This window comes from Pempheris klunzingeri, chromosome 2 (assembly GCF_042242105.1).
Source record: "Pempheris klunzingeri isolate RE-2024b chromosome 2, fPemKlu1.hap1, whole genome shotgun sequence".
NCBI classification, from domain to species: Eukaryota; Metazoa; Chordata; class Actinopteri; order Acropomatiformes; family Pempheridae; genus Pempheris; species Pempheris klunzingeri.
The window spans coordinates 16403618-16543344 of record NC_092013.1 but is presented as its reverse complement, the minus strand read 5'-3'; the positions used below and the strand labels follow the sequence as shown (position 1 = coordinate 16543344).

Below are 139727 nucleotides of genomic sequence, written 5' to 3'. Positions count from 1 at the left end.
TAAAGCTTGGCTGAAGGTTTCGGTGGTGTCTGACGGATTGTAAGGCGGTGGACAGTGGAGAGTTGTAGCTAAGGAGAAGACACAATCCTCTCACACCCCCAGGGCTTTTCCATTATCCTGCTCTTTCTGGATCATATAACACAGAGCTGTGTGTGTGTGAGCCGCCAACTTGTGTTTGGCTGCGATTGTGTGCATTTGTATACTGTGTATCAATGTTTTCATGTTCACATTACTCTCACCATGTCCCCATTCATTTTTGGCTCACCTCATCTCTTAACTTTTGTCCTGCTCTGTTCTTTTAAAGCTTTCTTTTCATCACTGTTAATATCTGGTTTGTTCTACCAACTGGGGACAATGACAGGCTTGCGCTGTTTGATATTAATTCGCTTGGTGCTCTGTGTATGGAGAACCTTGTCGGAGGAGAGAAGAGTGGATAAACACAAGAGGAGAGAGGTGAAAAAGCGAGATAAAAGAGAATCTTTTCAATCATTGTCTGACGCCACATTGTCGTGGTCAAGACAGTGACCAGTTCACTAACAGATGTGCATGCAAACACAAGTAAAGGATAGCTTCACATTTTTTTCAGGTTTGTGTTAAGCAATACTCATGTGCCCATATGTACATCTAAAGGGTCACTGGTGGCTGTAATCAATCACTACTGTTCATAGTGGCTGTGAAAAGATTCCTTTCTAATGTGATTCAAATTTGGGAGACAGTCCCCCAAATAACAATGACAGCATCAGTAAAAAGTACATATACATTCCTCCTTATTCCGTCATAGGAATTATAATTTGTCTTTTGGGAGGAGATCGGGTGGATGAATGGGTCAACACTTCATCTATAAAATAAATAAAGTAAACAAATAAATGCTAGCCTATCCTTTAATATAATCTATCTCTCAGTAGTCATTGGAGGAAGCATTTGCATTTCCTCTCAACACTGCTGCCTCCACACGGTAATGCATCACCTCCACATGCATGCAGCTTAGACGGAGATTTCCAGGTGGGCCCTGAACATTTGGTGGACTGTCCGTGGCACTACTCTACCTCTAAACCTCCCTCAGTGCGGTCAAACCCTGTGTATTCTGTGTGTGTGTTGATAGACACTCCATGTCAGCGCCTGTGCCCTGGGTCAGCGTACGCCTTCTCTCTCTTACCCACCTTACAGCCGCGCGACTGTCTGCAGCCTCACAAAGCAATGGAGTAATGAGTCCCATGACAGTCCGGTGGAATAGGCTCTGAATAGGTAATGATGGAGTCTGAAGGTGTTGGAAACACTGGCTGCGTCTGATCAGGGGTTATAATGTAGTCTTGGAGCATTCTTCCCTCTGCTTGTCAGTGAGAGTTGTGCTGGCACAATATCTGCTATCTAATATTTATCGTATACCGTTGCATGCTTGTGTTAGAAACGTGTTCCGCACACACTGCCCATCGAATCATATTCTGATCCTTGTCCCTGGCTAATGGTCTACACATATAGTACTACCCCCATATGTATGCTATACATGCAGCTGGGCTCATAATAGGAGGGTGTAAGGCAAGACAGACAGCCACTATGATGCTTTATATTCAGAGGCGGTGGAGCCCAGACAACGGCTAACTGACTGGCTGGACTAAGAAACCTTGGGACCTCAGCTGACAGTTCCTGTGTTACATTTAAATGACTTGTGTTAATGTGCAATTCTTTGCAGCTCCAGTGATGCATCATATTGTGTTTGGGTGTGTGTGTGTGTGGGGCACATGACTTTGTGTGGCTTTCTGTCCATTTGTCTGTATGTTTTTCTATCTGTACTCATGTTTTTATGTATTTATGCTCAGAGAGAGGCTGCCTAGTCGTGCCTACGGCATAATTAAAGCCCGAGAGTCGAAGCAGAGGAAAAGTTCTGGGAGGTGAATCAGAAACAGCGGCGGCTGGCAAACACTGATAGACAGGAGTGGACGGTCATTTTTGTACCTCCCAGCTCCAGGAGGGGAGGAGGGGGGCTGTGGACCCATAATGCTCCATTCCTTCATCTCATCTGCAGCACTAGACAGAAAGATAGGCCTCATATTCCAATTTATGGTTTATCTCATCATCATCTTTCCTCTGTCTCGTTTTGCTGCCCTTGAGATTTCACCCTTGTCATCCAACCAGTAATCAGAGTTTGGAGAGTTACATTTACAATCACATGTCTGTGATTAGTTGCTCAGTCTAACTGCGGTGAACTCTTGGCTTGCTTAGGTTAAGTTGTAAGTTTTTGCACATTTTTGAAGCTCAACTGCACCAGTGGTTGTAACATAATGAATTATCTGCCAATTATGTATCAATGTATTATGTATATAATCATGGCCAAAGGCTTTTTTATCTAATCACATATCTCAGGCACAGCAAAATGCTGCTCTTTAATGCTCATCAAGCGTACAAACACTTGCTGTGGCATGAAATGCTGCACAGAGGAGATGACCAGATAAATAAAATGGTTGTTCATTATTAGGTAATATCTCCAGCCATGTGCAACCTTCTTAAACCACCACGTCTGAGTTTTATTTCTTCAAATATTAAATACATTATTGAAACATTTCCTAGATGCACCTTGCCTCTTTCTGCATTAGTTTCTGTGGTGGGTCACGAGCATCTCATGAGGGGAGTTTAATCAGGACACCAACACAGACCAGCGAGAAACCTGAACACCTCAATGAGGTTTTTCAGCTTATGTCAGCATGATCAACAAACGGTATGGCGAGTGAGGAAAAGAAGAAGGGGAGAAGGATGGCGAAGGAATGCATAAAAAAAAAACTACTAAGAGCCTGTCAGCCATAAATCTTATGACTCTTTCCCCAATCGAGTGGCTGCAGAATGGTTGCAGGGGGCTTTACCCCTTCCTCTCCATCTGTTAAAAGCCTGTCTGGTACGGCTGGTATGGCAATGAGGCTGTGTCAGAGTGTGTACGTGGGCGTGCAGGTCAATACACACATGCATGTGCTGTGTTTCTATCTGTCTTAGGTGGGTTTGTGTGGGCCAGCTGGTAGGGGGATGAAGATTGTCCCCCCAACACACTGTGCAGAGACCCATCCAGTCACCTCATGCTATAGATCAAGGATAACAGAAGCAGTGAGCCCTCTAACTGGACAAATTCACCGTGCAAGGTCTTTACACCACAGTAAGCAGTTCACAGTTGCAACGTCCTTATAGGCTGGTGCATACACTCTGCTCTTTATCCACTGCTCCCCACTCTCTCTGTAACTGTCTCCAGCTCTCGCTCTCATCACACACACACACACACACACACACACACACACACACACACACACACACACACACACACACACACACACACACACACACACACACACACACACTTTCACACCCAGTCTCTCAGTCTGAGCTTGCGAATACGGACATTTTTCATTGTCAGGAACCTGCTTGAGGAAAAACACCAGTGGTAAGGTCTGCTGATTTCAGCAGGATAGGGATTTAAACATCATACCTGCATGACATTGTGACTATGGGAGCCTCTTTACTCTGCTCGATAAAGTCATCCATAAAAATGTAATTATTCTTTTTCTGGGTCCTGGTAGCTGATGTGAAGCTCTAGTGGTGAAGACATCAAAAAGGCAGTAGAGCCCAAATCCCTGCAGTGCTTGAACTGAGGGGATAAACCACTTTGACCCTGTTACATTTGTAGATAAGACTAAGCAGCATCCACCACAGCTGAATGGAGAAGTCAGTGTGAACATGTATAAAGATACACCTCCCTAGTGGCCGTTTAATACCAGCCAAAAAAACAGGTTTGAGGAACATCTTCATGGTGATATGAAAATTCACTGTTTAGTGAACAGTGCTTCAAAATACTGCTGAGTGAAAATTCAGTATTATTGTTTATGCACTGTATTTTTGGAATTGTATCATGATGATACTGGATAATCATAAAGTGTCATCATCTTAGAAAAATCTGTTGAGCAAATTATAAGCAAAATGACAATATAACAATAATGATATAACATAGTAACAGAATCTATGTTAAAGATAATTCATTGCAAACATTTTGCCCAGCCCTACTGAGAGATTCCCTTTGGAGTTTTCTTCTAAAAAACAAAAGTTTTGTTTACACCCAGTGTCAATCACTAAAATGTATTGTGCAACAAATACGTTCATCAAGTTCATCAAGCCGGAATTTTAAGTATTTTAAACTAAGCTTTGTGGGTAAAAGTTGCTGTGTTGGTACATAATCCATTGACCAATCCAGAAATGTTTTAAGACATATAGCATTTTTAAAATAATTTGTATCTTGTATGAAGTTTGAACAAAAAAGGTCGATTACATATTTAAAAATTCTTAAAATTACAGCTATTCCTTCTGCCTTATTATGAAATCCATAATACATCAATATGCAAATATTTCAATCTAACCCTAACCCTAACGTTTAACTAACTACAGTCTCTTACTTCACTGAAAACACTATATTCCCTGAAGGCTTTAAGTTTCCACATTCCACAAACTAACAATAAGTAAGACATTTCTGAGTACAGGTGAAACAATTGCAAATGCTTATTTTACTGTAAGCTATGCTGGAAGTTTGTTGTTCTCAGAACCAAATGCTAAACTGACAAATGAAAAATGTTTACATGTAGTAAACATCATCCACCTAGTAGCATTTTGAAAGCAAACTCAGTGACTTAACAGTTTTCTACTCTCCACATTCTCTACACCCTCCTCTGCTCTCTCTGCAGCAATCCCTCTGCACAATTCTTGTTAGTTGAACCTTGATGCACGAGTGCTGACCTTCCTGTGAGGATATGGGGGGAAGAGGGGCCAGAGAAATTACCCCAGTGTCTCCTCTGGATTTTCACAGTCATAGTATGTCTTAATCAAGCGGTTCATCTCAAGGTAGAAGTACTCGCCTGCTGTCATTTCTCTGTGAGTTATTCTCTTCTGTAAAGTCTGCATACTTGATTTTAACGTCTTCATTGTTCACAAAAAGTAAACCCTACACAGTTACTTACATGTGCCCTTTCCTGGGCCCATTGTCTGAGGAAAGATCTGTTCCTTAACCTTTATCCGCTGATATATGAGCTTAGAGGAGTCGCTGCAGGCCTGTGCATCCATAATGTCAGAGCGTAGTCGAGCATGGCACAGGAGAAGTGAGAACGCCATAAATAGGACTGTTATCTTTGTAATTGGCTTTAAATAATTAAAAACAATTTCAAAATGTGCAGTATTGAACTTTTCTCACTCTAACTTCTCTGATTAAAGTTCGCCTAATGTGTGAATTTAGACTTTCGGTTGGACACAACAGGCCATTCAGAAATGTCACGTTGGTCTCTGGGAAACTGACGTGGCATTTCTGACTATTTTCCAAAGTTTTATAGAGTAAGTAGTTAACAGAAAAACAGAATTGATAGATAATTGAAAATAACACTTGAAAATAAATTGCAGTATTACAAAAACGTCAGATATGACGAATCTTTCTCAACTAGTGCTTTGGTACGACACTGGCAACCTTATGACATGAAGCATGATACAACATCTGCATTGGTAAAAGTTTTATTTATACTGAATATGCACTGAATTAAAATTGCCACTTTATTAGGTACACCTAGCTGAGTTGAATGTAATCTAATACAAAAGTCCTGCAATAAATTCTACATTCATGAAGGTTATAATAACAGTTTTGCTAAAACTAAATGAAGGATTTATTGTAGTGACTGTAGTATTATACTGCATTAGCTGTATCTAGGTGTACCTATAAAGTGCCACCTGAGTGTAGTTTTCATGATACAGGATGGCACGGTTTTGCACTCTCACACACAACGAGTCCTTCTGCAAAAATATAGAGCTCCTCACACTAACTAAATAATGTCTGTAAACATTTTCTGACTTGCACACTGTGCCTTATCTATAATGTTTGTTGTCATAATCATAAAAATTTTAGGGTTTTTTTCCGTGAAATATACAACTACTTACCTACAAGGCATGTATACAGCCGCAGCTATAATAAAGGCTTATCATTTGGAGGCAATTTCACACCATTCCGCCCCTAATTGAACAGTCTGTTTGTTACACTTCCATTTTCCCCTCTCCGCCCTCTCGGCGAGCCTGTGGGACAGGCCTGAGAAATGACACTCTCTGCGTCTCATTGAGCATCCTCAAGCTCAAACAAAGCTCACAGAGCTGCACACAGGAGCCACGCATGGCTGCCTAGATTCATTGCTTCTACTTTGTCTGCTTGTGAAGGAACGCGACAGACAAAAGGAGGGACGGGAAGAGGGAGGGTTTAGCCAGGATTGAATTGGGGAGAATCTTTTCACATTGGTTGTCAAGGCTATTTGGCTACACACACTTTCAGTGAAATCTGTGGTGATGAAAAAAAAAATAGACCAAATAATATAATTGATGATGTAGTGTATCATCCACCCACTCTCTGTCCTTTTGTGTAACTCACTAAAGGTCAGTATTTCTATTTCGTAAGAAAGATGCTCCCAAATGTATCAAGGCAAAGACTGAGTGAGCAGATGAGCCTGCAGTCAGTGACCCCTCGTTCGTTAATCCTAATTAATATCCCTTTAATTGGGAGATGGCTGAATGTTCATCAGCTTGAGAGCACAGAGGCAGGAAGTCACAAAAATACTTAATTGGGCTACTGATTGGCCAGTGCTAATTGAAGGCGAGCGCAGAGAGAGCAAAGAAGTGAGAAAAAGTGGATCACGGGAAGTCATGACGGGAAACGAGACTTCAGCTGATGGGAACGGTACGACACTTCTGCATAGTGTGAGATGTTGTTCCAATTAAAGCCAGTGAGGATCTGTCTTTCTCTTTGCCTCTCGCTCTCCCTGTGTCCCTCTGCTTGTTAATTACTGGTGGTAGTTTTGAACAATCTGCTTCTGAAAACATGTCTGCTATTTTCTTTTTAAAAAAACTTAACAGATTTATTGGATATATGCTTTCGATGGCTGCGGTAAAGGGAGGGAGGGAGATCAAAATGTACAAACATAAAAAATTTCTCACACCATGTAATGGGGAGCTGCAACTGCAAGGTGATGATGAGGATTATGACTATGAGAGGGAGACGGTTGCTGATGATGACAGGAACAATATTGTCAGATGACCCTGTGTCTTCTTTCGTGACTGCAACAAGTTGTCTCTCTTCAAATTACTCTGTATCACTGCGGAAGTTCATGTTCATTCCTTTCGAAGTTTCACAGAAAAACAAGAGCGAGAGAAAGACTGCATAGCATGTAATTAAAGCCAAAACCAGCTGGTGAGGACCCTGATTTTGAATTGGCATCACATCAAAGCTAAAATTGCAGGCTAGACTCAAATAAGTTTAATTTATTACCTAAACCTAACCAAGCTGAGACCGTTTTAGAACTTTTGATAACGTAGGGCCAGTATGCCTGTGGCAATCTGAGGCAATCATATTCTGACAGTACAGTGGACACAAATGACCAATAATGTCCTTAGAAAGAAACTTTGCTACCAAAGCTACCAGTCTATTTTTATATCTATTAGCTGTAAACCATTAATAAGCTTTACCACTGTCATTTGACAGTGTGAAGGCGGTGCCAATTTTACAGAAGTCACTTGGGCTAATGTCATGATAAGCTGATGAAGATAAAAGTTATACCTTGAGATTTAACCATTAAAAACACAAGCAAGGAGACATGTGTGCTTTATCCCTGCCTCTTGGTTTTAATGCTGAAGTTTCTCTATGTGTTTCTACGGTCCTATTGTTACCTGGTCATTACCTTAAGTGAGCTGATCACAAGTGGACAGCTCTCGGTATGTCAGTTCACACCGTTCATGCATTCAATGCATCTCCACCGTCACCTCCTCACTTTATATGCAAATAAAACCATAAATGATTTCACACATGTATTAAAGAGTGTGGACATTTTATTAAAAGTATTTAAACATTAATTTAAAAAAAATTACGGTAATGTCTCCTCTATTTAAACTATTTAAAGTGTCTGTGAATGGTGCGACAATATCACAGCACCATGTCCTGCACCATTGTTATCTTTGATATCACACTCCAAATCAATTCCACAAGGTTAACTTCTCTCTTATGGAGCCAAAGGGAAGTTTTGGTGAGCAGGCACATGGAGAATGGAGAGGGAGAATGTGAGATTCATGAAAAAAATTCACTTGTCACTCCTGCTGATTAACAGGTCTCAGCAGGCGAACAATGCCACTCCATCACAAACATCTTTAAATGCACAGCAGGGCACAGATTCTAGAGATTGTTTTTATAGGTTCCTAGATCTGATAGTAAACTAGTCAAAATCGCCTTAATATCGGCTTACATAGAGGACGTCGGTCGAGCAGGCTGTCCTTCAGTGTGGCCCAGATCAACACTGAATGTGGTCTATGTGATTGGTGCCATTGTGCATCGTCAGTGCATCTTGGGTGCATTCACAACTGTACTTAGAGCTGTCCACTTGTGATCAGATCACCAAAGACACGTGTTAATTTCAGATGTTCACTGTTAACCTGTAGAAATGTGCCAACTTAAACTGGCCCTTCTCCAGCTGCTCTGGATCTCATGACTGAAGACTTCATCTTCAGTCCCATGACACCCAAACAGGACCTTTCCAACAAATGGAATTTCTTCTAATAAACCTGTCAACCTCTTTACTCTAAGTTGTCCAATTCCTTCCTTTCTTCTTCCAGCACAACCCTCCCGCATCTTGACCTCACTTCTTTCATTTCCCTCCATCCCCTAGTCTCTCCATTTACTTCAACGCCTCCCTCTCTTCGTTCATCCCCAATCCGACGCAACCCCCTCCCCTTGTTTCAGAGGCTGTCTGGTATATGATTAAGTGCACATATTGAGAGACTCTGGTTCCCATCTTCACTTCCCTTTATCTCCCCCGTTTGGAGTGTCAATGTTATTAATGCAGGGCCGGGGTCCACAAAAGGGAGAGACACACACAAGCAGAAAGAGAGAGAATAAGAGAGAGAGAAGAAGGACTAGAGAGAGACAGAGAGGTGGCACATGGACTTCCAGCAGAAGTAAATACACAAGTAGGAGTAGGAGAGAAGGAAGAGGTGTGTCACACTGTGATTTATTACATGGGTTTCCTTACGCAGCAAACAAAAGGTCAGGGAACCTTAAGGTGGGCCTTGGTGAATGATGGAAAATGCAAACAGTCGTAAGTATTCTTAGATACAATTAACCTTTTCCATCTCTCAAAGCTCTTCTCTCCCTCTTTCTTTTCCTTTCTTTCACTCTGCAGCCTGGATGCACCGGCTGTTGCTGTCAACAGCTGCTGTTCCCTGACGCTTACAGTATTAGGCTGTAATCTTACAGTTTTGGATTTCTCTCCTCCTCCTTCTTTTTTCGCTTCCTTCCATTGTCTCTCTCAGCGACTGTGCTTGGCACTGTGACGTGACCCATGCTTTGGCGCGGATTATCTTACTCATGCTTATTTGCAGACAAATCAGAGGCTGCCCATTCTTTCATCACATCAAGACCAGTTTCAAAACTCCTGTGAAGTCTTTTGTGAAGTGTAACTTGTACGTTCGCCACATTCAGATGCTATTATGGTGAGTTCTATTGTAAGTTTGTATTTCCAGTCAAATATAAAAGGCACTGATTGTTTTCAAAGATACATTAAATTCAGAAAATTGAAAACATGAAACTCTTTTTGTGTATTCATTTGATAATTTCAAGAGCAAAGAGTTAAAATTATTTTCTACACGGAAGTCAAAAGAAACCAAAACCTCACCAACATTCCTCTTATCCTTGTGCAAAAAAATTGTTTTGAAAAGTTATTTGATATTTAAGACAAGATAACATATTCCTTTATTAGTCCTACGATGGGGAAATTAAGTGTGTCTACTTAAGTGTCTATTTATTGAGTGTGAACCCAATGATTTGCCTTTGTTCTAACTTAACTCTCAAACTCTTGTAGTAGGGTGCACGGGCAATCTACCAAGACCTTGAAGTTTGGATACAGTCCTCCTCACTGTCCCATCCTCCCTTGGGGCCCGAGGAACAAGTTAAAGGCCTCGTAATTATTCAACTGTCTACGCGCCTGCACAGACAGTTACAGGATGAAACAAACATAGGGCAGTAAACAGGCTGGAGGACATGTACTAGTGTCATTTGTGTTTCATATGAAATTCCTGCTGTTAAATACTTGGACACTTGATTTATTTAAGTATAGATGGCCAGGTGTTTATGATGTACATGCAGGGCAAACAATCAAGATTTCAAGGTTATCACATTTCATTTCATGGCGGTTTAGTGCACTTGGCATTTTATGTTGACAACACAGTTGGTGAGGACATGATGGTTTATGGAGGGTTATGATCGAGAGATACAAGTGAGTGGTTTTGGCAAAGCAGTGGACGTGGCGATGATAGCACCAGACAATTTGTCCAAGAGGAAGGAAAGAGAAATTTAAAGTCGACCAAATGTTGTATTTTGTAGTTAAAGTCATAAATGACTGGGACTGTTTCAGTGATGCTATTGTTTCTCTGGATGAAACATTGTTCTATACAGCTGATACACAGACAAACAGTGTCTCTCTACATGTTTAGATACTTTTAAAAGACATTTCATTTTTATTTATTTGTTTGTCACATAAAAATAAGGTAACACAGAGGTTATGCTGAAGCCTCTGCTTTTTTCAAATGTTTCAGGTGAAAACCTCTAGGAATTATAGACATATACAATTATCTGTAATAAGTCCTTCGAGCTAATTATCCATAAGAATTTCAAACATTTTTGACAAGTGAGTGCCAATAATTAGTGCCAATGCAGGGTGCACAGTGCCTGATTAAACAATACATACATTCAAACTGGCTAATAATTGTCACTGAGAGCTGACACTGTTGTCACGGTTTTCTGCAGGTGGAAAAATAACAGTGTTTCTTCAACGTTTCATATGCCTTCAATGCACATTTTTACCATTGCAGTCATATTGTTCAAAGTCAATTACAACTGTGCCATGAATTTCCATAAGGCATGGCTTTTGCAGCACTGACTTATTGGTTGCTATGGCAACTCTTGCGTTAATCAGGGAGCTAATCAGTGGTGTGTTATCCATGCTCACTCTTTTATAGAAAAAGTGAGGCTGTAACTGTTGTATATAAGCTATTATGCACATGCCAACATTTACTGCTATTGTAGATTAATAATGCTGATGGAAACTGTCTGCACTTCAAACCTATTGATCACTGTCTGGAGGACATTATGATGCAAGTTACCACAGAGGTTTGATATGAATCCGAGCAGAGAACAATAGCCTGATGAAAAACATGAATCTGACCCTATAATTAATGGGTGACATCATACAAGGATTACATTTCTAAACATGTGAAACTGTGAAAAAGAAATAATCTGATGGATTTACACAATTAAAAAGAAATGATAAGCAAGGTACTCCTCTCATTCTCCAGTTAGGAGCACTAGTAATGTACTGGTTCCCCACTAATCTAGGATCCACTACCCCTAAAATGCAGTCCGTTCATACTGCAGAAAGCCTGCAGGTTTACTGGGTTATTGACAGTCCTTGAATGCCCCACCGTGAGGCTCTACCCTGCAAGCAGATGCTGTGGTAACCGCTAACTGGCCACTTAGATGAACATTTGTGCTAGACAGCCTCTCAAGCACTGCACTGATATCATAACACCACCTGTTCTCTCCCGATCCTAAAGAAGCAGAGTGAGTCTGTCTGTCGCACCCTCTCTCACCTCTATGACTCACTCCATCACACTTCCTCTCCTTCATCTCTCTGCGTTTCAGCTTGTAATGTTCTTCTTTCTGTCTTAATCTGTAGACCGCTTAAATTAAGTGCACAAGTTCTTCTTCTTCTGATATTTTTGTCAGTTACCAACCAGCTTTACAACAGCTGCATTATCACCGACCTCTCATTTACACGTAGCCCAGGAAAACCAAGACAGACTGCAACCAGAATTGTGATCTGGCTGACAGAGACACATACTGTATGTGTGGCTATCACCATATCATCTGGATATGTGACACTTAAAATGACAAATGTTAATGGGGACATAGTATTGCTGTGTGGCGCAGCAGTTACAGTAAAATTGTGTACAGTGTAAAGAGTACAGTACAGTAAAATTACCAACAAACTTAGAGAGGGCCAAAAAAGATGGCCTTCATAACCCCTTCACATATGGCCATAACACACATTCCTCATATGCACACACTTTATATAACTGAACAGGAACAAACGTCACATAAATGCACACTTTTCTTTCAATTTGCAGCTCTTAATTAAAAACTGCAACGTCTGGCTTTTTGTTGGCGGGTATCTTCACAGGTAAGTGGGTTAACTGCAAGCATTTGCTTTAACTGGCTGTAACATTTAAGAGCAAATTATCAAGAAAAAACATAGACACTAAAGTTGTTCCACAGTGGGTTTCACAGTTCACAGAGTTACCGTAGTAGTGGTAGTGAAGCTACAAGTCGTTGTGGCCAGTCCAGTCAGCAGCCACGTTTTGGAGGTGGCCACAAATCAAGTTATTGCATTCCTCGACACTTTTTCTCACACAGTTTTGCTTCTACACTGGATGCAGTTTCAGTCCTTCTGCTTGCAAAACAAACAGCAACAGTTGTCAGGTCTTGAACAATCTAAAAGGTCTGTTTGGATTAATACACTCTTATTTGGACATGGGACTGAGATACACAGATATTCTTTGGTATTCAGCTGGTAACCACAAATTATTTTTGACCTCCATTAAATGTGTTTGGGATAACAGATCTGTTCACTAATTTTCAGCACAGATGACAGATGGTGATGGATGTCAGCCATTGTGATCAGTTTAGTTAATCGTTGTCTGTCTAAACATTAATCTCAAACACTGTGTTGTGTGAAATAACACATTTAACTTTAACACACTGGTGTTCTTTTTGGGGGGGGAGGGGGGCTAATGTCCTTATTCTGATATGCCGTTTCACTTTGAAAGCTATTATTGTCTTGTGATGGTTGTCAGGTAGTTATCAGACACAATGGAGAGAAATTTTTTGAACGCAAAGTGTGCAATTTTGGCACATTAAGTCAAAACAGAAATTTGGAATTGAAAAACAAGTTTTACAAGTTTTTTTCCCCATTTTTTTAAATGATGATGATGTACAGAATACTATTGTGGAGCTGCAACATTGTTCCTGCTATTCAATCAAAATGCCAAACGTTGTTTTTTTCCCATTGTTTACTCCAGTGTGAAAACAACATTGTAAGTGTAAAATCTGTGTGATTTCACACAAAAACCCATCAACACAAATTCACGCTACCTTTAATAAGGTGTGGTTGCAAATGTAGAACTATTGTTTCATTGTAGACCTGACACACTTTAAAAACAAGAAAGACAGTCGCAGGCTGAGTGCAAAACGTGGTGCAAAACAGCCCCTTTCACTTGTTTGATGAATGAAATAATAAAATGGTGGTAATACAGGGAGGTATACTCTACAAACATGGCACAAAATATCAAAATGTCTGTTTTGCTTAATTTCCGTTTAAAAGTGAAGAGTAAAAAGTGAAACATTATTTTCCTCTCACACATACAGTAGGCGTATGCATATCTGTGCTTATTTGTGTTTGGCAGCAGCCGTGACTTGTCAGCGATAGGGCGACAGATGGGAGTGTGTCCATCTGCGTTTTTGTAAATGCACAAATGGGAGTGTGTGTGTGTGTTTTGTGTTTGAGGCAGTGCAGTGAAGTGCTAGGTGACCTTTCGGGTGGCGTAGAGGTGGCATCACTGTGACAGTGTGACAGAGCGGGCCTCAGCCTTCCTGTAATGGATGAGCACTCTCAAGGTGAACACCTCTCCTTCCTCTCTTTTCTCTTCCCCCTTCATCCCACGTGTTCTCTTTTCCGCTGAGACCTGCCGCGTGTGGCCCAGCTCCTTTGGTTGTTTTTGACCCAATGTGTGTGAGTGATGATTTCCTGGTTTTTGCTATTTTGTTTTGTATTTTTAGGCAGTTTTTGTAGAGCTGCTGTGTGCACCAGAAAAGAAAAGAGCCCGTCTTATCCCACAAATGTATCACAATATCATGTACTTAGTGTGTTTTAAAATGAGCAGAGGACAGGCTGTGCTGAACAACAATTAATTCATTAGAAAATGAAAAAAGAAAGCTCGCACTTTTACTGATCATGTGATTGCTTCATTATCGGTTACACTAAACTACTATCTGTCCTGTTATGTCCCATAGAGCTTATCCCATCAATTGAATTTCTGTATTGTTCCAACAGTCTAGCTGACACTGCCCTTTCAAACTGGGGATATATGATAATGATGTTGAAAAGGCACACACTAATCCCTCAGAGAGCGAAGGTGGGGATGGGGGTTTGAGGGGGTGTACAATCTGTTCATGTTATTGATCTAAGCTGAGGGGACACGCATGGTAGGTCACAGCAACATACTTGCATGATATTGATGGGTGGGCAAGCAGCCGGCCACCCACATCTCTGAGAAATGGACCCTGCTGTTTGTCCTTTAGACCGAGCAGACTGTGAGAGACTGTATTCGTCGAGCCTCAACACACAGGCAGAAGCAGTAAGTAGTTTAAATAAAAAGTATGACTGAAATAGTTCGACAGACATCTGAACCCAGTTTCTCATCCGTTTCTTACAGTCCTACTCTAAGTGAATACATAGTGGATTTTTTTATTTCTAAAATGTTTTAGTTATTTAAAGTTACGATGAACATTCACACTTGTTTATACGTCCAAACTACCTCAGTGAAGTCCAAGTCAACTGTAAAAATATATAGTCAAAAGTCAGGACCAGGTCTAAATCATCTTGGGTTAAAATGTAATTGAAAGCAAATCAAGTCCACCTCAAGGCCAAATCCGATGAATGCTTTGATTTACATACTGAGCCACTACATGTGTCGACATGGGTTTAAACTAGGAATGCGACAAATCAGCTTTTTCTCTCTTGATACTGATTCCAATACCTCAAATACCTCAAAAATACCAGTCTAATGTCAGTGCTCCTGTTTTCCAAAATTTGAAAAATCTGTTTACCTCACAACCCATTTTATGTAACGTAACATGAATGCAGGTGTTGCTGTGGCACTAACTGAAATACTGTATTTCATAATAAAACAGTTTTGAATGGAGATGGGTCATGTCATGGCAGAAACCTCATCTGCTTAATCAGGTCACCGTTGGCCCGATACCTTTATGTTGGATCAGATCGGTGTGTTCCTACTTTAAACAGGGGTATGATTTAACGATACGCTCCGTGATTTAAAAAAAAAAAATCTTGTTTGTGTGCTGCAAATGTATGCACTCACACACATGCACACAGAAAGAACAGGGACATGACCTCTGTGTCCTAAACAGTAGCTGCAGCCCAAGGTGTAAACAGACCAACAGACAGGGCTCAGTAAACAGCGGAGGATGAGATGGAGACCAAATAAATTAGAGAAATTTTGACAAAGAGAATGAAAAAATAGCAGCTCAGATCAAGACAAGAAAATGTCGGAGCCCGTGATGCCAGTAAAAGGCCTCAATACTGGACTTACAACCAAGAATAAGTAGAGTTCTCACATTATTAGCTAGTATTTGATCTATTAACCTGCTAAGTAAAATGAGATATACTATGTATTGTGTTGCTGAGTTCATAAAAATGTGCGTTTTGACTAAATGACCTGGTTTCTCACTAAACACAGTGAGCTCACTCAGCACAGCGGTGTGGTTTAGCACAAAATGACCATCATGTACGCTTTATGTCACTCCAGCTCCACATCACTCAAAGGTAATTGAATATGCCGTGGCTTTGCCTTAATTGTTCAATATGTTACTGTAAACAAGTCTAACGAGATTAACATTTACACTCGCTGATATGAGAAATTTGTCATACACAGGCGCTCCGTAGTCACTGAGTTAATTGTCAGATCATTAAACGTTAATGACACGATTAGGGCAGCGCTCTAGCTGGTTCAGCACAGCACACGAGGCCTTGCCCTGAACTGAGAAACAGCAGAGCGATTCAAAGAAGATTGCATTTGTGACAAACACCATTCCCGACTCATCCATCATGCTTGCCAAACTTAGACATTCATTATAAAGTTTGCCGATGGATGCAGCCCGTTTTGCTCGGCCATTCATTTTTTAGTCCCTCTCCCTCTTTCTCTCACTCCATCCCCTCTTTCCATCTCCATCTTTTTACCTCTCACTCTCCCTTTTTTGCGTTCTCTCTGTGTGTGGTGTGAGTGAGTTTCTCTTCTTCCTTCTCTCCTACTGTAGACTGAAAGATGCTGAGCAGCAGTGTAACAACGGAGGCAGTGCATTAATTAAATACAGCAATTTGCTTTCCTCTCCTTTTTGTTGTGGCAACAGTGCTGCTAAGATTGATGAGGCACTGTCTGATACACAAGAACCCCACTACATCTACATCTGAAGCTGATTGTGATGGAACGGCCATTGAATGGCCAGTATGTATTGAGATGTCAACTTTTATACTATAAACTGTGTTGGTCTGTTTATTCGGGTTTTATTTCATTTATTAATCTTTGTTTCCCTCTTTTGCATGTAAGCACATTTGTTTGCCAAGCAGCAGTCACGCTAATAGTAGCTTTGCAAGCAGTGCTATAGCTCAAGTGTTTCTGAGCACAATTAAAAGGGAGGTGAAAGAAGACGAGATCTCTAAAATCTGAACTTCATTTTCTGTCTGTCTTCTTTGTACTTTAAACATTATCAGTTTTGTAAAAGTGACACTGCTGCCTTGTGCAAATGGTCACATTATGTACAAGTGTGTTGGCAAACATTTGCTGTGAACGCCACTGATGATGTCCATGCATCTTTGCAGATCCAGGACAGCATGTTTTCAACTCCAAACACGGAGGAAAAAGAGTGCAACGTTAGGAGCAGCAATGCTGTTCACAGACTAAAAACTGCCACGGAAGAGCAAAAGGAGCCCTTGAGGGTTCTCTCATTATCATACAGCCTTGTATGGATTTCACATTGCAGGGCTGTAATGACCATTTAATGAAGGCTTTCATCAGCCAAATTCACATTAATTACGGTATATTATTAAATGTTTTGTGTTTTGGTCCGTGAGTCCAACAGTCTAAAGGTAGAGCTCAGCCAAGAACTGGATATACACTATATACACACCGATATTGATATCTGAGAGTTCGAGGAGTAAGTTAATAATAAGTTAGCCGAAGAGCTGTTTCACCGCCCTCTCTGAAGTGCTCTTTTACACTAGTAAGCACACTTGAACCTCCCTGCACACACCTCTGCAGCTCAAGTGGGATTTAAAATGGTGACTTATAACTTTTCTTCCTCGACCACTTCTCTCCATCTCTTTGTTGAACTTGCAGATGGCAGCCTTGAGTTGTTTATAGATGCCATTGGCACACATTGATCCGACCAGACGGACAAAACTGGTAGTAAGGATACAGTGGTCCACGAAGCGAATGTGATCTAACTGAAGCTTTTCTGAATAGGTAACGTGTGCCAGTCTGCGTGATTTTACATAGAAAACAACAGGGCTGGGTCTTTGATGGGCATCGTACAGTAAGCTGTCAACTTTGAGAAGTGGTTTACTCACATCCTACAGAAAATGAATAGGGCCGGACTTCATAACACACCTCTTTCAGTAGGTTGATGCTATCAATGAGTCAAACAAGGCTAATGCTTGATCACTTTGGGCAAGTCAGTCTTACTATAGATTGGTCAAAAAACAGCATTTGAGCAACAAAAAACTGTTTGTGGTGTAACATCAGATAAAAAACAACTCACTAGATTTACAGAAATCACACAGGTGTCATATTCAAAAAGGTGTCATAATTCAAAAGGTGAGTTTGCAGCTATGAATGCAGCAAGGTGAGAAAAACAAGTAAAAACATTATCAGAGGTATTAAGACAGGTATTAAAAAGCCAGATACAGATCAGTATTTTTTCCACACAAACCATAAACATATCGTTGCTTTCCCTGACAAAGTTTCTTGTTGTGTGAATGTAGATCACATTTTAAGGATTATTTGTGCAGCTGTTGTTCAACTCACTTTAATCCCAATGTAGTTATCTCAGAGCTTCACCGAACACCCACCTCTTTCTCGTTCTCTGCCACTTGCCACTTCGTTGTATTTCTCTTTTGTCCCTCTCTCACCTCTGGCCTCCCCTTGGTGCCGCAGCCTCTCGCCTCCTCACTCTAATTGATAGAAGCAGACTTAGTTAAGATGTCACCCGAACACATCCACAACTCTCAGACATGGCGACAGCCCACCGTTGACAGCCCACCCCATGCCACACGTGGACTAGCCGATGGTTAAATTGGTGTTGTAGGAGGGTCAGCAGTGCCCGTGGCCCTCAGGGAACATTTGACCCTTCCTGTCACACACTTGCAAACTTGTACACACTCTGCACACTTCAGCTGGTAAAGCCGAAGCCCCACAATCCATTTACTTCCACAGCAGCTCAATTAACACATACAGCCAGCAGCTCAATTAACACATAGAACCAGTAGTGCAGGCACTACAGGTTTTCAAGTAAGCACATAATAATTAAACATATGCACATGTACACACGGCTCGCTAGCAGCATGTATCATGATTGGTAATTGCTTCCCTGGTTCTGACCCAGCTGTCATGATCAATGGGTGTGACCAGGTGATTAGACAAGACAAGCACCCAAAGCCATTGATTAGAGACATCCATTCCATAGGATATAGATTTATGAGCCCCTCCACTGCACAATGAGTCAACCCAATGGGATTTCTTGTGTAAAGGTTACAAAAGGGTAGAGAATCTTCTCGTAAAGGATTTTCATTTCTAACAGGATAGAAGTGACCTTTTCAAGAAACTTTGTCAGAATAGAGAGGGATGCCGTAATTGCAAAGCATGCATCTTTAAAATTCACAGTATGGACTCTCCTGTTTAGTAGAAGGGTTAGGGTTAGGGGTCATTTACGATATACATACATTTTGTCATTATTTCTTCTCCTGTGATGACAAATGGTCTCAAAATTAAGACTTAATTAGGGTAACTAACCTCTACCTTTGCTGTGTGTTCACTATATTGACCACTGGCATAAAAAGACAACACATGTCTTACAACTGTTTCTATTCATTTCTATTCTTTAAATGTGTTTAAAATGTTATTGTAGAACGTGAATACATTTAAAGCACTATTCTTAAAGTTGAACGTCATAAAAAAACAATAATATTACAGTAAATGTGTCCACAAATAACGTATAGCTGAATTAGATGGGATCAATAATCTACAGTTGTTATTGTCGCATGGAGCAAATCAATATACTGTAATAAAATTGTTTTTGTTGAGTGTTTAGATGATACTGTAGCTGGAGGTTCATTAAAGTGTGTCTGTGTACAGTATGTACAATAGATGGTACAGGCTCGATAGGGTTGAATGGATGCAATTTCATTACTTTTTGCAGTAGCCAGAGGACACATTCATAAAAAAAATGCAAAGTTGTGTATTTTAAAGTAAGCCTGGCCTTCCAATTGCAGGGTATTCAGACTTATTAAAAACATAAAACACGCATATTTACAACACAAATTTAAAAGTTCTCTTTTCAGTATCTCAGTATTTCAGTTGTTCACAATGATGTAACAATTACATTTTCTTTTCTAAAAATGTTCTCTAATTCTTTACATTGCAGATCTCATTTTTTTTTCACTGCTCTGTCTGGACTCGATGTGTCAGGTCAGGAAAAAGATCTTTAAGAATTCAAGAAGACGCTAACACCTTCACCTTGCACCTTGAAAAAATAGGACTGCTCCCACTGCAACACTGTCTCACTTATGCACCCTGGAGGATCTCACTTGTGAAATAACTTAGATGAGACACGAAGCATTAACCTTATTCCCAAGGAGGATGGGTAAAATTGAGAAAATGGAGTGCGAAAAAGGTATTATAATCCATGCTATAGTTGTGGGCGAAGGGGAAGAGGGGTCTCATTTATCTTATATGAAGATACACATCCCAACATTATTTCTGTGGCTAAAAACTGGCCACAAGCCTGCCCTGGCCTGTGCTGCCAGTGTAAACAAAAAAGGCCGGATGTAGCATACCCCCCCCCGCTGTTCACATAGTGATCAGCAAAAGTGTATCTCTAGAAACTCGCTGTCAGGCAGAATGGATTGTACTTAATTTCCAATAAGGTGCTTAAGAGCGATCCCTAATCATGCCTTTAATTAGAATCCCTTGGTCATTAAGGGGAGATAATTCAGTGAAAAATAACTGTGCTCTCTGTGGGAGCAGCAAAGCGGCAGACGGACGAATGGTCTGCTCTGTGCACAGGCCAATTCCTCTCCTTGGTGCAGAGTATGTCACAGAAGGTCTGACTATGCAGGTTAAAAAAACAGGCTTCAGGTAAGATATTCAGCAAAAAAGATTTTTTTTTCCAGTATTCTTTTTGAGCAAAGAGAATTTCACAGATTGTACCTTTGAACTAGCTGTGACCTTTATCCTCCTGAACTAGGCAGCATAAATAAACCCATTACACATCGAGAAGGACGGCAAACCAGCTGAACCACGAAAGGACCAATGAGCAATGACATGTTGGGTTAACATACAATTTGCCAGTCGTAAATGTTTTGCTTATGTCCCATGATTGATTTCTGTATGTTTTTTTTATTTTGTCTGTGTTTTTCTTACTGGTGTAAAGTGGGAAGAATTCAGAATGTGAAAAGTAATTTCACATTCATGTGCACTAACAAGAATTTAGCTATATTTGAACTGAAACACGATTATGGTTGTGGGTTTGTCAATAAAATCTGATTAAACCACACTGAATCAGATTAATTGTTTTAACTGAGTTTTAAATGTTAAATGAATAACTGATCAAATAATCAAATACTTTGATTGTTACCTATTCAATCATGACTATTCCATGATATAGAGTTATATAAAGATATAGAGTTTCCCAAACCTGCCCTCCGTGTTTTAGAGGTTTCCCTGCTCCAGCACACCTGATTCAAATGAATGGGTTATCAGACAACTGCAGAGCTCGAGGAGGAAGACTGGGAAAACACTGATATAGAGAAATACTACTGTATATAGACAGAGAAGATCGAGTTTTCAGGGGGTTTAAAGAGCAATTTAACACCAGCTGAAAATCAGGTTTTGCTGACCTTTACTGGTTTAACTTCTCATCTTCCTGCAGTAATATAAAATGTACTCCAGGGTCTCTCAGTACGACAGGACATCATTGTTGGCTGCCACTGTCCACTTCTGAGGACACTGAACTGAACCCATCAGCGAGGCTGGATGTGTAACACTTTGAACCTGTTAGAGCAATAAAACACAACACTTTTCACCCTGGTAGGAAGTTGCTTTTTAAAGCTCTTTCAAACATTTCTTTGTGGACCGACTGGTCAACATTCTTATTTTAACCAAGTCAGGTTTAGGTTTTATTTTGTCCTATCTGGATATGTGTGAATCATTTGTCTACAGGCCTCCTAAGGGCGGTCGCATTAACCACTGTTACAAGGATGAGTGGCAATCAGCTTGTTATTAGCATCTGGGCTACGATTACTCTGCAAAAGAAAGAGGAAGAAATGTAAGGCTGGCTGGCACTGGGTTGTTTGGGGCTTATCTCAAGTTTACATCGGAGGGTGGTTCAAGCACAGGCACAAACAGTGTTCTGCGAAGATGTTCTTGTTCAAGTGTTAGTGGTTGGTCCAAGAAGGACACAAATCTGGAGGCAGTGGGTCTAACAGTTTTCAGCTAAAGACCAGCAGATAAGCAGGTGCAGGTTCTCTCTCTCAGACCAACAGCAGCTCATCAATGCTGCTACGCATGAGCGCTGATCCACCTGGGTCTCTGAGTTAATTGATAAGCCCTGCCCTCTACCAGCCAGGCAAAAAAGGAAGAAAACTGATAGTGTGACCCTAATAATATGAGCCAAAATATTCCACCTAACACCAGTGACAAGGACTGCATACTGAACATACCATTTTGGGAGATAACAGGGAATAGAAATACATACACTTTCTGAGAGTGTGACTACCAACCACATACGAAACATTTACTTTCTTTTCTTTTGTATGTTTTTAGGTGTGCCACATTACATGCTGTCAATCCAAGCAAACCCTGACTGCAGTGGGAGGTCGTGTAGCACTCAAACATTTTTATGCACGTCCTTTTAAAAATGTTCTTAGGGAGGAGCATCCACTGCTTCCAGTCTATCGGTTTAGAGGAATGTTTGGACCAATTCAGTGATGTTCCAGTGTGCGCTCTGTGTTATTGCTCTGTTATGTATTATCGCTATCACTCGTGTGCCACTTGTTTTCTCTATTACGTTGTACGTGTTTGTCTTGTTTGTGTGTGCCTGAGATTCAATCTGTGCATGTGTGTGTGTGGATATATAGTGGCATTTGATTAATAATCTCCTTTCATTACAGTAATCAGGTCTGGGATCGGCAGCGTTGGCAGGATGACTTAGAACTCGGGGCCTCGCCTCATTAACTCTCTGTGACCAACGAGCGACACCCTCGCGACAAATTGGAATTGCCTCAGCCGCCTGACTCAGAGTCTTCAGCCTCTCCTGCAGTCAGGCCAGTGAAAGTAAAGATTGCATCCCTTCCCCTCTAATCTTACATCTCACGCTCAAACCTGTGATCATGTCCCAAATAACCTGCCTCCTGTTCCTTAGGAGACATTTTTTTCCATTTTTAACATGAATGACACAAGACAGAGTGAGGTGTTTCACTAAAATGCTGTTTTGGATGGATCAAAAAAAAATTCTTTAATATCCCAGTACTAGTGCACATGGTCCAGTGATTTGCAGTCCTTCCTACTACTATACTAATATGTATGTGTTGAGTAAATTGTAAACTGACCCCTTTCCTTTCACCTGTAATTCAACACTGTTAAGTTGAGGTTCACTTTTGCTTTGCCTTCGCAACTCTATTTATCACTTTCAGTTCATCTTCTTACATGTCAGGTACTAAATATATCCTCTTCTTCGCTGTGAATGCTCTCCTGCCTCCAGTAACCCATTTACAGTTTGGTACTTTGAATAAAAAGGATGAAAACAAACACTGTTCAAAAATGCTGTTCAGATCTGTTTACAACTGCCTGGAAATCTGGCCTCCAGTGGAGTGTGTGTTTTAAACTCATTGGGCATCACAAACTCCAACTTTTACATTTGAAGTGAAATACTCCTCTAAAGCTTAACTAAGTTTTTACTGTAAAGAGCAGCAGGATGTAGTGGCTGTGCATGATCAGTTTCTGTGTTTCCGGTCCTGTATATGAAATGCGTATGAACACATTTCTGTTCGAGTGGTGTTTGTGTGTGCGGGTGCCCATGTGGTGTTAATTTAATTTTTTTTCCCACACATTTAAAGATATCTAGATAGAGTGCCTGAGGCTCAAATAATGACCTGCTGTCAGCCATGCCCTCTGAATCCCCACTCTTAATCAGTTCCCTCCATGTGCACTAATTCAATTTAATTAGCTGCCCACCAATGTTATTATTAAAACTAATCACAAACATCCCCACCACACTTTGACCACATCCTGAGGTTCACTTTATTTTGCTTTGGTGAAAAGGGTAGTTTTAGAGTCAATAATTGTTCACTTAGGAAGCAAAATAAAAAATAAAATACTCTAAACTCCCCATGCATTGTAAAAACACATCATTCAGTGCTGGTTTGAACTGGCCCCTTTGAATTTTTTTTAATCAAAAATATCAAGGTAATACAAAAAGTTGGATTATCATGTAACTTCAGAGTCAAGTCACCATCAAAGCCAGATCCCTGGAAGCATCCGGAGTCGACGGAGCGGGGGGCCTCTTAACCACGACAGTTCAATGTGAAGATCCTGGCTCTGCGTCCCTGTGTTGCAGCTAAATAACCTCCATATTTCCCTGTGTGGCTGACACTAATGGGAACCACGCTGCGTCCCACAACTCACCGCCCTGCCTGTGTGTGTTCACTGATGCTCAACCTACTGATTGGGTTGGTGACTGAGGTCATCTTTTTCTGCGCTGACCACAAGTTGTGAAGCAAAACTTCAATAACCCGCTGGGCTATTGCAATTAGTGCCCAACAACCATATAACTTACACGAACAATGAGTGCTGCCCAGAGGGAATGAACGCTCTTTGGGTCCGTGCATGATAAACGATGAGGTCTTCACAAAAGAGGAATAAGGAAGGAGGGGGAGGGAGCAATGTTGTGATGCAGCCTCGGTGTTATCAAGTCATCAGTGTGAGGTTAGTGTGAGAGAGAAGGAAAGGTGAACAGTGTGCTATCAACACTGGATAGGATGTTATCTCAGAGGAATTTAGTCAGTTTTGTCCTCACTATCAGTCTGTATCTGATGAACACTCCACAGTTATGAAGTGTTCATACTGCCAGAGATATGGCACCAGTAAAAGTGTTTTTTTTCCTGCCAGGCAAGCATAACAGGTAGATAAGGAGCTCAGAATATCTTGTGGTTTTCCTGTTTCAGGAAGAATTATGACAAATATTTTTGTTGGATAGCTCATCCAGCAATGGCTGGACTCCATAAATCTGTTTTTGCAAATCTATTTGGGTATGGAGCTGGAAAAAATAGTAGAGATTTTTTTTTTTGTTTTGCTTTGTTTTTGTCATGAAAAGGATACTATACTTTATATTTGCAAGGAATGCAAAGTCATTTGTGTTGCCTGGACCAGGAAATATTGTACTATTATACCACTAGCTCTTATCATATTAAACATAAAAGTGTATGTTAGCGTTCGTATCTGGATGTACACACGCACAAATGTTTATTTGTCAGAGACAATGTTAGAAAAAAAAATGTGTATGTTAATATAACTCTGTATATGATATTGTTCAATAGTTCTGTGCATATTGAAATGTTATGTTGGTGAAGTGTTTGTGAAAGTGAATTTTGGAATATGTTGTTAAAGGTTAAGTCCAACTAAACCATTAAACCAAACTACAGAGTATCCTTAAGCACTTAACTGGTGATTGTGGTGGGCACATTATGCTTCCTTCACATATCACATGGAAAAAACATAATATCTATGATAATTTAAGGAAAACTTTGGCAACTGCTGCTTTAACAGCACAATCCAGGGGGTACATTGTCTCATCTCTTTGCAGTTTGACCTTCAACCTGATCACAATCAGCACCTGACGTAATTAATGAAGTGATTAATTGCTGGATTGATCCACTGATCAATCAAAAGGCTCTTGGGTGGAAACTGAAATCCCACACCCAGTGTAATTACTGGGAATAGTAGAAGCTTAATTGGATCCTGGGGTTAATTTTGGTGAAAATTTGTTTCTAATTTGCAGTGTTACGTTTTTTAGTACACGTTATTGAAACAGTATGTGTAAATAGATTCAGACTTTTAATACATTAGATTTGCATTAGATTTAACATATTAGACATCAGCTTATTCTTATGTCCAAACAGGAAAAGTTTACTTTGTTGCCTTTTTGTTTTAGGACAGAAGCACATATTAAGAAATGGCTTCAGAGCATAAGTCAAACTCATGAACCCACATTTACCTCAATTATTGGACTGAACGTTATCAAACCTGTCGCGCTACCCGGTGAGAGTTCAGTATTGTGGATTAGTCTACATCACTGCCATGATCTGTTTTTTGACCACGCCAGCTACAAAAGCTTTTGTTTGATTTTGTTTTCCAAAAATATTTGTCTTAGATGTCTTAGATGGTTACATGGACTCCTGTTAGAAACTCTTAGAAAGTCAAAGTGAAAGGACGAGCATGACGGATAAAATGTGTGTCGGTGAAGACATGATGAGAAACATAGGTAGCGAAAACACTGGTGAGAGAGAGGGAGAGAGAGAGACCGAGGGAGGTGGTATGGGGTAGTGGTAGTGGAGGCTTGTAGCTTGGGAAGGTGACCCTGAGATACAGGCAGGGCGGTTCATTTAGGCAGGCAGGGAGCAGAGCAGTGACAGCCAGCACCAGAGTAGTTGTGGACCCCTGGAGAGAGGCATTGTAGCAGATGGAATAAGAGAATTTAGATTAAACAATCCCACACTGCACAATGTCACCATGTTGATGCTGTTCTCTTTTTAGAGCCGATGTTGGACTCGAGTACCTGAATTTCTCTAATATGCAGCCTTTTTAAAAGAATGCCTATAAAACTCTTGTTATAAATAATCATCAGCAGTCAGAAATGCAACACACGAGCAACTTTTCTATCTGTTTGGAAAAGCTGCAGTCACAAACTGTGAACTGACTGGATTCATTGTGTATTCATTGTGTCACAGTGTTACAAGACGACAGACTGAACTCATGATTAAATGTTCTTCTTCTACATTATGCGAAATGCCTGCATGCACAGGCTTTTGTTGTCATGTCCAGCATGTGCATCGTTTCCTGTGAATCACTTGAGACTGGCCATGCAATTCAAAAGCTGCACGGGAAAGACAGACTCCACCTGTAACAATGAAAACTACCTCATTACAGAAAGGGGCAATTATAGAATGTAAATATATTGAAAGCCTATTGCCGCAAAAAATGTCAGAAATAAATTGTACCAAAACCGATATGATGAAAGTTTTAAGGACTGTAACTTTCAGGAAGAATACGCAGAATTTCAGCTATTTCATATGTAGTGGTTAAGTTGTTCAAGCCTCACAGTAGAGACAACGACCCTGTGTGGGATTCAATATGACCATGAAAAAGACAAAGAAAAAAGAGTGAGATCAGATTGAGTGTGGACAGGGTTGGCCAAACTCATCATTACTGGGTACTGGACTTCTAATTTTTCCACCTCAGTCTCATTCTCCATTTCAAGGACACATTGGCTGTGTCAGTGTGAGTACAGTGTAGCTCTAACCAGCGATGCTCCCTCCATTGTGGTTGGACGACCAGCTGCCTGACGTATTATATCTTCTGATTACCACCCACGACACACACTGATAAGGACAGGGGCCAGAGAGCCAACACTGAGTTTGTATGTCTTTTGGGAGCCGGTATCAGCATGCCTGTGCATATGAGCGTGTTCGTCTGGCCACTCAAACATCAGCACACCTGAATGTATTAGTGCAGACCACCTGATGTCAGCACTTCACATCTGGGTGGTGAGAAAAGAAAAAAAAAGGGGGAAATGCGCCATACACCATTACTCACACACATACAGATGTGCTCACGTACACACGATCCACATCCTCATCCCATCAAACATGCATGAATAAACATAAAACACATTACATTGTACATTTTTTGTACACTGTGATTTGTCAAGTTAGACATAGATTTGATATAACTTCTTGTGTGTCGTTTGGAATTAGCATGTAAGTTGCTCGCTCTTCATCAAAGCTGAGTTCCAGTAGCCTTAAAATTAATGTGACGCACATATAATTATACTCCTTCAATATAAATGCCTGAAATAACTGGTGAATACATGCATTTAATTATTAGAAATAAAACATTTTAAATTGTTATAATTAGTGTACAGGCACTTTAACTATTGTGTTACTGTATGTTAAGGGTGACCTTATTTTTGTTCATAATGACATAACAGTTCATCACTAACGGTGCAAATGTCATACTTCTCAGCTGTTAATACACAATAAAATCGTAAATTGAAATGAACTTAATAATATTACATGTTAGCTGTACACTGGAGGTAACCAGATGGACTCATTGTATCCACACTGTTTACTGTTGTTGCGTTTGTTGCGACTACCCCGGCTGCTGAGATCATTTCGCTTTATTACCACCATCGTTGTGCCTTCTCTTCATGACAGAGCTATTCCTCACCAAGACACTCTATTCTAACTAATTCATTTTCCAGAAACAGAATTTATCTCCCATTACTCCACACATACAGAAACACAATCATATTTTCTCTGCAATGAAAAAGGGGAAAAAGTGCTTTTGTTGCCAGGGAATGTCTCATCTTTTTTTCAGATGGCTGGTTCCTGATGATCACCTCTGTATGTAAACTGTCTGAATTTATAATGTGGCACTGACGGATGCATTAATTTTCTTGCCCACTTGTCTGATACAATATTATGCGATTATCTGAGAGTGCTGTCTCTTCTTTTCACTAGTGTTATGAAACTCCTCTGGGAAAACAATTACTGTGCAAACCTCACCTCTGAAAATCTGAAATGATGACTGAAAATAGATGTGCAGATGTTTATCCTTCCCTTATGTTGATATGACACTTGTCTGTCTGTCACTCAAAGGTATTTTGCCGCTCTCCCATGGGAATGTGTGTATATATCATCTGCTCTGTTTTGATTACGTGCACTAAACTCCCTGGAAGAGTGGGAACACACACATCTATGCACACATATACACTCATGCACATTCATGCAAAAAAATATTCCCATGTAACACAAATGCATTGCAGGTATAGATAGATTTTTTTTTTTTTTTACATCAACAGCCCATGGCCATTTTTTCCGCTTTGTTCCCCTTATCTCACTCCATCTTTTCATCGTCCCTCTTTCTGTCTTTCTCCTCATCTCCTGAACCTCCGGAGGGTTCCTCCTGATGCATTATTTCCTGTCAACATGTGTCTCCTGAGGCCTCCCATGCACTGGAGCCCCTTCGCCAACTTCACTTGAGCTGTTAAATGGATACTCATCCCCTCCTCCTGAACGGCTGAACCCAGCGCTTTAACTTTTAAACAGTTAACAGGTGACTTTCATTGAATGATGTGGAAAGTTTTGTGCTTGACTGCTTACAGTGAAGTGGAGCTTGGTGCATAAAGCCTTCACACATGTGCTGACGAGGATCCTATGACTAAAAAGTTTGCCTTTACTTTGGTAGGAATTTTTCTAAAATAACAATAATGATATGTGAGGTTTGAAAGGATAAATAATTAATTTTGAGACCTGTTAGACCTACTTGAGACTGCTGGTTGTGATTTGAGTCATGTCAGTGTTGGTCCGGACCTGGAGTGCTGTACCATGTACAACGGAGAGCAGCAACAAAATGAAGTGGATGGAGAGTAATTGCCTCCTTCTCATAATATTTCTACAACAAATATTGATTAAAAAGCAAACATTTGCTTAATTTTATAAATTATAAAAAGGAGAAACCTGAATAAATAACTTGAGAAAAATAGAGACATGAGCAGCCACTAAATGGTTTGCTCAGTATCATTAGCTGTGGCCTTTGCAGTCACCAGATTTCAAAGCAGGTGAATGCCTATGAGAGATTCTGGACCAGTGTGTTAGACAGCCCCGTCAACCACCATCATTAAAACACCAAGTAGAGGAATATCTTTGAGAAGAATGGGTTTCATTTACTAATATTTTTGTATGCTTTAATTTTGTTACCCTCCTGTGATTTTATATCAGAATATCAGAATCTCTGCCTTTAGCTGGTATTCACTGCATTTGGGGACATGAAGGAAAGAGAGAGAGACCAGATCAAATGTGATTTATCGAGTGCTGGACAGCCAGTCAGTAAACTATACATGGGGAAGAGGATCAGGAGGTCACAGCGGGGAAGGTCACAACTGTATAAATACTGACACGGCGGTTCTAGACATGATTGGTTGTGAAGAACGGGAGATGTGATTGTTAGTGTGGAAAATGATATTTCAGAAACTGTGTGTTAAAAGCTGACCCATACTCACCTCCCTTTAAACTCTGATTTGTGTTCAATGCAGTCTAATACCTCTTCATTCTTATAATTTAAGAGCACAATGTGAACTTTTCTGCTAATCTGAGTGACCATTATAATATCATGTCCACATTAACTTTCTGTATAGACTGTCACTTGCCACTTTGCACTAAGGTGTTGTTTATGTGATTTCTGTGACTTATGGGCAGTTTCAAAGCAATCTGGCACCAGGTCGTTGGGGTCAGACACGTTAATGATCTGACCGGAGACCTTGGACTGTCATGTTGGCAATGACCAGCATGAACTAGGTCAGTGCAGTCATCACTACATTATATGGAACGGACAAATATACTGTATCATATGCATTTTGGAAGTGGTACAATACCGTGACTGGATACAGGGTATTAATGCAATCACACTAGTCAATTCTATCATTATACTAATAATAATTTTCCTACGGGTTAACTGAAATGCAAAAAGTTTAGAAAAAGGGCATGAGAACTATATACTGAGGCTCTAATTGAGGGTTTATGTACCAGACACTTCGATTAAAACAAACAAACAAATAAATAAACAACCCTAACTACTAAAAGTGACTGTCACAAAGGTAACAGTGCTGCATATTTGGACAGGAAATATACCAAATAACACTGGATAAGCAGCCAGCAAGTGATATTTCTCGAAGAGCTGCCAGTAATTTGTTGCCAAACTGGAAACCCCTGCCAATATAACTTGTCCTGTTTCTCAATTTATGGAAAATGAACTGTTTTAAATTTGTTTCTGGTGTGGATGATTGCTGTAGCTCCAACTTCCCTCTCATATTTTTACAAGTGTGTTCAACATTTAACATATTTGTGTCCTTTGACATCAGGCATCCAAACTCACTGAGTCCTAGCGGCAGTGCGACTGATGTTCATCCGGTCTCTCCTCACACATGACCCCGACTGACTGTGCTGCCTTTGGGTGAAGAAGCTGAAAGAACTGCTGGTGTGTGTGAGTGTGTGTGGACATACCAAACACCTGCATGCGTCTACATGTAGGTGCTCATGCATGTTTGTAACGTATCTCATATACACAAGGTGGCACTGAATGAATGGGCTGATTAAATTAAAAATAGGAACATCCTAAACCTGATAAGGTACCCAACAGAAGAAACGCTGTGATTTTTGAAGCTGGTACCAGTGTTGATGTTTAAGAGTTTAACTTATTTCTGAAGAGGATCCCTTGAATTCTTTTATCAAATAATTTTGACCAAGATACATGCAAGCAAACTTTTAAATCATATTCTCTGTACATCTTCAGATTATGACAATGAACTAACAATTTCAGCTGTATGATTTCTTATGAACACTTGGAATAGAATATGTAATTTTTATTCATTTTAACCTGATATTAAATCATACCAAAATCATAAAAACCGTAACAAAAACCATGCAATGACAAAACAATGATACTGTTAAAAAAAAGATTAAACATTTTTTTTCAATAAGAATAGAACATGTTCTTACATACATAAAAATACAAAATTTTTCTAAATGCTTAATGTAAAATGATTCTAAATAATTTCTATTGTATTTAAATTGCTTACTATCAGACTTCACTCTTTATTTTTGGCTTAATATCAATTACAAAACAGATGATTTTGTTCACTTATGTTCAACACAAAATTCTACACTTGTCGTATCACAGAGGTTATTTTAAAGTAACTATCTTAGATACAGAGATGGTGTAAATAGTTCAGTGCACATCAGCCAACATAGTCGCTCTGTAGAGGAAACTGGTGTCCTTGCGCAGGAGGTGTAGAATTGCCATAAGCGACTGAATGGTGTCTTAAATTAAATTAGCCTGGGAGAAGATAACACATTTGGTTGCCATGCTGTCCTGGTCTTTGGAGACCCAGTGCCCAATGAAACAAATTGTTTAGTGGCATCAAGTGGAGAGACAAACAGAGTCAACAGCAGTCTGCAGGGACGGTCTGAGTATATGACGAGGACCCACCAGCCCTATGGAGGCTGTACCTACAACACTGTCTGTGTCACGATACACATCAAACGGCTCCATGTTGCATGTTATATGGCAATCATTCAAACTACACAAACTACGTATAATCAGGACTAAAAGTGTTCAAAAGTAATAGTGTTAAAGCAGTTGGATTAGTTCTTATGGCCGTTACTTCTCAAAACTATACAAATGCAGCACAGTTTGAAAACTTTCTACCCAAGCAGACAGGCTGCGGTAGTTCAGATCTGAGTGACCCTTGTCATGAAAATCGAATTGCACTACTGGACCATGACTGATGCACACCCTTCTGTGCCTTTCCTTCCACTTCACTGCGGTCACAGTCATGGAAAGAAACTGAAATATCAAACAGGTTGTATAGGTAAGGGGAAAAGAGAAGAGAATGTGCAATATAAGAAAGAAGGTTTTGCCCACAAAGCACCAGGTGTTAATAAATTCATACACTTTGTTAGCAGCTTTTGAGGTGATAAATGTATGTTGAATTAAATATTAATTTCATACAGCAAACACACATCTATTTCTGGGATAATGACTAATTATGGGCTTTATCACACATATACCATGTTCACCAAACAAAGAAAACATCAATACCACTGATGTATTTCTTTATGCGTTTTGTCAATCATTACCATTCCTCAATGTTCGTATGCAAAGGAAACATTGTCCGCTACTTCAGTAAATGGAACAAACGTTGGATATGCACACATTTCTATTCCACTCTAACATTATGCTAGCAAGATTCAAATTCAAGAAAACTGAGTACGCTTAAATAAACGGTAAATATAATTTGACAGTATGTGTAACGACAGGACTTGCTAGCTAACCAGCCATTGTCCTGAAAACAAATGATGCGCCATGTCGGCCGCAGCCTGAAATAGTGAGTTGAGCAGCCAATTGGATGTGTAAATTGCTCATGTGATACAAAGTCTCAGTTATCCTGTGGTGTTTAGAGGACGAGGCACTGACAGAATACACTCACTGCTGTAAATAAGTTAGTTTGTTGACATGTTGCAAAGAACAGTGAGCAGAAAGTCTCACTGGAACTACTTAGGTTTGGAGCAAGAGAAAGCTGAGTGTGGGACTGTGGGATGAAGTTGTTGGCAGGTAAAACTATAAACGATGTGACTGTGCCTCTCTCTCTCTCCATGTGATATACATCCCCATGTGACCAAATTCCATCAGTAGTAGTTTGCAAAATGTTCTATCGGAGCCAATTGATCAGCCAAACTGATTTATCACTTGACCTCTACTTAGCTGGTGTCCTATATCACATTTTAATGGACACCCTGCAGGCAATCAGAATAGTACTGAGTATTCACCCAGACCATGGTACAACTAAGTTTGCCCTACATTATATAGAGTATTGATTACACAGTAATCAGTAATCACAGCACTGATTATCACTTATTTCTATAACCTTGCTACATTTCTGGACATCACAGGGTGATCATGTCAGCTCAGATCTAAATTGTTACTCTTGTTTCAGCTGATGCTTCACTTTGTCCTCTGGGGGCCATGACTGTCTGCCAAAATTGTCATTGTCTCAATGTCTGAGGCCAACAGGCTGATTGCAATCACCATCTCTAAAGCCCCACCACTAGTGTGGCTAAAAACTGAGCTCCATGAATCTAATGTAATGGCCAGTGGTGTCTAATATTCAAGGGAAACACCCTAAGCCCTGTTAATATCTGCTCCCAGAGTCCCAATGTTCATTTGTAGCATCTGAACCTCAACTTCACTATAAAACTGCTTCCCTCAGGTTTCATTTGACAGTCCATCTCTCAGGATCTGTCTGCAGAGGCCCACTATATTCACTAGAGGGTATTTGTTGATCACTGGCACCATTATGTCATTCAGCAATACAAGTGATTTACCTGAAGACAAAGACTTGAAACAATATAGTCAATGCTCATCAATCTTTCCCTCTGCCAACTCTTCTCTATCTGTTCAAGGAGCTGCATCTACTGCCTCCAATTAAAATATCACAAACAGATCTAGATTTTAGGATAGCGAGAAGTAGAAGAAAACTGTAGAAACACCTGCAGTGAGAGAGACTGCGTATCTCAGTATCACAGTAAACACAAAACAGCTTGAAAACACAAAATGGGGAAAACTCGGACTTACTCTTGATTCAGGTGTGTTAGCTAACTATAGATCTATATCCAACCTTCCCTTTCTCTCCAAGATCCTGGAGAAAGTCATAGCTAATCAGCTGTGTCATTTTCTAAACTCTAATAGTCTATTTGAGGATTTTCAGTCAGGTTTTAGAGCGAACCACAGCACAGAGACAGCACTGGTGAAGGTTACAAATGACCTCCTTATGGCATCAGACAGAGGACTTCTCTCTGTCCTGGTCTTGTTAGACCTGAGTGCTGCTTTTGACACCATTGACCATCACATCCTGTTACAAAGACTGGAACAGTTCATTGGTATAAGAGGAACTGCATTAAGCTGGTTTAAGTCCTATTTATTAGATCGATTTCAGTTTGTACATATTAATAACGAATCCTCTGTCCACACTAGGGTTAGGCATGGAGTTCCACAAGGTTCAGTGCTTGGACCAATACTCTTTATCTTATGCTTCCTCTGGGTAATATTATCAGGAAGCACTCCATTATTTTCCACTGTTATGCAGATGATACACAATTATATTTATCAGTAAAGCCAGATGAACACAATCAGTTGGTTAAACTTCAAATCTGCCTTAAGGACATAAAGTCCTGGATGAGCAGCAACTTTCTGCTGCTAAATTCAGATAAAACTGAAGTTATTTTGCTTGGCCCCAGACACCTCAGAGATACCTTTTCTACTACCATAACTGCTCTGGACGGCATTACTCTGGCCTCCAGCTCCACTGTGAGGAATCTGGGAGTCTTGTTTGATCAGGATTTGTCCTTTAACTCCCACATTAAACAGATTTCTAGAACTGCCTTTTTCCATCTACGTAATATTGCCAAAATCAGGCCCATCATATCCACTGATGATGCAGAAAAATTGGTCCATGCATTTGTCACTTCTAGGTTGGACTATTGTAACTCATTATTATCAGGCTGTCCCAATAAGTCGTTAAAGACTCTCCAGCTGGTCCAGAACGCTGCTGCTCGTGTTCTGACGAGGACTAAAAGAAGAGACCACATTTCTCCTGTACTGGCTTCTCTTCATTGGCTTCCAGTAAAATCTAGAATAGAGTTTAAAATCCTTCTCCTCACCTCACAAGGCTCTTAAGGGTCAGACTCCATCATATCTTAAAGAGCTAATAGTACCGTACTACCCCACTAGAGCACTGTGCTCCCAGACTGCAGGCCTACTGGTGGTTCCCAAAGTCTCCAAAAGTAGTGCAGGAGGCAGAGCCTTCAGCTATCAGGCTCCTCTCCTGTGGAACCTCCTTCCAGTTTGGGTTCGGGGGGAAGACACCCTCTCTACATTTAAGAGTAGACTAAAAACCTTCCTTTTTGACAAAGCATATATTTAAGGGCTGGATCAGGCCTTAGACCAGCCCCTAGTTATGCTGCTATAGGCTCAGACTGCCGGGGGACTCCTATGGTGCACTGAGCTCCTCTATTCTCTATCCTCCTCTTCCTCTCCATCGTTATGTCTCATGTCAGCCAAATGTCTGCCTCTAACTTACTATCTTCCCCGGAGCCTTTCTGTGCTTTCTCATCTCTCAGGTTCCTGTTGATCCTGTGGATCCTGGTCCTGGCCCTGCTGATGTGGTTCTCTGGTTCCTGTGGGTCCTGGTCCCAGTCCCGCTGATGTGGTTCTCTGGTTCCTGTGGATCCTGGTCCTGGTTCTGCTGATGTGGTTCCCTGGTTCCTATGGATCCTGGTCCTGGTCCCACTGATGTGGTTCTCCATCAGCCAATGGATGTGCATTTGTCCAAGGCTACAGCCTGTCCGTCCTTGGGAGCTGGATCTCTCCTTCACTGTGGTGCTCCCGGAGGTTTCTCTTTTCCCACTGGGTTTTTTGAGTTTTTCCTTCCCGAAGAAGGAGGGTCATAAAGGGCAGGTGATGCCTCGGACTGATCCATTGGCCTCATCGACTGCTGGACTCTTTATTAGATTGTTTGTTCGCTTACACTTGTTTATTTCAGTGAACTTTGTAAAGCACTGTGAGACAACTCTGTTGTGATATTGGACTATACAAATAAATTGAATTGAATTTAATTGAATTAATGTGGAAACACCAACTCTAATTGAACCTCATCTGACGGGTGAACGCCTCTGGTTCACCCTGGAGCAGCTGGTAAGTGTCCTGCTTAGCTTGCTTAGCCTGCTGCCACTGAGGCCCGACCCCAGATAAGTGAAATGGATAGATCGATGGATGGATGGATGGACGGATATTGTGCATTTTGTGACTGGACCAGTAATGCTGGCTGATTTTCAGCTGTCCCAACTTTTCACTGGTTTGAACCGCTGTATTTTGCAGGACGGCACCAAGGTCGTTCTCCTGAATTTTTCTCCAGAGGGGGAAAACTGCTTACATCCTATTGATTCCTCTTTTTTTTATTCCTCTTTCCCATTCTGCAAACTATTCACTTTTTTCTGCCCATCTGTAAGTCCTGCATTTCCTGCCAGTAGATAACAGTTATCGGTACAATTATTTGTAGCGAAGTGATGGTCAATAGAGTTTATATAAAATAGTTGAAGAACAAGCAGCCTGATACCCAAAAGCATATTAGCATAAGTGGGTCTGAACACAGAAGCCACCAGGGTGACTATTAAATGAGATGGGGTGTGAGAGACATGGAAATGAATTCTGAACGTGTGGCTGGTGGCATTACCACCTCCTCTGCCACCTGTCAACACAGACACACACTGTATACTGTACACACACACTGACACATAAGCACAATTACGCCACACAGAGGGATGGAAATCAAGAGACAAATTGCATGTAGCCAACACACACACATACGCACAGCAGTCAAACCAGCCTCGCTACCAGTTACTTACAAACTGAGCCACCAGTGTGTGTCTGGCCCATCTGCTGAGAGAGGACAGCAAAATGATACTATTTAAAAAAGAGGAGAGGAGAGGAGAGGAGAGGAGAGGAGAGGAGAGATGAAAGAATGACAGTAATGTGTTTCACTGGTAGTTGTCACTGCTGAGAGAGCATAAAGCATTCTAATTGAATGTAACAGAAAACTGATAAACACGCAGAACAACATGAACATGAACAGCCTTTTGTGCTAATGTCTCACAGGTACATGCTTATGCTCATGGCACATTATGGCAGTTCAGAACCAAGCATAAGAAATATATGAGCACATTCTGCATGTATACACAATATGAACAGAGAGATATTTGCCAAGAGGCACGTTCACACAAAAGACCTAACTGATGGTTGCATGAAAACGAAAAGCAGCACCTGTATGACAGAGTCACCAGCTCTCCATGAAACTACAACTGAGAAGAGAATCTTAAAGTCGGTTTTATTTATATAGCCCAGTATCACAAATCATCATTTGCCTCACTGGATTCTATTTGAAAATATCATACAACTACAAGATGGAGGCATTGCTCAGACTTCGGAGCTGAAACAGCTACTTGATTAATTGATTACTGAATTGACCAAAAAAAATCAATTATTGATTATATTAATAATCAAATAATCTTTTTTGTTTTGAAAAATTAGAGGAAAAATTGCAACAATTCTCTGATTCAAGCTTCTTCGGTGTTACGGTTTACTGCTTTTCTGTGTCTCATATTTTACACTGTTAGTTGGACGGAGAAAGACATCTCTGGACGTCACCTTGAAAAATTGTTCTGAAAATCCTTGTTCAACCAATGTTTGAGCTTGTTCCCACTTTGGAGTCCCTCAAAAAAATCGAGTGCAATATTGCAGTACATGGGAAATGTTCGTACTGTGGGTACGAGAGGGACTGAGGGTGTGCCGACAGGATGAAGGGGAAAAAAGACAGAAATAGAGTTGTTTGTGAGTTTATTTTGAGCTCCATTACCCCTATTACAGATGATTATCTGCTCTCCACCCTCTTCTAAATGCTGAGGATGCAGGTGGCCCACTGAGGTAAAGCACCTATTAATCTCTCCCTGGCTATCTAAGTATCTGTCTGCCCATTTATTCATCAGCTCATCTGATGACAATCCACCTTGTCCATTTCACTATTCCTCTGCCTCTCCTCCATCTTTCAGATAATCAGTCCATCAACACATCCATCTGCGCACCCATCCAGCAGTTCATCTACCCATCCGTTTATCTCCCCATCATTCATCCATTTGTCTATCATCTATCCATCCATCCATCCTAACACACATGCATGCTTCCATCAGTTTCCAGAGGCTCCATCAAGACTTGCGCCCCAGTTGTTTAAAGTGCCCCACATGAATACAACAGGCCGTATGCTAGACCTCCAGACAGACAAACGGAAAACAGAGGAGCTTTTCGATCAATAAACAGGGCAAGCTGTAATGACTCCTGTGACTCGATGGATCTAGGAAAATGCAAAATACAGCAACGGGGGGGAAACAATTAAAGACACTGATAGAAAACAATGTACAGATACTGTTCGTGGGTGATAGCGTTGATTAGCAAGAGATTCTCGTCTTTGAAATCTAGTACCAGTTCACAGATATCCTGTAATTAAAATGGATTAGTGTTCAAGGATTATTCTCCTGTGCCATGTACAGTAAGGCAGTGATTATGTAAGACTGTCTAGACGCAGAATAAAGGAACAGTTTGGCATTTTGGGAAATGTGCTCATTTGTTTCTATCCCCACAGTTAGATGAGATGATACCATTCTCATGCCTGTATGATAAATGTGAAAGTACCGCAAGCAGCTGGTTAGTGAAAAGTGGCTCATATCACATAATAGTCACAACCCCCCACAAAATGGTGAATTCTACAGTTGAGGCCAAAATTATTAGCCCCCCTTGTGAAATCAGACAAAACCCTTGATTTCTCCATGGAAATGGTCATTAACAACAATCATTTCTAGTTTATTTGTTTCCAAAACACAAAGACAAAATGTTCACAAAGTTTGATTAGGATATTTTATTGATGCAATGAGTAGAAACAAGAAAAGGCAAAAATGACACAGCCAAAATTATTAGCCCCCTGGCCATTAATAGTCAATAGTTTACCCTTTCCGAGCCACAAATGGCAGCTCTTAGAGTCGTTCTATACAAGGTTGGCACATGTTTCTTGAGGGATTTTGGCCCATTCTTCCAATGCAAATTGTTCATGTTGTTCTTCTCTTGTTCATGTCAACATCCATGTGTCCAAACAGTTCCAGTTTAGTCTCCTCAGACCAAAGGACAGACTTCCAAAACTCATCTTTAACTTTCAAATGTTCACGGGCAAACCTCAGTCTGGCTCTGATGTTCTTTGAGTACAGGGGTTCTTCTGGGACGACGGCCCTGAAGCCCACCACAATGAAGAGCCCTCACAACTGTGCTCCTTGAAACATCAGCTCCAGAAGAGGCCAGGTCAGCAACAATCATTTTGGCAGATGTCCGGGGTTTCTTGCTGACATCTCTGACTATTTTCCTCTCCAGAGTTCTTGAAATTTTGCGCTTTTGACCACGCCCTGGTTTGTTTCTTACAGAATTTGTCTCCTTGTACTTAGCAATGATGCAACGTACAGCTGTTGTGTGATTATATAAAGTTTTATCAATGATGCAAACATTGAGCAGAATTTTAGGAAAATGTTCCATAATTCCTGGGGGGCTAATAATTTTGGCCTCAACTGTAATTTTTACAGTAACTATACAACTCTAACTCTGAAAACCAATGCTATAAAGTTTTGATCCTCAATAAACATGAATATGAACCACAAGCAGAAAAAGTAACAGCAGAAATGAAGAGCATAATCTTTAGTTGGGCAATAATTCAATTTTATCAATTATCAAAATACCATGGATCATGTATCACAACTACATGATCATACTTTATTAATGTTTTAAAAAATTCTGTTTTTTAAGTATAAAACAACTTTCTTACACAAAAGACTCTTATACCTTCACTACCTTGTTTCTGTCAGCTCTAATGTTCTCCTGTTTTGATGTGGGGGGTTAACGTTGTGCACACAGGCCACCTAGGAAGTGATTGACACTTTTTTTTTATGTATGCTGTACTGAGCTTAATTTGACACCATATGGTTTGAATGTCAATTACCAGTATTAGCATTTGTCTACAAAAAGGAGATCTGACAATCGGCAGTTTGATATGTTTTCAAAGCAACAGGAGACTAGCACATAGCAGCATGTGCACCAATAAAAAAATCCATATTTTATACGTCATAGGGAAGAAAAAGGACAAAACACAGCAAACAAATACAATCTGAATACTGCACTGACAAAAGAAATCAGAGTCTGAAAACACAAATAACTAACAAAGATTTGATAGACCCACAAAACAGCTAATCAACAGCTAACTGACAATGTTTGTAGCAGTTTTTAGTGATTAAGTTGCCTTAGAGTTGAAATGTGCATATAGTTTCTTTAGATCAGAGAATAACGGATAGAAAATACCGTGAGCCTTGATTATCTGACTTGTTAAGCATTTTTAAAAAGGTGCACAAAGCAGGCGTATTCTGTTTTAATGAAGGAACTTTAATTGCAGGTGGGTTTTTTTTTTAAAGTCTTGGTCCCCTGAGGTGGCCGTCTACCACACTGCCAGCTGCTGTTCACATCAATTGGAACGCAGTGATTAGTCTGGTTCTTTTTAATGTGCACTTGTAAATTTAGTGGTGAATCTAACTGGGCGCCCGACGCCATGAAGTAGATCGTCTGGGGAAATTCTCGGATAGTTTTAGGGAATCCAAGTTGAGGAAACTATCTGATGCTGGGATGTTATTTGTTGTCACAGCTTTGCAAATATCTTTTACAATGTTAAAATAAACAGATTTTAAATAATAAATAAAGTCAAATTTGGTGTGCAAGACTTTGGTGGGTAATATTTTTTTCATATTTTGAAGAATGCACACCAGGAATTCAGACCCGGTGTGCAAACTCATTCAGTTCTTTCTTTTTGGAGAACGGGTGCCTTGAGCTTTCGGCTGCTCGAGTTAATGGACGTCCCATTAAAGCTTGGCGTATAGTTGCTGATTCTGTGTCCAGCCTAATGCCCCCTGTATAATGATGTCCCACTCACGTTACTCTCTGTTACAAAGAGGGCCCCTTTCACTCTCTTGTTCTGTTCTTTTCTGTTTGGATTTCATTTGCTCACGTGTGACCCAAAACTTAATGACATTTACATTTTATTTATTGAAATTTACTGAAAATGTTCTGGTTACTAAGGATACAAATTCTACCTTCCAGAAACTACAACTAAAAAATTGTTTCCATTTAAACAATTGTTAAACAATTGTTCATACTGATTGAAAATGTTGAGTTTGATTGCTTTACTAAACCAATCGAAGTCTTTTGCAGCAAAATGAAGGCATCGTTGTTCACTAGCATCTTTGCCTTGAAGACTAATTACATCAAGATGGACAAAACCCCCTCATCAGCACTGCAGCACTTTGCCAGCTTCTAACTGCCGAATTCACTCAGCTTGTCGGGGCTTGATCAGGGCTTGTCAAACGACTTGATCAAAAATAAAAAAAGATGCAGGACTTTTCGTTGGATGAAAATTGTAGGAATGAGTTCCCTTTATGTGTGAGTCAATGATGACTGTCTTGAAATAACTATTGCTTTATTAAGAATAAACCAACTACATTAAACATGTCCTCTTACATGACTGTGAATGAAACCGAGTGAAGCCGAGCACATTCACCGGTGTTGCCATAGAGGTAGAAAAGTAGGTCTCACTCAAAACTCAAAATCTGAGTATTTATTCTGAGTATAAATAGAGTGAAAAAAATGGATAAAATCAGTAGAAAATGGAAATTGTACATCACATGTTTTTCATGTACATGTCAACAGCACAGTTTGTTGTGAGTGTGATTGTTGTTACATTATTCTAGATAAGAAATAAAGTTTTTAAATTAATTTATGAACACATTTTGAGTTTCCTCAGCTTTAACATTTTGCTGAAACATTTTGTTATTGTAACTGAGCAAATCATTTGGCTTAAATATTTGAAATCAACAGAGTTTAGAGTGTTGTATGTTTCATAATGTTCAATAAAAAGTTGATCACAGAAGAAAGCGGCTTTGGTAAGAATGAGGGTCTCCAGAAAAAGCCCTAATACTGACAATTGATACCGATGTTAATATAATATCCTTACAGGTTCTGTAAACCACCGAGGAAAGGCTCTGTGCGACGTTACCCTCAGGGGAATAAAATCTGAATCTTTGTTATTTGCGCGGTTTGCTGTTTCAGACAATTAACAAATTATTGAATTGTTATTGATTTGTCCTTTGTTCTCACAATGGAACATCTGAAATTGTCTGCAGAGGTGAAGCTCACTGGTAACATTAGGAAGAGGAGAAACAAATGCAGAGGAAAGAGCTTAGCTGCACATGTCATTCTCTGACACCCCTCCAGGCCAACCATTAGCAAGCGAGAGGCAATCACCATTTCATCAACGTTCACCGCACGGCCTCTCCCCCTCTCTCTCCTATTCATGTCTTCTTTCTTTTTTGTTTTGTTTTTCTCTTTTTCATTCTATTTTCATCACTCTTCTCCCTCTCTGGGTCTTCTCTCCTTCCCTCATTTGACAGTTGTGGATACATCAATTCATCAGCCTCTCTGTGCACTGATGAATGTTGATTTGAGTGAGGATACAACCCCATTGTGTAAAATTTTGTCTGCATGTGCGACTACCACAGGTGTGTGCATCTGCAAGTGTGTGTTTATGTCTGTGTGCATGTATGTGCAGCCACCTCAGGGTGACCTGATGCACCCTGATGCCAGAGGACGAGAGCGTGGTTTCCAGCAGCACCGCTGTTAGGGGATAATGGAGGATGTATCACTCGTTTCTCTCATTATAGGTCTCTATCACTGTCTTTCTCTCTCACATAAACACACACCTCTTACCACTCTCCTTCCTCCCTCTCTCTCTCTCTCTCTCTCACACTCACACACACACACACCTGTATCCCTTCCCTCCCTCTCTGAGAGGCTTCACTCACCACCTTATCGGCTCAAACCAGCTCTGACAGTGCTGGCCCCGCTCACACACACCTTGTCTCGAGGGCACACTACATTATGAAACAATTACTCGCTTAATTGACAGTTAATTAATCTAAAGTCAATTTGACCTTGCCAGCCTAACCTTGAGATTGAGAGCCGTGGTAGCCGTGGCACTGAGGCGAAGAACTGGGCTGATGGTGGGATGGAGGGAGCAGAAGAAGAAGCAGAGAGGGACGGAGGGAAATGATAGACTAATGTCGACTTATCTCTGCACCAGCCGAGAAATCACTTGCAGCATCTTCTTGTCTCAGTGAAGATAGACTACACTGGGGTGGGGTATGTTTCTGTGTGTGTGTGTGTGTGTGTGTGTGTGTGTGTGTGTGTGTGTGTGTGTGTGTGTGTGTGTGGTGGCCTGTTTGTGTGTGCAACATTACACCTTATCAGACAAGGCAGCTTATTCTGCTGAGTTGATCATTTAGGTGTTAATTACACCTCTCATTTGAAAACTCCGCGAAGCCTCGGTTTTCATTCTCTCAGGCAACCATCTTGGCTACAGTCTGTGTTTGAGCGCGCGTCCAGATGTCTTTATGGGTTAAGGTGCAATTACCAGAAAACTGTCTTAGTTCAGTTGCATTTTCTTCTCAGAGTTTGTCTTTATTCTCTCTTGGGTGGATGATCATAGACTGTTATGCAACCTGAGCTAATCAAGCAGCCCTGCGATACATCAAATGTTTGTAAAACTTATAATATTCTGTTTTTTCTGAGTTTTTTCAACATAATGCAATCTGATACTACCACTACCTACAACACAAGTGACAACAGAAGTGAATCAGTATCAGCAAAAACAGACGCATCTGCTTACTTCTATACAAAGTTTCTCAGTTGAATTTACAAAAAAAAAACGACATAACAATATGTACTACTTGCTATCACCACATACAATTACATACACCGATCCATCCATAACACTGTCATACAAATGATCAATGGGACTAAGGGACAAAGTGCTGGTAATGTAATAATATGTATGGTGGCACAAGTTTGTGTGTGTCCTTGACACACATATTCACATTAACACTGCATTTGAATTCAAATAAATGCACTCAGCATATAATGTCAAGAAAATCAAGAATCACTACAACCCCATTTCCACCACAGGAACTTTTCTCATTTAGCCGGGATTTTGAAAAATCTCTGTGCTTTTCCACCGAAATTACCCGGGGAAAAAACTTTCCCTCAACCCCAAACTTTCCCGGAAAAAGTACCTAGTAGGGGGGTAGGACTTTTCAGATAACCCGGAATTCTTGAGGGGCGGGGCTGTGTGCTGATTGGTCGAGCACACGTGCAGCGTTCCACACTTCCGTGTTTAGGCCAGTGTGGCTGCAAACTTTATTTAAAGTTTATTTCATTTCTACAAGCTTCACTTCGTTGTTGTTTTGATCATTTGGAAAATAGAGCAAAAGAAGAGAAGCTACGAGAACTGGACGGACGACGAGGTCCAGGCTCTTTTGAGCCTATTTGCCGAGGAAGAAATTCAGCGGGACGACCGAGTCTATGGAAGAATAGCCAACAAGCTGGCGGAGCTAAATGTAGGGCTTTGAGGTGCGCAAACCGCACAGGAATTATTTTACCCAGGTAAATAAATTCCTGGTAATAAAAGTTCCTGGAAATGTTGGTGGAAAAGGGGCTAATGACAAGGGCAATCAGCCAATACTCATCAAAACGATATCGGAGCCGACCTCAACAAACCAGACCCCCATTTACGTTTAGCCCCTTTTCTTCACAAATGCCTACACATTTTCTGTATCAAAATCTATGGCGTGCTGGATAAATTTGTCTCCACTTTGTGTTGCTTTGACAAGACAGAGCTCCGGCTTCATGGCCGACTGAATTTGTGTGATTAAAGACGACAAGCAAAACCATCTGCTTGTCACATCCATCTGTCATCGCCCAGCATTCGCCATCAGCCGCACATCACTCAAAAACAACAGCAAATCGTGGAGAGAGAGAGAGAGAGAGAGAAAAAGAAAAGGGAGAGAGAGAGAGAGAGAGAGAGAGAGAGAGAGGGGCCCCGTACGCCACAACGACAAGGGAGAGAGAGAGAGAGCGAGGGAGGTGAGGAGAGAGGAGAAGAGGGACAGCTGAAGAGACCGGGAGGTGCAAGAATGAGAGTCGGAGGGTGTGAGGGAAAGTAAATGAGGGAGCGAGGGTGAATGGATAGAGCTCAGGAATGATGGAAAGAGGAGGAAGCACAGCAAGAAAAACGGACAGATGGAGCTTTTCTGCTGTTTTCTGCTGCCCCGTGTCTGAGCCAACCTGTTGATGTTGCCCTGTTGTGCCCACAGATTGTCTTATAGTAACAGTGTCCTGCCAGCTCCTGCCAACCAACGATCAAAACCACTTCGCCTACATGTCACCCTCTCTTCCTCACTACTGGGTTTTTACTAAAAAATACCAACAGCATACACTGCTCACACTCTTTTGACAACGAAAAAAGACTTATTTGTTGCTGGACAAAATCTCACCAACATTGAGGGGGGAAAAGCCTGCAGACACTATGTACATACAGAAACATTACAGTTGTTTTGCAGATACTTTTATCTAAAGTAACTTATATTTTTTCCTCACATACACATTCTCATCATGAGCAGTTTTGGCGCTCAATGTCTTGTTCAAAGAGTCAAAGGGATTGAACAAACAACCCCCCATTTAGCGACTATCCTGCTGCTTCAGCTGCGTTACAACCAACTCTTTTAACCGAGGCTTCTATCCTAATCCCAAATCACATAGCTCCTGTTATCATAATTTTCTTGTAAATGAATGCAGGCGCATTTGTCCATAAGCTTGTCGGACTAGCCCCACTAGAGGTATAAGCCTCGTGTTGTCAAAATGTATATACATTTTTTTTTCAGTTCTAACGAATTTACTTACTGTAACATTTAATGCTTGTTTGTGACAAACTCAAATGCATTTTTTCAATGTTGCCACAAGGTGATGTATGCATATTTAAGGCTGTATCCCACTGGTGTTTAAAATTATGGTGGCTGATTGGACCCGTGCTCAGGTTGATGCTGGGCGGACCTACACTGGCAATCAAATGACTTCATCAAAAACTTTAACTATTAATAATAATGATGAAGGTGTCCGTTGTCCCACAAAGTTCAGCAACAGGAAAGACAGATGTCAGTCACATGTCCTCACAGCACTGAGTGTAGTCCAGATCAGGCGAAATAAGTGAAAAACACCTGTGTGTGTTTGCCATACTGCAGGTGTGTGACGTCTTTAAAGAGCAGGCTACTGATACTCTATATTTTTCTTTTTATATACCATGCCAAACCAAAATATTTCCTACATATCATGAAAAGACCAAATCCAACAATTTATTCATCCTAGTGAATGTTCATTTACAATGACAGGTGCTGTAGCTGTTTGTAGATGTTTGTGACAGAAAATAGTCCCCAACAAATGCACTATTTACTCCTGTTTGAGTTGCATTTGCTGCACACTGCAGTGTGCAGGTATATATTTAGCCTCTTCTATAACAAAATCAAACTACATATCTGTGATCGTTTTTAAGCGAATGTACATTTTACATAGGATTGAATTAGCTTTGGACTGAGAGCCTCACAGGACGGAGAGACGGACTAACAGATTGTTGGATTTGATGATTTCATGGTAGAAATATAGCCATGATGCGCTTGACTGGAAGAAGATTGATAAAATGCTATCATCCTGTCTTCTAAATCTGAAAAAACAAAAGCCGGAGGACCAGCTATAAAATGACTCTGCATTTCTTAGCACGCTGAGTCAAGACCGTGTGGAATAAAGATAATAAGCAAATGCAGAGTTTCAGTATATCTCTTCTTGCTCTCCATGTATTTCCCCATGATTTCTCAGTTTCAGTCATCCTCCCCTTCCTCTCTTTCTCCTCTCTTTTTTCCTCTCCTTCCACCTCAACAAGGTCCTCTCATCCTTAGATAAAAACACAGTCAGCAAAGGGGCCTTTGGGAGTTTGTGGGAAAACCAGCCCTCATCTTTCATCTTCCCTGTTCTTCCCCTCTCCCCTCCTCCTCTGGAGTTTCTGTCTCTTTTTCTCCTCCTCCACACTTTCTCCCTCTCCCCTTTGCCAGTTTCTCTCCATCTCTCTCCTTCTCCCTCCCACCAACTATCTCCAGGATTATCGATTTAGCGTAGGCTGTGATTGAGTCTCACTGGGTGTAATGCAGGCCCTAAGGTGTCTTCTGAATGGAGAGCATCATGAGTTATGGACTAACTATAGTCACTCTTCCACAACACCTGAATCACAGGCAGACATGGTACACACACACACACACACACACACACACACACACACACACTCAAACACATATACACACACAGAGAAACTGCTTTCCCCAATGCAAACAAGGACACACACATCAATCGTACTTACTTTCGCTGACACACACACACACACACACACACAGATGATCTGACGCTTATTGTCGACATAACTTAATTTCAACAAAGGTAACACTATAAGGTGTTATTTTATAACCTCTTGTGCTTTAGCTCTTTTGCATTCAGACAGACTGCATCCAGCAGTGACCTCTGACATTCCTTTGTTCACTGCAATAAAGTTATATGACACATTCTTGTCTGATATTACATCCATGGCTCAACACCATGAACAGCCACAGACGTGCACGACTGACAGCAGACTCGCAATGATGCCAGTGGTAGAAAAAAAATTTAAGTTTTACTCACCGTTAAATTAGGAGAAGATGGAGAATGTCGGTGCTGAACCATCTTAGAGTAACATCCTTTCAGTCTTTAGTGCACTTTGTTGCAGGTGAGGTCTCTTTCTCTGTGAGGCATCAGCCCGTCCATATTCAGTGGAAATAATCTACAACGTCAAAACAGTGTTTGTAAGTAAATTTCAATACTTGTACATTTATTTAAGAAACAATAACAATGAAGTCCAATTTTAAGTTACTTGTACTTTACTTTCCATTTTATGCTACTTTATACTGTAATTCTACTCCACTTCCTTTCAGAAGGAAAATATTGTAGTTTTTACTCCATGTAGGCTGTGATAGATAGATAGATAGATAGATAGATAGATAGATAGATAGATAGATAGATAGATAGATAGATAGATAGATAGATAGATAGATAGATAGATGTGGTTACCATGGTAATCACAGTAGTTTACCTTCAACTGTATGAACGGACGTCATCCCAGCGTCACCCGGACAACAACAACAACAACAGGCGCCACTTTTAGCTTAGCAGCGGCTGATAGCTCTCAACTAACGCGGCTCATTCTCCTCAGTTGTTGCTCCTTGACCCAAACTGTATTTTCTGATGCTGCATTACCTGCCCTTCCCACTACATGTGTAAAAATGAGGTCGTTTTTGGAATTTCTTTAGCTAACCGCTGCTCAACTAACTCGAATTAAGCAGACACTTCCGGTTACGTTAATAGCACCTGTGGAAAAAAATCCCACGATCCGAGGTTCTGCTCCCCTAACACCTGTCTATCCTACGGGACTTTTGATTCATCATTTTGTACCTAATGAGTGCAATACTTCATCTAAATTTTTCATATGATGTTTAACTCTACGTGGAACACTGACATGAAACCACAAGCACTTCCGGGGGCAGTTACCAGGGGGAGTAGTCAGCACCCTAAGGTAACTAGTGGCTCAGTAGTAGAGGGCCTTACATTGATCCAAAGGTTGGTTCAATTCCTGGCTTCTGCATGGTGGAGTTTGCAGAAGTAGCCCATTCCCGGGCAACGTACTGGCAAGATAGAGAAGATGGAGAATGTCGGTGCTGAACCATCTTAGAGTAATATCCTTTCAGTCTTAAGATTCTTATTCTTTTGGAGCTGTGTGTAACAAAAAGCAAGTTCCCCCTGAGGATTATTAAAGTAATTCTGATTCTGATTCTGATTCTGATTCTGATTCTGATACCAAACTGATCCCAAAACTGTGTTAGTTTCCAACTCACTTTACAAATGTACACCTTGCATGGTAGACCTCATCATCGGTGCATGAATGATAGATAGAAAAGATAGAAATACTTTATTGATCCCCGGGGGGAAATTCTGGTGTTACAGCAGCTAAGGAGCAAAAGTGACCACCACCATGAACACAAACAACAAACAAGCTGACAAAAAAAACAAAAAGACAAAAATGTGGGTAACAAAGGCATTTGGGTGCTGGTTCAGAAGTCTTGCCACAGTGGAGTGGATAGTGTCCATAGCAACCCCCGCATCAGCAACAACAATGGCGGAGGTGAACTCTCTAGGCAGGTAAAACAGGCGCATGTGCATGGGCGAATGGTGCATGTTACAATGCTTTGAGTAACTGCCGTTTAAATTACAGTTCAAAATCGTCTTATTGTGATTACAGCGCTATAGCCGACGTGCTATATATGTCTAGCATTATCCAACCATCCTTTTATAAAGAACAGATGTTGTCTGCAAATTGATGGACAGATTTGTCTCTCACACACTGCATTATAACTAAAGAGTTATAAAGTGAAATTAAATTGGATTTCCTTGTGAATGGGCACAACAATTTATCAAAAGACTTAAATATCAAGTTTATTTATATTAGTGAAAACTTAGGGGGCACATTTTCAGTACAAGACACAAAAAGAATATGGCTAAAATACTATGAATATCAATAACAGCATGAATTACCTGGTTTTCCCATGAATTCAAAAAGGATGCACCTGAATTAGCAGAATTGATTACAGGGGGGTCAGTTTGACCCAACCTTGTCACGCAATATACCAAACTACCACGGACACCACATTTATTATTGATGTTAGTCCGGTAGCCTGTAAGAGGCCTGCATAATTGATTAAAAGGCATTTATTTTAGCATAAGCGAATCGTATTTGCAGCTGATGTTTCCAAATGCTTGCTTTTATCGACGCATTAACCCTCCCCTCCTCCTCGAGCATCCTGCGTAACCCAAAAGCAAGATGCTCATTGTAATTCGTGAATCCTATTAGGATTGGCCCCAGAGTCGGCCTCTGCTTAACAAATAAATAATGGTAATGATGATGATCCCTCATCTTGTCACTGGGGCTCTCCCCCAGGGGCCTCACAGTGCAGGTGGAGGGAGCCTCTCCTGGCCTAATTGGTTCCAACCCTGCAGTCTTTTCTCCAGCCTCCTCCCCCCCACCCCGTCTCTCTCTCCCCATGCCGCGGGACTCCCTCTGTAAACTTGTCTTTCTCTTCATATGTCTGTGTATGTGTGTGTCATCACCTCATCTTTAGTTTATTGTTGCACAAGAATGCAATCACACTTATATTCCAGCACACTATTCCTCTGCACACACAGATGGGCGGGCAGACGAGCTAAAAGTACACACACACACACACACACACACACACACACAGACATCTATGTACTGTACTGTGGTAACAGGCTGCCAATATCTTGCCACTGTCTTCCCCTGTGGTCTCCTTTTGGCAGGCGGCGCCTAAAAACACCTTGAATTGTTTAATGGTGCCAGACAGGAAATTGTTTCCATCTCTTTACCTGTCTGTCTAGTGCATAACTCTGACCTCTGCCCTGCACTGAGTCTATCTCCACCCATCACCATACCTCATTACATCCCCACTTAAAAAAAGACACCGCTCTGTAACGCACAAGATTGCAAAGTAATTTTGAATGTTTGAGTAATGGAGATTAATAATCGCACAAATCAGATTAGATAATTGAATCGTGGTGCCTCAATGAAAAATGGAGGGAAATAAAAGGAGAGTTATCCTGCAACAATTATTAAGAGAATCATGTCAGGGCTTTAATTTAACACTTCAGAGGTTCTGTCAGGAAATATGGGATTTGATACACACTCACGCTGTTGTACGCACACTCACACATCAGTATGTCACAAAAACCAAGACAGACGGAGAGTAAGCGAGTAAAAAAGTCCAGTCCCTAAGCTTTGTTAGAGGTCTAAATTGTTGTTTTGTTGCATTGAGGGCGGAGAGAAGAAGCAGCTTTAGCATCAGACGGTGGAAGAGACTTTCTGAAACATTTCTCTAAAAATCAATACCTCCTCTGCTAGGCAAAGAGGATCTCTAATATAGTTTTATGTTATTATTTTTCCTCACACATTGCTACATTTCTCGGTGGCTGGCAGAAGGAAGATGGATTTTCTCTTCGACTGGATGCTAAATGTGATTCTGAATGCGGTGGGTCAATGAGATGATGCAGAGCCTGCACTCTTAAAAGGGGATGCGTCACTTTCTGCACATCCACAAGTGCAGTTTGACACCTCGCAAAGTTGTATTGCTTTTCAACGCTGTATAATGCTACGTCAACATGTGCAGAAAATGACATGTCACACATTCATCTCTGTTACACTTGGAAAGTAACAGGCTGTGCGGCACCACACTGCACCCATGAGAGGAGAACTGTGGAGCTTTTAACTGTAATTAATCACTGAATTTAACACAAACTATTGATACTGAGGATGGGCTTTTAGGTGCATATGACTGTATGGATAGAAAGTGACTTGAATGTGGGATCTAATATTTTTAGAGGCCAAATGAATCTTTCCAGCAGATCTGTGCAATTATTTACAACATTACATTAACATTAGAAATAGCAAATTTCTTGCAAGCATGTGATCCTCTGGCCTGGACAGACTGCACATCAGCCTCACAACTGTTACTCACAATAAACACACACTGGGCCCCTGCGGTGTGTGTGAAGCCGGTTCACCAAGAATTTCAGTGTGCTTTGCTCAATAGCAGATGCAACAGGGACCTCTATTGGGTAAAATCATCACTACATGGTAACTGTGTCATTGAGATTCAATGCTCACTCTTGTTTGTGATATACTTGTTGTAATGTGTGTTGATTTTACAGATGAAAACTCAAATGTTTAGCTTTAGTTTAGAATTTGACTACTTTTTATAGCACAATTGTGGTTTATACCTAATGCAAATATTATTTATTATTATTATTATTGTTATTATTATTTAAACACTTGGTATTATCTGCCCAAACATCTTTTTTTCAGTGCAATGTAGTGATCCCAATTTATGGAGCTCTTTGTCTCACTTGCTAAAAAACATGACGTCTCTCCTGCTTTTCTTTTTAATACTTTACATACAGTGGGGCAAAAAAGTATTTAGTCAGCCACCAATTGTGCAAGTTCTCCCACTTAAAAAGATGAGAGAGGCCTGTAATTTTCATCATAGGTACACTTCAACTATGAGAGACAGAATGGGGGGAAAGAATCCAGGAAATCACATTGTAGGATTTTTAATGAATTAATTGGTAAATTCCTCTGTAAAATAAGTATTTGGTCACCTACAAACAAGCAAGATTTCTGGCTCTCACAGACCTGTAACTTCTTCTTTAAGAGGCTCCTCTGTCCTCCACTCATTACCTGTATTAATGGCACCTGTTTGAACTGGTTATCAGTATAAAAGACACCTGTCCACAACCTCAAACAGTCACACTCCAAACTCCACTATGGCCAAGACCAAAGAGCTGTCAAAGGACACCAGAAACAAAATTGTAGACCTGCACCAGGCTGGGAAGACTGAATCTGCAATAGGTAAGCAGCTTGGTGTGAAGAAATCAACTATGGGAGCAATTATTAGAAAATGGAAGACATACAAGACCACTGATAATCTCCCTCGATCTGGGGCTCCACGCAAGATCTCACCCCGTGGGGTCAAAATGATCACAAGAACGGTGAGCAAAAATCCCAGAACCACACGGGGGGACCTAGTGAATGACCTGCAGAGAGCTGGGACCAAAGTAGCAAAGGCTACCATCAGTAACACACTACGCCTCCAGGGACTGAAATCCTGCAGTGCCAGACGTGTCCCCCTGCTTAAGCCAGTACATGTCCAGGCCCGTCTGAAGTTTGATAGAGAGCATTTGGATGATCCAGAAGAGGATTGGGAGAATGTCATATGGTCAGATGAAACCAAAATAGAACTTTTTGGTAAAAACTCAACTTGTCATGTTTGGAGGAGAAAGAAAGCTGAGTTGCATCCAAAGAACACCATACCTACTGTGAAGCATGGGGGTGGAAACATCATGCTTTGGGGCTGTTTTTCTGCAAAGGGACCAGGACGACTGATCCGTGTAGAGGAAAGAATGAATGGGGCCATGTATCGTGAGATTTTGAGTGAAAACCTCCTTCCATCAGCAAGGGCATTGAAGATGAAACGTGGCTGGGTCTTTCAGCTTGACAATGATCCCAAACACACCGCCCGGGCAACGAAGGAGTGGCTTCGTAAGAAGCATTTCAAGGTCCTGGAGTGGCCTAGCCAGTCTCCAGATCTCAACCCCATAGAAAATCTTTGGAGGGAGTTGAAAGTCCGTGTTGCCCAGCGACAGCCCCAAAACATCACTGCTCTAGAGGAGATCTGCATGAAGGAATGGGCCAAAATACCAGCAACAGTGTGTGAAAACCTTGTGAAGACTTACAGAAAACGTTTGACCTCTGTCATTGCCAACAAAGGGTATATAACAAAGTATTGAGATGAACTTTTTTTCTCATTCTGTCTCTCATAGTTGAAGTGTACCTATGATGAAATTACAGGCCTCTCTCCTTTTTAAGTGGGAGCACATGCACAATTGGTGGCTGACTAAATACTTTTTTGCCCCACTGTACATCTGCGGCACAGCAGAAACTGAGCTTGACAGCTCAACTCCACCCCCAGTTGTGGCAGTTGCCATGGAAATGTGCACATTTATACATGCACATTTCAAACTGTTTCCATGGTTGAGGATGAACTGCCAAGCTCAACTTTCAAGTCAACATGGGAAAGACGATGAAGAGGTTCAGGATCGGTTTGAGCATCTGCAGTGTGTTTCCACGGCAACGGAGCAAACTCTGCTCATGGGGACCATGTGATACTGTTACAAGCGAGAGAGTGAACCCTGAGTTGAGATTAACTGTAAATATTGTTCCATACCATTTAGGCAGCAGAACGAACAGCAGAAACCAATAAAATGCAAATAAAACTCAAAGTTTACCTGCACTTGAGACTCTAAGTTTGGCTCTTGATGTGGTGTCTCCAATATAAAATGAAATTCTCTTGAATTGAACAGATTCATTGCCACAGCATCACGCTGTTGCCCCCTCCATACCCTTGATCTCTCTCCAGAGCACTCGCATACATACACAGACATAGAGACACACACACACACACACACACACATAAGATCAGCCACCCACAGAAATCCAAAAACATTTTGGCAACCCTCCTCCATCCTGCCTGTCTGGAGTGGCAGGGTCAGGGGGTCAGAAATGACAACATGGCAGCTGTGATATCTTCCACACAGTCCCTCAGTCCAGAGCGGCATGAGGCACAGGCTGTTTCCCAGGAAGAAGTGACCCGTGTCTGAAGGGGTGCTCTGTCGTCCAATCTGAGGACTGCTGAAGCCTGGCGGTGCTACCTGCTCAGGCCATGCTGCTCCTTTCCTCTGACAGACAACAGAGGAGGAAGGAGGCGTGACCAGGCAACTCATCATCTGCATCCGAATGTGGTTGTTGTTGTGTGTATGTGTGTGTTTGTGTGTGTGTGTGTATGTGTGTGTGTGTGTGTGTGTGTGTGTGAGGGAGAGGAAACAGAAACAAAGAGGTGATGGATGAGAAAGTCGATTCAATCTAGAAAAACACACAGTGAAAAAGCAGAAGTACAAGAACTAAAGGAAGGATTTATTGTATTTACAGCGATCAGAAGGCAAGACGGGAAAAAAAAGAGATGTGCAGAGACAGAAACCAAAGTGACCCGTGTCTGCCTGTCTGTCTGTCTGTCTCAGCTCTGTAGTCACCGGTGGAATGTCTCTTCGGACCTACAGATGCCATTCCCCGCATTCCTGATTGCTGAGCTGTCCCTTTACATAGAAGGCCATGCCCACAGTGTTTCCTGTGGCTAATTACACTGCACTCAGTAGCAGCCACAGAAAATAGCTCCGCGCCCTTCTGAAGTTCTGGAAATGCCTCTGTCTCATTTGAATCTACCATTTGCATGCGAGGAAATTAAAGCATTCTTCCCTCCACTGCAGCACTTTTTCACAGATTCACCTCTTCTTTTTTCTGCTTCTTTGACACCTCTTTTACACACACACACACACACACACACACACACACACACATTTCTTGGAGGAAATGCGTATTATATGAATTTAAAACTGATAACGTTCATCTAAAACAGTCTTGTTTCCCACTGCTGTCATGAGGGTTAATGACGGAAAGATACACACATTTGCTGATAAGTTTGATCATATCTAAAAATGTATGGGAGCTACAGTATAATTGTAATAATAATACATTTGTGACTTGTTTTGATGGACAATAGGAAAATAAATGCTTTTTTTGGTCTCTTTGGTCCATACTTAGAGAAGTGTCTACACGTCAGATGTGGAACCTAAAGCACTTCCCCTCAAACAACTCTGTGACTCCAGTTTGCAGAATATTGGTAAAACAGGCAATAAGAGACACGGTATTCAGGCTGAAAAGATGCACAGAAATGTGGCACATGTGGCAAAAGAAATAACACACGCTGTCTGTGCAATGAATTAAAAGTTTCAGAGAAGCATTTCATTTTGTGTTTCCAGTAGAATACTGATCATCGAAACACCAGTGTTATGTTATGTAATGTTTAATATTTAACAAGTGATGAATCTAATTACTATACGATGCGTTTATGTCTTTCTGGGAGGCAAAAGATAGCAAGATGCACAAATGTATTTTTACAGAAAATCAAGACAAGTTTACAGTAAGAGGTGATATTATTTCCAACCCCTTTTTAATGGCAATCATGAATACATGCATGTAATTTAACACAGCTGCAACGCCATTAATTATTAGACTATATCAGACATACAAAATATACCCCAAAATAAGTGATCTGTGAGGTGTCCAGTGTTGCTGATGATGCTAAACACTTGCATGACGTTTTATAATCAGAGAACCTAAACTATGGCGAAGTTCAGTTTGTAGACCAAACCCTCATATGTTAATTCTGTTTTTTATCTTTCCATTTAACACATGCCTCTGCACACTGGGTTAATTCATCACAATATATTCTACACACAGCCTTTACAAACAAGCCAAGAAAAAAAAAATATACCACTGTGTGTTGAAATCAAAATTCAAGTATAAAGTGTTACTGTTGCTCTGGACCAGGAACAGCAGGTGATAAAAGTGAGATGAGGGCTGGCTGGAGGTTTGATGCCACAGCTGCTGGTACTCCTCAGATCTCCTGCAGCAGGTTGGCGGGGAAGAAGCCGAGCTTCCGCCCCGTACTGACCTTCAGGTAGCCGTTTGCCTCCTCACCCTTCTTCACCACGATCTGAGGACACACACAGCAAACACACTTCACAATGAGCACCTTGTTACCTTCTGTTTGGTCGAGTATCTTTTGCATCTGCCTTAAAGACATATCCTAAAACTGACTAAACCCTAACAGCTGGATTTAAAGGTCCCATATTCTGCTCATTTTTAAGTCCACACTAGGTACTTGGAGGTCCTCCTACAACAGGTTTATTTGGTTAAATGTTCAAAAAACACATTATTTTTCTCATAGCAGATGTAGCTGCTGCAGCTGTTTTAAGCCTCTGTCTGAACACTTTGTTTTAGAAGAACAGAACAATCTGCTGCTTCGCTCTCGCTTTCGACATCTTCGTGTCCGCATACGCTGATATTGGGGAGATAAAAAAAACAATGGCAAGGTGGATTCAGGAGGTTTTCAGGGACAGTGTTGGCCTGTTGTGGAGCTAGAGGAGGTCACATGACCAACAGGTCCCCTTATGACATCATAAGGGGAGTCAAATCTAAACTGCATGTTTTCACACACATTTACTGAAAGATGGAGCAGGAGAAAAAGAGAAAAGGGAGATACACTCGTAATATGGGACTTTTAAGTGTTGAGTCGAGGCTTTTACTGTAAACTTTGGCAAAAAGCATTTGGAGGAAAAGATTTTAAAGCACAAAATCCAGATTTTGCACCTTAAAGTTGTGGATCTGTCCCTGAGCAAAGATTCGGAGAATTTTGGCACCATGTAGTGGTAACGTAATAAAGACGGCACAGTAGCAGACAGCATTACGTGCTGCCGAATAGTTTTTATTCCTTCACAAGAGAGAGAAGACTTTAAGGTTGGGTTCGGGTTAATTTACAACGAGGGTTAAATTTAAACAGCTGAGAGGTTTAACAACCAGGTTACGTGTCAATCAGTGAAACTGCAACTGTCTCTCCGTGTCAGCATGGCACATGCTTGTGTGTGTGTGTCTGTGTGTGTTGGTGTGTTTATGTAGTTGTGTCTATTACTGTCTTTTACAGTCATCACGTTAACACATATGATGACTGTATTTACATGAATAACTACACATAATACACAATGCTTAATTGAATTGGAAGGCACCATTTGTTCTCTTTTAATTCACTTTTTTAAATCCCTGGTGTGTAGACCTGAATAATTATTGTGTTTGTTATTTTTGCCTTCCTCCTCTAGATCAGTGTTAAATAATTATCAAAGTGTCAGCAGTTGAATAACTTAAATTCTCCAGTCTATGTAAAGCAGTGGATTAATTTATGCTTTAATTAACTCAACTATCTAGAGAGAATTGATTGAACAGTCCTTCAGGCTGCATGTTGCTTCCTTGTGTTTGTGTGTCAAGTACATAGTAAATATGTGTGTGTGTGTGTGTGTGTGTGTGTGTGTCTGTGTGTGTCTGTGTGTGTGTCTGTGTGTGTAGCTACATGAACTAACTGTCTACACACTGAAAAGATGTGCAAAGACTTACTTTTCAAATTTTCACCTTTTATTTATAGTGGTGACATTCACAGTTTAGTTATATAATCATGTGTCTGCACAGGAGTGTGTGTGTGTTTGTGTGTGTGTGTGTGTGTGTGTGTGTGTGTGTGTGTTAACCTGGTCTTTCTTCAGAGTGATTTGGCCCATCTCTCTGTTGCCAACAAAGGAGCGTGTCACCTTATAGACCCTCTCTCCCGCTCGCACTCGGATGATGTAGTTGGCAGGTATGAAGCCTGTTCTCTCTCTGATCTTCCCCTGGTGGAGCAAAAGCTTTTACAGTGAGATGTTGCAGCTCCAGTTTCTGAATTTCTTACGTGGCTCAATTTAAACATGCCATAAACACATGGTACGGTGGAGCTTTGAAACTTGAGTGACTGACAAAAATAGCTGGATGGATGATGAAGAGGAGAGAGTACAATAACCAACCACTGTGGAAAACAATGCCTCTGAAATGTTTTCAGCTCTGGACCAAGGGATGCGGCCTCACCTTAACCACAGTCAACTGTAGCCGCAATAATTTATTCTGGGAAATATAACTCAAAGCACTGACCAGCACAGTAACTAAAAGGTCCATTCAATCAAGTGTGGAATGATTTGTGTGGTCTGAGAACTGCCAATCATGCACTGTATTGTGCAGCTTACAAATCATGTTTATTCAAAGAAAAAGTCTGTTTACCCTCATGCTCAGAGGGTACAGATGATTAATTTATGCCTTCCTGACCTTTTAAAAAGAATCACTGTGAACTATGAGCTCAAAGCTGAAGGACGGTTTCCAAATTTGCAAAGCTGCTCGTGGTTCATATCTAAAAATTTGTCCAGGTTATCACTTGATTTTACAGCTGTATAAATATTCAACATAATGCCCTAAAGTAGCTGACTTGGAAAATGCAGGTGTTGGACCTTCCCTCCAGCACATGAATGCAGCATAATTGTTCTGCCTCAAAAAAAAAAAAGAAGATCCCAGGCGTAGATTGTCACTAAAATCTACTTAATTAACTGTCAAGCCGTGTGTGTGTGTGTGTGTGTGAAAAAACATCAGGCTGATTGACGTCACCCTGAGCAATATGAGAAAACAAATGCAGGACTCACCCTCCACCATTCCTCGTTGGAGTCATCTATCACTGTGATGCGATCACCGGCACTAAGGAGCAAACAGGATAGGAGTGATTCAAAGGGACACATGAAACATTTAGATATTAAATAATGACACAAACAAGCAGCGGTCGGGGAGAAAGAGAGCGTGGTGTGGAGAGAGAGGCTTACTGAACATCCAGATCGTCTTTCTCTATGGCTTTGAAGCGGTACAGAGCCAGATAGTAGTGAGACTGACTGAACACACCGATCTTCCCCGGCTGAAGCTTTTTACTCTGGTAAACGCAAACATATGGAGCACAGTATGGACTTAACATCACCAGTCATAATGAGTGCTTTAAATTATTCAAGGGTGTCTTGCTGTCATTTTGTTTGTTACCACTACAGGTATTCATACTGTGATTATTATATTTGTTATCATTATTAGCATTGATATCATTGATATCATCATCATCATCATCATCTCTGACCTTGTCATCAGCAGGAGCCTTGTCTCCTTTTTTGTCCCCTTCTGTATTTGCTGGTTCATGACACAGTAAACATTAGACAAAGCAACACCTTTACATATTGTACTTTAATTATTGTAAAGAATGTTTGCTGGTATTTCTGCTGCCGTGCACATCCAAAACACTTCCACAGGCGTTCGATCAGAAAACAAAGCAAAGGTACGGGCACAGAGACTAAAACCTGGAACATGCAGTCAAACAGGATGCCTTATTATTATATCATTTTATATTATCGCTATATCTCTACTTTTCCAGTGCTGACAGCTGCTCAGCACACACACACTTACCTCCTTCGCCCCCTTCATCCTGCTGTTTGGGCTGGGACTCATCATCCTCCATCATCATCGTCATCATCTGAACCATGTAGGATAAACTATTGTAATATATTCATGCAGAAGTTGCTTTATCACATTTTTGTAACTGAGTTGCGCTTTAAGGATCAGATCAATAGATCAAACACTGAAACAGAGAATTAAGTCAACATTTAGATAAATATGATCTAAAAGCAGATTCTACACCAACCACTTAGATGTAGACATAAAGTCATGCTTTTGGATCATGAAATGATTTCACCACACAGATAGCTGCGTGCTGTATGAAGCGCTTTTCATGCTTTTGCACTCACATTCTTCTTGTCCTCTGACCCTTTTTTACGCTCCTTGTTGGCCATGATCACACCAATGCGCAGCGTCTCAAACACGGGGTCAGTGCGGTTTGACTGTGCTGCCAATCAACGTCATCAGTCAATAAAAAAACTGAGCTGAGATGGAAAAACTGGACACAAACGTTACATAAATAAAACATGAAGCTGATAACATATATACTTCTTTCACGGCAGCACCCGTATGTAGAAAAGAGCTGTCCAACATTAAGACACAGAATGCCTGATTTGGTTTTAAGGTGTAATTTCTCCTTTTGTAGCAATGTACATAAATTGGACTCACAAAAGGGCAGCAGCTGTGAGACCGTGGCATTCTGCTGAGTGCTGTAGAGAGGAGAGCTGTAGGCTCTTCTGAACCCTGGAGGCTAAAAGAGGAGAGGACAGGAGAGCGAACATTAAATATCTAAAAATGAAAAATCATTTTTGATTTAAAACCAGTGGTGCTCTGTGACAATGACACTCACAATTTTGCCAAAACACCTCTGGAACTCAACGTAGGACTGACACTGGTGGTGGATGCTGGTTTTGCAGTTCTTACATCTCAATGCAAACTTGTTGTTCACTGAAGCAGAAATAAAGCAGAATTAAATCACAGACTCATTTTTACAGGTCGTGACGCTCTGACTTATTTTCTCGTGCAGGGAACAAAAAGAGGCCAGATGGACGCACAAACTATCATGCGTGCGCAGACGTCACAAAACTTCGGTTTCTTGCAGTAGTGGTCCTTGAACTTGTGAGGCTTGTCGTTGACTGGTTTGACTGGTTCTGGAGGAGGTAGCTCGTCTTTATCTTCCTCCTCTACTTCCTCATCATAGATGAAGTATAGCTGGAGAGAAAGAGGGTTTCAAATCACAACAAAGCAGAGTAGAAATGGGCCATACAGCACACGCAGGACAAGACACAAGAGGGTCAATTAACATGAAGCACAATGGACTTAGATTGGATGTAAGAGGAGAGAACGTCCAACAATGGTGTTCATCATAATGCTGTTTGACCAAAGTCTAAACAAACTGAATAAATCCTCATAAAGGATTCAGTTTTGGGATTCCACTGAATTGTGTTTATTTAATCCAAATCAGTCCCAGGATCCTGCAGCAGCCACAGCCCGGCAGATTTATATTAGAACGCTTCTATTAATACTGAACCTCTCTGAGTCACACTGAGTCTGTCTGGCATTCACACAAACTGTATCACAGTGCTGGGGGAAGCATTCAGTCCTTCCCTCAAGTAAAACTAGGAATACCACAATGGAAAAATACTGCGTTACAAGTTAAGGTCCTGCATTCAGAAACTAAGAAGTATTATCAGCTAAATGTACTTAGATGACTTTAAATGCTCGTGTTGCAGAAATGTGAGGTTTATATTATCATGTGTCCCATTATTGGATCTTTAATTCTAATGTGTTCGTGTGTAAGTAGCATTTTATTATTGTAGTTTGTTAACTGATTTCTATACTATTGGGTAGTTTAATCTATAACAATGAATAATGTTTTATAAACTAATCACATTTTTTATGTAAAATCTTAATGTGAAAAGTAACTACAACTGTTAAACAAATGTAATGGGATAAAAACTACAGCTTCCTTCTGAAATGTAGTGGAGTAGAGAAGTATAAAGTAGCATAAAATGCTCAAGTAAAGTACAAGTACCTCAGAATTGTACTTCAGCACAGTACACGAGTAAATACACTGCAGTTTTAAATCAGCCAATACACACTAAACTACACATATCAGACTACTGGGTGTCTTTTTAAAATTTCTACGTTGCTAAAATTCATAGACTGAGTTTAGAAAGTAAGTCTGTATGATACTGGGAGTTTTCATACTCTCTCACACACACAAACACACAACCACACACCACAGGTGGGATGGATGGACTGAAAGGGCTGAGATCTCAGAATAACCTTCAGTGGAGGCCGACAGAATTCCCTACTGAATGCAACAAAGCTTGACATCGCTGCTCCTAAATATACTCCAGTCCGGTCAAACAGAGCCATAACGATGTCTCACACACACATTCACAGATGTGTATGCACACAAACACACGCACACACTCAGAGAGACGCCTGACAGACTGAACTGGCTCCAACTCTCCATCTCTGGCAGGATTAGAGGGGCCCTGTGGCCGTCAGGCCATGGATTTACGCTACAATAGCTGCTAATACCAGGGGACAGTTCACACATTACAGCACCATCACTCTGCAACTCTATTTAGCTGTCAGGATTCCTAAACAAACCTGCTACAACGCCTCTGTGCATTCGTCAGCTTAGAGTTGACTTATTTAAGCCAGTTTCGACAATGTGTCACAAATCAAGAGAGCAGAAAAATACAACTGATGTGAAATCTGAATCTGAATCTGTTCATTCGAACTGTTTGAAGTACTAAAAAGTACGAATATTTACAATATATTAGGCTGAATGAATAGAAATCAATATGTGTTAAAGGGTCTGTGTTTCACCCTCTTTAAAAAAAACAAAAAAACATACATATATATATATTCCTCCAGTGGTATCTGACTAGTCAGAATCTTAAAATGAATAACTTTGGACAGGAAGTTAAGAGGTTTTCCATTTCTATTCACTGATTCCTACTCACAAACATGAGAATCAAAGCTATTCATTCAATTGCTTTTGATTTATATACTGTATATGCTTCTGTTATTTGGGTGAACTGACCCTTTGATTGTATACAAACAGGTCCCAACGCTGCTCACGGTCACACATAAATAACTCCTAATGCCACTTAGTGTCACTTTGCACTGATCGGTCAGTCAGTAAACAGCCGCTCCCATGTGTGCATCACACGGTGGGTCGTGGATATTGGATGTCTCACCGTGTTGTCCTCCTCTTTCACCACATTATCAGGGAGAGGTGGGCTGTCATGAATATCCACAGAGTCCTTGTCATCCAGCCTGTCATCATCGGGTAGCGAATTTCACATCAGGAGGCACATGTTGGAACAGGAAAGACAAATCGTGACTAGGGTTTCTCATGCTCATGGTGGTCTTGCTGTGTAAGCTTTTGAAAGGTGACTTTTTATTTTGCACTTTCTTGTCTTCTAGGTAGCAATTTGATTACTTCCAAACCAAAACAATGAGAAACCAACTTCACACACAGCCAACTTAGCCTTAAAAGTATATTAAAAAAAAAACAACCCTTTGTGCATGAGTTATCTACGTGAAGCAGCTTGTTCAAACATTTCGTTTATTCCCTGCATGGTCCTGTCTGCAGGCTGCACTCACGAGTCATAATGAGCCATGGTTTGATTGGTCAGTCGAGGTTTACTTCCTTCAGGTATTCAGAGTCCACACCAGCAGATGGCGCTGCAGACAGAAAACACACGAGCATCACTTCTGCTGCTGCTGCACAGGGAATCCTAAAAGTGTCTCATAGTAAAGCAACTCCTCTCTGCTTAGCTTACAATCAATCATCAAGCAGTAGCCTCACGTGTGTCAAATGTCATATTTTGATCTAATGTTAATTGGCAGCTCTTCTCATCATGTTCGGCCCGACTTAAGCGAACAAAGTGAAGTCACTTTCAGGATGCAGGGAACACTGAGGTCTGTTGTGTGGAGGCAACTTGATCTTAGCAAAGTTAAAACAGGACTCACTTGTAACCTGGTACAAGATATATGGCAAACGCATCTCCAGAGGGCTTTAAAGGGCTTCACCCTTCTCAGGTTGCTGCACGTGTTAAGATATATGTTGAGGATGTGAGCGAGAAAACGTTCAGCCATCCAACACTGTGCCCAGCAAGTATTAGTAAGGGGTTAAGAATGATTAAGTGAGGGTAGATCATCATTCAGGATGCACACTCATGCGAAAACTGACCGTCCAACTCAAACTCCACGACTTCTCAAAGTGAGGTGGTCGTTAGACACGTCGTGCCATCAGGAGGGCTCCCTGCAGCCTGAAACTTCCTTGGACTCTTTCTAGATTTTACTCCCAGCCCCGTTGTTCAGTCCTTTACATGCTCAGCTTTCCAAATGAGGCTCCAACAGGTGGGAGATTGGGATGAGTAATGCCGACCCAGCCCAGCCCTGAGTCTGAGTGTGTGTGTGTGTGTGTGTGTGTGTGTGCGTGTGCATACATGTGACTGTTTGGGACAGCTGAGCACTTTAAAAGCCGAGAAGCTCTCCCAGCTGAGTGGTAAAAAATCCCCAGTGCTCTGCTTCTGGTTCCTCAGTCAGCAGGGTGAAGTGTAATGTTAGAGTATTAACACACTCGCTAACAGTTTGTGGACTCTCTCTCTCTCTCTCTCTCTCAGCCGTCTGAATCTAATGAAGCACCAGGACATAGAAAATAAATGTTTATCTGAAGTACAAATGAAATTTCACTTGTCACAAGAGGATGACAAATCTTTTTTCAGCCCAATATGTCATGTCGACCTGTCTGACTCGTGAGAAATAAACATAATCACCCAACTCTGGAGCAATGGGAACAAAGGTTTAAAGAGACACATTGACACAGAGGATGAATACTTAGTATTGTACTAAATGTACTAAATGTACCTAAATAATGTACTAATGCACATAAATTTGAGGTCTGGGTACAAAGTAGGTTGGTTTAATACATGCTTATGTCTAATCTTGGAGTGAATATATAGGAGCACAATGCTTCATTTCTATCACGCAATTGAAAATGTTATGAGTACACGAATAAAACTTGTGGGACTTGAGCCAAAAGCTACATCTGTTCCTTTAGAGAAAAGGGTGTGTCCCCATGACGCAGACATGTACTGCGTTCCAGCCGGGAACCTTTTCTCTAATGTCGTTCCTGCCGCTGTGCCTCCATGTTTTCTGTCGAAAAAGAGATTAAGAGATACGATTATTGTCAAAACATTCTGACCAAAGTCTCATTTCTGAAAAACAAAACAATATCAATTTATATTCAGTTCGATCAGGTCTTTCAACCAACCAACCTACCTGCAGTTACTAGTTTCTTCTCAGATTAAGATTAAGATTGTTTATTCTGGATTAAAACACCCAAGAGTGTAAAGAAACCTCCACCTCAACTAACTACACTTAAATACAGTTTACAGGTCAATGCTAATGATTCAATTATACATCATACAGCAGCAGAACTATTACTTGTACCTTTCAGAACATTTTCTTAAAAATACGTCTCTACTGCTTATTTTGTAGTGTGGTACTGCTGTTATTACTGAGGTAAATAAATATTCCATCCACCGCTGGAGGCTGACATTTTTTACACCAGTTTGTTTTGGCTAAAGGGATCGCAGTAATGGGAACCAGAGGGACAATGTACATGGAAGGGATGGGAGTTGTTGCTCTCAATGGACTCTGCCAGTTTTTCTTCATCATACCTCTTGAGGTTTTCCTGAGGGTGGCGCTAGAGAAAAGGTCATGTTGGCATTTGATGAGCACTGCACTAATTTAACTTTTTTTTTTTTTACAGACACTCTTCTTCCTGTTAAAAACCTGGCACATATTTTACCCAAAATGCAGCTTGACTCATTTCAGTCATTGTACAGATTCAGATGTCTTATGATAACGGAGGCTAACGTGGCCTCAAGTTGCTCTTCTCAGGCAGCGATGAGGAGCAAGATCATTTCTTCCTAACCCATAATATTTTCTTTTTTTTTTGCTGCTGTAATTGTCGCCATTCAAAAACGCCGGAGTCCTCCTTTAACATAAAAGACTCTTTCTCTGAGGTGCTCAGTATGTTCCAACAGGTGATAGATTAACCTTAATAAATGAGTGGAGAAACAAAGAACGATCATTCCACGCAGGGTGGAAGAGCTTAAATGTCCGAGTGTGAAAATGATGTGAATTAGATGCTGCGACCTTCACATTCACCTGATTTCATCCAAATGGACACCTGTAGGACAGTTTGGCTTCAAGTGTCAGGCAGCGTTCATCACCATCATCAGGGTGACTGTCTCATGGTGGAGCGAGGTTATCCTGCTATTACTGGTGAAGACTTAGTGAAACTTTGCCCTGAAGCTGTTCAGGAGGGTCGTGACACTTTACCACCTGTATATGCTGCATCCTGAGAACTCACTCACTCACTCACTGTCAAATAATGAAACCACATCACACACATGTTTTGATAGATTTTTTCGACTTTTATATTTTTAAAAACAAACAAAAAATAACAGATTAAATAAAATTTACAGTAGACATATGCAATCATTGTGCACTTTAACTACTTCTTCTGATACGTTCTGCACAGCTGTCAACGAAAAACGCAAACACAATGGGGCGCCGGGGTGGAGCGGGGGAGGGGCAGTCGTGGGAGAGAGGAGAGGGCCAAAGAAGTGAGGTAGAGGGCAGTAAGGAGGAAACAAATGAGGGGAAGAGGAGGAGAGGGGGATGAAGAGGGAAGGAGTAAAGGATAAAAGGAAGGCCTAAACTTTTTTCACTCAGGGGAAAGAAAGAAAAATCACTGAATATATAGATTTCTTTTATTCCTTACATCACTTATATAAATATATTGAATCCCAAAAAACAAAAAAAGAGAGAAAAAAAAACTTCTGAGAAAAAAAAAAACAGCGCAATACAGAAACCCACAACAGCAGTAAGGCAAACAGAAAGCAAGAGAGGAGAGCGGAGAGAGAGAGAGAGTACATGGGAGGGACAGAGGAGGAGCAGAGAGAGAGAGAGAGAGAGAGAGAGAGAGAGAGAGGAGGCAGTTTGAGACATGGCAAGAAAAGAGGGGGGAGCAGAGAGAGTGGCAACTGTGCGTATGAAAATTTATAAATATGTGAGATTAAGGGACGACCGGGTGACGGAGAGTCGAGGAAGGAGAAAGAGCGTTGGCAGAAAAAGGAGGAAAAGGAGGAAGGGTGGGGAGCAGGGGAAGAGGAGGAAAAGGTTTGACTGAGGTCGACTGTCCAGTGTGTTTGTTATGTGCTACGTGACCCTGTTGCCTGCATCTGTGTGTCTGTGTGTGTGTGGGTGTGTGTGTGTGTGTGTGTGTGTGTGTGTGTGTGTGAGTGTGTGAGTGTGTGAGTGTGTGAGTGTGTGAGTGTGTGAGTGTGTGTGAGTGTGTGTGTGTGTGTGTGTGTGTGTGTGTGTGTGTGTGTGTGGCAGCACACATTCCACGGCAACAGTGAAACACATGCTTGCGTGTCTTGTGTGCTCTTCTGCTATATAAATACAAAACAAAAACAATGAATAAAAACAAACAACAAAATCATCTTTGCAACCAAACACCAGCCACCTCATGATTCACACCTTCTTCCCTTTTATACATTTGACACATCATTTAACTCAAGTTTTTTTTGTTTTGTTTTTAAAATTGTACACTAAGAGCAGTCCCCCTCAGTCCTCCCTCCTTTTCCACCACTCCACCGAGTCTTTCTTTCTGTCTCTTTGACTTTCTTTCTTTCCTACCGCTCTCTTTTCCTCTCACTGAGAACTGGCTCTCTCCAGCACACGTAGGTCATAGTTCTTTTTGGCGGCCCTCAGTTTGAAGAGGCTGGCCCCGCTGTTGTTAAGTTTGAAGGAAGCACTCTGGGCAGCCATGGTGCTGGGGAACACTGCCACTACTGTGTAGAGGTGAGCTGGGTCGTTGCCGTCGCCCTTCGCTCCCACAGCTCCCGCGCTGGCCCCGGGCCCAGCGGTGGCCGCTGGCCCAGAAGATCCTGCGCCGGGACAAGGGCCACAGCCTCCTGCTCCTCCTCGGCCTCCCTGGGGCTCCCTCAGCCACTGGATCTTGGCACCGCACAGCGACAGCTGGTTAAAGAGCTTTTCAGCCTCTGGACGTGAAATCCCCTCTGGCAGGTCCGTTACCTCGAGTACCCGACTCACCACTGGACAAAGAAGAGACACAAGATGGAGAGGTGAGCATGACTGCTCCAGCTGTTGTCTTTAGAGACCTTTGAGGGACCTCCTCCAGAGACATACTGTGTGTTTGCAGCTTTTCAGCTCAAGACTTTCTGCAATGAGGAATTAGGACGCTCACTGCCCTGTGGCCAGCAGGACAGGAAAGGAAATCCAATTTGTCACATTTGTAGTGGCCGTAGAGGTGCACTTGAATGGAGCGCTGCAAGTACATGTTAGTAAACTCTCAACAACCTGAGGTTTATTTAACAATGTCCACACCAGACGGAGGGAAGCATTATAAGAATATCAGCAACACTGACTTTATAAACCAATATAATCCAGGCACACGCTCTGGTGCCCTCTAGGATCTACCTGGACAACAGTGATGAAGGCAGAGTACCTCTAGTCTTTAGGGACAACTTTACAAAACCAGAAATTCTCAGGTTGAATTCTTCAAAAATACCAGACCACATGGGATGATGCATCTGCAACTTACCAACATCAGTGGTGCCGAGATCTGTCGATGCAGATTTGAGTGTTTGTTTTTTGCCTCGTGCCCCGTGTTTCATTACTCCTTGGCCCTGAATGCGTAACACACATATTCTCAGGTTTAGTACATTGCAGTTCCATGACAAGACGCTAGGTGGGAGTATAAACCATCAGTGGGAGCCTAAAACAGTTGCATTATAAACTTGCAGAAACATGAGAGGTGATGAGACAGAACATAGTGTACCATGGTTTCCATTTCAAATGTAGGCACCTTTATCAATAACTTCAAAAAAATCTTCAATCACATAACCAAGATATTCTGAGGTGGCTAATTGGTCTGTAAAAAATTATAACTGACATTTTCCACCTTTTTCTCTCTTTAACAACAAATACGAATTCATTATTAAAATAAATGCCATTGTAGCTCCTCAGGAAACAACTCTTCATGACGAGCTTGCAGGGGTACAATTTGAACCAACAGTGTAAAAGCGAGGCGTAGCAGCACCGAATTGTGGCGCCTCTCAGAAAATGTGGAATTGTGGATGAGTGTGGAGTTCATGACAGCTCTCTTAAAGCTAGAAATTAGCTGTATGGCAGAAGCACAACAGTACATGCTTAACATGATTCAAAAACACTTATCAAAACCCATCAGTTTTTCTTAGGGCATATTTGCTAACTGAAGGGCGTATCTGAGGGCCAGTCAATATCACAACCTTAACAAGTAGAATGGATGAGTTATGTTATTGTTTCAGAGAGGACAGAGGCCTGCCCGTACTGACCTGATGGGAGCTGTAGGAGGACTGGCCATGCATGAGGGGATGACACAGGCTGTACTGGAGAGGCTGCCCCAACAGAGAGTAGCGCCCATCACCTAAACAACATAAATTAAACAAGTTAAAATCAAATCCTTCATCCTTCACTTCAATTTAGGGTTTTATTGCCCCAGTAGAGACCAGGTGGACCTTATCACATGGCTTTGTCTCACTGACATTAAAATCAAAGAGACCTGGCCAAGAGGGCATCATTAAAAACAGTGTTATGATGAATACACTAATACACAACAGTGAAAAAGGAGATGATGATAGATGTAATAAGATTTATGGAATTTTAAAGGAATTCATATTGACAATTTTCAAAATCACTTTAAGATAACAGAAAAAACCACTAATGTATTTTGGTGGTATTACACAGATCCCAGACTGATGCAAGACTGTATTTGTATGTGTAAGCATGCATCCAAATAGTGGGTCTATTTGTCAGTAAACGTATTGTGGCCGTGTGTGTAAACATCGGTCAGGGGACGGGGATGAGGTTAAGCCGTGTGTGGGGACAGGAGCTTTGACCCAGTGGAACAGTGCCACAGTCGTGAAATGACGACCTGTTGGTTCAGGGCCAAAGTCACCTGACAAGGTTTGGAGGGTCGCTTTGGAAATGGGTGAAAGAGCAAGTCGGAGCATGGGTGGTAAAAGCCTACTTTTGAGTGAAGGCAAATGTGCGATGAACAAGCCACAAACAGCACAGTGTATTGTACAATTCCCATCATCAGTGGATACATTAACACATTTAAAAGCATTTTCCTCATCCTCATCCTGGGGCAAATATCTGTTAACAGTACTGTTGTATCTGCACGCAAGATATCTGTATGTAATTGAACGTTCAACCTTGCTGCTCATTTGTACCTTGAGCTGGTCCTCCTGGCCGGGGAAACTGGGAAATGAGGGGTAATGGTCCAAGGCCTGGACAGACGCTGCTGACGCTGCCGGAGGGAGACGGGGTGGGAGACTGAGTGGGGGAGGCCAGGGGACTCGTCAGCTGGGTACTGGCCTGGACACAAGGAGAAGAAAAAAAGACAAGAAAAATATGAAAAACCATCTCCTGCTGATATGAGAACACTTTCAGCTTTACATCACTTTATCCACACACACAGACAGACTGTTCATAAAAAGATCCCATATTCTGCTCATTTTAAAGTTTCTACTTGTATTTGGGGGTCCTATACTAGAACAGGCTCATGTGGTTCAATGCTTAAAAAAACATTATTCTTCTCATTGCAGTCATGGCTGCTGCAGCTGTTTTCAGCCTCTGTCTGAACGCTTTGTTTTAGAAGAACAGAACAACCGGCTGCTTTGCTTTTGTCTTCAACATCTTAGTGTTAGTGGGGAAAAACAGTGGCGGACAGCGAGGTGGGGTCAGGAGGTTTTTCGGCCAGCTGAAATGCTGGTAGAGGTCACATGATCAACAGTTCCCTTATGACATCATAGGGGGAGCCTACAGCCTACAGCATGTTTTCACACTTTTACTGAAGGATGGAGCCGGAGAAAAGGAGAGAGGAAGGTCTTTACTCAGAGTTTGGCGGTCTGTAGGCACACTCTGGACAAATACTTATATTTAAAAGACATTAAAAAGTGCAAAGATGTTAAGATGTCAGCTGAAGACATTGCCATTCCTCCTCTTGGCCACTGGGGGGCTGACAGGCTAGTGGATATAAAACCATGAATGACTAAATGCAAGTCTGGATTCATGACACTCTTTACATTTACAAATAACTTCACCCACTGATGTAGAGCAGCTTTGCATGCATTGGTGTGTACCTGTGGAGTGTTGTCAGGTTTGTAGAGCTCTCCTGGCTTGCTGGGCCTCTGCTCTATGCTGTAGTACTTGCATGGGTTCCACTGGACCAGAGGAGGGTTCTGGGAAGGCTGTGGTCCGTTGGGGACGCTGAGCTGCATGACCATCACCCCAGGCCCAGGAGGAGGTACTCCTGAGAAAGCATACAGACAGACAGACACACATGTAGATTGACAGGTTTATTAGGGACCAACTTAAGTCACAACCCTTCACCTTTTTTTCAAAAAAGCAGAATTCAAAAAATGTTTAAAGACTTTCCAGTCTGATATTTGATATATTTGCCCTTTTTGATGACCTGTAGACAACCTGTAATACACACTACTAGGAAGTTTTGTTTCCTGGTTCAGGATAAGCATTGTTAAGAGCTTAAGCTATCAAATGCAAGAAGATGAACTCGTTATTATCCCAAACATGTAAAATGAGCTGTTCACACAATCACAAGACCCACAGCTAAGGCTTATTGTTGAATTTAGGGATGGAGAAAGTTTGAAAACAAAGACTGAAATATGACTTTTAGTAGAAGTTTACTAACATAAATGAGTCTCATCCAATTCTGGAGTGAGAAACTGACAAATCAAATGTCTTTTTCCACAAACAAACACACACCTGAGTAAAGGCACAAACAGAGCAGAGGGATAAAGTGACCATTACGATCAACATGTACTTTGGGCCAAACGGGAGCATGTGACCCTTGAAAAGAAAAAAATCACGTAAACCTAAACCTCACAAACATTAAAGGACATCAGCTCACAAGTTCAACGTGTGAACCCCACGTACTTCTGTCTGAACTTTTCCCTGAATACCTTTCACCTGATCTGCAATCACTGAATTGCAAAATGCATCAGAACTTTGCATTCCAGGAACTTTGGACTGCAAAAAGTCTGGGAGAAAACCAACAACACTCGCAGAAGACAAAATAGAAAAGACAGAAGAAAAAATAGAAGTACAAAACCAAACCAATAGAAAACCCACTTGAATTAAAAATGTCTACTAATATGTCATACTGTCATACTAACAGTATGCTGGCTAACATTAACACTGTGCTCTGACAGCTTACCAGCCAACGCTATGTTATAGCCTCTAAACTAATGTTAGCTTATGCTAACCTGGTCAGTGTAGCCTGAGCTCCAACCACTAGTTAACTGTTAGTAGCCTTTAAGGAACAGGGGTTAGTATGTTCTATTCTGTAACAGGCTGTGAATTTTTATAGAATTATTAGCTACCTTGACTCAACAAAGAGGATGAGTGCTCACAGTCTCTCTGCTGCTGTCCCACCCTGCATGTGCTATAGCTGCCAAGCATCTGTCCTGGTAACATTAGTGTACAGCTGTTAAAATCAAATTAAAATAAAATAGGTGTAGCTTTCTACCCCTAAAAAAAGCTTAGCTGGTACAGGATTAAGAAACTCAGGTGACTCTTTCACACACTAGTAGATGAGCAGGGCAGCTTCTAACACAGAGCATGTAGCGTTAGCATGCAGCTTTGAGCCATAAAAACCTTCAATCAGGATCTTTTTCAGGACATGTTGGGGGATCAAATCTCTCTTTGGCATACAATTATGAATTTAAACAGGTTTGTTATGCGATACGTTATACAGGTGTATATGCTGTTGCCGTCTACAAGGGACAGGGGGTCGTTTTTCCCCAAAAAGGGGCGAGGTGATGAGAGCTACTCTGGATACGGTATTGCTGCTCTGATATATACCCCAGGCATTCAATTTAGCAGAATAATGCCTGCAAAATTCGATAAAATAGATTCTTTACAAAATTGAATCTTATAAAAGCTAAACTGGCAACTTAAAACCTCTTGACACCAAGTCTCACCTGAATATTGCTGCTGCAACTGCTGAGGGTTGCAAGGGGACGGCGACTGTGTGATTTGATACTGCTCAGAGCTGGGGGGCTGCAGGTAACCTACTGACGGGCTGCAGGATGGACACATACAGAGAGGGAGAAAATAATACACGGTATTCATAAATGAATTGTTTTTCACCAAGATGTCAAGTTTCTGAACTTAGTTGAACTTGGCTTGCATTTTCTAAACAAATTACAACTTACTCATGCAGATGACAATTACAACAGAGCTCATGGCCAAATAAAAACCACTTACTTCACTGATGAAGTGGAAACGCTTCCACAGACCTTCACTGTGGCAGCTATGCTGACTGCTGTGGTCATGACTGTGCCTCAAATCTAATGCCACTTCATCTGTATGAATATGATGTATTCATACATACCTTGTGCTATTCTGCTGCGTGGGTGTGATAACACTGTAGTAGACAGGCATGGGCCCCTGGACAGACTGGCTGACTGGCACCATCACCTGCTGCTGGTACTGCTGCTGCACCACCTGCTGATTCTCATTCCCCACTGGTACCTGGAACAGTGTAAAGAGTCACGAGAAAAGGAAAAATTAAAGTGGAGAAAAGGAGACAAGACTAACAGAGAAGGCCAAACTCTTGTTGCTGTTTTAAGTGGTGTGTTCATGTGCTGTGGGAATAGCTCAACTACAAAAATGTGCAAATTTGTGAGCTTTCACTCAACAACTGATGTTTTTGTTCAGTTTGTACAATCTAATGACTCTGATGTTCAATGGTATATGGTCATTGATTCAGTATTCATCATTTACATTACTGCTGATTAGGACTAATGATCAAAACAATACATTTCTGAGGCGAACTCAACTTTGCCCGACTTCTCAAAATAAAATGCTGTTTTAAATGTGCACTAGATGGAGCTGTTTAACCTGATAAGATGTGCAACAGGAATATGGACACTGGTGGAGTCTAACCATTTTCAACCCACCAGGCAAGGCTCAGTTATTTCAAAATACTAACAAAATTGTTATTTATGTATCTTTTTGTCATACAGCTGACTTAAAACTGTCCGTACCTGATATGATGGCATCTGTGGGTACTGAACCATTATGCTTTGCATTTGTCCTCCCATGCCTGCCCTCTGGGAATTGAGCAGACCAGGGTTTTGGGGCTGCTGTACACCCATCATGCCCTGGTAGCTCGGCTGCTGGCTGGGCATCATGGTCTGGAGACCTGATGACAACAGACAACAATTGGAGGAGAGAAATTAGAGTAGGGCGATGAAGGAAGAGCAAGAGAGGAGAAAAAGAGTAGAAGGGTAATCGTGCCTTTGCCTTTAATGGGAAATTCACTGTACAACTGGACAGAAGTAGAGCCAACTTCAATAAACAGGTTAGAGATTATGGTGCTATGAGCAATCCAAAACTTGGGCAATGGCAAACAAAAAACAGAACAAATTTCTCTGTACTACCTTCATACTTTTTTAAGTTCATATACTGTATCTGTTTGTAAAAAAGAGGATGTTTGTAGTGCTTTATTTATGTAAGTATAAATCTTCACCATCACACAAAACTCTTGAATTCTTGAAACCATGCAGCAGCCTGGATTGATGCAAGGTCTCATTGCCTGGATTGATGCAAGTGAGGGTTTGGCAGCCCTCCACGATGAGCCAGAGTCCATTCAGATTGTCAACAATGTCTATGTGTCACTTACTGTATTAACACACAGCCAGCCTTCACAGACTCCAAATGAAAGGGATTGAGGCATGAAGCCATGAAAAAAAAACTGAGAGAGCACTCTATTTTGGTCCAAGCATATTTGACTTGGCGGAACAACACAGGGACATGGTTTAAAACCAACCTTTCACCTGGTAGACTTAAAACTGAGTATGACTTCGCATTTTTTGAGGAGGGACAACTGGATGCAGTGTGTGCACGTGGCTTTTGGATGGTGCTCCAAATTTTCATGGCACTTTTCTGATTTCTGCACTATTGGTGGAAATCTCAATTTAAATATTAAACGCAAAAAAGACAGTGGGTGAATGAATGAGTTATTTTATACTCCAATGCAAAAGAAGCACTGACATTATGTCCTTATGTAGTTACATTATACATCCATCTACTTGTCTATAAATAACTGAAGTGAGTTTATGACACCGTACACCGACCTGACTGCTGTGTGGGCTGAGGCATGGGTTGTGTGCGCTGGGCAGGATAAGACACCTGGTGGGACATAGGCTGGGGCACACGGTACTGCTGGCCTGAGCTGGGATACTGACCAGGAGGGTAGTATGACACCTGTATCTGAAGAGAAACAACAAACAAGAGATTCATGAATACACAAAGGCACAATAACTATTGAAGGATCACTGTGACTTCAAACTTGTTCACATGCGACACTGAAACAATAATAGGGCATTAAGAACACATTATTACATGATTATACAGTGTTATTTCTTGTATATTGTGTTGTGCATGATATTGCCAGCAACTGGCTCATAAAAAAAACCTGGCTCTCTAGCTCCAATATGTTCACCAGCTCATCACTAACTTTGTCCGTCTGCTATTTGGTGGTGTTTGTTTTTAGTGCTGCTTTCCAAGAAACAGCTGCTTGCTGTTGCCAAAGACAACATATGGTGGAAGTGGTGACGGTTAACAAAACCAATGCGTTGAAAGCTGCTATAAAGCTTTGTACGCTGAAGGGATTCATTTCACATGTCAATACAATAATACTGATTATAGCATCGTTATGACAAAGCAAACATAGCTCAATTATGTAGTCCCTTGTCAGTGTTCCACAGTGATGTGCAGAAGCACAAATGTTCAACAGAAACCATCTATATAATGATGTAGAACAGTTAAGAGACGTGTAAGAGTCTAATGTTGAAGCTTGAAAAACTTGCAGCTATTACAACTGAATGTAGCATACAGAATTTCCAAACAAGACATCAAATGGACAAACAGAGAGGAAGCTCAATGTTGGGAGAATCGATAGTTCCTGCCTCCACCTTCATCTGCATACACGACAGCATTCAGCCCATCTAGAGGCTCCAGCAGTGTCAATATTTGCACTTCTGTTGCACTGTCGACCACCCACACATAAAAAAAAAAACAAACAAAAAAAAAAAAACACAGTGCATCTTCCTTTACCAGCCAATGCTGTTCATACAAGTATGGAGATCTAAGAATGAGGAAAATATAAGACGGTGTGTAGGGTGATGAAAGGCATCAAAAGATGCTATCTATATAGGTCAGAGCTTGGAACTACAAAATAAAAGCCTAGAGAATAAAAGCTCTTCAAAAAAGAAAAAAACAAAAGGTGGATCAATATAAAAACAGTACAGTTTTACAGTGCAGGAACATGTCAAAATTATTTGTAAGATTGCATATAGTAGGTATGCATAAAAACATATTCAATAATAGAAAGTTACATAAGCAAGTACAAGTAGCTTGCTTAAGTAGCAAGTACACAAAAGCACTACAATCACTGTCTGAATACTGTAAAATGTGCACCTGATTGCAGTAAACTCTCCATTCTCCATCACACCTACAGTGAAAAGGTCACTCAGGCCACGGGATAGTGTACTTCATTATTGTTTGTGTGCTCTAATTGACAAGCTGCTTTAAGGGCACACTCCTGACCCCATTTCCCCATGTTCCCGTACATGTGAACACCACACTATTGCCAATTAAAATAAGAAATTAGTCACTTGAGCTATTAAAAACTCTACTAAGCAGACTATCTTCCTTTACAACATCGCCCCAGAGCGAAATTACAGGGCCAAACGTTTCCTACTGCGTGTTTAATGACCAGGTCAATTTAGTTCACTCTCTCCTCAAATGAATTATAATAACTACTTTATGGATTCAAGTTAAAAGCCTGGGGGAGGAAACGAAGAGTGTGAGTGACACAGAGTGAGAGAACTCATCGTCACCGCCTCTGCAATCAGAAGAATGTGACAGGCTAGCTGACTGACTGAGACCGAGCTTGTGAAGGTGACGCACAGCGCTCTGAGGTCCAGGACCAAACTCCCCACTGGGTCAATCCTGCTACTTCACAGGAGTCACATCACTGATAAGTCACACCTAACTCCAAGTTTACAAGACAAGATCCTTGTAAATTGTGATATCTACGGCATTTATGCACCACAGGATAGTTTACAGTAACATCTGATTTTATAGGTTCGTAATTATATCATAAATATAAAGTTTCTTAGAAATTACTATTTAATTTTATTTGAATGTTATAGGTAGAGACAATGTTACACTGGTACACTTCCAATTAATTGCTAAGCTAGTGTAATAAATGGAAATTCAACATATTTGCAGAATTATGTTTCCAAATATAAATGAATAATGAGGGAAATACATTTTTCTCGCCAATAACCGATCCTTGTTAACCGATCATTAACTGTTAATCGCAAGACTGTATTTGGAAAGTCTGTCACCAAAATAAATTTACCAATTCAACGTGTTTTTTCTCTCAAAAGAAGGGATTTCTTTTTACACGTGCAACACACTTGTCGATGTATTTAAAGCAAGAGCTGCTCAGCCATAATGCTACTGAGGCTTCTGTTTTCGCATTGTCTCCTCAACGTGTAATTTTAAAAAGTAGAAACTCCAGAGTTTGGAATCGTGTTTGTTCACAGCAGTAATACAACTCTATTCACAAAATATAGTAACATGAATGCTCTGAAGCAGAGGTTCTTAAACATTTTGGATCTGGGGACCAGAAAGCTGGCAAAGAGTGGTCTCATGAGCCGGTGGGGTGAGTGGGGGTGAGGGTCAGACCAGGTTGAACACTCATGTACAATGTTGAGATTTAGGGTAAGCACAGAGAAACAGCAGCTGATTGTAATAACAAACTCTGCATAGTGAAGTGAACATCATCCAAGACAAATGCATTTAGTAAACATAACACGAAAAAAAAAAAGATACAAAAAAAGAAAAAAATGCTGCAGTCATTTAAAATTAAGAAAAGTAAACTGACTCTGTTTTTGCGTCTTTGATCATGTGGTCCTTCATATACTGGATAATGGATGAATATCAGCACTGTGCCATAATCACCTCCACACATTTATGTACTGACAACCACAGCACCAAGAGACTGGGGCAAGAGAGAGGCTCTCATGCAATATCTGCTACTCTAAGATGATCAAAACAAAATCTAAAAGAAAGCATTTGAGAAAAGGATTGTAACGTATGCGTGATGCCTGTAATTCAACCTATGAAGAAAGGCATACCTGTTGAGGTGGAGGGGGCTGCATGTAGCCTTGAGGGGGTGGTGGGGCCTGCATGACTGGCTGGGATGGAGGAGGTGGTGGAGGTGGAGGATGGGCGTGCCCGGTGGCAGGCTGGTAACCAGAAGGCGGAGGCATAGGCTGACCCGTGGTGGCCATGATGTAGCCGGTCTGTGGAGGGGGATGCTGGGAAAGGACTGTGGGAGGAGCCTGATACATGGGGGGAGGCTCAGGGTTCTCGCTGGAGCCCTGCCGACTCAGCGTCATCTGGCTGTATTGGGGCGCCAGCTCTTCTCCCTGGGAGGAATGGGAATGGGAATTATGTCATTGATGGGTTTTGATTGCAACTACGAGAAAAGTTCAAGTTCAAAATAATTAATATGAATATAATTTACCTAGTATGGACAACATATGCTATACAAACACCAGAGGATATTGTTAGCCATAAAAGCTAACCATAAACTAGCAGGCACTCTGAGCCATGAACTACAACAAGCAAACTAATCTTTGACTTAAATATTGATGCACTTTTTAATATATACCATCAATTGAAAAGTGTACAGCAAGTCATTGTATGCATCATCTACAGATATATAAAGGTAAGAATCTATAGCTTTATATATGTGTGGATAAATTCATAGATCATGACCTCAAATAGGGTGCAGACCTGTTTGCTGCTGGTATCTCTATGTCAGAGCCTCTTGCTGTTGTCTCACTAACTGAAGTTTGAGTGACCAAAGACATAATGGTACATTACCAACAGTGTGAGAGCACTGAGAAATTAGTAGTAAAAGAGCACTGTGACATTTTGGAGGGAAATACCCATGTCTGCCACCTTACAAACAGTCAGATGAGAAGATTGGTATCAATTTCATCTCATTGCATCCAGGCGACTCCTGGATGTAATGGTGGTTAGACTGTGAGCTAAAGCTAAGGGCACAGCTCCACAGTTGTTGAATGTTGAACAGAAAACAAGCATATTGCATATTTCCAAAAACATTTGAGAACGGTTATATTTAGTCAAGTGGGTTCAGATAAAAATCCCAAATCCAAAATTCTCCTAAAATATTTTAACCCACCAAATACATATTCAAAGAATGTAAACTACTGACAACGGTAACTACTACCATATATTTTGCTTTCCAAAAAGGTAGTTTAATATAGCGAAAACCATTTGGCAGATGCAAACTTCATTTGAAGTCATAGCAAACCACATGTGCTAGACATACATGTAGAGATGCACATGGAATACCAAACAGGTTATCTAACCCCGAGTTAAATTTATTTTAGAGCGTGAGAGAAAGAGTGCTTTCTGAATGGTTCAGCATAAAGACAATATTCTTCTGCCATTGTGGTTAAAAACCTAACTCATGTGAATGAGAACAGGGTATGAAGAGTAGCAGGATACAGCAATAGCTAAATGCACAGTGTGAGGACGTCAGTAATGCAGTAATGCTTTAACTAAATTAACATAAAGAGATGAAGCTACAATAGGTGACAGTACCATTGTGTACTGCTGGGGAGGAGAAACTGGCAGGAGAACCTGGGGGCAGGAAGGGCTGGAGTAGGAGACAGGCTGAGAGGGCTGCAGAGATGCCACCGGCTATACACGCCACCAGAAAGAGGGAGGAAATAAAGAGGCAGAGCACAGAGAGCGTGTTGAGCAAGCCAGTGAGAAGGAGGGTGTCAGAAGCAGACGGATAGGAGGGAATAAAGAGAAATGAAGACACAGGAAAGATGTGGGTTAGAACACAGAGGAAAAGTTGTTAATGAACAGATGGATAGTAATGGAAATCACCTTTAGTTTCTCAATATTATGCAAAACCAATAAAATTGTGAACCAAATGAAATGTATTTACTATTACTCAGAGAGAAACAAGAGAGGAAATGGCTGTCATTGCATATGCTGTCAATGACTGTAAATAGCTTATTTTGTCCTCTTACACATTTAAAGATTCCGCCTCAGGGACAGCATTACTTTAATTACGGCCCATTTAGACAAGGATGGACACAGGATCACTGAAGATGTTCTATTGATCGACAGATTCAACTAGATCCTCAATTAGATGTAACTTGGAAGTGCGTCTTCATTTTTACTGTGATGCTTGACATAAACGCAGGTAGTGGAGGTACATACCTGAGCAATCATGTGGTTGCCCATTGGGTGTTGCTGTGGGGTGGGCAGCAGGGCGGTCTGAGGCGGGGGCTGCGGCTGCGGTTGTTGTGATGGGCAGGGAAGTAGGCTACGGCTAGACTGGGAGGCTGCAGGTGGGGGACACACATCAGGACTGACTAGGGGCAGGCCTAGTGATGCAGAAGATGACATGATGGATACAGCAAATAATTTTGAAAATTAATTTTTGCTCTGAGCAAAATGGTAAATCCACAAACATGTTTTTATCATATATATGCTCATGTGCCTGTATTTTTTAAAATTTTCATCTTCTAGATAGTTTCCTGGACCACTGACACAAAGTGGTGGTGAGTGAGTGGTGAAGCCTCTCTAGTGTAAATGTTTAGGGCCTGGTGTTAATTATAGCAACAAACCATTCATTTATGTTTTAACCTGTAGGGAAAGTTAAATTAACTAACAGCCAGTTCATAAACAATATACGATATTAGCCTGAATTAGTTAAGATGACTTTTCTTTGGATATTAAGTTTTGAAAGGCAGGTAGAGGTCACATTATATTGGAAGACTGGACAATTAAATCTTGATTAGATTTAATTTTTGAAAGGAGAGAGTAATGATGTACTGGCTCATTCACAGAGTCCTCCATTATTAGGTTGTTTGTAGCTTTAATGTTGCTATGCTAGCGAGCTTCTTCAATTATTCCATTTATAAAGCATCTGTATGTGAGTTAAATATCTGGTATGCTCTGTCTGACGCCCACCTTCCTGACGTCGACTTAAGAGGGATTGTGTCTGACAATTTCTATAATTTACTAAACCGAGATTCACATTCAGTACGACATCACACTGTGATTGGCCAAGATTTCAGATGTTATCAGGTAACACATCATGCAAACTAGTTCTGTTCAACCACATTATTGTCCTGAGTCAGGCCTATACGTCTTTAGTTAGTTCGGTTTAACTGGAGTTTCTGACGGCTTGTGTAAAAGAGGAAATAAATTCCTAATGAGTGAGAATGAGCAGTGAGCGCCTCCTGATATCTTCACTGCAGAAACTGCAAAGACTGAATATCTGTCAGGCAGCCAAGAGTAACTGGTGTCATGAAATTTAATAATGAGGAGCTCAAAAAGAAAATGCTAACAGATAGAGAAAATCATTCTGCCCAAGACGAGGCTTCAAGGATGAGGACCCGTAGTATCTCAGCAGAAACTTTCCCATTTGGACTAGTCTAAAAATGTTTTGTATCTTTAGAAACTACTTTTACAAAAACAAGTTGGGGAGGGGGTTCTATTAATGAACTACAATGACCATATGTCATTGTGTACATCTACATTGTGGCATCATTAGAAGTTAGCCACTGCAAGCCTTGGTGACATACACTAAATGTCTCCTTTTTTCCTAAACTTTCCTCCACAGTCCTTACCAGAGCGAGAGCCTTTGCAGCTTCCCTGTGAGCCTTTGCTGCTGCCAAGGCTATCCCCTCTGGTAAGGATGGAGATGCCAGAGAAGCTGCTAGCCTTAGTGACGGGCGGCCGGAGGGTGCGGTTGGAGCTGTCTGAGTCGGTGCTGCTCCAGGGCCGTGGCTCCAGGCACTTCATGTCACTGTCTGTGCTGCTTTGACGACTGCTAGAAGCTCGGCTGGAGCTCTCACGATTCCCTCTGAGAGAAGACAGAACGGAGAGGAAGAGGAGAGAGACGAGATGAAATGAAGGGGATAAAATGGGGATATATGCAGGAAAGGGGGAAAATAAGAGGTGGCAGAGGGAATTAAAGCAAAGAGAGTTACGAAGTAGCAAGAGAGAGATGTGCACAGAGAGAATAAGTGTTGAAGAGTAAGAAGTCCAAGGAGGAGAGTAAGAGAGAAATGAACATGAGTTGGGTGAGGAATATAGAGAAAAGGGGAGTATGTGCATATGGGAGAATTTGAAGCAGAGATGAATGTAGGTGGAAACAGAAATAGAAGGACAGTCAAAGACAAAATAGGATAGAGGGAAGAGCAGAAGCAGAAGAGCACAGTAAGGTCATCAACAGGTGGAGCAGACACCCAATGCGTCAGGCTTAAAGAATTGGGCATTCAACACAGATGCACATTGGCTGGTTTAGTGAAACCACAATACAAAAATCAGGCAACAAACCACCAAACGATATTATTTCCAGTTTTAAACATACGAGTACGCACACATTCACACACAGGAACACACATACAAACCCATCCACATAGGAAAACATACATGCAGGGAGAAAAGATGCTCCAGACAATTAACAATGGGGTGTAAGAGGATATTACAGTGAGACTAGATGAGACAAACATCCATGAGTTCAACACACAAACCATCTAAGACTGGAGACATCACAAAAAGGGACTTCACAGAATGAGCACTTGCAGACATATGTGTTGTACATTAGGATACAGATAAAAAGGTAACACATGCAATTAAAATAGATTGTTTTAAAGACAAGAAATGACATGGAAACAAGACACACATACACCTGTAAATCAATACCAGATGTACATCAACACTCAGACAGTAAGAGCAGATGTACATCGACACTCAGACTCACACACACTGTCTACAAATTAAACACTTGCTACCACTGGTTCACCACTATGGTTCTTTGAACTATTATTGCTGTATACACACTCATTGTGTTGTTGGGATGCTGTCACCCTGGATAAGGGTAGCTGCCGAGAAAACCAATGATCACACTGTAAGCGTAACCGCCACTCTGACAAAACCCCTCCCCTCCAACCAAGTGAATGGCCGGGTCTGCCATTGACATGTCAGCATCAAGATCATTGTTCCATTTGCACATGTCCTGTTGAGCTTGTGCATTAACATAGCAGATCTGAATGAAAATGAACTTCGAAAAAACATGTGCGATACATACTGTGGTGCTGCATTAAGTTGAATGTAGATAGAAAGCCTTATAGGGGAAAAGACATCTATGACTCTGAATTGAGGACAGCAGAGTTTAAAAAAAATCAACAAAAAAAACAGCCAAGTCAGCTGTAAACACTTGGTTTTTACATCCTTTTAGAACTGGAAGAAGGATATGAACAGAGCATGTCCGTGTAGAGAGAACAAGAGGAAAAGGAATTCAAAACATGTAAGGCTGATTGTGGGAATCTCCGTGACGAGAGCAGGGATGTGGGTACTGGTTGTAAAAACCCTTGTGATAGTGAGTGCTGTTTGAAGGTGGCTGTGGCTGATAAATATTTCAGAGAGACTGTAATTAATGGAGGATCTATTTTAAGTCCTCTCTCTGAACAGCCTATTTTAAGGAAGGGTGGGTGCACTGCCATTCTCTGTAAGGGAGGCGCACTCTTGTTCGCTTCGCTCTGCAGACAAAGATGAGAGCAGGATGAGCAGGAGGAGGAGGAGGAGGAGGGAACCTGCTGTTGATCACATGATATTTCATCTCCACTCTCTTTTCACGACAGCATCCCCCATCACAGGCACAAACAGGGGAAGCAGGCCAAGCTGGCCAGTTGTCATGTGCTTTAATCTCTCTCTTTATCCTCGTTTTCATTAGACTGCTCAATTAACCCATGTCTTCTTGTTTTGGTTCATTTAAGTGAAATATGGAGGTCTCAGTTCAACGGCACATATTTAGTTACAGTTAACAGCTACTACACTGAGCTTACACCTTTTTAAGATGAGCTTAAGCTTTCAAACTTCAAACATAAATCATTAATGCCATATTAGATTACATGCCAACTTCTGATGTGATTTCTGCAAGCAGCACAAACAAAAATGATGACAAAGAAATGAACTAACAGTAGCCTACAGCCTTTATCTAAAACGTAATCTTAAAGCCTCCAAATGACACGGCAAACACAAGACACAATGTTTACGAGTGGAGTGATTACAGGAAACGAGGAGGAGGAAGATGCGTCAAAGCGCTACGATTAGATGCTAACTGGGGACATTGCAGTTCATAGGTGATAGTTAAGTAATTTTTTAATAGGTTCTCTATACGACATCCAGAATATAGGATTAAACAACAGTTTGCTATGTAAAGATAAAGTGGAGGAATGACGACCTGCACAATGAAGTCACTCTGTGTGTGTTGTAATCTGAGCATCTCTATCCATTGTTATGGTCAGCAGGATGGTCATGCGTGCATTGTTAGTGCGTGTGAGTCTATAAAACGTTCAGTGAGTGAGCCCATAAAACAGCAAAACCGGGCCAAAACAAAACAAAAAAAAAAGAACCAGAGCTGTGGCCCAGAGACAGAATCAGCTAAGCTACTGAGATAACACAGTAGCATACAAGGTCAGTCAGCGTTTGTGCACAGAATAAATGAGACCCTGCGCCGAGGGTGGAGTGGGGAGGCGCACATGTTTTAGTCTGAGATGCTGAGATATTGTATAGAGAACCTTTAAAATGCCAAAAATGCACTGGTTCCAGCTTTGCTTTGTTTCTTAGCTCTCTATGGTGGTAAACTGAATCTCTTAGGCTTCTGATGGCTGTCTTGACAGATTGGACAAAAAGAAGCAACATAAATGTCAACTTAGGCTTTGGAAAATTGTAATGAACATTTTTCACTTTTGTCTGATATTTTATAGACCAAAAGGTTAATCAAGGAAAAAAATCTGAAGATTACAGATAATAAAAATAATTATGTAGCCGTTTTGCACTAGCACTGGTAGCACTGAATTTTCTTTACAGTCCAATGTGTCTCATTTTCCACTTGTCAGCTCAACTTCACTTCAAGTTCAAATGCACTATGAAATGTATTTTTATGTGCTGCTATGCAACAGGTGACATGTTAACAAAAAACTACAAGACTAAGTTAACCACAAAACAAACAGGTTACTGTGGAAGTGATGCAGTTACTCTATATAAAAATAATGTAGTTGGTGGTAGATGGGTGGAAGGGTAAGTAGGTCAATCAGTCCTCAGTGAAACCACAAAGCAGCCATGCATGGGCCATGGGAAGCCCCACGGTGCAGTGCTGGGATAGCCATCAATCAGCCGACTACACCAAGCAAAGATAGAAAAACCACCACAAGTCACCACTATCATCACCAAACCACTTTCAAAGAATGGGCATGGCAACACACATGTCAAAGTCAGCAGCACCCCAATACCTAAAGATCTGCCTCCTCTTTTGAGAGCTAGAGCAGTAGCCCTCAGTGGAAAGTCTGTTGGGGTTAACATTAGGAGAAAATGCTAGGGTTACAGGACTGGATTGGAGAACAGGAGGGTGGGGGTGGGTTTAGGGGAGGGTGAGATAGGGAGGGGTGGGAGGTAGAGGTAGGCACAGTGTAGAACTTTTACCCCTGAGAAGAAGGAAAAAAAAAAAATGCACACAAGGCAGAAACTTTGGCTGTTGAAAGGCCCACGCTTCCTCTTTCTCTCTCTCAGCATATTATGTCCTAATCTTTCAACTTCAATGGCCAGAGTGCCTGGTGATGGAGGCTGAATGTAACTGCTGTGTGAGCCAACTTATTTCTAGAAAACATTTGTTCTACTACCAACAAATCTTTTTCAAAAACAGCATGTTCCTCAGTCTAGCATAAAACAACTCTTGAGGGAAACCATCAGCGAATGCATATTGATTATTTGCACGCCAATGAAAAGAACAAAATACGTGTGAAATAATACTTACATCATTTCTCTTTTACAATTAAATATTGTTTGAGGTCAACTGTGCCACATGTTTGTAGTGGCTAGATTATTGGAAGTGGTCATATTTGTCCAAAGAATCAAGGTTTAATCCGTAAATTTGGTTTATGGGTCTATAGCCCCTTAACGTTCATGACTGAAACCTAACAAGCAAACTGTAGTTTTAAGGGGAAAGGTGGCACGGTTGGATGCTTCTAAATTAGACACACTGGAGTCTGCAGTAGGATGTGTCATCTTACCTGTTGTCGATGTATCCATTTTGAGAGGACTGTAAAAAAAAGGACACCTGCACATTATGAAATGCTTCATTGATTCAGGATTACTTAAGACCAACACTTGTTGCATATCAACTTTTCAGAAGTTTTCAAGTTTGACATCAAATGTACTGAGTCACTTCAAGCAGTGGTTCCCAATCTGAGGGTCGGGCCTCCTTAAGGGATCATGATAATCTAAGACTTTATGACGACGTTATGGCCACAAGATGATTACCAGTGTGGGAAATTAGAATAATCAAAGGTGAGTTACGCATTTTCCCCCCCAATTTTTTTGTGATCTTTGCTATCAAATACTGTACCTCCTTAGTTTTAGCGGCCCGTGAAGGTAAAATAAATAAGTAAATAAATAACAGCTCAGACATGCATCCTGTGATTAGGTAGTCAAGGCAGTTGGAGGTAACGGCTTATGATTGAGAAACTTAATGCTTTAATGCTCATCTGTCCTAGCCAATGTTTGTCAACCTGTCCAGGTCCAATACTTACTTCTCGGGCAAAGATTCGGTCTCGTACCCGCTGATACTCTTCTTCTCGCTCTTCAATGGATTTGCTACGTCGCCCGTCCTGCAGTGGCACACGGATCTAACATTTGGGGGGAAAAAAATCACATCAATAAATCACAATTACAATCCAACATGCCCTATTCACAAATAATGTGCTGAAATTTTATGGAAATACACGTGTAGCCACATTAAGTGCTCGCTGTAAATATAAGAAGCAAGTAAGTCACATGACAACAACAGTAGCACGTGAGGGAGAGCAGCTGCCTGCCGTCAAAACAAAATAACAGAATGGGAACAAGTGTTTTGAGGTGGTGGAATCAGCGTGGGAAGGTTTTAGCACCACAAACGTGATAGAACACTTGCAAAATTATCATACAAAGGAATATGACAAATATGCACAAGTATTAGGCGCCAAAGAAAAGTGTCAGTGCTTAAAACACACATTGTTGGAGGAAATAAAGTGTAAGAAACATGCTTCAGACGGCAACAAAGTTGATATAAAAAAAAATGCTGTTTCATAATGATCAACCTGTTTCTGTGGGTAGAAACGTGGGGTTGCTTTATTGAAACCTCCACAAACTATTTTTACATGTTTGTGCAAGCAAGGTATAGTGCTCCATTTGTAACAAATAGGCAATGTTGCAGTTGTGAGTTTTATACTTGACAGAGTTTAAACATATCCTGTGTCATTACTAAATCTGAGTCTGGTTTTGAATTTAAACTCCAGGTTAAACAGTTTTGTGGCTCAAAGACAAGGAATCAGCAGCAATGGAGCAGATGTTGAATGCATTGTAAATTGAAAACTGTAAACTGTGTGTCATTTTGAGAGACAGTACCAGGAACATCTAAATTACTGCATTTGGATGTGCTTTAGTAGCTTAGTTCGCTCTCATTGTTAGTGGTACTGGCAGTATCATGTCATCTCTAATTCTAACTTAAATTTATCATCAATTTAACAGAAAGAAAACCATTTTGCATACAGGAAACCTGCGATGTCCAATCCACATGTCTAAAAACATTGGACGTTGGACCTGGTAGGGCAGAGAATGTAATGGTTTGGGCTTAATCACAGCCTAAAAGTGAGGACTGCACTTCGTCCATTAATTGTGCCACCCCAACTCTTACAGATGTTAAAGCTCCTTTCACTTGCAAATTTTCATCTCTGTTGGAACGCATACCGTTTCACACCCACCTGCCAACTGTGTAATTAAAATCACATGCAGTCATCATTGTTCAAACCTCATCCACAGAGCTACCATTGATAAATCAATTAGGACACCCCTGTTAAGGTCAGTACCTTTATTTGTAATAATGAAAGTGATTTTTAATTATTAACACATGGCAGGGGCAAGATGACGCTGCAGCACTTGTTGAAGCAAGCCCGCCCCACTACTACTCCTACTTCTAGATGCTCGGATAATCTGGGGGCTCACCGCTGGGAGCCTGTGAGTGCTTGATTCACAGCTTAGATGCCATCAAAAATAGGGCCTGCCTCCTTTTATCAGATCTGGAAAAGGTAACAAACAGTTTGTCTCCTATGTCTGTACTTCTGTTGAAGCAAGAGCTATGTGATCCATCTCCAACTGATACAACAAGGTGCTGAAAGATTACGCCAGGACTATGAAAAAGGCCCGCTTGAAGGTCCTTATAACAGATTCCATCAGACAAGCCGACAACGTTTCTTTTTGCTCAATGACCAACACAACTGATGGTTGTAACTACAAAAAGATGCCATTATGAAGTATGAGAAGAAGTGGCACATGTTAGAACTATTAAACACTTTAATCTTAAACGTACTTAGTGGTAACAGTGAAATAGATGGATAGTGAATCTGGTATAGTTAACAAATGTCATGGTATACAATGTAGCCTACCTGATTATCATCCTTGTCCATGCTGGCATCATCTCTCTTAAGGATGAATTTCTTCTGGAAGTCCATGTTACGTTCATCCTTGATGTGTTCAGAGAACCTCTGTTCTGGGCTGTAGAAAAGGTAGAGGCCAATGTATCTTTATTAACATACTAAAACAAAACTACACAAAACATAACATTTGACTGCATAACAGAAAAACATCTAAGCAAGGTAACAAGAAAAAAATGACACGATCCACGGTGAATGTGGAAATGTTAGTACATCTACATCTGAATATTAAATCTGACCAGATTTTGTTTGTCCATTTCTGTGTTTCTGTGATTTGCTGTTGTGTGCCTAACAAACCTCACACATTAATTTGGCAAACTATAACTGTTAAGGTGCATCTGGCCGCTGTTAACATTATCAACACCTCAACACAAGTACAATATATTGTTTTCTGACAAACTCACTGATATTTCAACTTTTAACTTTTTGATAGCCAAGGGAATTTTCTTCTTCTGAAAGGAAAACGAAAAGTTGATTACAGTTAGTTAGTGACTGTTTCCCCATGTTCTGAGCATGAATTTAGATTTTTCCCAGAAGAGTTAACAGGAATAAAACAAAGATGCACGGATATCAGCAGTCTCTACTTCTGGCACAAATGTTTTGGATGGTTTTTAATTTGGCCAAACAGAGTTTACGGCTGTGGGATCCTTCTGTCATCCCTATCTTGTCCCAGCAGCAGAACTGCACTGAGTAATCAATTACTGGTCAACGATTAAGTTAATTTTGATGATAGATAAACGAGTTTGGGTAATTCTTTAAAGGGAAAAGTCAAAAGTATCTGATTCCAACTTTGTGAATGTGAATATTTTCTGGTTTCTTTACTCCTCTATGACTGTAAACTAAATATCGTTGGGTTGTGGACAAAACAAGACATCTGAGGCCGTTGGAAAACACTTAGACATTCACCATTTTCTGACATTTTATAGACCAAACAACCAATTGAGAAAATAATCAACAATCAAAATAACTGTGAGTTGAAGCCATACCCAGCAGCCTATGCCACATGAACTTGAGATTGTGTGGTCTCTTGAGGTTGCTCACATTATTTATGGGTTATTAATTTGCATATAATAGCCCCCTCTATAACCCAAGTTGACACCACTACAATGTTGGTATGTGGAAAAGTCAAAATAAAGTATGGTGTCTCTTTAATGGGCTTTTAATACTGAGTAATCTCAGTACATTATATGCACACCGATATAAAGATTTGGAAAAAGTGTAATTCTAGATTGAGCTTCCTGCAGCTTTAAGACTGCAGCTGCTGAAATCTGGGCCAAAGTCAGGATCTACACTCACATGCGTGTGTTGCCCGTCTTGTTGATGATGACTGCCTTGCCCGTCTGATCCACATTGTGGTCCATGCCGAAGTAGGCAGCCACACGGTGCAGCAGCATACGGTGATAAGAAGTCATCTGAGGAAACTTCTTATACTGGTTACTGCAGAGGGCACAAATGGCAAAGCTGTGAGTAGCATTTATTATTTCAACACTGCAACTGCCTTTTTTTTTTTTTTTTTTGCTATTTGTTGAATGCTGAAATGTCTGTTCTTGTGATGTGTACATTTCCTTTAAGCATTTGACATAATTTGAGTACATAACCCTCTTATGTTTGTTCTATGTGTAAATGCCAAATGGATTTGCATTCTGAGGGATTCAGGCTGTCTGAAACAACGGCCCTTCTCATGCAAAATTGCATTCTCGATATTTTCTAAAGGATGGTGGTGAACACTGCATTTATCTCTTTTTTTGTAACTCCTATCATACCTTCTGTCGTTTTCTTTCCCACAAGAATTATCCTCTCTGAAAAAGGTTTAGGGTGTTGTGTTTTTTTTCCCTCCAATTTATGAGGTGTTTGACAAGCAGGATGTCTCACAATCAGGACAATTCATTTTGTGCCATTTTGCACACGATGAATTGCTGTTTTCAAGCAGATTTAAAATCATAATACTTAAGTTGAATAGCAGTATTCTGTTTACAAGGGAACACAGAGTCCAAGCCAGAAATATCGTCAGCCTAAACTTACCCCATAATATCAACGACAACTTGCCATATTTATCCTATTACCTCAGCAATCTATAAATAAAAAGGAATGGATGAAGAAGGGCTAAATTTAAACACAAGAGAGTGGTTATGAAGAACGTGGCTTACTTGTCGTCATTAATGAATTCCAGGATATCTTGTTCTAGTTTGAGCAGCATCATTCGATCCCTGCTGGGCCAAAGGGGAGGAGAAAGAGGAGGGCAGAGTTTTGGGGGGTGTCAGTGATCTTTGCCAGGTATACTCGAGGCACTCTAGTCCTTCCAATAATGGTCGTACCATTTCTAATACAATAGTGATCCTTCCAACATTTACATCTTTTTTTCAAACTGTATTTTTATCAGTCCTTTCAGACAACAGTGCTACTCTGCAGCAAATGCAGAGACCCTACTGTCAGCAAATGTGAGCCCTATGACACTTGACAACATAATGTTAAAATCTAACACTGTTCATTCCATGGTGCTAGTTGATACATGCTGCAATTCATATTGCACATTGCCATCAATGCAACTACAGTGTTACTAGACTGCAGACCACTCCACTTTATGAAACTGAAAGGTGAAGGTGCAATCTTCATTTATCTGTTTATTTTATTCATTTACCTAAAGAGCTGCTTAATAAAAAAAAGAAAGATGTAACATACTGGATTAAAGCTCATCAAAAACAGACTATTTAAATAGATAACTTTGTCATGAAATACATGATATATCTCAGTAGTTGGCTGGATCAAAATTAATCCTTAACAAGGGAACGAATGAATGAACAGAAATGACCAGCTACAGATATCAGTCACCCTTTGGTGGCAATCTCATACCTGGGATTGTTTTTCAGTGTGTTGACCAGAAACTCATGAACATCGATGCCCGTGGAGTCAGTGTATTCCTGACTGGAGTCTAACAAAGAAGAAAACAGTAAAGAGGCAGGCAACAGGAGGAAAAGGTTGTGAGACTTGGTGGGAAGAGAGCAAGTGACACTTCTGTATAGTGCAGGGGAGACAGAAAGAGTGGAGTTAGCATGCTGCTACGCATAGGTCCTAAAATGGCACTCCCGACACACCAGCAGCAGCATACCAGGTTGTTCAGGGAGGATAGACATAAGAAGCTGATAGCATGAGACACCAGCTCACTGTTCACTGTCCATACTTTCACACAAACACACTCTTCAGGAGATCATTTTCCACTACGCTAGACAGTTGGGCTAGCCATTTCATCTCTGCTGCTCTCAGAGTTTAATGATGCCTGAGGGCCTCTGCAGAGAGAAGGAGCGAGGTAGGTAATTAAAAAAAGAAGAGGGAGGGATCCCATTATCTTCCAGAGAAATTAGCTTGACATCATATTAGTTTGGGTATTAATAACACAGTGGACATCTTATTTACATGTAACAGTCATGACAAGACAAAGCCTTTTAAAAATGACTGTGGGACATTTTAACTGACATTATCATTTAACATTGATTGTATTTTTGTAGGGCACACTTATTATCAACAATTAAATTATCATAATCAATTTATTGTCACACGAGATAAAGAGGGGGAATGAGCATGGTGCCAAAACTGATATGAACACAGGTTTGATCAGGATTAGAACAACAGGCTACAAAATGCATTTAAGCGCCAAAGTTGCATCTTACCACGTGACAACATCTTTCGCGGAGTCTTGTCCTTCTTCTCCTTCTCTTCATTTTCATACTCGTCCTTTGAGGACTTCTCCTCTTCCTTGTCTGATGGACAGCTGATGTGAAGCTGGATGATATCCTGGAAAACCACATTCCACTGCTATGAGAAAAGATGGTAAAATTTTGAATTCTAATTTTGTCTAGTCTATTAAGCATTGTTAATCCAAACTGTAGTTGCATACATAACGCTGCAGGCTAGGCTAACTGCAGGGTATGCACTAGGGTTAGGGTGAGGGGTTATGGGTTAGAGACAGGAACAGTACCGATTCTGGAGGCCCATCATTGGAGAACGGACCAGAGGATTCCTCACACACTGCCAGACTCCGTACCAGCTTCAGTTTGGCATTAGACTGAAACAGAATCACACATATATTACCTGTAAGGCTAATTTTGTTTGTTCTATGGGGATTTCACTTTAAATTGTTGCTGTTGTAAATCCAGCATGTCAATTTAAACTGTATTATGTGTCACGTGCATCCAAAATGTGTTGCTTCCTGCTCCAGGATAATGATGATCGTTGTGGTTCACAGTAACAAGGTCCTCTCGGAACAAGCACAGCTCAAAAACAACTGCTTGTTATATGAAGTTAAGAAAAAATGCAAATGAGCTGCTGATGAAGTACTACAGCACCTTGACCTAAATAATCTAGTAAACAGTGAACTAAACTAAAGAGTGCTGGCATCACAAAGATCATTTTTAAACTCAATCTTTCCACTTTTCACTCCACATTATCTTTAACACAGATTTTCAATTTTTTTTTTCGTGTGTAAATTTTGTAAGTGTAAATTAGATTAATTTCAGGTTTTTGTTGGAAAAATAAACAATGACAATTCTCAAATAAACAGCGCCTAATAGTGGAGATTACAATATGAAATAACGTTGTTGATTCTGTACAGTATCACATTGTGTAGCTGTACGTGTAACAATTTTTGAGGTTTTGATAGGATGAGAAAATCCTCTACAGGTTTTTGGATGTTATGTTGTGTTTTCATACCAGAGGGGCCAACATGTTATAAGTCCCTTGTAAGAGTATAAAATATAAAGCCCTAAAAAATTACTGATAATGGAGTTTCCTCAGGAATGGAGGAAGGGCTGGAGTGAGACATGGGGAACGCACAGAGCATCAATATAACACAGCTGATTAAGATACTGTCCCTTTGCAGATTATGTACTAAAACAAAAAGAGGGACATAAAACCAGGGTGGTATTATGAGCAGGGTTAAGCATGGGATGTCACATTAGAAAGCTAATCCCAAAACACAGTGAAAGGATTGAACACATGTCCGACTATGAACAACCGCTGCCTAGACAAAGATGTACACAAGCCTAAAAACAATACTACAAAGTTCAATGCACATCTTCAGGTTTTTGTCATAAAGTTTAATATAGATAAAAAAATAATAATTTAATAAAAATAATATAAAGCTATGTTAGCAACAAATTCATATGCATATAGTGCATACAATGTCAAAGGTGAGACTTTGATCTATATCCAAACGCCACGGCACGGAGAGAGTCTGGAGGAAAATAAATTGGACAATTTCTACAGTTTGTGGCCGAAAGACACAAACTGCTAAACTAGTCAAGAGGTCCAAGCGAGACAAAAATCAATTTGAGGATGTATCTGAACACAGCTTGCTCTGTGTGACCACCACTTCTTCTTCATAGCCTTACTGAAGCCACCTTAACGTGTCTACTTTTAACCCTCCTGTGGGGTTTAAGATTTTAAGCCAATGATAAGAGGAAGGTGGTCCACTGTAGTTAAGAAGATTAGAACAAACCAGCAGGGGGTTATTCCAGCATGCAGGATTATGAAATTATTTGGGTGAATTTCAGAAAGATGAGTATCTGGTTTTGCAGTGGAAGAAAAGTAAAGAAAGAAAAAAAGTAAAATATCACCAAAAATTGCTCACCTTCGCCCTTTTCCTGCCATGGCTATGATTAGGAGCCCGTTTCTGCAAGAGAAATTTGTTATTTTGCTAATCTTAATAATAAGGAGCACAATGCAGATTAGATACAGATAAACATAGTTGGAAAGAGATTGTTACCAGAGGACGTTGTAATTCAATAACAGAAAGCTCCAAGCTCTTGTTGAACCATAGAATATTAAAACATTTTATTTGTTAAATTAATTCAAAAATTAATGTGCGTGACAAAATCCACAATGTTGTGGATTGCAATTGTGTTGCTACTATAGTACAGTCACGTACATTCACAAAACCTCATGTTTTCTGCATAATAAGATTTGCATGTACCAATTCTGCTCAGATCAGTGACCAGGAATGACCTGGAATAGAGGTGAAAATGTGTAAACTTTTAGTAATTAGTCTAATCACTTTTAGTCAGATATTGTGTTTACAGAACATGTGACATAGATTTCTGCTGTAGGCACCTGATTTCCTGACCATGTAAATGCCTAAATGGGTTTGTAACCCTATTTTTAGAAGACATGTGTGCATTTGACAGATTTCAAACAGCCAAAGCATCTCTGTGATACTTTTAGCTGGATCCTGCAGAGCATACATAGCACTCTCATTTCGACACTTCCTCCCACCTGTGCATCCTGTGGGGAGCTATCCTCAGGCTCCAGGCCCTCTCCTGTCCCTTCCTTGGTGCCCTGTGGTTGAGGGGAGGTCTTGCCTCGACCGCAGGGCTCAATGAGTGGCCCACTCTCTCCCTCCTGCTGGATGTCTGTTGTCAGGCTCAGTGACATCTTCTTAGGGGAGGGGGAGAGGGTGGGAGTTGGGGAGGGGGTTGGGTGGAGAACCCAGGAGTGGCTGAGAGAAAAGAGTCGATTTAAAAAAAGAGGGGAAAATACGAGGCTTGGAGAGTTTTGCAAACCAAAGGGTTCTGAAATTTTGACAATGTATGACCAAAGGGAAAGCAGAGAGAAACAGACAGAGTCAAATGCAGTTTTTGTGTGAGAGTGCACCACTATACTATCTACCTGTAGGTGGTACCAGATCTGTGCTCGACTCTGAACAGTGAGTCTGGATGGAAACCACACACAGGAAGATGAGGGGAACCCACTAAGGTAGTGTACTGGGCTGGGCTGCAGCAGGGGGCGAAGCGCAGTCCATAGCAGGCCTTAGCCTTCGGGGTGGGGCTGTGAGATGGAAAAAAACAACAACATGCAGATAAAAAAGAATGACAAATGTATTAAGTTAAATGACTGGTCTTTGCAGCATAATTATTGAGCTCCTCTGGTTTGTTCCTTTTAGTGTTTAAGTTAAAGTTCAATCTATTCAATCATTAATTTAAACAGATACATTAACTACATTGTTGTAGTTAAAGGGATGGTTATTTTTTTTTAAGTGGGGTTATTTGATGTACTTGTCCATGATCAGTATATTGTCAACTGGAAATACACGGGCGCTACACAATGCACTATTATGGATGGGGGCAGCAAAAAATGTATTTTAGCCATCTAAAAGAAAAATATCAACATCCATTTAAGTGTACTCTTTAGAATATTTTCACTGCTTTAACTTGCATCAGGCAGCCCTTTCCAACAGGGAACTGAAGCTGCTCTCTCTTCTAGACTCCACTGACAATTTGAGTGAGTTGCTCGAGTTGCTGGTCTGCTGCTGGCACAATGATTTGGGACTTAAGTTAGCATCCAAACCTAATTTTTAAAATACCAAATCATATGATGATACAAACTAACCAATCGAGGGAGCCATATACCAGCAACTCCTGTGTTCTGCAAGGTAAAAATCCTGTTTTTTTCACAGTGGAGTCAGTTCCCCGTCAGAAATGGCTGTCTGACTAATCTACTGTAGGTAATATACTGGCTGTGGGTAAGAACCTCATTCAACCCCACTTGAGAATTCAACCTTCCTATTAAGGAGTTTTAGTTTACTTTTTTTTAATTATTATTTTAGTTTTAATGTCAGGACAAACAGTACAGCCAAATCTCTACAAACTCTGAGGGATGAACCTTAGTGGATATTTACAACTAGTTTGATACAATAACAGCAGGTTGGTGCCAGTAACTGATGGCAAACTGCTTGTTTCATCACTTTCACTTTCTTCTTTTATGTGCCAACATGTTCTAGTATAAGCCAGAACATTTTAATTTGTGTCATGGGAATCAGTTACAAACACACTTCTAAAGACACATCTTCAGTAGATATAATAGAGCATAATATAATATATATAATATTACATGAATATTAACATGCACAACAAAAAAAAGACAGCAATATTTACAGTAATCAGGTGAACTGAAACGGTAGCAGCTAGCTAAGGGGGAGGGGCACACTACCTCAGCGGTCACTGGGGCCTCTTTTCTTTCCCTCCAGCTCAGTGCAGCAGCATGGTCTGTCCTCCAGTCAGGAGCCCTGAACAACAAGAGCAGAAGAGGAAGACACGAATGACGTCATGTTTCACACACTGAGTGACTCATCGCTGCTGCTGCTGCTGCTGCTGCTGCTGCTGCTGCTGATCGTAGCAGGGAGGGGGACAAAGCAGCTGAAAGCTCAGAGCATACTGGCACACAGGGCTTATAAATGAGCACCTCAAGTCAGGTTGAATCTTCCGAAAACTAATAAATTGTTCATTATAGACTCTGTCGCTGCTTGAAATGCAGGTTTCTACAGCGTGGGAACCACTCTTTAAGAGCGGGACATGCGCGTTATCTGAGAAAGAAGAAGCTAAAAATGTATTTTGTCCCCAAACTGTCAAAGATGGAGGGTTCATGTGGCAAAGCTGTAGACCAAGTGCCATGAACGCTGCAGTTCACCACATAATTAAGGAAGCAATGTGAGGCTAAAACAAAGGGTACTTACATCTTCAGCAATGATGAAATTGTGATTACAACAATATTTGTAATAATCATATCCTTATCATGACTAGAATCAGCTCTTGCCCTCAGTTACTTCCTCTAATTAATAATTAAACCCATTTTTCCAGGATGAAAACACAGACACAGAATCGCAAACAGCTTTGGGGTGAATACTGACGTCTGAGGCAATACATCCATATGCATATTAGTATACAGACAGACAACACAGATGAATTATAATCCATCTGTCCTACAAACCTCTATCCTCTGGTATCATATGGGTCAACAGGAGAGTAACTGCTGTGTGCTTGTGAAAGAGAGATGAAGTGTATGCATTAAATCCCACACTTGCGCAGGCATGTAATACTGAGAAGAAGCAAGCACAAATTCAGGCATCGGAAGCATGAGCATGCTTGTATGCATGCAGCGTGGATAAGTGCAGCTCATGAATGTCCCTGTTTGTACTGTACTGAACTGAGCTGTGCTGTGCTGTGCTGCAGGATAGATGAGATGAGTGAACAAACGAGGCAGGGAATCCCAGTGAGGGGGAGACCCATGCAATGCAACAGCAAAGGCGTCATCAGCATCACCATACCACATCACTGACCAGGACACCCACATGCCCCAGACCCACTCTGCTTATACAAGCCTGCCATACAGCAGCCTAGAATACAGCCACACTATCTACTGTGGGCAGGCACAACTGTCTGACAGTCTCTTCAAAATAATCTGTTTTTATTCACGCTCTCTCTAACACACAGGCACACAGGCACACACACACACACACACACACACAGTGTATTCTTGCACCAAAAGAATGAATGGTTTTGAAAGAAACCGAAAGATAATCATTCATCTCAAGTGTCAGTCTCGTGGCTGAGTGGACCAACCCAGCATAATAGCAGGGAGGGGCTGCAGGACAAATTGTGAATCAGAGCTAGAAATGGGGTGCTTATGAATAGACCAGCTCTACCTATTCTCTCCTCCTCCACCCGTCCCTCTCATATGTTCCCTCTGCTCTCTACTCATCACTCCCCCCCGCTTCCCTCAAAACACACACACACACACACACAAAACCGGCCCACGGGGTTGCCAAGGAGATGGTAACGTCATTCTCAACTGCTGCCATTTGTGTTGAGCGAGTACCAGTGAGAAGGGCAGAGAGAAGAATGATATTAAAAATAAATAGGAGGATTGCAGTGTGCACAGACAGAGGGATGGACAGAGAAAATTGAGAGACCAGGATTTACTGTTGCTAGTGTTCCAATGTCTTCAGCAGGCCATCGCAGGCAATCTTAGACTGTGATATAAACAAAAATGTGGGTGCTCAAGTCATCCAGGTCATGGGATATCAAGTAGTTCAAAGTCAAATTAATGCTGCTCTACTGATAAAGCCTCTGGAATGGGCACTGAAGCCTCTTCAATAGCCACACAATGAGTCCGGTTGTGTTTGGGGTAACATTATTATACACAGCATACATGGCCTCTTAAAACAAAATCTATATGCTCTGCAACGCCTGCTAAATGATCCCTGCAAACAAATATGAACGATGACTGATATGGATGATTAACCCAGAAAACCTGAAAGATGGGGCAATGTATCACAGCTCACAAAGGTAGGAGGTTGTTAAGCAGTTACAGGAAGCATAAAAAGATGAGGAAACTCTATTTTCCATCCGCAGCAGTGCAACATTACTGGTGACAAATTCAGACATTGCTCAACAGCTCAACACACCAGTATGACCACATTACCATGTGGTAAAATTCCTAATCCTACTACCATCATCGCTAATGAAACTAGTGCTAATAAAAAACATCCTCATTCTTACATAGTGGTAACACAAAGTGTTATTCAGACATGAGAATTTAAATACAATGAGCTTGTATACACAGGCAGCACACTGCAGACTAAACAACTACAATACCAGCACCAGCAGCAGCACTAATCTCTGCTTGTTGTGTCCCAGTTCAGTCGGTGTGTGTGCCGGCCTGATGTTAGCATCTCTCTGCCAACTGTCTGCATCATCACAAGTGGCTGCAGACATGCAGCAAGGCAGCTGATTCACACAGGACTGTGGCCAGTTACATCATAGCAAACTGGGTTATCCTCATCATGCTGGCCTCATTAAACCCCATTAAGAGGCTGGTGTAATACAGGACAGGGTTGCATTTATGAGGCATTTAAGCGCAAATATTGATACACATTTAATATCTTCAGAATTTGACAAATTTCTTGTTCCAATTTTTCAACTTACAGTACAACATTACATTACAGTCCTATATGTTACTTCGTTGCTAATTTCAAAAGTCATTATTGTTTTGTGGTAGCACTAATTCACTGATTCATTCTGCAACTACAAATATCAGTATGTGTCTTTCTGAAACAATAAAACTTTGTACAGATCTCAATTTTATTTTCCTAGAAAGACATAGGAAGGGCCTGCCCATCAAATCACTGGTTGGTCAGGTTTAGGCATAAGAAATCACATGGTTAGGTTAGGAATATCAGAGTCAGGCCAATCAGAGACAGACGAGGGGCGGGGAAAAGACAACTCGTGCACAGGTCTCCCTCCCTTGCATGCCACCGTGAATAACAACAGAGCTGGTTGAACAATCAAATGATATTACCAAGAACCACTTCTACCTTGCGGTGTGTCACTACCATTTTATCTGTCCTTACAACAGTAAGTTAGCCTCCTACACCACAATAATGATGTGAATGTAGTAAACAAATGTTGTTTTCTTTTAAAAACCACATAGGAAATTCCCCATTTGCTTAGCTTTTGTTATAAAGGTTAATCAACCATTTATTGAGGACATTTAGCAATGTAAAATTTTGTTTGTTTTGTATAAATAGATTTAAAAAATCACCAACATCCTCATCATGTCATAATGTAGCACAGCATATTTTCACATGCATTTCCGGCCTCTTACACGGGCCCTTCTGGTGACAGGCAACCAGCTGAGACACGCAGGTCATACACTGCCCCACCCACTGTGTCAGGTTACCAAACCAAAAACTGCCAATGGAAGGGAGCCCTGAGACTGTGTGCGCGTGTGCGTGTGTGACTGAAAGCAACAGAGAGCGTTATCTGTCTGGTCAATGCTGTGCGCATGTGTGTGTGTGTGTTGTGTTACGAAACACATAGCATGTATATCACCACTACAGACAGTGGGCTAGCCGCACTAAATATTCCGTGTAGGGATGAGCTCACTGTCAAATTTAGCTGCTCCAGGTCAAGCTGGGTCAGGGCCTCGGCAAAAGTTAGCAGTGGGGTAAGCCAAAGAATTGAGAGGAATTCACTGCATGGTAGCTGGTAAGAGTGGAGAGCTCGTCTATGTCAAGTCTTACCTGATACGTTTATCAGACAACTAAGACATCATGCACATGGTGCCAAAAGCACACAGTTTAATACCAACTGTTGCTTAAGAGCACCAATATATTAATTTGACCAACTGTCATATTAAAACACATTTAGCTCTAAATTAACTCATGCTGTTCAGCTAAAACAGTTCATCATAAAGATTGTCATTTACTTTCCTTTGGATCTACTAATTGATTAATTAACAGTTGTAAGGCATTTATTTAAGAAAAAGAAAAGCTTTCTCTAACACTTTATTAGAGTTATTATAATATGATTTTTTTTTTAACCAAACATAAAAGATGATGATGTTAGAAAATGAAATGTAGGATTCAGGGAACATAAAATAGGCATCTGGTCTTATTTTCTAAGATTTTTAGATTAACCTGATTAATTGAAATTGAAATTAAATTGTAACTGGTGATTACAATAGTCAGTAGTTTATCAATTAAAAAAAAAAAAAGGAACAATGTAAGGCAAAACTTTCTGTAGAAAAACAAAACCAAGCGAAAATACTCTACAACAGAATTTAACAGGACTGACTTCTTTTGCCAATCACAAATGCATTAAAAACAAGAAAAAAAATTACAATATAGAGACGGTACAGATGAACCTACAGTGCCAATCTATGTCCTAATCTCTTCATTTGCACACTGGTTGCCATTAATGAGAAACAACCAGAGGATAAGCACTCTTTTCCTACAATTTTATAGGGGCGACGATAGAGAGCTGCTGCTATTATCAGTCATGTATTCCATTCATCGCATGATTTCAGTTTCATAATGGAGAAGCATGCGTAGCAGACATGCCTCTCCATTTTCTCTGCAAAGGCTGAATGAAAGATGAAGGTGAATGGCAGCGCAGAACGCTGCAAACAGGAGTGAGCAAGCACGTACAAACCCACAGACAGCAGTGGGAGAGACATACACAGGCAGTTCGACCCAATTCAGTTCCTCTGTATTCAGCCACATACCTCGCCCATTTGACGTCAGAGAGAACCCATTTCGCAAAAGGCGGCAAGGTTATGTCTTCGCAGAGTGGGGGGTGATGTGTGTGTAGTAATGACAGAGTTTGTGCAAGCTCAGTGCCTGTACATATTATATATCAGCAGCGCTCGCAGTGTGTGTGCGCACCAGTGTTTGTCTGTGTCAGAGAGGATTCCCCTTTGCATCGGTTGCACAATCTCGCGCAGGGAGGGGACGAGGGGGCTGGCAGAGCACTAGGGACTGTGGAGGAACCATCCAGGCACAGTCTGTGCTTCACACAGTAGAAATACAGATACATGCATGACTGCCCAACACACCCATAGACACTATATTTTCTGCCGTTAGCCATTTAAAAAGGTGACTGTATCACTCAGAAAAACAGAGCCAGGAAAGTTAGATGACTACAGCAACAAAGATATGTGGGAAAAAAACATCCTTGCAAACAAGACACAGATGAGAGGGGACATGAATGATCAAATGCAGCGGAAGACAGGGTTTCTCTTCTTCCATCTACGTCTCTCTGTCCTTCTCCCTGCCACCCCCTCTCGCGTTTCTCTCTGTGTTATGAGGATACCCCTTCCTGCCTTCCGCCCCCTCCACATCAACCCCTCCCATCAATATCTCTCTCTCCATCCACCCACTTCTAAGTCTTAGCTCTCTGTGTGTCTCTCTCTCTCTCTCTTCCTCTTTTAATGTGTCTTCTTAAATTGTCAGGCCTGCTGCTGACGCCATCCTCCTCCACTCAGCCAGCCCACTCAGTCCTGTGGGACGTGCTATGACTCATTCTCTCCTTCCTTCCCTCCCCTCCCTCCCTAGTTACCTACCTACCTTTCTGCAGCTCTCTCCAAGTCTCCCTCTCTCTGTTGCTCTCACTAGTTACAACCTATGTTTAGCTCTCTGCTGCGAGTGGGGGAACATACAGAAGGTGTGGCAAGAGAAAATAATGAGACCGAAGGATGAAAACACAAGGAGAAAAGTGGGTGATGAGAGAAAGAGATGTTGGCCAAGTGAACGACTGTCTCCCTTCTGCATAATGAACGAATGGCAGTGGAGAGAGAGGGGATCCTGATCTTGTATGCATTATTGATGAAGGCAAGAGTGCTGGAATGTGGGTGAGAGAGAAATAAGGAATTCAACGTGGGCCAAAATTAAAGAAGTAAATAAGAGTTATGAAATATTCACATCAACTAGTGCAGAAAACCTATCTTTTTTTTTTGCCAGTAACATCTTGAAATGGCATCTTTACTTGATATGATGCATTTCCTGTTGCAACAGGATGTTGGGGCATAACAATGCATTGTCATTGCCAGGTGTGTGGATGAATAAATGAATATCTGTTAAACCCATTAACATGCAGCATGTGAGCTAATGGCAATTAAACGGGAGTCCCAAATGAGCGTCCTGTCATCTGATGCTTGTGCACTGTTGGATGCTGAAGGACAGGCACAAGAATTCACTATCAAATATTAAATGATGAAACGGATATAAAATGTATCATTGCTTTTATTGTTAGAAGCCGTGGTGAGAGCAGGAAAAAAACTCCTTCAATGTCCCGTCAGTCTGATTGAAGCCATAAGGAACACTGACGTAGAAGTCTCCTGCATCTGAATGACAAAATGCCATCGTAGCAATCTTACGTATTCCTCGTCTGAAAAGGGCTCGAGTTGCATCAGTAACTGACAAGACTGCATTACACCATGTGACAAACTGCACACACAAACAAATCTAATGTGTGAAAATCCACAGCAAAAGAAACCCCTTCAGAGGAGCAACCGAAGAGAAAAAAAATGCGTCACAATTAAGAAAACCATGTCTGCGATGTTGAAGACAAGGAAATAAGTTTGTTTGATGTTTGATGAAATAAACATTGGGTTTGTACCAAATTAAAGGTTGCAACTTACACTCAGTTGTTCGAAACTTTTTTTTTCAGATTGAAAGAAGATTATGGTAATCAAGAAATATTTAGCTGTGGCTGCAGCACTGTAGTGGGCCGTGAAAATCATGCAAGCACTAGATACTCGACCACACAATACACGAAGGCCATAAAAATCAACACCTTTGGCAATGTTTAATCTAACCAAAATAAGCCAGAAATCCCTGCGTCTTAATGCAGCTCTATTTTGGTCCCACCAATGGTCAATGTAATATCCGATTCTAGGAGCATGCTTGGCCTAGAAGGCATCTTCTCATCAGTGTGTCTATCAAGAGTCCATAGGGAGCATGTTAATGACACCACCGGAGCACAATCCACAGTCTCACCTTGAAAAATGCATGTTGGCATAGTGGTTTTAACAGCACATGTTCCAAAATTTTCAGGGGAAATATGCAATAAATACATATGAATTTCTTATCTCTGCTTGAGTTATAATCATATAATTAATAACCAACTTTAAAAAAAAAATTCTCTGATTATAGCTTCTTAAATGGTTTCTTTACTGCTATATGATAGTAAACCTCTGGACTGTGGGCAGAACAGCACTTTTGAGGATGTCCTCTTGGGCTTTGGGAGACACTCACTGACATTTTCTTAACCACTTCAAGACATTTTATAGACCAAATATGATTAATTGAGGAAATAATCAACAGATTAAGTGACAATAAAAATAACGTTTAGTTGCAGATTTGGGTTTTGGGATGAAACAGATAAAAAAATACAAGAGTGCCAAGGTGGGAAAAATGTTTCAAACAAAATTGTGCTCTGTAACATGTTGTAACAAGAACATTTTGTGTTTGAATACAGCTACATTTTTGCTTCAGAGCTGAGGCATTCATCAAGCTTTGTGCAGAGTGATAGACAACAAACCGAGAGAGCAATCAAATGTCTACACTACTAAAAAGGTGCGACTCAGACACGTTTAACATGTTTACCTTAGCCGATACTGAACAATCAGCTAATAATAAAAAAGGTGGTGATCTCGGTCTTTAAACCTTAAAGTCAGTCATTCACACGATTCAAAATAATTGTATTTCTTAGCTGTCGAATAAATACATAGATGACCGAATGTGGGATTGTCGGGTTATCTTGTCTTCTGAAATACAGTGAGGAGATTTGCAAAAGATTATTCCCGCTCAACTTGAGCTGCTGATGTAACAGTTATTCAAACTGTGTCAAAATGAAATTGGGTGGCAGCTCCTGCACTCATTATAAACCTTATGTAATTTATCAGCTTCTTCTGCTGTGAGAACGGGGGGAGCAGTGGAGGAGAGTGTAAGAGAGATAGGAGAAAAAAGAGAAGAGAGAAAGATGGAGGAGCAAGGGGTGGCTAGTGAGACAGGAAGAGAGGAAAAACTTCTCAATGATGAAACAATCTGTGCTGTTAAGCGATTGGACCAGACTTCCACCAATGGGAGGACCAGCTCCATGGCAACAGGCTCTGTCACCAAGAGAAAAGCAGCAATATCCCTCAACACCCCCATATTTTCCTCTCCCTTTCTCTCTCACGACCCCCCTCCTTTCCCCAATTACAAGGCCCGGTGTATTTATCACTGGGTAAACACAAATAAAACAGCACACACACACACACAAAAAGGGGGAAAAAAACAAAAACAAAAAAAACACAGCAGCCTCATGGGTTACTTATAGCCTGAACAGCATAGCTCAATCGCAGACACAACAAACATACACACATGTACCCAAAAAAGGCTCACAGATGTACACACAGGCACCCCAGACTTCATGGGGTTTACATAGTGATCACAATGTGAGTCATTTGCACACACAGTTGTTTAAGTGTGCAGACTGGCAATGAGTACCCTCACACACTGACTGCAGACGGTTCTGTTCCACTTCGTCCTGATGAGAGCAGTGACTTACTTTCAGGTTTGGTGCAGATGAACCTTGAACTAAACAGATTGAGCTCACAGACACAAGAACAGACCTCCAGAATATGGAAGCAGGCCCCATCAGATAGAACCAAACTACCCTTCCCTTACAGACATGCATGTATAACTTCTAAACATGCAACTACGAATACTTTGATACACATGACAGAAACAATGTAATAAATTGTGCAATGTTTTATTTATATATAGGTTAAACGTTTTTGTCTTGTTTGCACGTGTATTGTTTTGTATTTGAGCGCCGTTTGCCATAATGAAAATCCCAATAAGAAAAGAAATTAGCTCAGTTGCTTAAAAGAACATAAATTAATTTCAATGCATGAAATTAAGTGCCAAGATGAGTTGTCAGTATCCCATCCAGACACTGCAATGAGAACGCAGCAGAAGAAATGCAGGAACCTTGATTGACTTTCATTTGATCCATGTACACACAATAACAAAGCTGCTGCGCCTCCTGTATATTTTCATGTGTTTGCACTTCTGCATGTCATGGGCGCACCCCCAAATTTGATCAGTTTGCACAGCACCCGTGAGAGCTGTCTGAGCGTGGTTTCCACTTCACTTCAATTTGGCACACCAAACACCACATGCCGTTTTTGCAAGTTTGAATCAACAGCTCTGTGTGCCAGGTAAAGCACAATATACAAAAAGAACATCATAATCAAAATACACCAATTCTACATATTTCAATGATTCCAAATAAAATAGTTTCTCTTAAAAGATTGGATTAACGTTCACAACATCATTGTACCATCTGCTGTGGAACTCCTTCCATATGACCAGTCTCCATGTTTAATATATTAATAAGGAAAGCCCTGGCCTGACAGGGTCACCTCAGTCAGAGGGCTTTCCTGAAATGCGCAGGGACTCCAGCCTTGACGGAGGAACCACAAATGACTGCTAGAGCATAAATCAAGCTACCAACTTTATTGGCACTAGCCCTCCTCTGCACTCTGGATGTCCCAAGACCGCGTGTGCTCTCTCTCTCTCCCTCTCCAATATACCCCAAGTATGGTACAGACAATGCAACTCACTGTACAGTGTCCTCAGACCTCTTAGATTAGTCTTTAAATGTCTATGTCTATGTCTTAGTGTTTGCCACAAATGTCTCTTTCTTTCTACGTCTCTCTCACACAATATCTATTATTTTCTGTCCTGTCCCATTTGAGATCAGAGTGGCTCAGCAGCAGTTTCTGCTGCCCTTCAAAGCATTCAGTAATTACTCCACTTCCAGTCTCCAGTTCGCTCTCCACTCACACAAAGAGAAATCTTGCTCCTTTGAGCTCAATTGCCAGTTTTGTCTTTCTGTTGCACAATAAAACATGAAGAAAAATGTAAAGGCATAATGAATGCAGAATTTTCCATTATGCTAAGGTGTATGATTTCATGAATAAAGAGAAAGGAGCAAAGAGAGAAGAAGGTAAGAGACACTTCAATGCCCACAGTGAGAGAACACACTCCGACAGTGGTCAATTTCCCACAAACAAAGCTGAACAAAATTTAACTTTGCCGCCTGTCTGAATGCTCCAAGCCGCTTCATGTTTCAGGCAAAATCCTGTCACTCCCCCGCTCCCACACCCTGTTCCTATCTATAGTTGCTTGTGTCTCAGTCTTGCAGCCCTCATGTAAGTAAATCATCAAAATGATCCTTGATCCTGGAAACACACTATGTGATGCTACCTTGAATGGATTTAAATGCATCAAAATGATTAGCCTACTTTAAATTGTGGGGGATCATGAATTTCAATCACGAGAGACAGATAGAGACAACACATAGAGACAGACAACCATTCAAGCTCACACTCACACCTACAGGAAATTTGGTGTCTCGTCATCTCAGAGTCTTTGAACTGTGGGAGAAAACCCACTCAAACACAATGTTCAGCACAAACCGCAAACCTGTCGGCCAGCAGATTCGACCCTGGAACCGTCTGTGAGACAACAGTGCACCAGTGAGGCAATTTTCCTTTGGAGGAAAATGGGCTGTAACCTCGAAGCCTTCCAGATTCTTAAATGAGCTAAACGTTTACGAACCTGGAAGGCTTTGGCTCTAGGTTCTGCCTTCCAGTTCTACATTTACATAATTTTTCTCATTCCACTTATCACATAAGGAGACAGTGGGACAAATGTAGTCATTTCATGTGCTTTGGTTTAAACAGCTAGGAGAACATGATAAACAATGAAAACATCTGCAAAAATAGACAATATGAGGAAAGCTTTGAGCATTATAATTCCTGGCCTGATCAAAATAGATCAATTCACTGAATTCTGCAACCTGAACTCATGAGTTGTAGCAGAAAAGTAAATTTCAAAGCTCTGCTAACAAAATGATTAGTCGCACTAGGACACTGTTGTGAATTGCCCACTCTTCAGTACTGTAGACAGTGAATCAATACAGGCTCAATCACTTCCCATGATTGACACACATGCTGTGGCACAGTTAAGCGTGATGGATGACCTACTGGTGGAAACTAAAGGAAGAAAGGAGGGAAAAAATTACATTACAACAGCACTTAAGAAACTAATGGCAGTATCTTCTTCTTTAGAGGGCTGGATCAGTGGACTTGCACAAAACCAAGGGGTTCCCTGCACACAGTATTAAGCTTTTTAACTACATGACTGAAAATCTAAACTATCAAAACTCTTAAAATACATAGAGCAAGGGGAAGCAACATAACTCATGATAACTTTGCCATCATTGACATGATCACATACAGGTACAGTTTCTCTGCTGATGTTGAAATAAGTGACATGAAAACTAGAAATCACTGTTTTTACATTACACTATGGATCCCTGAGCAGAAATACATGGAAACTTGAAACAATATTACAACATTTACCTAATGAAAAGATGATCAATGCCAAACAAAAAGTGCTTCAGATTAACTAAAACAATGAGAGTACCAAAGCTTTCGTGTGTGCACAATATTTAAGCTAAAACGCGGCCCATTAACTGGTAAAAACTGGTAGTATGTTCTGCACCCAGCCCTCATCCTAGCTAAGAAATACAAGGTCTTAATAGTAAAAAGTTGAAACTAGCTCAACTTTTGTCATCCATCAGCCAACTTCCAAGGTGGTGAAAAAGATAGATAACAGTATTATGAACCATGATTCAGTATTTTGGCATCTGATTAGACTACAAATTAATGAAACTTTTATTCAAATGGCCTTTGTGGATCGAATGCCATGCCATTTTCGGTTTGAAAACCTCCTAAAATACTGAATGCAGCTTATAAAAAAGATGCTCTTCACTATAGCCTGAGTAAATGTTAAATAATGCACTGGCCAACAGCTGGATGTGTCCAGATGGTGACCTGTGTCCTCTATGATCTGCTCAAACACCTCCATGTGCCACAGCCACACTTAACGACAGCGGGCAGGCTGCACTGCCATGCCGAAAAAGTGATGGAGAATCAAGTGCTGCCAGCCTAACCCGGACGTCAGGCATCCAGCCAGTCAAACTGCCAGGCTGTCTCTGTTGGGCCAGCAGAAAGTGTGCTCTCTTACAATGTGGCTTGTGCACTCCAGAACAGCCAGCAGGAAGGCAACACGCCAGTCATTCAGACATCCATCCAGCAAACATCCAGCCAACCAACACTCAGCTCAGTCTACCACCCAGCATCCCCCTTCAACTGCTCTTCAGTGTTTCTCCTCCCTCCTTCGTTCCCCAGACACCTCGACAGCTAAATATAGTCCCTTCAAAACTCATAGGCCCAAACGGTTCAGGGTCTGCAAACCGAACACACGCCCCAAACAAGTTCTCTCTATCAAAAACTAAATGAGATCTCTTATACCCATCAACAAAGACATGGCCTCTGTACTTTTAGAAGTACCATTACACCAGGCATTGGCCGACTGCAATGTTCCAAACATGACGACGCTGTGCTAAAATAGAAAAATGACAGGCCTGCTGTTGGCTGTAGGAGATGTGACACAAAATGACATGCATACTGTGTAGACTGTTTGACAGACATATTTGAGTGCAAATACACACAAAGTAAAGACTATATTTGAATACAGCTGATCCTTATCTAGTCACCACATAGTCGACATGTTTGGAACAAAAGGTTAAGAGCCTACAACACACTCATGAGAGATTTGACTGAATCCTTAGGTCTTCATATAACAAACTCTTTCCTTTACTTGCTTTGGTACACGCTTTGCCCTCTACTCACCCATTTCATGTATGATAGAGTGCTTGTTTATTGCAAACAACACTACATCTCCAGCACAGATTAGGAAGGAGTGTTAATTAGAGAAACTGCACACGGCAGCGAGTCACTAGATCACGTAGCTGACCAGACAGTGGTGGCAGGTCAGCGTCTCGCTGCGCTATGCCATCTGTTTACCTGTAAAAGCCAACCACTCCCAATACCTACGCCTGCCTGAGGACAGCAATTATCTGTCCCCACCTTCTTCCCATTTTTATAGCCTCTCTGTCTTCATCTCTTCCTTCATTACAACAATCACAAACAACCACTCCTAAATATGTTTTGGTTAAGTTTGCCATTCTCCCCTCCACTCTCAACTCCATCATCTACTTATTGTTTTCTGTCTAGGTACCCTATTGGCTTTAAAGGCCTCTTACAGACCTCTATGCTATTTCTTTCAGTGGTGCCCTCTTTCCATCTCTCTGAAAACTTCAACCAGTGGTTGTTGAAGTTGACTGGTTCAAGATTGTGCTGGCACCACACTGTAATTTGCCCTTTGTCACATCAGCCCTAAAGCAAACCCTACTTTTTATTGTTTTAAAGAAAAAAAAAAAGAGTTTAGTAGACACATACCTGCTAACTACTAGCTCCCTTGTGTTCAATAGATCTATTTACATTGCTGTAGTCTCCCTATTCAGGCAGCACGGTGGTGCAGTGGTTAGCACTTTTGCTTCACAGCAAGAAGGTTTGAGGTTTGAACCTTTCTGTGTGGAGTTTTGAATGTTCTCCCCGTGCTTTTCTTTTCTCCAGGTACTTCCTCCCACAGTCCAAAGACATGAAGGGTTAGGGTTAGGTGACTAAACTCAATGCAGGTGTGAATGTGAGTGTGAGTGGTTGTCCGCCTCCATGTGTCTGTGATTGACTGGCGACCAGTCCAGGGTGTATCCTGCCCCTTACCCAGCCCATTAGAATCAGCGGTATAGAGAATGGATGAATGGAGGAAAGTAAAATGAATTACATCATCAAAATAAAGGCACTGGGATATGTAGAAACATCTAACACACATTCACCCACAAAAAGATGCATGAGCGGCATTAAGACTTGACATTGGAAGTTGAGGACACAGAAAATTCAAACAAAGAGTAATATGAAGGAAAAAATGACTATGAAAAGGGACAAGGGTGATGGGCAATGTCTGAAAGAAGGGATGGAAGTTTTTCTTAACCTAAACAACAAAAGTATAAGGATTCTTTTTAAAAGCTCCAGATGAGAAGGTGTGAACCTTCTGACTTTAAAAGGCAATTACAGTAGCAGTTACTCCAGGGGTTATTATTGATTTTTTTCCTCCCTTCATCTCCCTCTCGTGCTTTCTCTCTTTCATACTCAGTCTTTTTCCCACGCATAGGTAATTAGTATGCAGGAGTGAGGCTACAGGAGCAGAAACTACCTGGGGAGGACTCCAAAGTCATAAACAAACAAACAACAAAAGTGCTGGTCATACACACAAACAAGGACGCAGACACAATTTCATAATGCAAGAGGATGGAGTACATTATGTCAGTCAGGACTAAGCAGCTAGCTTAAGCACTTCTGCTATCCAGATAGTTTCTTAGCAAAGAAAGGGGCTAACATGTAGACTGGTGGACATCAGGAGGAAAACAGCATTAGCTCTGGCAACCTGACACCAAACGGCCGGCTTCTATCTAATTTGGGGGCTGCTGTGGCTGTTATCGGTCTTTTGCATTTCTAATTGACAAGAGAGTAGAGTCATGTGATCACTGTCATTTCATGAGTCAACATCAAGCTAGTTGAATTAGGCTGCATCACTTAGGACACTGGTGCATCTTGATTTATTATAATGCTGAAAGACGTGCAAACACATACAAAAACAGGCGGTCAATCTATAAACAACCCATATCCAGATCAAAACAGATCTGGGGCAAGTGAGCAAAAAAGAATAAAAAGAGGAGGCAATGAAGAGTATTGCGAGTCCATTTTGTTAGGCTATGGCCATTAGAACAAGAAAAGAGAGGGGAAAGCCAGATCTTCTAAACCTGAAACACTGCTGAGGCCATGAGGACGGCTTGCTATTTATAGCGACAGATTTTTTATTCAAGAGGGCTCTGCTGTTGTGCTTTCTCTCATGGTTGTGCTGCCTCTCTCTCTCACCTCCTCTCTGTTCCTGCACATTGTGTACCATAATTAAAGGGAGAGAACACTGACATATGCAGGTGAAAATGTATAGTCTCTAAATATCCAAGGAGCTATCTAATTCCTGATGCATTCATAAACAGTCATAAGCATAACCCATTTCTGCACATTCAAGCCAAGAGGATCATTAAAACATAAAACTTCAGGGACACAGGACACAGGACTTCCCACATGCAGCCATATGCATGCCCATAAGTTGTCCTTTTTCCCTGCACCCCTCCCTCCCTCCTCAGTATGACAGTGTTGCAGAGTGACGCCTACTTCTCGGTGACTCTCCACCCCCACCCAGGCCACCTCCACTCTCCCTCCCTCCTCCCACACAAGAACACAGTGGAAGGGAATTCCTCATTACCTCAGCATTTGCCTCACTAAACACGTTTTGTGTGCATCTGTACCAACATATACGAACACCAACTGACCACTAGTCACACACACTCAAACACAAATCTTTCAGCCTGTATCAGCCTCAAGAAGGGTTCTCCTTCCAGCTTCAGCATACTAAATAACGACTTATACTGTAAAAGAGGAAACTGTATGCATAGTATATGAAACAATTTTCCAGCAAGCCTCATTATGGTTTCGGCAGTTTTACTAAGGCATAATTAACTAAATTGCCGCAAGAACTTTACAAAGAGCGACAATGAAAAGTGCCAAGATAAGAGGCAATTATAACAGCGGCAAAGGCTAAACATTTAACTAAATCTCAAGAGTTGTGAGAGGCACATGGACAACCTACATCTCACCTAAAAATTATTAACATTCAGTGACAAAGACACACAGACACATAGACACACAGCACATGCTTACTGTATTTAGAGTTCAGCTCTGTGGATCTCCAGCCAAGTTGGATCAGGTGTCTCTCAGATAAAAGCACATTATTGCACAAGAAGCAGCAGCAGAAGCAGAAGCAGCTCTGGACCAAGACAACGCTGACATTAATCTTATCTTGCTAAGTAGTAGAGATGAATGAATTCCATCTTCTGCAGCGTGTAAATAGCTGTGTTTCGGGGGTGTTTACCTCTGTCACTCTTCAGCTCATTCTACTTCCTTCGTCTTCACACTCGCTCTGTCCCCTTCCTGTCTGTAGGCGCCAACAGCTCTGTTTTGTTAATGGGTTTAATGAAAATGGACAGAAAACTCTTTTTGGAGTGCCCCCTCTCTTTTTCTGAATGAAGCACAAGCACTACGGGGAAACAGAAAGCCTTGGTAGCTGACTCTCTCCCTACTGCTCTTATGCTATCATGCGCACAGTTTGCACCGCTCCCTTCTCCTCCAACCCTCCCTTCTGTGTGGATTCTCTCTCTGTCGCTCTCTCGCTCTCTCTTACATATCTTGTTTGCTCTCTGCCTCTGTGTAACAATATAATTGCAATGACAGCTAACTCAGGGCTCGCAAGAAGCCCAGCTGTTAAAAAGGCTGCTTGGAGCAGTATTTTAGTTGATACAATGACGGGATTCTTATATGAGAGGTTACAGTAAAAAGATATATTCTTTTACAAATATAATTTAGGGTTTGGTAGTTCTTTTTTTTTTTTGCAAAACAGGACATAAGCCTACATCCGCATGCAGGCAGAAGACTCAGTCCAGCTACACTCTAGTCACCACTCACCACTCTCCGTTTCATGGGAATATATGAAATCGTTATCTGTAGCCAGTGTCTGGACAAACTGAATGAGCTTGGAGCACTGACAGCTGCTGGTGAAACAGAGCACTACCTCAATGGTCAAAAATAAATAATACAAACAAAGGGAGTTTGAAAGAAAGATAGAGGGGGAAAATAATGAAACCACCTCATTAGCTACAAAAAAAAACCTTAATCCCACAAGACAACACATTTGCATCTTCTCCCTGCAGGCCCCTCACTGCAAACGGCAGCTGAAAGACGCAGCGGAAAAGAGGCAGTCAAAAGTTCAGCATCAAAGGAAACGTCAGTAGGGGAACTGGGTGAGGCAGCATAAGTCCTGGGATGTCTCACAGGCCAAATCCAAATATCTAAACTCACGGACTAACAGATGTTACGGCACGCTCCTGTTAAGTCCCCGAGTGCTTCGGGCAGTCACATTGTCAAACCGTAAAGTGCATGAGGGCTCTCTCTCATAGACTTCTGAGCCCTTTCTGCAAGTCTGCATTTCCATAGACTTTGCCTGAGGGAATAACCCACATTTCATAGCATTGTGACGTTAACCACGGGGTTACCAGTGGAAGCCCCCATAATAATAACTTGATGACACTGTTTTAACAAAAACAAGTAAGTTGATTGACTATTATTTCTCATCCACTCCGTAAGAGAGTGGATGATACCTACCTTGTCTTTATATTACTTTGGAAAATGTAATGCTTGAATTCACTGACAGAATCTCTGTTTGCAGTTCTATTTAATCAATTTACTCATAATTTGGGCCAAATTTTATGCTCAAAAATTCAAATTCTCAACCAAAAAGCTAATATTTTTTGTAATTTTAGACAAGTTATATACACAAGACGTTGTAACTTGCTGTATAATGATTTCAGTTAAGTTAAAAAATGTGATTCGTTGCAAAGCACTGTCTTATTCTTATTTATACCATTTCAGGACCTAACAGCCTCTCGCATAGATGGTTGACTTCTTAAGCTGACAGTATGTAATCACACTTGATTGGAGACTTGGGGGTTCTTACACTCAAGTAGCTATGATCAAGCTAATCTTTGTTATTTTAAATCAGTATTTGTAAATATGGTGGCTATTGTGGCCTTAGCTGTAACCAGGATGACTAATAAACCATGTCAACACTCCACAGTATGATAACAAAGAACATATTTGGTTTATAAAGGTGATCAGACCAATGGTTATACTAAGGGATGAACTGTTGTACACGTGTGAAGTACAAAACACAGGAGGAGAGTTCAACCTGCTTCTGTTATTTTCTAGGTGCTCCATAATACAGGTGAAGCACTGCAACAGATCACAACACTGTCCCACTTTCCAGCATTACCCCCAACAGATGCTTCAGAAATTATTTCCACACTCAGGGCTACTGTAAATCAACTATTTCTCTTGTCAGGTGACGGCACTTCTTCTTGTAGGAGTCACACTGTACCTACTGCTGATGTAGAAAAGTACCCAGACATTCAGTTGAAGTTTTAGAAAAAGATACTTCCTGCCAAATCATAGCTAAAAGGGGTTGGCTCTTAAGACATTCCTTCAGTGTGCCTTTAAATATGCTTCAATTTCAATCTGATGTTGATGATTGAAATCATTAGCCAGGAAGCCCCCCCGAGTCGAATTATATATTGTCAGTCAAAGAGACACACTTTTGCAGACTGAAAGTCAGCTCTCGTAATAATTGCAGCGGATGAATGTGCATACAAAAATATTTACCGCAGCAAAATTTGGAAAATCTCAGTCACAAGCCTTACATCAAACTGCAGGCAATGTTAACTTACTGTGTAGCAGCTACTGCCTCCTGTTGCCATAGTCAAACTGACACGTTTTTGTTGACGGGTCAGTTTCAAATATATCAAGAAGCAGTAAAATAATAAAGAGCCACCATGAGCTGATATCAACAGGTGCTGCAGTTTAAGCAAACCACAAAATGCACAAGACACCTTTCACTGTTTTTGCTGTTTGGAAAACCGCTGTTGTGGACCTTTTAGTCACATGTTAAACACAACAACTCTGGTCTGTCATACATGTATTGAAAATGGGGTCTAAACTCCAACTTAGCAATTCACTAACAGAAATCACTACAGTGTCCCAAAGGGCACATGTCCAAGCAATGTTCCTGTTCTTACAATTTAACAAGTGGTTCTCCACATCCAACCCTTGCTGTGGGTTTTATGTGGGTCTCACTCATTCTTCACTCTTACCGTAATACATTCATTGTTCCAAATCCTATGTGACCACACATCTCTAGTATGATTACATTGGCAGATAAAAAAATCCTGCTAAAACAGTACAGACGTGCACTTCAGAAAATACTTTCAGCTCTGGCATTGAAGTTCTACTAAAACACTGTTTTGTCAAAACAGTTTTCAGGTGCTGGGATCTAATGCTGACACTAGACAGCTGAGCATGTCAATGTTCCTATCTTTATTTCCAAGGGCACTACACTGCTCTTAAGCACTACAGTTTAAGGAAGAAGACAGGCCTTTATGCCTGTAAAAACACTTTGGGTGCTGTGAGTTTGTCCACAGTGTTAATGCTGCCACTGAAACTGTGTGGGGCAAATCTTAGATTTGACTCCATGACGATAAGCAATGCTCTCCTGCAGCTTTGGGATAGAGTAGTTCTTGTTGACATATCTGTCCAGGCTCATATCAATGGTCTATATTTATTCTGTTTTTGACCACACAACTAGCCTTTCACTCTAACTTAGCCTAGTTAAGGTGGGAAACCAACGGATGACTCTGCAATCCTAGCATGGCCCTAGAAAAAAAAAAGGTTAATCTTAGGTTGACCACATGACTGGGATAAAGGGGATGGCATGTACTAATGCCACCTAACATCTCCAACCAAGTCCAGCAGCTTCTTCTGCATTTGGGCAGCCAGGTAACCTAGTTCACAGGACAGTAAGAGAAGACACCGAAAGGCTTAAAGAGCAGGAAGGAGAAAGGGGAGGAGCTGAGCAAGGATCACTTGCCAAAGATACCACAGATAAGCCGTTCATGAACACAATCACCTAACGCGGTGCTGCAGTCTCTACACACAGCATATAACAGAGGTAAAAATATTCGGAAACACTAGGAAAATGTTCAGGCTATTATTTACACTGAAAATGGCCAAAATTGGACAAATACAATTGTGTTTGGACATAATCAGCTTCTTATTAACTTGAGCTTGATGTTGAGTGAAATGGAGCCTACCTTGGCCCAAATCTTTAAAAAAAAAAAAAAAAAAAAAAAAAAAGTGACATTAAGTCATTAGCATTAGTTTTTTTCAATACTCGTTTTTAAAAGTATTAGTTTTTTGTCAAGCATATTTACCAACAAAAGACACACTTTCTCCTGTTTCTACCCCTTGCTTGGATCCTATGATCCAAGGGTAAATTTTAACGTGGTGAATTGTGTGTTTTCTCTCCCTTTGAACGATCATGCGAAAACCCTCCAGCTTTGCAGCAACTACAGTGAAGTCAGTCAGGCAGCTATACCAAATCTGAGGCCAGACTTTTGACCATGCAACCAGTCGCCTTCCTTCTGCTCTGATCAATAATTTACATCAAAGCAAGCCAAGAAGGAAAGATATGTAAACAAATGACTGAGAAACAATGAGAGAGAAAGACCTCAAGAGAAAGGGTGCTCAGAAAACAAAGAGAACAGGAAAAGAAGAGGGAACAAATAAAGATGGAGAGACAGAGAAACAGAAGCAGGAGTGGTTAAGAGAAGAGAGAGATAGGAGCAGCAGCAACAGCACCACGCTTGGTGCTCTGGCAGAGATCTATAAATAGCTCTTCAAATCTCTCTAGAAAAAGCTACTCTTCTGCTTATGCTGCTGCAAACAGAGATTCAGAGACAGAAGGAGATATGGATACCTGGTTGACAAATAATAACAGAGATCACAACTTAATGGATAACAGCTGCCTATTTCAATTATATCAGTCCAAAAAAAATACAGTATTAAAACCGCTTTTGCATCAACCATCTTGGCTTGTATAAATATTTGATCGTAGGAAGTGAAAACAGTAAAGGCAAGTAGGTTACCTCCAACACAATAAATCACATGTTCTACTGGTGTATGAATAAACAACTGTTAACAATCACACATTGTGCAAACCGAAAAAAATTCTCTCATCAATTCTTATACTTGTGCACTAACAATGGCAGTTTGAAGCGGTAAAAAATTAGCCTAACAATTTGTTTACACTTCAGAATTTGATATGTAATGCAACAAAGACGTGCGAGCTGCAGGGTATAAGGGGGGAAACGTGTTGATAGGGAGGCAGGATACTCCCTCTCTCTCATTGCTGACCTTAGCAACAGCAGACTGTTGATTCAATGACTCACCTCCATCAGATGTTACTATAAGCCTTTTCTCAATGATGCTGCCCTTAAACCAGCAATTGGACTCTGTGTTATTCAAGGAAAGATATGCATTGAATGCACAAATGCAGAGAAAAGAGCTGTAATGGGGTCACATCTGGTACTAAGGTATACCAATGCTTTAAATGAGAAATGCTCACGAGGGGCACCTACTTAACCTGTCCTTAGACTCACTCAGAAGAGTCAACAAAGGGAGCCGACAAACTGCGATATTTTCATAATCTTAACCTCAAATGTGACTATTTTGGCAGTCCTTGCCTGTCACTTGCTAATTCTCAGCATCACATGACTGGCCAAAGCCAATTGATATGAATATTCATGTTTTCAGACACACACATGCTGTTTTCCCAGAGCAGATGTTTGAATCACAGCTCCGACAGTCTGTGCTGTGATCCCACCTAGTTTGACACAACACTCTTGCCATCTATTTTCAGCTTGAGTGTCAAAATGTAGAGCTAAAGCCAAGACACAGAGACGGATGACCGTTTGTCAAGTATTTTTCTCTACATAACCTATTTCCCATCTTAATTCTCCTCAACAATGTGTTTTACAATGGCTTAGAATACAAAATGAGTTACAAGAGACTGGTTATGCCTCACTGGCACAAGGCCTAGAACGAAACATACTACCTTAGTTTGGAGGCTAGCAAAGAAAGCATAGGAGCACATTAAACGCAACATAAACTTCAATGCAATAGTGTGATAAACAGAGTCCGGCAGTGTAGTCCACTTGGTTTTAGACTGAATGCTACATCAGCTCACTTCAATTCAGCCTCAAACCCCCACTAACATGCAGTGATACATACAAACTATTGGTTTGCATCTCTCGGTTGATTTGTTGTAACCTCTCCAACTTGTTTGCAATCATTTCTGACAATCAGTGGACACACACACTCATACAGACGGCAGGGTGCAGTGGTATAAATAACACCTTGTTGTCACCAGCTAAGGTGGGCTTTAAACATGATTTCAGTCAACAGCAACCAAACATTTTCTGATGACTTCCTTCTAATTCAACCAGATCACTTCAATCTCAAGTCCATTCATCGAGTTTCAGTAACGTGTCTGAACTATTAGTTGAAAGATAAAATGTTAACATGGCCATCTCGTGTAAGGCATGGACAACGCGGACTTTAAAGATGGTGCTTCACTTTGCGTTACATATCTGACCAAAGATCATGGATCATCCGATTATAAGTTATCTCAAGTCGTCTTGAAGGTTCAGCTCACCGTTTTGCTGGCCGTGTGTCGTGAGTCCGTGTGGAGAATCCTTTAAGTTGTGTCTGTGGAGAGCAGATGGCAGTATGGTCAGAGCCGTGGCTGAGCAGTTGACTGAAAATACTAGCTTGCCCACACGCTAACAATAGCTAGCTCACGGCATTAGCTTGCTTCCTCCGGCGAGTATAATTAGCCACCTACAGCACCTAGCCACCTAGCTAATGTTAGCCTGCTAGCTAGCCTTTTCTTTGCATTGTAACGTTACGCTAGCAACCCAGCGCTAACAAAACCTGGCGTTTATACCACAACTGGTTATCCGACAAAGCAGCATATGTTTGCAGTAAAGCCAGCCTTGTTGTAAACCCGCGCCAGCACTGTCAGGTCTGAAAATAGGAGGCGCTAGCTGGTGCTGTTGGCTAGCTTTCCGAATGACTTACCAGTGCTAATATAATGGTAGCTGCTAGCTTGAGTTGGTTCGCTGCGACCCCGACTGTCAAAATAGCGCCGCGTGAGGGGAGAGCGGCATGGACGCTAGCGTTGGACAGCAAGGCGCCGAGGAGCGGGGCAGCCGAGTCCGTGACAGGGATACAGCTAAATAACAACAAAAAGCCAAAGAATAAAAGGACACAAATTAAAGAAAAAAGAAACAAAACGCTATTCCCCCTTCTCGGCTCCGGCTTGTGTGTGTGTGTGTGTGTGTGTCAGCGTCACTTTTTTTTCCCCTCACCGACAGTTTACGTCAGCGGCGTAGTTCACTGACTCAGTGAGACGTTCACGGTACGGTGGCGTTAAACTAGTTTATGCTCCATCACACATCACTGGCCTCAATATCTAAAAACCTGTTTAATGAATGTAGGTTATGTCGTTAAGGTGTCATTGTCATCTTCACTTTTTTTTTTTTTAGAATATTCCTCTTTGTTTGGAAATTAAAGTTAATTGGTATTATGAACCACTGCTGCATCTTATGAGGGTGCATTTTACTATGGGGAATCTCCCACATCCCATCTAATCCATCTTTCAAATATAGAACATCAAAATATGCACACTTTATATCAAGAATACCAGTCTAATATTTCATGACAATGAGTTTAAAGCTTAACTTTCAGTCCTTGGTCCATGCATGTTCAGAATGAGGTGGCTGTTGGGTGAGATGCAACTTTTTTCTTGTCACTTACTTTGCACAGACTATTCAAAGGCACTAATGAATAAGTAAAGTTTGTTGCAGTTCCTTAAACTCCCACATGTCGGCAGCCAAGTACTTCTGCACCACCACACTAAGGCCTCATCGCTTAGCCTCATGTTCAACCCAAGGACATAAAAAGGAAAGAAAAAACATAGATATTCACCAAAAGCACTACTGATATAACTTACTGTAATGCTTCTCTTTACAACTCAGGACATGCCAAAACGTGATTGTCACAGTTTGTCTTCTGTGTGTCCTCGAGGAAGGCTGCACACCCAAAGGTGTCCTAATTTAGGACAGCACATGTTGTAACAGGGCACTTATGACTCTTTATATTTATATTCCTTTTAAATTACCTCTGCAGGGCGTGCACAGCTGTAGGGCTCCTTACCCAGGTTTGTGGTAGGTAGGTTCTAACTTATTAGCAACATGTTACCACATTCATCATGTTACCTCCAGTGTGCAGGTCCACACCACAGAAGTAATTTGTCACAGTGGCTCATTTTATGTCCTTACAAACTAACTATATGGCTACATATAGTTAGGCATGACTTTATGTATGTCATTATAGGTACAAATTAGGACTCTGTGTGCCAGTATGTGTGTTGTATGCCTATGTCACAGGGGCAGCCTTGCAATTTCAGCAGACTCACAGAGCAGAAAGGTTACATTTAAGCCCATTCAAAGCTGTGCAACTTTGGTGATTTACATAAAATACTGTGAGAACCCAGAGACAATACTTGTATGGGCAACAGCATGGCATTCACTATTGTTCCCCTCTCTCTCTCTCTCTCTCTCTCTCTCACACACACACACACACACACACACACACACACACACACACACACACACACGCACGCGCGCATCATTTTGCAGTATGATATTGTGCCACCTTGCAGGGAACATGATGAGGCGTGTTTCAAATACCGCGCTCACAGTCATTCACCTCATAGCCTCGAGCACTTCTGCACTACAATACAATTGTTGCGAATTGTAGTGTCCCGGATATTCTGTTAACTGGGTTAAAGGGCACTCAATCTCACCGTTGATCAGAGAGAGAGGGCAGGTTTCGTCCCGTGCTCAGTTGCCCTGAACGGGACAACGAGGCACACAAAGTAGCCTACCGGTTGCTCCTTTAATATATCAAGACCAACTCCTTGTCTTATTGATTCCGTGCACCACTAGTCGTCCTGTCTCGGTGTCGGTGATTGTGAGTCAGTAGGCTAAATGTGGGTGCGTGTGTTGTGTGTGTTGTGTGAGGGCGTGTGTTGTGTGTGTTGTGTGAGAGTGCGGGACAGATAGATGCTTTGCCAGTAATTTCCTCGGTGCCCCGATGCGCTCATTGGTGCGTCCCTCCAACGTGTCACCACTTTTGGTGGATTACCCCAGATATCTTCACCATCAGGAGGGTGAAACTCCACTCATTTCTCTCAACTCCTGTCTTCACGGTGCCCAGTTGCCAACCAGGACCTCTGACAAAAGACAACTCAGGAAAAAGGGATTTGAAGATCTTTATTCGTTCTTTGACGCCCCGACGAGCATAAAGATGCATTTATTCACTTCAGAGTCGAGGGTGACGCCGTCTTTTTCCTTCCCAGCCTTTCTGGTTTTGTCACACTTGTTGATGAAGGGTCTCTGTGTCGGCGGCTCCCCTGGGTGCGCGTCCTGTGGCTTACCGGCGATGGAGAAAGACGCAGAGGAAAGGCTGATGATAGAAATTGCCAAGCAGCAACTTTTGGACAAGCTGCACCTGAAAGAGAAACCAAACATCACTCAGACGGTGCCCCGGGCGGCGCTCCTCACGGCGCTGCGCAAACTGCACTCAGGGCACGTCAGACAGGATGGTACTCTTGAACTAGAAAACAATATACCTACCAAAGATCAAGGCTATGAAATAGTGAGCTTTGCAGATATAAGTAAGTTTGGTATTCACATTTTAAGCTGTAAAGCATTTTCTTTCCTTGTATGGCACTAAAAACACCCCGTGAGCGCATTTTGTGTGAGCTTTACGCATAGCAGTGCGTAAAATGCACACAAATCAGGTCAGGGTTTCTGCGTGCCTTAAGAACTGCATGTTGTTGTACTGTATGCTCTGTTATGTACTGTACATAAAATGTTGTAAATATTCAAGATTACAGCACCTGTAATCAGGTCTGAGATTTAAGCACATTGTGCCACGTCTGCGGGGCTTGTTGTGAGCCCGAGGGTCAATCATAACTACAATGCTTAATTAAATAGTGCAAGTAGATTGGCTTGCCCGTTATACTTACACGGATCTGCCGCTTTACTTCACAAGCACAGTTTCCAAAGTGACTCCCCTTTGCTTGTCAGTCTGTAAAATGAATTACTAACAGTCTTTATTGTTCTCTTACTGTCGTTAATCCATAGATGGGACAGGGAACGGTGAGTCCAGCCTCAGTCTTACCTTCCAGTTTCTGCAGGAACGTGGTCAGAGCATCCAGGTGCTCCAGTCCTCTCTGTGGATCCACGCTCGCTCCTCCGGGGACCCTTACCGAGACTCCCGCCTCCCCGCCCGGGTCTTCCTCTCTGCAGAAGATGGGGTGTCAGGCTCGAACCGCACGCTGGTGATGGAAAAGATGCTGGAGGTCCAGGAGAGTAACTGGCACACCTTCACCATCACCCGCACCCTGCAGGCTTTCTTGGATGGCGGCCAGCGCCGGCTCCGGCTGGAGGTCAGCTGCGACGAAGATGGGGAGAACCTTTGCTCCCTGCAAGGCTCCGCTGACACCCCCTTCCAGCCCTTCATGGTGGCCCAGGTGCGCCTCCGCGATGAGCACTCCAAGCACTCGGTCAGGAAGCGCTCGTTGCGCTGTGGTGACGATGTAACCGTGTGCTGCAAGAGAGACTTTTACATCAAGTTCAAGGATATCCAGTGGCACGACTGGATCATCGCACCCGAGGGCTACCATATGAACTACTGCATGGGTCAGTGCCCCCAACATCTGGCTGGCTCCCCGGGCATAGCGTCCTCATTCCACGCCACTGTCTTCAGCCAGCTGAAAGTGAACGGCATTAACACGGCTGCGTCTTCATGCTGCGTTCCCACCGAGCGTCGGCCACTCTCCATGGTGTACTTCAACTCTCAGCACAGCATCGTCAAAACGGACGTCCCTGATATGATAGTGGAGTCCTGTGGGTGCACATAAAGGATAGAGAATGACAGACAAGGTATAGTTAACACAGGTTTGTTTTAGCACAGGGGAAAAAAAGTCATGTGTGTACTGTAGACAGTAAGAAAGATACAAACACACATGAATGCAGATGAGAATATAGATATTTATCTGTGTCTAGGTTACATTAGGGAATGAATAGGCACAGTAAGCTACTATCAGGGCACTCAGACATATTCTAGCAAGAATATATACTTTTATACACATATATATATATATATAATTTTTTAAAGATGTAAATCACAAGATTTTTTGTATTATATATTAAGACTCGTAATTCTTCCCTTAATTTCAATTATGCAGTATGCTCAGAGCCGGTTGGAGATAAAATGATGAGTGCCTGAATGCAGACACATTATTTCATTTGTATGTCAGAGGTATAACTTAAAGAGAAGATAAGAGACTAAGCAACCTTAACTCATGGCTGATTCAACACAGTTAAGAAACATGTGGTATTAATGTAAGATATTTATAGTGGTGTCAGGCAGAGCAGGCGAGCGATGAATGAAGTCACGTTCATATTAAAGAAATTGTTTATGGAGGCCACACCCAACACAAGGAGATCAATGTTAAGCCTTGAATGTGGAGCTGCAATCTTTTCTTTTCTTTTTTTTCATTTTCGTCATTATATAGGTTATTTATTTCGTATTTCACAATTGCCGCTGGGGTTCAGTTCTGTGTGCAGTTCTGTGGCTCTCAGGAAATTGGGAGCAGAACTGACAGCACTTCTAGCTTCAAAACATTAGCTACAGGATGCGTAGTCACAGTGTCCACATACAGTATACTCTATATACTCTAAATACATTTATACTATTTTACTTTTGATGGTCTTTTACAGAACTTTTATATTTCCATCTCTTAACCGCACCTTTTTCTTAACCTAACTAAATGCTGCCATTTTAAAACAATGAAAGAGATTCTTGGTTTAAAGTATGCCTTCTTCAGTAACTTATAATGACTAAGTTCAACTTGGACCATTGTATTGAACCATCCCGGTCGAAATACCACTGAGTATATCACTTGTATTTTTTTCCATTACTGAGTCTTTTTATGTGGACCTGTGACACAATGTTAAAAAGGGCTATTATTTGTATTTTATAATGTTGTCTTTATCTTTTTTTCCTTTCATTTTATTGTGTAGTTTTAGTGAACAGCATTCTTATTACAGTGCAAGAAAACACTGAACTGAAACAGGTTGAAGGTACAATCTGCCCTGAGTACAACCGATGCTGCACGCAGGCTGAAATATGCTTGATCAGCATCTCCACTGTATTATTTACACAAGTCGACTTATCAGTTGAGTAACTATGGCTCTGACAGTTTATGAACCCAAGGTCACTTCTCAGCAGCGTGAGCAAACATTTAGCTATTGCTTCAGTGTCAGGTAATGTGAAGGTCTGCGAGGCAGCTGGGTCAATGAGCATGTGCTGTTGAATGTTGGCATTTATATCTCTCAAAGTCTAAAGTCTTCTGGCAATCAAGAGCGACATTTCCTCACACCTTCTCGCACCCCAGCAGCACCATTTACAGCTCTGTAATTTACAGTTTTAGCTTTGCTTCGAGGATGTACAGTATGAACTGTCAGCACATACTTTGTATGATTTCATGTTCAAAAGAATTATTTAATGTCTTGTTTTACCAACTACAAAAGTTACCAAACAAGTCTATAGTATAGATTTGACACCCAGGCCTACTTGTCTATTTCTCGCCTATTTTTGCACCAGCAGTGTAAAAAACCTTCTGGATGATTTCTCATGGGTTTATCCCTACTGTATTGGTAAACTGTTGGAAACTGTTATGGATCTTTTTTGTACCACCACGATTCACAGGAAACATTTTCAGTCAACAATTGACAAGAATTGTCATCACACTTTTGTCAAAATAGCCCACAAATGTGTTTCACCTCTTTCTGTTGCCTCTAAAAGCTGCATTCAAGCTGTGTCAAACAATTTTGATGCTGGAGTTTACTCTTCATTATTTTGTAAGCACCCCCTGTCTCAGGGCTCAATGTGACACTGAGGTGCCATTGTAACGTACTAAGCACTTTATTACCCTACTGTATTTTTTTAACAAATTTTGCTTAAAAAGGTCTACCATTTATAACTCAGGTGTGCACTACCTAGAATATGTCAACAGGCCTACAAAAAGCAAATGTCAATCAGCTTATTTTCCTAAGCTCTTGTTGTGTTTAAATATGTGGCATTGCATGTGTTTGCAGAGCACACAAATGATGCAGGAACTTCTCTATACTGTAACTGGTGGAAAAGGAGCCAGGGTTTGAATTTTTTCAATTCAAAGTTACAATTAATATTTTTATTTTTATATCAATCTATATTTTCTGCATAATAAATGATTTGTAATGGCAGTTCAATGTAAAACATATGCCATAATGTGTTCAAATGTTATGATTACACTATATTTTTAATGAATAAATGAATATTTTAAATCAGCCTTATCATTTCCATTGTATTTTCTCACTGTATCTTTCCTCTTTAGCCACAATGACAACACACTGCACCTTAGAACTGAAGGTATATTAGCCATTTAAAAAATCAATACAACTGGAACAGATTAGAGCATGTAAAGTGTATGTAAAGACAAACACTCTCCAAATTCTCTTATCAGTCATGCCAATAAGATGTACTGTCTGGCACTGCTTTTCGATTTTATAATGTGTTTTTAATTGGAAAATGGGAGAAATTCTTCCTCAGTGCTTTTAACAGTGCATTGTGCTTTTCCACAAGCAGCATGAATAAACATTTTACTACCAAGAGTAGGAAGGATAAAACATTAGTAAAGCTCAGTTGCATTCCTCATAAAGCAGCACGCTTGTTGATGGCACTGATTCAAATACAGCATTAGAAGCTAAAAGAATTCTTTGCATGTGAAAAGTCAGAAAATTCCTCATTTTAGCCACCACATGAAACAAGTTACCTGGCACGTAATCACTTTGTCACTGTCTGTAAGGCAAAGGGCGTGTTTGCTCATACAAATAGTGGAAGTGGCTTTATGGACTGTCTGTGTTTGGTTTGCAAACAGTTGTCACATTCGTGTGGCCTGTCGTCATTTTCACATCATGCATTTGCATCTGAGACTGATCACAATCTTAAGCTGAGGCGATGATGCATAAGTAAATAATTTTGGGAAGCCCAAGAACTGCAAAAAGACATAAAACTGGAGGAGATGTGTGTGCTGCTATTTGTCTTTTATATCAGCAGAGTGGAGCACAACCACACATCATTATATGGTGAGCCATTATTGTACACGTACCTAAAAAGATTTCTATTCATAAGATATGAATAATACAAACAAGCTCGGATGTTCAATGTTTTCCTGAAGATCAATTCCCTGAATTGCACAAAAACATAAGGTAGGTCAAAACATAACGAGCTTTCCAAAATTGCCAAGATTTGCCAACTCCCCCTCAACAGCCAATGTTACACCATCCAAAATGGACTATAATCAGTGGCTGAAGGTAGTCTGGCACAAAAATGGTTTTTAGATTGTTTATACAGAAGCTGTTCATACATATTCTTGTCCAAGTTACAGGTAGTCAAATATTTCACGGTCATCATTGATAGCTCAGCAGTTAGATGGCAAAATATTGTGTTGTGATTATTCCTCTCTCAAGGATACGTTCAATAGCAGCAATATTTATAACAAGTCTGGGTTAGTGCTGTTGTTGTGAATCATAAGGTGCCTTCAACTTAAACCTAACCCTGTCCTTACCCACTCTCACAGTCTGGTTCTTGAAGAGAGCAGCGCAGAACACCTGACTGAAGGATGCTGATGCAGGCGTTTTATCACCAAGCACATGCAACACATAAACTCAGCAGATTATGTTGAATAGTATTATTCAGAGCACATCTGCAGAGCATATGTATGTGTTTGCAGACATGAAGCGTAAACATAGGCATTGGGTGTATCATGTTGCCATCACGTGATTAGTTTGATATTAGACTGCAATGATATTTCTGTACGAGAAACTCTGGGAGATAATTAGCTTCAGGGTCCTCTCAGCATCTGGATTATATTACACCTTAGAGTCTTGTTTGACAGTCTGTACACGTAGCTGTCTCCTTTCAACCTTTACTGGTCAGAAAACATACTTTATTGCGGCCACCTGGTTTGATATGGTCCAGGTATTGTGCACCCCCTTCTGGGGTAACGGTGAACTGTTCTAAAATGAATTGGTATCCATACTTCTTCGCTTTTTTAATGAAGTAGGATGCATGTTGAACAAAATAATGTACATACTTGACTGCCCTGTGCATGATATCCTGAGTAGTTACCAAAAAACATGAACGAATCAGAAAGTAACAGCTAATTAATGGATAGCATAGCGTTTTTAGTTGTTAAATGCTCCACTACGCTCACCAGCCATTCGCTGGCTTTTTTGTAGTTCCTCAATAACCCTGAAGTAACTCTATAGCTGATAATAAGTTACTTTAGACAGTTCAATACTATGCACCCTAACTGTGGTACCAATTCAGATGCCACCCTCCAAAGGGCACAGCCAAATAAAGCCTTATAAGGTATGGTGTTTGGTGAACTTAATGCTTGTGAGCTGAATTTTTACCCTAAAATGTGACTGTTTGATTTACCAAGGTATCATTGCAAGTTCTCACTCCTAGCCTCGCAGAAACTTAAAATAATGTTTTAGAGCAGCCAACTTCAAAAACGGCCGAAATAGCCAACAATGTGGTACGCTTTGCCAAGTTGCATCATAACTGCTTTTATAGTGTGAAACTTTGCTTCAGTGGCAATTAGCAATCCATAAACCAGGTTAATAAGTTTGGCCACACGGCAGATTTGGGGACATCGCAACCTGAAAGAGCCTGGGGAACATTACAATCTGTTGTGCGGTATTTGGACAGGAAACGTCAACCTTGAAGGAGGCAGTCCCTAAACGGGCACAGAACAAACAGGTAGTCACAGAGCATATTTTCTTACACCACGAGGTTTGCAGTCATTTCTGTCACCACCCCAAAGCAATGGAAGTGTAAGGGATTTTGTTTGTGACGCTAAAAGCGTTAAAGAAAAAGACCAATGAAAGAACTCAAGATGTCTCTCCAAAAACAATGTCCCAGATACTAAGAAAAAACACAATAAAACCAAACCAGACTGTCTACCTGATTCAATACCCCAAGGGGTAAATGGGTAAATATATTTTATTTGATGCGTGACTGGTTGTAGCAACAACTGCAGGTCTGGCAGCTCAAAAAATCAGACTGAATGATGACTTGATGCCAAATTACTCATTGGGATGGACAGCACCTCATTGGAACTGTAGATGAGTCCCAGGATCTGTCACATTTCAGCAACATGTCAATAAATGAATTGGTAAGTAAAAAACGATGTGCCTAAGAAAATGCCCTGCCTTTTTTATGGTAGGAGAAGAGTACAGGTGAAGGCTGAGTGTGTGACTACACGTCCGCTTTAACATGTGAGCAGGTGAGTACTCTTTGACACCAGGAAGTGGTTGCATTGGCCTCACTCATGGAAAGCAAATAGCTGACCTACTCTGGGAAAAATAAAAGCCTACTGACTCACTGATATACTGACACACTGACCCACAGACCGACTGTTTGCTCTGTGTCACTAAAACCCTAATCCCTCACTCCACTCGCAATCCCGCAAATCCCCTAGGGAGGTTTAAGGTGTCAGTCAGACTCGTCCCCCACAGTGGCATGACAGGATAACCTGAAACCAAGAAACTGCTCTCACACTCTCTCCTTTCCCCTCCCAGTCCTCAGGTGAACTGTTAACAACAGTGTTATGTGGGCTGTTAAGATTAGTACACAAACATGCAGTAATGATTATTTGCCATATAGAAATCATTCTATGGCATAGGCCTAGGCCATGTTCATGGATCTGTGGTACCAACATGTAGGGAAAAAAAGGAAAATTCTTGAAAAGTGAACCTGTTTTTGATTGCAAAAGTACCGCTGTTGGCTCGCTCCAATTAAATCCCTAAGCAGAGGGCAGCTCAATTATTCAATTTAGAGCTCAGATGTAGGATAGCCAACTAAGTGAGCTTTTACAATGCACTGTCCACGTATAAATGCATGTCTATTATTTAGCACGGCTGACTGCTATTTCATATATTTCCACTGAGCTATCTCAATAAGACAATTAATGCTGTTTGATCATTTGATTGTATGTGCTTTTTGTACGTACTTTAAAAAATATAGATCCTATAGTCACATGTTCTACACTGTGTTTATTCAACCTGTTGAAGGCTATTATCTATACAAAGCATAAAGTGATAGAGAATATATTATTAACTATTGAAAGGCTACATTATACCAAATGTATTCAGTTGCCCTCACTCATCGATTAGGTGTCACAATACGTCTTGTTATATATTGTTGTTTTGAATATTCAACCCCTTTAGTATCTTAACAACCATCTCAAAGGACCTAGATCGGTAATGTTGATGGCATTCTCACTCCAATGTACGTGGGACTTCTCAAATAACTTTTAAATCCACAGGATGATCCCATTACGACAGACCTACTTACCTGTTATATCTCTATGCGTTACATCAGAAGTGCTTTGTTACAGAACAACATCCGGCATCCCTAGTGTGAACTCATGCAAAGCTTTACTTTGGACATGGTGACCACTGTTAAAGAGGTCATTTGATTTCAATAGTCCTTCCTTGATAAAATAAGTTGCAAAAAGAAGGAAATTCAACAGAGTAAAAAAATTTGTATTAATGGAAATATACTGGAAAATGTCCCATATATACAAATAAGGATTGTAGCAACTACAAAACCTGTCAAATGGATGATTATTATGGAGCACAGTTTACGCTCAGCATGGCAAATGCTGACAGCCTGTCAAAAATTGAGTAGTTTCACGTAACTCTTCAAAATATACAAAATACTTTGTAAAAAAAATAAAGTGCAATGTGGAAATAACACGTCCATAATTTCTTCTTGTTGGAAAATCTTAAAATCTCATTTGTCATATACTTTGTTCACCACTGCTAATATAACTGTGGCCTCTAATTAGCAGACAAAAAGAAAGCCATATTTGATATTAATCTGTGTTGAAGAGAAAATCTATTCATTACTTTTAATTATTAATACTATCAACATTCTTTAAAATGTATTTGACATCCTGTCTATCAAGGCCTAACAATCAATTGTAAGTGCATCTGTTGGTTTTCTGCCAATGTTTACAAAACTCAGCATCAGATTTAAACTTCTCAGTTTTTGCCACTTGGTGGCGTTGTTTGAGTAGTAAGCTTGAGGGTCACTTATTCAGATTTACTACAGGGGAAAATCCAATTAAAGTGATTCCTGCTTTACTGTGATCGTGCCATTTACTTGGTCACGTTTACCTCCAAGAATTTCAAAATCCAAGATTGTACACTGCTTGAGAATAGCTCAACAAATTTTTGAGTTGAAGGGTTGTGGGAATACACAGCTAAGGTAATTTCATAATAGTTAGTATGTTCTTTGTAAAAGAGTTTGATATAAAGGAAAGAAAACTTGTAGATCTTGGGAGTCCAAAGTTTTCAGACCAAAGTCACAACAGGCTACATGACAAACATTTGTCATGAATGCCAAATTAGCTTCTTGCTTATTACAGTTGTGGGACACTCTGCAAAGACGGAGGTGTAAATACAATAATGGTGACTGCATTTATGGTTATTTACAGTTTGATCAGCAGAGGGCACTAGACTTACTGCTTGGATATACAGTATGTATCAATGGAAACTGAAGGCGATAAAGCTGAAGATGACGGTTCCACATAATATCAAACATCACGCACGTACCTTGTTTGATTGGTCAAATGGCATCTGAACTCTTCAGACCGCCACCTATGATCACATCTAACAGTTTGTCGTATGGTGTTCATATGTCACAAGTATTCACTCTATTGTTGAGCAGAAATTTAACTGATGTTTGGGAACTCAGATCAGTACAGAAACACTTATTATCAACTCTGGACATGATGAGGCACATTTTAAAATGACACCGGACAGAGACTCCAAACTCCTTCATCAGCACTGTGAATTAGACAACAGTCCTGTCCAGTAGCAAACGGGTAAGCAACATATATTGTTCGTATGTTTATGTTGTTAGTTGGGTTTTTTTGCTGGTTATACTACCGTAAAACACAACTTTTTTCTAGATGATTTGGGTGTACATACAACTCACTGACTTGTCTCTGCAGTTGTCCTGAGTATATCACTGTGAGAGTAGTCCGCCTGGGCATGCCAAACACTGATTTTCTTTTAGACATGCTGACTGTGTTGTGCCATCGGTTAGGCAGCAGCATCTGACTTCCAAGCCTCTGCTTGTTGCTAAAACATAATTGGGCTATGTTCCCGCTGTCTATAAAAATGATATGCAGTCTCGGAAGAGTAAGAAAAGTTTTCTAGATCAACAGAGGAAAATCAGATGGTTCTGATGGTGCCAACACACCACTACCCTGCAACGTGGCCTTGCAAATATCTACACTTTGAAGTTCACAGAATCCTGTAGAAATAGCCATTGTCCAGAGTTGAGGTAGAGGGCTTTTAAATGTTTGGAGCAGGTTAGGTTTGTCAAAGAGGCCAATGTTCGGAATGACCTGCATGTGTGAGATGAAAACCCATACGAGGCCATTAACTTAGACAGTAGCCCACTAAAACACTACTTTTACCTTTCTTCAGAAAGGTCCCAAACCCCAACTGTCCAGTTTGAGCAGTTTGATCAAACAGAGTGAACAGATCTTGGACTACTTGCAGACTCTCAAAAGAATGAAAACATGTATTATGTTATGCTGAAAAAATGCTGGATACTAAGAATCCTTCGAAAGCCCTAAGCCTACGGCAAGTCAGAGTTGACTCATGAGTCTCTTCTTTGTACTTATCAAAACATGCACATTTTAAATGCCTAAAAGCAATTTCATACCATAATATTGTGTATCTACCATGTAGACACAAGTTTATGCTAATTGGATCTAACAGTACCTACCTGATAGATGAGGCTTTTTGATGGCAAAAGGACACCCAGTTTCAAGAGACAACCTCAGACAGTAGATAGTCTTTGACATCGTATGGATCTGATGAATATGACATGACAACAGATTTATTGCTGATGACAAGACAGACAAAAATATGGATGAAAAGCACCAGATTTACAGCCAAGTCCCCCAATCAACACATGGCTACCACAAAAAGAGGAGGAGACCTCATAAGACAGGTGTCCAAAGAATAGGGCATAGCTGATGACTTGGACCGAGGTACCAATGGGAAAAGAGTTGTGCTATGATCGTAGTATCTAGAAAAAGCACAATAGACACATATATACTGTTATTATTGTTTATTCCATTTATTTTGTGGGGCAGCTATGAGTCTTGAACATGGTGACCAAGGAATTTGTTGGCTTGTGACTATTTAATAGACGTATATACCTTGTTCAAGTGTCTCTCCAAGAGAGACACCAGAGAAGCACCGACTTGCCTCGTCAACACGTGAAAGAGCGGATGGAACCTCGGACAGGTTCTCCAGAAACATCCTTCAAGCCTTCTCTGATTTAGTTTGAGGCACTGCAACAACTGTCAAAAACAAGGACAACACAAACATGCATTTTAAAAGCGCATATTGGATGTGCCTAACAGCCTTCCACCAAAGGCTGAAGAATGGGATGCCTGAATCATCCCATGACCACTGGTTTGACTACGGGTGACAACACTGACTGGCCCAAACCTGAGCTGCCGAGAAGAGTCTGAATTGTCCCAAGCCTGCACCCCCAAAATCATTCACTGGTTCCTGATTTGGCTGGGTTCAATTCAAGCATTCCAGAAATTAGTCAAGTTTTCCAAGGAATAAGCCCAACTCAAGTCGTTACTTGATAAGACATCAACAACCATCTTCTGTACTTGTCACATTGGTAGATGTCAAGCTGACAGGGTTAGTAGCTTGTAGAAATCTGGTGGTCCTATGACTGAAATTGTACTAATGGTGACCTCTCTGTTTTGATTTGATTTGATTTGATTTGATCGTGATGATCAAATTCAAATGCACCAGGTCTCTGTCAACAGAGTATGTCCAATGCTATGCCACAATGTGTCAATGGTATTTTTCATTTGTAAACACATCATAATTTTGACTAGATTATGAGGACAGGCAATGAAAGAACAACCAAATGGTAGCACATAAAAAATTGGGAAGATGTAGACTACAGTGCGCTTCCTTGTGTGCAGATGGTGTTGTTTGCCACCTACCATTAACTGACAGCGAGTTGCACAATCAACATCTACAGAGATTCAGCTGAACAGACTCCCTCACCAAAGGGGCTAACATCCCAATCAACTGTGTTTCGCCAAACTAAAGACATTGCTGTCCAGGACTGAAGTGCTGCAGTGTTGGGCAAATGTTTTGTCTCTGTGTCACTCAGGCACCCTGCTGTAATCAGACCAATTCTCAACAAAATTTTGTCAACTGACTGGAGGCCTGCATGTGTCTTTGTGGGATGTGCAGTTCTTTCACACAATACTATGACATTGGTAAAAATTTGTCAATAAAAATTCTCCAAAATTATGCATTAGCTGCCAGCTGTTGATGCCACTTTACAGATACCTGCAATAACAGACTTTTTTTGGCCACTTGAGGGCAGCAGAAACAGGGAAGTGAAGTTGACATATTATCACCTTTGAAATTGTGGCCGAATTTATGGCAAACAGGTTATTTATATATCCACCACCTACAGGGCAACATTATCATTCATTTGGACCCTTCTGAGTTGTGTTTCTGGTCCTCAGCTCCTGAAGGAAATACCTGACATGCTCCACTGTCATCACCAGCTACTTGCTAACTGTTGAGCAGGTAGTGCAAGAGGGTTTTTAGAGATCTTTCACTGAAGTGCGAATGAATAAAAACTGTAAATTTGCAGGCAACAAAACAACTAGCTGAAAGACACAATAAAGAAACAAAGAACTGAGGAGAACTGAGGAGAGCTGAAGAATCATGATCATTTTCAATGGCTTTGCCACTATGAGCGACTCCTTTCACACAGAAGTAGTCATGTCATTGTAAATATAAACACATTGTCTACAATCACTTTAAGCACTTAAGAACCTGTAATTGTCAGGAGTCAGTACATAGTGACCTAAATGTAATTACATCATTGAGGAGGCATTAATCTATTGGAAAACACATGCTTGACTTGGTTCTAGGGCTGTTTTTTTGGAGTGGCTGTTGACAATTGATGCAAATGACCAAATTTACTCCATTAACAAAATGACAGAAAAAGATGAAACACCCCCTTAAAGCCACGGCCTGTTGAGTTGATGTGATTATAGGACTGTCCTAGCAAAAATTGTGCAATCGGTGCAAACTTATTTAGTCACTCGATCTGTGGGGGAGAGGGGAGTGTGGGAGTGGACTGCCATGATACATTTTTTGGTACTTCCATCAGAGGGTGCCCAAATCAGATTTTTAAATTTTATTCTTCATCTAGTGGCTTTAATCTGTGATTTGGCTCTGATCAGAAATACAAAAAATAAACTGCTCATTTTGAAATTAAACTCTAAACTCTGTAACCTTGAGCTAAGATTAAGAGTCCCTCCTTTGAGCTCTTTAGTTTTTGAAGCTCTGTGTCTTTACAAACAGGTGGGTTGTGAGAAAGTGTTTCACCGAGCGCAGGGGCTGCTGGATTTAAATAGTTCATGATCCAGCAGGAGCTTGCTTCAGCACAGCTCAGGGAATTAATGTCACAGTCCTTGCTGTTCCACCTTAACCCTTGCTCAGGTATTACCGCACACAATTTCCTGTGAGGACCTAATTCTGTCAAGGACTAAACAGAATCCATCCAATCGGGTTATTCTTCTATTGTGACACAGATGTAACAGCCAAGACATGCTGCAGAGTTTTGACTGTATGCAGGATAAGATTAAAACTACAATTTATTCTTTACTCCTCCACTTAAATACAGAGATGGGTGTTGTTTTAGCCTGCACGACCTAATTATCACAATTACATATTATAATCATTATAACTTTTTAAAGATTCTGATGTAAAAACCAAACCTACTAGCAGCTGTACAAGCATTATTTATCTTTAGCATAGTTACATGAGTTAGTTACATAGTTTTTTGGGTTTTTTTTGCATTGAAATACTGTTTACAATTGAAAGTTTTAATTTTAAGTGGTAATATAGTAGACAGAACAATAATGAATATAGGACAAAGGAAGGGCCTTTTCTTTCCTTTTATAGATTGCAGCCACTCATTTTCTGGGTTCTGTCCATAGCTAGATGTCAAGCATGTGAACATAAAAATATACTATATTTAGTCCAACAATCTGAGCAAGAAGGTATGCTTTAGAAAAATATAGTACACACACACACACACACACATATACACACATATGCGCATACATAAGGTTACTGTAAGTGTGCACTTTTTGTTGTATGCAAACCTGAGAACATAAAGAGTCATTAAACATGCCTCTCCTGTCACTTGTAACAGTATTTGCTGAGATGATGTGGAATCTTTCCAGCTGATGGTCTGGCAGGTCTGCAGCAGACGCATGAGAATGTAGCATATGTCTGTAAACAGAAGTAAATATATGCATGAAGGAGTAAACAAAACATTCTAACGTTTGACCCTAAAATGATGGAAATCCTGGAGATATATATACAGTACATGTTTCATATGAATTCATAATTTATGCAACTAAAAACAGTGGTTTAAGCACTTACATCTGTGGCTCTGTGCGTCATCAAACTTCATCAACCTGTGAGCAGAAAAAAAAGCATAAAACCACTGGTTGAATGCTTCAGTGTGCCACGGTGTGTTTTTATACATATATTGTGAACAATATGAGTATACAGAGGATGTGTACATGCTGTATCCTCTGTATGTACACAGCCCGCTCTCTGAGGGTGAACACCGAATGTGGGACAGGACAGTATTGTTGTCAGACTTGTGCTATGCTGCCCTCTGGTGACGGCGACGCAAATGTAAAATAATTTCGTTCTCCACATACTTTTGAAATGACTTTTACAAAGAAGCTGAAAAAAACATTTCGATGATAATTTCCACCGGCAATCAGACATTACTATCATTAATTGTATTCACTGCATGCTAAAAGTATAATATATATGCTATAAATATCTATTGCATTCACTTGATGTGCCTATTTTATTCTATCTTGAGCCTTAATTACTATTTAGGCATTCATACGAGTATTTACGCATGCAAAACATCTGCTGTCACAGCTGCATGCATTATGGTGATATTGACAAACGTATATTTAGTCAAGAAATTGGCAACATCATTTTACTCAGAAAAATATGGCAAATACATGACAGAAATAGCTGTCCTTTCCACAGTGAAACTATTATATATTCATATCATCATATGATATGAATATATAATACGTTCTCTTTATTTTATCCAAGCTCAACTGTGCGCTATGGCTTTATCAAACATCAGTTTTGCGTTAATCAAAACTGCAATAAATGTGCATAATTTAAAAACATAAAGTGATTGAACATTTTGCACTGTTTCAAACCCACTTTTGTATTTCTCTTAAAACTAAATTTTTTCTGTTTTATGAATCATTAAGTCAACAAAAAAGAAAATAATACGAATGGTAATATGCCCTTTACTTAATCTCTCCATCTCTTGTTTAAATTGTCTTACAGTCTGGTGTACATAATCCATTCAAAAGAGTACTGTGGATTACAATGACTCGTGACTGACCAGACTGTAGTACTACTATCAGATAATGCTGTAAAACGTGTAACACCCATTTCATCTAAAGCCTGCACCTCAAAGTCTCCATTCTCTTGATATTTGAGTAGATTTCTCTTTGTAATAAATGAAACACTTATTTTTAAGTTATTGTACTGATGAAATGTTTTTTTCTAGATTTAAAAAAAATCATTGCAGTCCCAATGATTAAAACTCCAGGCAATTCAACTCATTGTGTAAGTTAATGTAGTAAAGATATATCAAATTAAATTGTTAGTTATTGTTATTGTAACAGCTCATTGGTGTGTATCACAGGATCTAATTGTATTCATCTGCTGTACTTAATTGTGTTAATTTAAAAAAATGATCACTTCTAACCAGACAAATATATAGTATGTTAAGTTCATACTTTCAGTGATCAAAATGTCGTCCATTTTCTGTTAGATCTCGGTCATTGCATATAAAATAGTCAAAGTCACATGTGTTTTTCAGTTGCAAATATATTTATCTATTATGGTAGAAGTAATGTCTTTTGGTTTGTTTTTTACTTTACAAAAATCCAATGATGCTACACTTCAGCTGAGCAAATGCATGGTGGAAATGATGTAAAACTGGAAGTGGCAGCATACTGAAGTTACCTGGACAAACCTACTGTACAAGAAATGCATCACAGATACTGTAGATGCTGCAAATATCAAGCGAGTATGCAAAATGTAATACCTTTAAATTTGAGCATGCATCGCAAAAAAAAAGTTGCACAACATGCACATTTAATTTCATTATGAACTACAATAAGATGTGCCACTCTTACCTGCCCACCCTGCAGAGAGCATTAATGCAGACCTGCTCCTCCTCTTGTATTGTCTCTACTTTCTACCAGTTTCCTCTCTTCACTGTGCAGGGCCTGAGGTGAAACCTGGTGCAGGCAGATGGCACCCTTATATGTAGTACCTGCAGTGGTGTCAGCCTGGGACCCCGGACCAATGGGAAGAAAACATGTGCAAAGGACCATCTGCAATGGAAGAACAAATCCTGTAAAAGATTTTGCTGCACGGGGGAATGGAGTCCAGCTGCCCTGAGACTTAGTGACAGATGCTTTCTCTCCTTCTCACTTGGCCAGTATACACGTTTCTCTGTATCCTCCAGTGGCCTTAAGTAGTAGATATTACTCAGCATAATATAACAAGCTAAGGCACTGTTTATGCTTTATGTTACTTTGAATACTCTGTAACACCATTGAAGAATATTCTAGATATTCTACGATTGTGGGAATATTGTTTGTCACATTAAAGTATATAACTCACAGCAGATAGGCCTTTTTCACAGAGGACATTTTGCTTTGTCACAGTAGGAAAAGCACAGGTGTAGATAATCAAATGAATGAGGGCTGGATTCCATTTAGCTGCTTTGGTTTCTGGGCGCTGGCGTTACGCACGCTGGTTTATTGTCATGACTTACTGGGACAGAGCCATCGTTAATGTTAGCAGTAATGCATGTGCAAGTCAAAATGTCTGCTGTGAAAATCACCAGTACAACCTAATGACTTCAAAAGATTAAGGACAGTGTTAAGTTTTGGGATAATGTGCTTTGGAGGGGGTTCAAGAATAAAGTGACAATCAGTGAAGCAAAATCTCATTTAGAGCTCTTATGTTCACTGATTGGCGTGGCCAAAAGCTTTCGCTCTGACTTACCAACAACATTACTTACCTTGTCTCTAATCCGTCTAGTCCTGTAAGCTCTCTATGAGCTTTGGACATGTATTTGGTCTTTGTCTTACAAAAGCATAGCACAGAAAATACAGCAATATTATGTCTGGGTAACTGTCTAAGGATTTTTTGTTTCTGCATTAGATTGCATTTGGCAACATCCTTGCTCAGTACTTTAAAGCTGCTGCATTAATACATCAACTTATTATGTGTGATATGAGAGGAGTGGCTCATAATGACAACCCCAGCGAGAATTATCACCTGTTTGCAGCAGGCAACACAATGGAGCACTTAGCAGCTAAAGAGATATTTCCTTCAAGAGTTGGTGGAGACCAAAATTGAGAGTGAATATTGGACTTGCATTTGTCAGGTGGACAGAAACATGACTGTAAATAAATGCTCCTGTTGCGGCTGCTGGATGTGTAAAGAGGCACCAGTTTGCAGTTTTTGTTTCCAGCTTGTCCTGCTGCCCTCAAAGGACCAAAGTAGTAAATGAATGCAGTTTTAACCCTTTAACACCAAGTGTATCACATTTGATATATACACCTCTACATCATCAGTGTGATATTTTTTTGTGTATTTTATCTGTGTTTTATATGTTTATGTGTGTTTAAGATAAACAAACTGTGAGCAATGAATTGCACAAAAATGCCAGATGTAGCAAAAATGATACAAATTAAAACTTTTTAAACTTTAACATTTTTTTTTGTTGTTGTTGTAATTTGTCAGAAGGTTCAAATAAACACTCCAGTTTCAAAAAATTAGAATTTTCTGGCAATTATTTCATGGTTCAGGCTTTAAGGGGTTATGCTGTTATTCAACAAAGTCACTGCATTGCTCTTGAAGACATTTTCAGTGCTGACATTTTCTTACACACTAAGGTACTTTATATACTTGAAAATACTCTGCAGCTCATTTTATGTCAGTTATTCAACATGGAACTCATAAATGCTTTTGAAGTCTTTCATAGTTTTGTATTTAACCCTTTCAGTAGAGTCAGCTGCCTCAGGAGCTCTGAACTGTAATTTTCCTTATACAGATATCATGAGTAATCGTGGTAATAATTGTGTGTTGTGTAAATAAAGGATCATGCAAATGACTAAATGGAAATTAAAGAAATACATGTTTTAATGGTACAATAAACCCGTGCATACTTCAGCTCACTTTGCTCCTACACCTTTAAGCCCCTTCCATTGATAATCTCGACACAAGCCTGTGTTGGACTGCAGTCAGATGAAGCATATGGCTCCAGCATCTGTGGGCTGATTTACATCCAAGATTTCCCTGCTTGGCTGCTACAGCAGCAGCTATATTAAGACTAAAGCCTGCGACTTTCATTGACAAAATCTGACACTGACACTGGCTGTTCTCAATGGACTCCTGCTTTAGTTCAGGTCACCAACTGTTGAGACTTTGACTTAGCTTTCATTCTTGCCTTAAAGTAAAACTGTTTCATGTCTGTTCATTTCTGACATTCACACAGAAGCAAGAGCTGTCAGTAAGAAAATGAAGCTCTTTGAAGCTCACCACTTTGTGGCAGCTTGTGCTACTTTACAACTTTTATCACACTGTTCAATTGATAGGCCAATCTGGAAAATAATACATAAATAAAACTAAAGAAACTTTCGGACATTTCAACTTGTATTTTTCATACAA

The 139727-nt window shown here is 40.9% G+C and overlaps 3 protein-coding genes and 1 long non-coding RNA gene across 10 annotated transcripts; 1 reads left to right on the top strand and 3 right to left on the bottom strand.

Moving 5' to 3' along the window:
* Window positions 1-55640: 55640 nt before the first annotated feature.
* Window positions 55641-62903, bottom strand: LOC139218361 (SH3 and cysteine-rich domain-containing protein 3-like). Its single transcript, XM_070849924.1, is given in 12 exon segments — window positions 55641-55871; window positions 57451-57588; window positions 58423-58474; window positions 58597-58700; window positions 58896-58936; window positions 59213-59285; window positions 59557-59649; window positions 59898-59957; window positions 60057-60154; window positions 60262-60418; window positions 62425-62503; window positions 62834-62903. Coding segments are annotated over 12 exon segments (1011 nt in total). The 5' UTR covers window positions 62851-62903; the 3' UTR covers window positions 55641-55772.
* Window positions 62904-65658: 2755 nt separating this feature from the next.
* On the bottom strand, window positions 65659-94809 carry LOC139210833 (R3H domain-containing protein 2). Of its 7 annotated transcripts, none has more exons than XM_070841019.1 (25): window positions 94672-94809; window positions 94279-94501; window positions 93638-93679; window positions 91988-92074; window positions 91680-91824; window positions 90865-90943; window positions 90162-90221; window positions 89311-89451; window positions 87967-88075; window positions 86077-86172; window positions 85558-85604; window positions 84781-84834; window positions 81109-81344; window positions 79691-79815; window positions 79058-79156; window positions 77557-77850; window positions 74482-74617; window positions 73390-73547; window positions 72735-72874; window positions 72322-72422; window positions 70462-70631; window positions 69550-69694; window positions 68650-68741; window positions 67878-67962; window positions 65659-67368 (listed from the first exon to the last, which is right to left on the bottom strand). In XM_070841019.1, exons 2-25 carry the CDS (start codon window positions 94435-94437, stop codon window positions 66965-66967), a joined length of 3204 nt encoding a protein of 1067 aa, XP_070697120.1. In that variant the 5' UTR covers window positions 94438-94501; window positions 94672-94809; the 3' UTR covers window positions 65659-66964. The 7 variants fall into 7 exon arrangements, with proteins under 7 accessions (XP_070697120.1, XP_070697112.1, XP_070697136.1 ...); XM_070841011.1 differs by having other exon boundaries at window positions 79691-79857; window positions 85558-85586; XM_070841035.1 differs by having other exon boundaries at window positions 91680-91803.
* Window positions 94810-95997: 1188 nt separating this feature from the next.
* Window positions 95998-118995, bottom strand: LOC139219841 (uncharacterized). The gene is made up of 3 exons (XR_011585743.1): window positions 118729-118995; window positions 118304-118356; window positions 95998-96067 (listed from the first exon to the last, which is right to left on the bottom strand). It is a non-coding gene; the product is annotated as an uncharacterized lncRNA (long non-coding RNA).
* Window positions 118996-121020: 2025 nt separating this feature from the next.
* Window positions 121021-122641, top strand: LOC139219441 (inhibin beta B chain). Its single transcript, XM_070851295.1, has 2 exons — window positions 121021-121390; window positions 121863-122641. Exons 1-2 carry the CDS (start codon window positions 121021-121023, stop codon window positions 122639-122641), a joined length of 1149 nt encoding a protein of 382 aa, XP_070707396.1.
* Window positions 122642-139727: the final 17086 nt, after the last annotated feature.

What these genes read in the sequence shown, in the direction of transcription:
- LOC139210833 (XM_070841011.1), bottom strand. Translation starts at nt 94,437, where the DNA reads ATGTCACTGAGCCTGACAACAGACATCCAGCAGGAGGGAGAGAGTGGG. An exon ending in AAGACGGGCAACACACGCAT is followed by an intron (nt 88,076 to 89,310) that starts GTGAGTGTAGAT and finishes CCTTTTCTACAG; the next exon opens with CCCAGAACAGAGGTTCTCTG. An exon ending in ACCGAATCTTTGCCCGAGAA is followed by an intron (nt 85,587 to 86,076) that starts GTAAGTATTGGA and finishes TTTTTTTTACAG; the next exon opens with TCCTCTCAAAATGGATACAT.
- LOC139219441 (XM_070851295.1), top strand. Translation starts at nt 121,021, where the DNA reads ATGCATTTATTCACTTCAGAGTCGAGGGTGACGCCGTCTTTTTCCTTC. An exon ending in AGTGAGCTTTGCAGATATAA is followed by an intron (nt 121,391 to 121,862) that starts GTAAGTTTGGTA and finishes GTTAATCCATAG; the next exon opens with ATGGGACAGGGAACGGTGAG.